The sequence below is a fragment of the Ambystoma mexicanum genome, chromosome 13, assembly GCF_040938575.1.
Source record: "Ambystoma mexicanum isolate Mex_15411 chromosome 13, UKY_AmexF1_1, whole genome shotgun sequence".
NCBI classification, from domain to species: domain Eukaryota; kingdom Metazoa; phylum Chordata; class Amphibia; order Caudata; family Ambystomatidae; genus Ambystoma; species Ambystoma mexicanum.
In genome coordinates this window covers 23,597,283-23,741,461 of record NC_090938.1, presented here as the reverse complement: position 1 = coordinate 23,741,461, position 144,179 = coordinate 23,597,283, and the positions used below count along the sequence as shown (strand labels likewise).

The window sequence follows — 144,179 nt, the reverse complement described above, 5'->3', positions numbered from 1 at the left end:
ATTCGAGGGGGGGAGGCTGCATTCTGGTACCTGTAGTGAATTACATGTTGATGTCCTTTTGGGTTTGAAATGGCTGGTCAATGACTGCTACATCTCCAGTCATGTGCTTCTCCTGTTTGTTGTGGCCTGTCAATTGAGGTGTGCGCTGGTTGGTCCTGCATGTGCAGGGTGCTTGCTGGACATGTATCTGTGACATATCCCCCACCCCCTTGCCTGTCACCCATGCTGCAATGTAGGTGTAAATGTACATGTACTCACCCAACATCCAGGTCCTTTGTCCTCCGTGACATGCTATGTAAGCCGGCAGGGTGCTGTTACGCAGGACCATGGAGTCGTGAGTTGAACCTGGGCACCGGGCACAGCAGTGCGTGATGGTCAGGTTGGCATCAAGGGTCACCTGGACATTGAGGGAATGGAACTGCTTCTAGTCCCTGTGGACCTCCTCTGAGGTGGGGAAGGGGGCACCAGATCTACGTATGTGCACCCCAATGCGGCCAACACATTGGGCATGCTCACAATGACATAGAAGCAGGTCTTGGTGGTGTTTACCTGTGCCAGGATGGTTGGGTGGATGATGTGCTGGCCCACATGGGGCAGGAGGGCCTCCAGTACCTGCACCTGCACTCCGGAGAAGGCAGGCCTGCGAAATGCCATGCAGCTGGCTCACAGAGTGCTGAAATGTGCCAGTGACTAGGAAGTGCAGGACCAACACCAGCTTCAACAGCAGTGGAATGGCTGTCCTGATGCTGATCCTGCTCCCAATGTCATCCTGGATCAGGGTCAGGAGGTCATGAATGGCCTCCCTGTTTAGGCGGTACGGCTTAGAATCTATGAGCTCTGCGTAGCCAGGGGGGTGAGTGGTGAACATTCTCAAGACATCTTCCTGCGGGTTCTCTGGTGGCAAGATTAGTCTTTTTTTTAACACTGAACTTGAAACATTTTCTTTGCTTATACCTCCTCTTCCTGAGGGGAGGATTTTAAGTTTTCATACCATTTTGATTTGCAAATCTGAACTTGCTGCCTGGGTAATTTATAGCAGTTTCTGTGGGTTTAAAAAAAAAAATACCCCCCCCCCCCCTCATTTTTTAAATCACCCAACCCTAATTATTTTTACCTAATGCTTGTATAGTGCTGTGATGCCCAAGTCTAGCCTGCTTTGCACTTAACGGAAGTCAATCTATAAATGAGGTGTCCGAGTAAAGCGTGAGACTGCCATCTGATGTAGCAGAAGCCAGCCTGGTTTATTAGTGAAAGTGGGGGTGCGCACTGAAGGCAGCCCCCTAGAGATGGTGGCCCCCGAGTGACAATGCTTTGCTGTTGATGTGGATGGTGAAGCAGATTCAGGAATCCAAGCTCTATGCAAGTAGACGCGCCATCTTCTACACCTCTGCCCTCCATGCAAGCTACCCATGTGAATGTCCCATTGACCTCTATCTCCCTTGAACTAGAGGTCCATTGCCAAGTACTCATTGGACAATCCTTTAGGATCGGACACAAATATTTGGGAAAGATTCCTATTTTTTCGCAAGAACCATACAAGATGTTTGCCACTACTAAAGTAGAAAGATCTCCCAGGTGGCTCTTCCAAGTCTGTTATGAAGTGTGTTGCCCTCTGAAGAACCAATTTCTCCTGACCCTTATCATAGGCTGCGGGGATTCAACAGAAGACTGTAGGCAAACGGTCTGCATGCAACTTATGAATGACTAGTGTCACTGGTCACTTAGGTTGGAGTAAAGATTATTAAATCTAAAAGGGATATACTCTAGCAAAACAGGCACATGTCTCAATATAACAGTGTAGAGGTTCAGAGGAAATGGAATCAAGTGAAAGACATCTTCAAACCGTAGGCTAATGTAGGATTGTGCTTCTGAGCACAGGTTCCCTAGTCTGCAACAGTTTGTGGTCAGGGCTGTGTTTAATTGATTAGTTGACACAAAGAAACTCACTGTTCCTCAGTGATTTGAAGTCGTGTTCCATCTGATTCAGTGGGGCCTGCTTTCTCCTAAGATTCCTAAAGAATCTTTAATGTGCCCTAGCTGCAACAACAGGCCTCACTAGTTAATGTTATTTTCACTGTACCTATACAACACACTGTGCCACCGATGAGTGGGCGCCTGGTGCTTTAGCAGGAGAATGGTCTTGTCACGTAAAAAAATGAGGTGTTGGCTTCTGTCAACAGATGAGGGGAACATTACTACACATGCTTTGGGAATGTAAGAGAGTGACGGATTTCTGGAGGGATGAACTAGACAGAATTGACGCATCTGAGAATATCTCCTTTCCGCAAACCTGTATGGCTGTGATTCTTCTATCAACTGAGGGTAGATGCGAGAATGCATGTGACTCTTCAAGCTGGATTGATAAAGCTTTACCGATGGCAACTAAGCACATTATGAAGGTCTTTAAGACAAGAAAGAAGCCTCAGAGAGATCATTGTTTATTGGATGTGCAAGTCCTTTCAGGATTTGAACAAATTCAATCAGTAAGACAAACATGAGAGGGGGGATACTTGGAACAATGGGGGGCTTTTAATGATCTGTATGGGTGAGTGTAGGTGAGTGTAATGCAATATAAATATGTAGTAATTACTTAGGGTTGTAGGGGTATTGTATGGTTTGTTAGGTCTTGTGGTTTATGTTGTCCGTGTGTGTTATTTATTCATTAGGCTTTATGGGCGGGTTTCAGTCGTATATGTTCACTAAAACTTTTTATAGTATGTATGACAATTAGAATTGGTTCTTTGGTAACGATAACCGCTCGACTTTGAGTTTTTATTTAATGTTTATTGTTTAAATCAAAATAAAGAGTTTAAAAGAATGAGGTGTTCCATTACAGCGAGTTCTGGGGTTATGTGTGGCCAACGCTGCCTCGCAGAGCATTCTAGATCAGGTCTGATAAGGCAGGTCCCCCTCTCAGCAAAAGCCATGCGTATCCATCTTGATGCGCTCCTTCCATCCCTGTGTGTCTGCTCGTAAATCCTTGGGACTGGTACTCCACTGATCAGGCTCATGGGCAGCAGAGCTTGTGTGCCCAGCTGTCTCCGGTCAGAGCTTGCCTGGCGCTGGCAGTGCCATCCCTCAGATGCTGATGGTTCGCTGATTTCTGGGGAACTTTTTGGGTTAGTCATTTGTCACAGCTTTCGTCATCTGTTTCTTCCATCCAGTAGCTATTCTCGGGAAGGCTCACACCCCTCGGTTCTTGGGCTTCCCAGGCTTGACCAATCGCGCCATGTTCGAGGTAGAGGGTTATTCTTCAGGAAAAAGTCACTGGGCTTTGTTGCGGTCCTTCTTCCTTCCTTAACCTGCATGTAGGCGTTAATCTAATGTCCAGGTAATAAAGGACTGATGCCTTCCACCTGGATAGACATAAAATCACTGAAGTCTGGGCACAGACGCTTTGAGAGAGGGAGTCTCAGCGCATCCACCATAAACCACCTCCAGGAAGCTTGCGAATGGGAAGTCCTAATAGTCTAGCCTGGGCTGCAGAGCCCCGACAAGGTTCGGTGGGGAATATGGTGTTCAGACTGTGCTTCTTTTCTTGGACTTTGTACTGTTTGTGTGAACCGCTAGAATTTCTAACATCATTGTGTTGCCTTGATCCTAGAAATTGCAATTCCCCAATTACTTTGGAACATGCTTGATCATGTGCAAACTTGCCAGCACATCCCTATCCGGAATTCTATCTCATGAAGATCTCTGTTGGCTTTGTCTGAATCCAGGGCTGTCACAAGGTGTGGTGAAGCCCGGGGCAAAAAATTGGCTGAGGCCCCCCTTACCATTTTTTGCACTGGGCCAGCGTCGGCACCGCCGCAAACAGGAGACACGAGAAGTCTCCCCTTGAGTTTATGTGGAGGAACCCAAATATGGGTAATTATTACAACTGCACATCAACTAAAGCAGAGTTTGATTTCTGTACTGAAGAAAGGTTTATGCCAGACTAACTTTTGTGTCATATGCATAAAGATATATAGGATGGCATGACGGCGTGTGGTGCGTCATACCAGCATTAAGGAGCATCCTGCCCCTGTGTGCACATTAAAACACACATCATAAACAGTGACAGATAGATGATGTAAAGTGGGGGCTGGTGAATTTCTGACCTGTTGAGGCTTAAATGTTTGTATCAATTATGCGGGATCGACAAAACACAGTGAGGGAGACAAAACCAAACTAGGAGAGTTTGAGGGGTGTCTCACTCCCAAGAAAATGTTTGAAACATTGGGTTAAAATGATGCATTTTATGGCACTTTCTTTGCAAAATTGGGTAGAAATCCATACAGTTTGCCATTAGTTTTGTACGGAAGCACATGAAAGAACCCAATAGTTGCAAGTCACCAACCGTGCACAGGAACATTTTCCAATCCATGTCATGCCGTTTTGCAAACAACATAAGCTAATATAAAAATATATTCGTGCTGGTTCTTCCCATGTAGGTCCATTCAGGCTGCACCAATATATTACCATATAAGGACTCCCAGCCAGTAAAAGAAAGTATGTCCAGGCTGACTATGCACCATAAATGTTATTACTGACTAGACCGGCCTATATTCAATGTGGTTCAGTTTAGCCAAATAGTATATTTGCTTTACCCTTGCTGCATGGTCCTGTAAATAAAGGGCAAAGCAAAACAAGCATTGGCAATGCTAACAGTTTGGGCATTTGTGTAGCATGGGCATGGGTGTAATTATAGGGGGGAAAGGGGGTTTTTATCTCCCCCCACCTTCTGTGGCATGCCTTTTTGTCCCCCCCAACTTTTGGAGGGAGGGGAGGGCGGTCGCAATCATCAATTATGTAATTGGACAGCGCAAGCTCGGCTCGGGTGCCCAGCAAGGCTTGCGCTGTCTCATTACATAATGCTGAGATGCCTGGCAGCCGCGCTGCAACACATTCAGGGCCGGGATGCCCTGCATGGCTCAGTCCCTCACACTGGCCTGTGCTGCCACGCTAGCAGCAGCACTTCCAGGGGCCGCGGCGCAGAGAATCGCTTTCCAGCTTTGTGTTTGTGCAACACAAAGACAGGAACTAGGAAGCTCATTCAGCTTGCTGGTTTCTGTCTGAAGGTGCGTGAGTGCGAATAGGTTAGGTCAGTGTAACATGAGTGGTCCGGGCAGCATTTGAAAGCAGAGCAGAGTTACTTTAAAAACAAATAGAATAATGTATTATGTTATGTTTGTATATGTTTGTTGGGGGGCTGTGCTGCGGGCTGACCCTAGTGAGGGCGCGTGTCACATTTGGACAATGTGAGCAGAGCTCACACTACACATTAAGGCCCCAGGTATCAAGACACACTAACAATAACAAATGGTGCATTCTCTGTGGCAAGCCACAGCTCTGCAACGCCTCTAAAATTAGTCTTGCCACTTTTCAGATGCTACCAAAGCACCACATCCTAATTTCACAATGAAGTTGACGAAAGGTGCGCCCTCCTCAGTCAAGCTGAGAAAACCTGTGACCCAAAACTGTCGTACTCTGCAAATTCTGTGAAATTAATTTGAGTGCTATACGCCTTCCAAACATGGTGAACTTTTGTTAAGCAGTTTTTGCTCTAGTGCGCAGAAGGAACCGTATGGGATTTTGTGTTAAATGCACACTTTTAGGAGCCCTGTATAACATTTCCCACTGCTGCCAAAAATGATCTTCACCAAACTGGCAAAACGTATTTAGAGTTTTGCAGACACTTTTTCAGGACGTTTGGTGAAAATTAGTACATGGGTGTCATGGTTCAGGTTACAGGCCCCAAAAACTGCTTCACTTACCAAGCAGGGGAGTATCCAGCACTGTAAGAGTGTAGCGGGGGAGGGGAGCAACGAAATGCAGTGTGTGGAATCCACATGGTCTCATTGGCACCCGCAAACCGCCCACCCTTGCCCCAATCTACTTTTTTGTTGACATTAGTGGAAGATGGCATTTTAACACACAACAACAAAAATAAAACTGCAGGATCATTCCAGATGCAGGAAACTCATCTATTAGAGCTCTGTCCAAGCCCTCTGAGGAAAAATACATGCAAACTTCCTAATTATTATATGGATTGCACCAACAGAAATGACATCACACAAAAGGACATTGCAAGGAGCATCAACAGTCCTTGATACTTGGAGGCAGCATGGAAGTGACTTTAGAATAAGTTGCCATGAATAAGCCAAGTGACAAATAACTTTGGTGCAAAATACCTAAAATGCACTTTTGTTACATGTGGAGCACCTCTATAGTCATTAGGCTTGTCCATTATAACAACATGATACATTAACATAAGCTTTGAAGTGAATCAGAGTCACTTGCAGAGCTGCAGATAAAGCACAATAATGCAATTACATGATTTTCTCAGGATCAGACACTTGGTTAAATGGTGAAACTGGGATGTGGACAATTTAAGCGACCGTGCACAGCTTTCCAGGTTTAGTTTTGCTTTGCATTTCATGTGCTTAAATAATTATTTATAGCAAAGTCGTGGAAGCAAACCACATTACATAATAAACTAGCCTTTTATACTAAACTAACCATACACTATATACATTGTCATAGAAATATGTTAAGCAATGGGAGTATGGCTTTAGTTTCATTCTCCCCATTCTGCATGCAAAGACACAATAGCATCATGCAGATTAATGTGAGCCTAACAAATCCCCTTTGGGTTTTAAAGCCATAGTCATTATTTCATAAAGCATGCAACATTATGCACCCTTCTCACTTCTGATCACTCCCTCCCATTCACATTTCTAAAGGGACAAAAGTCCCTGCTAATAGTACCCCCCTCCCTCTCATCAGTGCCTAATGGCTCACATTGTAATGCTCAGTTGATACACAGGTTCCTCTGCTGCCCGGAGCTCCTTGGGACATTGTCCTGGCAGCGGACACCTCTACCATTCGGAACAGTTAAGGTGTCCTACTGCCAGGTCAATGAGCACCACACATTGTCCTGCCAGCGGGACACCTTTGCTGTTTGGCGCCCTCTTTGATGTGCCAAATGGGAGAGTTGTCCCAATGAAAAATGTCCCAGCCTGGCTCTTAAGAGCCACAGGGGGCAGCTTGCCCCCCCTGCCTCTCCCACTTGGTACTCCACTGCTTGGAGCCATTTGAACACAGGAAAACATACCATAATTTTAATCAGTCAGAATCTTCTAGAAAAAATCTCTATCAGCACGTACACATATAAGTTGCTGTGCAGAACCCAAGTTTGGAGATATATGGCATTTAGAAATTGATACCAAGTATACTTGGTCACCCTCTGCACTGCATTACCCAATGGCTTCTGCCTTTGAATGAAAGGAAACATCAAGGGAATTGCTGACATTCCAGTGAATCTGTTCCTTTCGGCCATGGCTTCATAGTCCAGCTAGGTCAAGACAACTTAGCTCAAAATTTCAGGGATCATGGGGTGATAAAGTCTGGTCTGCTGAATGGACGCTGCGCCACTGTTTCCATGTGTTATTGTATATGTTCATATAAATGTTGTGTGCACACAGTGTATGTCAATGGAGGTGCTGGGTGAATTTGTGTGTGAGTGAGAGTGTATGCAAGCATATGTGTGTTGACTTTTGTGTCTGAATGAATGATTAATAATTCATTGTTTGTATGTTCTATTGGAATTAAGTTTGTGAATGTTATGTTGTATCACTGGGTGCATGGCAGGCCGACTGGAGATGTGTGGGAGCCCAATTGAATTTTAAAAATAGGCCACCAGTTTTATGAGAGTTATAACAGAGCGTTGGCAATGGACTCTTGTGGTGTAGTAGTCTAGTGTTATCCCTCAGGGATTTAGGTTGTTTGACTGAGGTACAAAATCACAGCGAAATTGACTGTAGTCATTTTCGCTGTGAATATGTATTAACCTCGGTACAAAAGAATAACGCCCATGTGCCCCCAAAACCACCAGTATCCCCATAAAACCCCCTACTTACCTTTTCTCCATCCACCGCCTCTCCCGTACCCTGCTGCGTCAGATCCATCCATTTAACGCAGGTCGGATCTGACACTGAGGGGTCTCTTTTTATTCTTTTTTTTGTTGGGTCCCTAACACCAATGCTGAGGAACCGGGGGACACCCCCGCAACTGCCGAACTCAAAAATACTGAACATGGGGAGCGGGGGACACCCTGGCAACCACAGCTCTTCATGTTTGGTATCTTCAAACAATGGTGGTGAACGAATTCAGTCAAATCTACCATTCAACCAAATTTTATCGAACAATTTGGCCGAAACAATCCCTAAGAGCCACCACCTGCCCTCCTTCCACCCCACCCCTGTCCCCCCCCACTATTTTCAACAAAGTTACTCCACTGTGCATGGGAAAGGCACTGCTGTATTGATATTAACTGGCCGTTGATGGTAGCAGGTGCAAAATGGTTTGAGTACCTGTGCATCTGATAGCAGTGCCTGGCAAATGCCTAATACTTATGCACAAGCCAAAACTGTTGGCTTTGCCAATGTTTGTTTTTAACAGGACTTCAGTGAAAGACACGTGGTGCTTAAAAATCAAGTGGCTGAAGGCAAACCTGGTCAAGACATTTTTATTACAGCAGTAGCGTGTTTACAACTTCATTTAGTCATTAACTTTCGTTTGAGAAACCACTCGCAGACACTTTGAGGGCAAAGTTTGATGGTAAAGCTTGATTGAAGTTAGCTCAAAGAGTTCCAGTGAGGAGGTGTTTGGGGTGGGGCAGTCAAGAACTGAGTGGGAATTGCCATAGGGATTAGCATGGCCATGGGACGTTTTCTGCTGTGGAGCCCAGTGTGGGGGGCAAGCTGCCTCCCCCACCGCTGGACACATTAGGGCATTTCTCAAAGGGTCTGTGCCTCTGAGAGGGCAGCAGGGTTGGGGTAGACTCTGCCAGTCTCACATCAGGCTCTGATTAACCGCTGACAGACTCTGCAACAGCCCTATACGTCTTTCAGAGGTATTGGGCTGTCAATATATTTATTCTTAGGCCAGTACATGTTTGATTGTTCTCAGAGTGGATCACAGGGTGAGATGCCTGGGAGGTTTGAAGTAGGCACATTTTACATTTTCAGATTTGATGCATAGTCAAGACGGACGTGTCAAAGCATACACTGTTGAAAGTCGTGAACGCATTATCTTCAAGGGCTTATTAGAAATACATATTTATAGCAGCTAAACCTGTGAAGATGTGCTCAGTTGCTTACATTTTCCACAACCCAGTTTCACCATTTAACCAAATTGTGTGATCCTGGGCAGATCATTTAATCAAACGGTGTGTTATCTGCATCTCTGTGATGCACTTCAGAGCGTATGTTAATACATCATGCTGTTATTTAAATAAAGCCTGACTATAGAGCTGCTCCATGCATAGCAATACCTCTACACTAGACACCACTGTTGGCTTTGCATGTGTTTGTTTTTAACAGAACTTCAGTTCAAGGAACAAATATAAGTCAAGTGACTGAAGGCATCATAGGTAAAGCCATTTTTATTACACCAGTAGCACATTCATAGTTGCAATTAAGACATTAGCTCTCAGACTGCTTAGAAATAACACTGACAGGTTTGATGTTACTGCGTGATAGAACTGTGTCAAAGTCAGGGGGATTTGTTTTTTATGTGGAGGGCCAGGTAACTGGTGGGAATGGCCATATGAATTTACATGGCCAGGGACAGTCAATGGGTGGATAATAAAAGAACGCACTCACGCTGTGTGTCCTTCCTCACCTGTCAGCTCCCTCCTAGCTGTGCTCCAATACAAGTGTCCGTTTATAGGTGGCGCTTTGGCACCAAGTAATGGCTAAAACTAAAATGGCCTAAAGTTTAAGGGAGAGGGTGAATTCCCAGCTGTGTCAGCATGCCCAACTCTAGCCCATTGCTAAAAGGTAAACCTCAGGTCATGGCGGAAGACTCACTAGAAATGCATGTCCTAGAACAGACTTACCCTACATGATAAAAGCTACCCCTACTACAGTGATCCCTCAGACATACTCTAGTCAGGAAAAGCATATGAACTGTACTCAGATCATGTATTAAATGCACCAGTAAGTGGATTCATACTTAGAATACAGAAGAAAGATATGGTTGTATAATGCTGTGATTCAGAGCCAACAGTAGCCAGAGCAATGGCAATATCAGATGAACTCAAATATGAAGATCGCTCTGTTACTCCTGCCAGAATTTAGAACCCTTGTTTCATGATGAAGGTGTACGGTCGTGCACTGCTGACTGATGCACATTAAGAGGGATAGGTTTGAAGGGGGGAGGAGCGGATGGCTTTAAAAGGAGCACGCACCTTGTGTTGCGGGTGGGGAAGGAGGGTTCACGCTTCGCAAGTCGACTGTCATCACTAAGCCTCTGCATCCAGTTTATGACGTGCCACGAAAAAAAGTCCTCCTACTGTCCCCCAAATGCAGTGCATGCAATTCCATATAGTCTGCTATGTTCCCCTAAACCACCCACCCCTGCCCCAATCTACTTTTCTGGTCACATTAGTGCCAGATGAAATTTCAACACACAACAAAAAAATGAAACTGCAGAATCATTACAGATGCATCAGTCAGGAATCTCATCTATTAGAGCTCTGTCCAGGCGTCCGCGCGGCGAAATACATGCAAACCTCCTAATTGCACCAGCAGAAAAGACTTCACAGAAAAAGGACCCTGCAAGGAGCATCATCAGTCTTTGATACTGGGAGGCACCTTTAGATTAAGTTGCCAGATCCGAGCCGCTGTGCTGGGAGCCGAGCAGCAGTGGAGGCAGGCATTGGCCAGTCAAATCACACCTGACAGCACAGAAAAATCCAGCAGGAATAGGCAAAGAACATAGCAACGGCAAGCATTCTACGCAAGGGTTCAGCTTTGGACGAACCAGAATCCTCTTCGAGTGCCCACTCCCTTTACAGTTACAACCTTTTATAGAAACCTACTTCCAACTACAATGCTATCGAGTTTTTATTCTCTGACGGTGTAAGAAACAGAAAAGAGGCAAAGGCACTAAACACGGGCCTGCAGCCATGTGGCGCAGTCAGAGGTTTCTTATGCGCTTCAACACGAGGTGAACTATGCCAAACACGTTTAAGCACATTTTATACTTAATTTGTCACTGCACGGGTAGTCTACGGAAAACAGCAGTGCTGACAACCGAGCCCACGATTTCAGATTGCGGTACCTAGAGAGATCGGTGGCAAGTGCCGAACGATCCAGGGCATCATCTGGGCTCTCCCGCCCCAGTCCTTCTGATGGAGCACCCCGGGTCTACATTATCGTATACATTTGATGTATGCATGCGGTGTTATCTGCATGCATATCACAATGTATGTGTTTCACATGTTCAAAACACCAACAGGAGCAGCGTCCGCGGCAGCATTGAGTGACTTACTTGCCAGATGATGATGAGTGAGTCGTCTCCCTCCTCAAATGCATCGCAGGCGGCTCAGCTCCCCATGGTGACTAGGCCCTTGGGGCTCAGGGGCTGGAGTCACTACGGCCAAGCAGCAGCAGGGCAGCAGGCGAGGGAGAGAGGCAGCTCCAAAACACAAAGGCCTTTCACCGCTTGTCGCCTGTTGAGTGGACTACTAGCATCCAGGCCTGCCTGCTCCAACTACACTGCCATCTCTCTCCAGGCCAAGGCACCCGGGCAACATGTGCTCTGCTAAAGTGTGGCACTGCACCCAGCAGACCCAATGCACATGACTGGGTAGTGGCAGCCTAATTAGCTGCTGGGTCTGGCCTTGGGCTGAGTGAGCTCACAGATCCCTGACCCTGGGCCATGAAGTGAAATACAACTCAACATTCTCCCCGTGCTTATCAGCTTCTGCCTGTAATTCAATGCTTCAAAGCAGAGATGGCAGCTATCCTGGCTTCTCGCAGTAAAAGTAAAAGCATCGCCATAAATCATTCCGTTCCCTGACCCCTCTGTTTACTTTCCCCATTCTGCCAAGTATCAGCTTCCCATTAACAGTCTTGAGTGGGGAAGAGTCAGACCCCACCCTCCCATGCTGTGTTACGCAGATCAGATGCTCTTCACTTTTGTTTTGAAATTGCATTCATGAGCCAGGCTGCTGCGAGGACCCCTCTGAGCGCGAGGCCTGGGGCAGTTTGCCCCACCAACCCCTTCTCGTGACGGCCCTGTCTGAAACGCACTTGCTCAGCGTCCTCTTTGCTTCTTGAAACACTGTCACACCTTCTGTTCCATTGGTTGGAGGCACTTGTGTCAGACCTGTGAAGGTATGCAACACTAGCTGTTGTTCCATGAAAATGCGCTGTCACCAGAATTCATTATAAAAACAATCAGATTAAAGTATGCAGTCCTTTTTGTAATCAGGATTATGAGTTAGCACAGTCTTTGCCGGCACGAGTTACGACCACTTTTGGTCCTTTTCAAGGCAAAACTTGTTCCAACACTCTCCGAGTTGAAATTTTTGTTGGTTGGACTGTAAATATATGGAATGTATCTACAATTGGGTCTATTCCTTGAAAGTAATAGCAACGGTTGTATGTGTTGGCCAAGCGTTCGTATGACTTTATGTATATTTTCATGTGTAGAACTCACATTGTGGAAAGCGGAAGGCGGCACAGTCACACGCAAAACCCTAGCATATATACAGTGCTTTGAATACAAGATTTATCCTTTGGGTTCTACACTTGAAAAGGACCAAAAGTGGTTGAAACATGTGTCGGCAAAGACTGTACTAACTCAAGCAGACACTCCTTATTAAAAATAGGACTGTATACTTTAATCTGATTGTTTCTATAATGAATGCTGGTGACAGCGTATTTTCACGGAACAACAGCTAGTGTTGCATTTCTCAATGTAGGTTGGGGGAACCTATTAGTTGCATTGAATTGCAGCAGTCAACATCTTATAGACTTATATCACGTCCATCTTTTCCCTAAGCGCGCACTTACCTGGTTACTCCATACTCTTATCTTTAGACCTATGATGGAGCCCTGACCTTCCAACCCTAGTGCGTTCAGCAGCATCGCTTTCTTCCTGCTAGAGACCTAGTCCATACAACCCATGTCTTGTTCTTGAACAGTAGCAGACACTGGTTTAGTGGAATAGGAAACCTCATTGGATGGGCCAACGATGGGGGTGATTGTGTGGCACCTTGCTTGATAGTTGTGAGGCTAATTACTTGAAATGGGATTGATTCTGGGGTATCTTGCCATTCCCTGGGTGGAGAAGGTGGAAGTGATCCGTTCCTTCGTTGCCACTGTAGTGTCTTGTGTGGAATGAAGAAATTGGAGATGCACTGGGCACTGTCAACAAGGATTTTTTGAACATGGATAAAGGTTTGCTTTGAGTCTGAATGTAGAGGGCCAAGTTAATTGCCAAGTGAAAGCGCAGCCACAGCAGAGCGGAAGCAGTGTAATGCAGTGTAATACTGTGTCCCTTTAAGGAAACAAGTCCCTGATAAAGGCTTGTGCTACTGTCACATGTCTGTGACCATGTTACCCACAGAATAAAAGGTCATCAGTTAAAACCACGAGAATCCAACCTGATGTCTCTTCATTTGCAGCACAGTGCTGGCGCTGCGTTTACTGGCAGAAGGCCTGGCCTCTGAGGCCCTCTTCCATGGTAGTGCCCCTGTGCTGTCCCTGTTGGATCCTGATTAGCAGAGGACCTGCCGGGCAATTCTGTGACCCTGTGCCGACGCACCTGCTGGGCAACTCTAGCTGTGTTGGCGAGTGTGACACCAGGCCATGGTCCAGGTCTGTGTGATCATGGCCCAGCAGGGTGACCGCTGCAACTGTGCGGGTTGAGTGCCCCCGATATGTGCACCAGTGATTTCCATCTTTGGTTCCCGAAAGGCCCCGTAGTGATCCTGTGGTTCAGAGCGGAAAAGAGCAAAAAAATGAAGTGTGAAAGATGAAGGAAAATGAGAGGTGAATGGGGGTGAATAAGCAGTGGCTGCCGGCTCTGCCATGCTAGTGATCCTCCAACAGTGCCCGGGCCTTCAGGGCAGTGAAAAAAGAAAGTGCTCCGTGTCAGGATGTGCTGTAACATCCTAGACAGCAGCCTCTCCACATTGTTATGTGGGAGGGCCGCAGTTGCGGTCCTGCCCTGGGAAGTGACGTTGGGTTAGGGAGGGGGCGGGGAGTAACAAGTTAGTAGAAGCTATGCAGTTAATAAAGTAAGATGTACCTTAAACTTCTGGTGTCCCACACATTATTGGAGGGGTCCGCATGGTACCAAGAGTATGCCAGACATCGAGTTCTCAATGGCGATGAGTGGCGAACGTGAACCCAGCACCGAGGCGAGGTCTGCCATCGGGCAGCAGGAGCGTGTCGGCGTACCTCACACACTCGGTCTCCCCCCCTGAGCTGCGCGGTGTGGCGGAAGGCCCTGTGGTGCCTAGCAGTCAATGGAGCGTCACGCGCGGGCAGACAAGCACCGCCGCCCAGGAGCAGCGCTGCTACAGGTCAGCGCCCACAGCCCCAGCTGCAGCGGCGACCGCGACAACCACAGCAGTGGGTCGCAAGATAGCCCAGCTGCATTTCGGACCATGGAGCCCCCCCTGGAGCAGCAGGAAGCGCGAGACACGCGCTCCGATCATGGGTGAGGCCGCGAATTGCACAATTAAAACATTCATCCAAGTGAACCACAAGACATGGATCCCGTCGAGCTGCAAGCAAGCACAGGGGGGAGTGGAAGCCCCCCCAGTTAACACATACGCTAGGAAGGCCCTGAGAGCACACTGCAAGGTGGGTGAAGAGAATAGCCACAAAAGCAAAAACAAAGGAACGTGGGAGGCATCCAGACATAGCGCAAGACAGACCAGGAGAGGGCAGAAACCTCTAGCAGTCACGCTGCCACCAAAAATTACAGCAATAGAGCCTCAGAAGATCCTTAACATATATCCAAAGCACCTTGTACCAACTGCACCATGTCAGACCCAGTGGCTTCCGGAGATACCGCCAACCAGGCACCAGTGGCAGGAGGAACGACACAAGTTAAGCACATGCCAAATCCATTCAATGTGATAGACACTACCAATTTGGGCCCCCCATGGGCCATATGGCTAAGAGACTTTACATTTTATGTAGGGGCCATCGGTCTCACGGATGACGCCAGACTCAAAAACACTCTGTCCATGACAGTAGGGCCTGCAGTCAGGGATATTGCAACATATGGTGAACTACACGGCAAGCTATTGGAATACTTCACCCCTCACACCAATATTGATTATGAGCATCACATTTTTCACAACACCAGGCAAGAAAGGGGTGAGTCCCTTGACAACTTTGTGATGCACCTCCGAATTAAACTTAAATACTGAGAATTCCATCCATACTCCAATGATGAGGCCTTAAGATCGCAAGTAATAGCGAGCTGCATATCTCAACCGTTCAGGAAGCAGTTATTGCAGAAACAAAGGTCATTGGAGGAAATACAGGCTCTGGCTAGGATGGAAGCAGCCGTGCAATCGCAACTTGACAGCCTAGGCAAGATAGCCATACAGCAGCCTTTGCCAAACCCAGAACTACTCAACAAGTTAGCCACTTTCACAAACCAAGGGGGAAAGCGCTCAGATTCCACATGCTACAGATGCGGGTACCTATACCCACACGCAGGAGAGTGCCCTGCAGTGGGCCAACAGTGCGCTTCCTGTGGAGGGATGGATCACTTCAGGGCTGTATGCAAGAACGCACCTGCGTCCACGCCCGGGAGACAGAGAATACAGGAGCGTAGAAGGAGCTCCCGCCAAAGCCCACCAGGCATCAGACCAGAATATTACCCCAGAGCCCAAAGGAGAGAAGACCGGGAACGCAGAAGCACGTATGCCTGGGAGGAAAGACAGACTTTGTAAGACTTCAGATGCAGTCAGAGAAGGCAGTTTGTCAGATACATCAAAATGCGCTCACCTTCGAGCAATGAAACCCCATCGCCCGAGGACGACCAGAGAATGAAAGGGTATGTCTGGGCTCTGAACAATGAAACGGTCACCTGACACAGCCCCATTCTCACGCTGCAGGTAAATGAAACACCATTAGAATTCCTCATTGATACAGGTGCCACCATCAACATCATCAGTGAGCAGGCCTACAACTCGCTAACCCGACCACCAAAGATACGTAAAGCCACGGTGGGCATATATCCCTACGGGGCAACAATGCAACTGCTGTGTAAAGGTACCATCACAGCCTGGTGCGCGCACTGTCGTAAATCTCCCCCCGTCTCACCTGTGATCGGGATCTCCCTTGTTCGGCCGCAGGACTCTTCCTGTGGGTGGTTCGGGTCTTGAATAGGCTCACCAGAGCCTCGTCAGGTTGCAGAGCGCGTTCAGAGTTCCGGGAAGTTCGTGGTTCCAGGGTGTCTAGGATTAGCGATAAACAAGCAATGTAGGGGGGAAGTCCAGGAACAGGAAAAAAGGCAAGGAAGGAAGTATGAGGATCAAGGAAGCAAATGTAGAGAGCAAACACACGTCGGGTCACTATCGAAGATAGCATTGAGAAGCGCGGACCCGCAAGGGCATGACCAATTTATAGTACGTGCTACGACGTGAAAGCTAGTGCGTAGCACGGAGCTTGGTACGGCCATGTTGGGAGGAACAAGGAGTACATGCCCTTCGTGACAATGACCATGAGGTCCAGAAGGGGCAATTTTGCCGGGTCATGACACGCACAAGACACACGCCGCAAAAATTCCACTGCACATATTGAAGACAGAGGCCAACAGTGGGTGTATCCTGAGCTTCAAAACGGCTGTGCGCATTCTATATCAGATAATGGCTCATAAATACTTTGCGTGACCGGAGGCGGTCGAAGAGGCCTTCCCAAAATTTTCAAAGGTCTAGGAAAATTGAAGAACAGGAAAGTCCAGTTACACATCAACCCCGAAATCCCACCATTGGCACAGCACTATAGGGGGATACCCGTGAGCATTCAGAGACAGGTGGAGGACGAGCTGGAAAAACGTATCAAACTACAAGTCATTGAACCCGTCACCAGTCCGACACAGTGGGTATCACCCATAGTTCCAGTCACCAAAAAGTCCACAGACGGTCAATACGCCTGTGCGTAGACATGAGAAGAGCAAACGTGGCAAATGAAAGGGAGAGACATCAAGCACCAAGAATCACTGATATGATTCATCTCCTCCATGGGGCCAAGATATTCTCAAAATTAGATCTGACGAAAGGATATCATCAAATAGGAATAAGCCCTGAATCAAGATACATCACAACATTCGTGACCCACCTGGGACTCTTTCAATACAAGATTGTCATGAACCACTGATTCCGGCCCTTCTGGACTTCGTGGTCCATGATGCACCGCAACATCAGGTCGGCGATCCACCCAACATGGCCGACAGCATGGAAACGCTGCTCTCTAGTGTCAACGCGCAATACGCTGCTTCCTAGAAAATAGGCACGCCCCCGCGGCTCTGCATGTCTCAACGCTACTGATCCAAGTTGTTCGGCATGTGTATCGATTCCGTCTATCTCCCAGTTACCTACCCTTTTCTCCTTCCTGGAATCCCTTCTTTTTCCTGCCTCACTTCGGTAAGGCCATTCTCCCTTTCATCCCGGAATCCGTCTCATGCTCAGTGCCGCGGGCTCACCGGCACCCGCTGAGCATTGGACATCAGTTTCCCTTCCTTCCTGGATTCCTGCGTGGTAACTTCCCTGGATACGGAACGCAACCTGCTTAAGGCAGTCGGCACTCCTCACACTGAAACCCGAAGACTCACGTCCCTTCCTGTACAAGTCCCGATCAGTGACGAAGAAGGAAGGAGTTCCCAAGAAGACTGCAATCAAGGACAAACAGGTTAGAAAGAGGGAAGGGTGTGACAGATTGAGACGCCAAGAACCTGGTATCAGAACTGACATGGAGGCTGCAGTCCAAGACCTCATGAGAGGAATGCAAGAATTGACTACAGAGGTTCAAAATCTCAAGGCCGAAAATGCAGCATTAAAACAACTAGTCTTGTCCCGGGATTCTGCGTTCAAAGAAAGCGCCCTGGTCGGGGGTATTGTGGACAAATATGATGGCCCTTCCAAGTCCCTGCGTTCCTTCTTTGACTCCTGCCTGGTGCATTTCACGTTCAAACCCTACTATTTTTCCATGCCCCGGGCTAAGGTAGGGTTTATAATATCTCACCTCACTGGCAATGCCTTAACATGGGTGACTCCCTTGGTTAACTCGAGAGACCCACTCCTGGATAATTATGACAGATTTATAGAAGCTTTTAAGGCCATGTTTGATCGACCAGAACTCGTCTACAGCACCCAGCAAAGACTTCTGGAATTCCAGAAAGGGAGTCAGGCTATGCTTACTTACGTGACCCAATTCAAACAACTAGCTAAAGAAGCTGATTGGTCCCAAGAAGCTAGTTTCCCCCTATTCCGGAGAGGCTTGAATGACGAGGTCAAGGATGAGTTAGCCAGAGTGGCCCGCCCAAGTTCTTTTCAGTCCTTAATGGACTTATCCCTGCAGATCGATTTCAGAATCCAGGAGAGAAAGGCTGAGAAAAGAAAAACAAAGACAACATCCCAAAGACAACCATGGAATACCCTTGCCTTAAGGAAGCACCCAGCCAACATTATTCAGACCCGGAACCAATGCAAGTGGGTGCCTTACGCGGACCAATTTCTCCACAAGAAAGGATTCGTAGGATCAATACCGGACTTTGCATGTATTGTGCTTCTGATAAACACCTTGTAAGAGAATGCCCTATAGCACCACCCAGGCGCTCGGGAATCGCCAGCTCCCGATCCTAAGGGGAGCACAGCTTCGGGAGAAAGATGCAAGCTCCACATCCCTTCCTTCCTTAAATGGTCCTGGCCAAAACACCTTAGTGGTTTTCCAAACGACCTTGTCACCCACTGAGAAAGACTCATTTCCCATCCTGGCTCTAGTGGACTGCGGTGCCATGGGAGTATTCATAGACCATGACTGGGCTGTCAGACACAATATTCCTCGAGAACCCAAAGAAATAATACAACCTGTCGAAGGAATTGACGGGAGACCATTATCTTCCGGGCCTATTACTCACCAGACCAAGGAACTACTGCTTTTGATAAACCAGGAAAAGCTCTGTTTTGATATTATAAAGGCTGCTCACTACCCCATGGTTTTAGGCATGCCTTGGCTCCTAAAACACAACCCGTACATCAATTGGGCAGCTGGATGCCTCTTTCTAGGTTCTGAATTGTGCTTGTCCCATTGTTTGTCTCAAGACTCACTGCATGACCCTCCTGTGAACTCCCGGAATTCCGAACAATCACCTTTATGTGTGTCCAACATTACCCAAGTGCCTGAAATATATGAACCATACTCGGACGTGTTTTCAACAGCCATCGTTCAAACTCTTCCACCCCACAGACCTGAGGATTGTGCCATCGAAACAGATCCTTCAGCTGTAATCACATTCGGCAGAATGTTTATACTATCTGAACCTGAAAAAAGAGCCCTACGAGAATATCTGGATACCAACCTGGCTAATGGAACAATTCGTCCTTCAAAATCTTCTGCCGGTGCCTCTCTATTCTTTGTACCAAAGAAAGATACCAAAGGACTTCGACCCTGTTTGGATTACCGCAGTCTCAACCAGTGCACTATGAAGGATCGTTACCCTCTACCGCTCATTTCTGACATCTTGGAGGCAGTTCGGGGTGCAGTCATCTTCACCAAGCTCGATCTTTGGGGTGCCTATCACCTCATTCGGATAAGGGAAGTTGATGAGTGGAAGACAGCCTTCAGAACCACTGTTGGCCAGTTCGAATATCTGGTGATGTCCTTCAGTCTCGCCAATGCCCCTGCGGTCTTTCAGCGGTTCATGGATGGAGTCTTTTCAGATATGCTGTTCCTTTTTGTCCTCGTATACCTAGATGATATACTGATCTATTCCAACGACCCCCAAGTCCACCAGGAACATGTAAATGCAGTTTTACAATGATTACGAGAAAACAAACTCCTCGCCAAACATGAAAAATGTCTGTTCCATGTCCAGACCGTTCTGGATTTGTGCTGAGTTCCAAAGGAATCAGAATGGATCCTGCCAATGTTGACTCCATACTCTATTGGCCAGCGCCTAGTACAGTAAAACAGATTCAATCCTTCCTGGGACTTGCACATTTCTACAGAAAATGTATCCCTACATTTTCAGACATTGTGCATCCCATAGTCGCACTCTTAAAGAAAGGCACACCGTTTAATTTGTCTGATGCTCAAGAGACAGCCTTCCAGGAACTAAAACGAAGATTCACTCAAGGAGCTCCCAAGAAGACTGCAATCAAGGACAAACAGGTGAGAAAGAGGGAAGGGTGTGACAAAGAGGCTCTGTTTCGGCATATCATTGGCCGATTCACAGAGTAATCCGGCACGTAACAAACTGTCTAAACTATTCCTATGATGTACTAGTGTTTGGAAAGACCAAGGAAGAACACAACGTGGCTCTACACCGTATATACGCTGTATTAGGGGCAGCGGGTCTCACACTCAACAAAGACAAATGCGAATTTGGCAAAGGGTCCTTAAGATTCTTCGGCCACATCTTTTCAGACAAAGGAATGCGCCCGGACCCAGACAAGGTACCTGCCCTCAACACGGCTCTGCCCCCCACAGCATGAACACGACGAAACTGCGCACTTTCCTTGGCTTGACCAGTTACTACTCGAGATATCTAAAAGACTACATCACAGTGAGCAACCCCCTATGTCTGCTCACTCGCAAGGATCAACCGTTCGGGTGGTCGGAAGACTGCCAGTCTGCATTTGAAACCATTCGCAACGCCATTGCCAATGCAGAAGACATGGCATACTTCGACGCACAATGGAACACTGAAGTGATTGTCGATGCCAGTCCCGTAGGGCTCGGCCCCATTCTCACTCAAAGGGACCCGGCCAAACCATCAAACATCTTCATAGTGACATACGCCAGCAGGAGCCTTACATTCACAGAACAAGCATACTGCCAGGCGGAGAAAGAGAGCCTGGCGGAAGTGTGGGCCTGCAAATAGAGTTAACAGTCATAACCAATCACCAGGCCCTACTCACATCTATGGTGACCCCAAGGCAAGGATGCCTCCAAGAATCGCAAGGTGGGGGCTGCGCCTCCAAGACTATAAATTCGTCATGACACATCCCGCCACCCAACAGAACCAGCACGCACAAACCCTCCATAGCAGACGGATACATCAATTATGTGGTCCATCACCTGCAGCCACTCCCTATAGGGTGGTCGGAAATGACCCAGTCGGTGTAAGATCCAGCATCACGGGTCATCAGGGACTGCATACAGTCGGACAAACGAGCGCACATGAAACAACAGGCCAAACACGAACCTGAGGCAGTACGGTACGACATCCGATGGCTAGACCAGGTCAGGGATGAACTCTCCATAGTAGACGATCATGTCATATTAAAAGGCTGCAAGGTAGTGATACCTGAGTCACTCAGGAAGAAGACGGTCCAGCTGGCGCATGAAGGGCACCGGGGGGTAGTGGCGACCAAGCGACTGTTAAGGCAAAAAGTGTGGTTTGCGGGGCTAGATGCCTTGGGGGAAAACTTGGTGGGGTGACGCTCGACATGTGCGCAAGTGGCCCCGCCACCACACCCGAACCCGCTGAAAATGTCCCCACTCCCGGAACAAGTCTGGGACGAACTGGCAGTAGACATGTTTGGACCGCTCTGGGATGGCACATATGTGTTAATACTAATCGATGAACATTTGCGCTTCCCAGAAGCGCAACTGGTGGAGAGCACGGCCGCCACATGGATCATTCCGGCATGCGACCGCATGCTGTCTGCCTACCGATTCCCGAGGGTGATAAAGTCTGACAATGGCCCGCCATTCACCAGTCTGGACTTCCAAAACTTTGCGAGATATATGGGCTTCCAACACAGAAAAATAATCCCATGATGGGCACAAGCAAATGGCATCGTGGAGAGGTTTATGGCCAACGTCAAACAGACCTTACAAATAGCCACCATACTAAACAAACCATTCGAACAACCTTCTACCAGTTACTGAGGGAGTATCGACACACCCTGCACAGCACCACAGGGGTTTACCCTGCTGACTTAATGTTCAGGAGATCAGTCAAGACAAGACTACCGGAGGACCCGAGGCTGGTGCCCTCAACCCCGCTAGAACAACCAGCAAGGAAAAAGGACACTGAGGAGAAAAAGAAAATGAAGGACACAGTCGACGCATGGAGGAGGGCTCAGGAGTCAACTGTGGAGCCAGGAGAGCAAGTACTAATACAACAACCGAAAGGGCGGAAAGAAGATGCCACATTTGCACCTGGCACACTAACGGTGACACAAAGGAAAGGTAACATGATGACCGCTGAGAGAGAAGATTATTCTTCAATTACATGCAATGTGTCATACTTCAAAAAGGCAGTGGCCCCGCCTGAGACAGCATGGCAAAGGGACGATGACAGTACTGAAGAACGATGGCATGACAAACCCTATCTCAGAGACAGTGAAGCGTCTGAGGAAGAAGGAAAGAGGGCACAGACACCATCGGCCCCTTCCACCCCTTGCAGTCCTCTGAGGCCACAGCAGAGCCAAATGAAACCCCGGAGACTCATTGAAGAGATGGGGTAACGGATGGAGGTGACGTTGTACTTTAAAAAGGAGGGAGATGTCAGGATGTGCAGTAACATCCTAGACAGCAGCCTCTCCACATTTTTATGTGGGAGGCCCCGTTGTAGTTCTGCCCTGGGAAGTGACGTTGGGGTAGAGAGGGAGCAGGGAGTTACAAGTTAGTAGAAGCTACGTAGTTAATAAAGTAAGACGTACCTTAAGCTTCTGGTGTCCCGCACATTATTGGAGGGGTCTGCATGGAACCGAGAGTATGCCAGTCATCGAGTTCACACTCCGGATCGGAGTTTAGAAAAATAGGAAATGATGGAGAAAAAAAGAAAGAAAAGCAGAAGTACAGTGCGGCCGACGTACTCGAAGCAACAGAGATGCTCCCTGGAAGATCGCAGGCCGAGTAGGCAGCGAAGCTTAAAACACTCTGTGATCAGGGCTTAACGACAGAACTAAATTCACCTTCTACAGTTGAATGCGGAATTTTTCTGCTGCATGAAACCATGTGAGGAGTGTGATCTTGTATGCAGATGCCATCAGTTTTTCCACTCTACAGCACATCTAGAACAAAGAAACAGGCGTATGTTGTGCTTCCAGGAACAGTTTCATATCTGCTAAGGGTGATCGGTTGCACTGGGTGTGCTTCATATGACAGCTGATCGAGGTCATCTTTAATTCGAAAATGGGTGTGTGCTCTGGGATCAGAACTGACAAATGGGGAAAGGGAGAACTGGACCAGCGTCTCCATAGCAAGGAGACCCAGCGCCTTGCCAATGCAGGTGTGCACAGCAATTTCAGATAAATATGAGTGCTTGTGGGCCCTCTGGTGCTGGGAGTGCCCTGCCAACAACCCCTGCCTTGGATGTGGAGGTGAGTGGCTGGTGCCACTCCAGGAAGACAAAAGGCCTCCAGCTTCAGGGAGTGAGGCAAGTGTCCCAGACTCCCTGCCACCAGTACTGTGGTGCAGCCTGCCCTGCCATCAATGGACCAGGTCAATGTGACCCCCGTTGGCACCAGGTGCGGCTTTGCCGGCCTCTGAACAGTGTCATTGACTGTTCTGAACGGATGCTTGTGCAAGTTTGAACTGGTTTCCTGCAGCTCGGCAAGTGCTTAAAGTGGACTCAGTAAACATGCATGTTGATGCTGTGCGCCTGCATGTCATGTATGTGCTCAAAGTGGTCTCAGTAAGTATAGTTATGTGAAGCTGTTCTCAAAATTGTCGGCATGCTTTATATGGTGCCAGTAGCTGTCATTCGGTGTGAAATTCCACTCACCCCAAGCTAAAAAAGGGGTTTTCAAATGTTTTAGGACTACCAAAGTGCCACCAGCAGTCCACCAACCCGGTCACCATCAATATGTACATAGTGTATGTTTTATGTTTGTAACTGATAGAGTATAATTGTAGGTGATGATTGTGCCAACCTGTGTCTCAATGTATGTGATTATTGTTTGCACCCATGATTCCAAGCATGGCTGTTTGTGACTGTTAATTCATTTCGATGTCCAGTGATGCTTGTCATTTGTTCGTTAGGAAAAAGGAGGAAAGTTATGTTGTGCCCCTTTAAGGAAACAAGCCCGATAAGGCATAGCTCTCAACTCACACACTTTTGGCAGGTGCCACTCGCCTTGTAAACAAGTGACTCACCCGCCAAGCCTCCTGCACGCCCATTCGTTTCAATGGGCCTCTCACCTGCCAAAAATAAAATTGCATACATGCCAACATTCAGACAGAGCTGGGAGGGAGATTTCCAAAGGGAAATCGGGAGACCAACATTTCCCCATAGGAATGCATTGGGGCTACAGCTATTTCAGGCGGGAGACAATGAAAAATAGCCCGATTTTTCGCTGAAAAATCGGGAGTCTCCCGCCTAAATCGGGAGAGTTGGCATGCATGAAATCGGGTGTTTTCACCCACCTTTACGACACAAATGGTTGAGAGCAATGATAAGGGCTTGTGCTAATGTCACATGTCTGCAACCATGTGACCCACAGGGTAAAAGCGATGATCGGTTTCTCGCTCATCAGTTACAACCACGAGTATTCAGCCTGATGTCTCTTTATTTGCAGCGTGGTGCTGGCACTGCGAAGCCCTCTACCATGGCAGTGCCCCTATGGGGCAACTCTGCCCCTGTGCTGTCCCTGTTGGGTCTTGGTTAACAGAGCCCCCGGCCAACTCTGTGTCCGTGTGCCAGTTCCCCTGCTGGGCAACTGTGTTGGCCAGGGTGCCCCTAGGCCATGGTCCAGGTCTGTGTGATCACAGCCCAGCATGGTGACCCCTGCAACTGCGTGGGTTGGGTGCCCCTGATATGTGCACCAGTGATGAGTGTGCTGTCTTGGTGCCGCCAGCAACTACAGCATAGCTCTCAACCATTTATGTGGCAATGGCGGGTGAAAACACCCGATTTTATTTTTGGCAAGTGAGAGGCCCATTGAAACGAATGGGCGTGCAGGAGGCTTGGCGGGTGAGGCAGCTGTTTACAAGGCGGGTGACACCCGCCAAAAGCGTGTGAGTTGAGAGCTATGACTACAGTGTGCCTGGACCCTGTTCCCTGGGCCCAGACGTAACATGCAGCATGCTGGGTGATTAGTTTTTGGGGGTATTCTTTACTTTTTGTTGAGAATTTAGATATTTGGTAACTTTGGTCAGTACTGTAGATGGTCACGTTTATTTTAATCGTCGACATTTTGCAGTATTATTAATATTGCCGAGTTTGAGGTGGACCCCTTTGTGACATGTGAGTCACGTTACGCGCATGCGCCAGCCTCGTTCGGGCTAGGCGCATGCGCTGTTGGAAATAAAGTGCGCCCGTGCCGGCAGTTGTGGCCGGGACGTGAAAGGCCAACACCGTGTTCTGTGTATTCCTGCATGAATGAGCGCATGAGTGCATGCAGGCAGGCCCGAGGCACAGGCGGCCACACAACATCGTGGCGTCGAGGCGGGATGCGAGCGGGGCGTAGAGTGAATGCTTTCATCTTCGTAACGCCGCACCGCGGTACATTACGGACCCGCCGCGAACACAACGGAGTTGTTTTCACGCTTCGTAGAAAGCAGTAGCGGCCTGAAAAGGTGCTTGTGCGCTGTTTTTACCTGAAAAGCCTCTCATAACCTAATTTTTGGAAATTCTGCAGTCTTCACCAGACAGGAGGACTGCACCTGAACTAGCCGCCACAACCCAAGGGGCAGCTGGTGCAACATACAGGCAACTTGGAGGTTCAAGGACTGCGCAGTGATCCAAGGTACGTTCACTAGTCACCCAAGTCAGGTTGCGGCCTCAAATCCACCACGAGATGCATGTGCGACCTGTGAACATGGCAGAGAGCGACGGCGAACAAGAGGCAGCGAGAGTGGTGGTAAGGAGGCAACAAGGGGCGTTACTACCCATGCAAGAATTCGACACAACGGGCCCCCCTTCCAAACTAGGCCCGAGGTGGCTGCTGTGGATCAAGAAATTAGACATGTACTTTACTGCGACGGGGGAAACCGATGACGACGCAAAGAGAGTCACCCTGTTGTACTCGGCGGGCATGGATGTATTACGCATCTATGAGTCCCTGAATCTACAGGTAACAACCTATGACGCCGTCAAAGCTGCTCTTGAGAACTACTTCATCCCGTTGTCCAATGTGGACTACGAGAGATTCCTGTTCTGCGGCGAAAAGCAGCGGGAAGAGGAGTCACTCGACCAGTTTTGCGCTCGCCTGCGTCAAATGGCTACAACTTGTTGGTGGGACAATGAGGAATCCATGGTTCGGAATCAGGTCTTCCAAGGCTGTGGCTCAGGCAAGTTACGCAGGCAAGTTTTGAGGGAGCCGGGTTGGACTCTACAACAAATTTTGGACAGCGGCAGGACTTATGAGCTGGCGGAGTCCAGGGCTGCCAAAATGGATGCCGCAGTGCGCCCGGGAAAAGTGGATGAGGCATTTGCCATTGGCAAACAGGTGGCGTCGAAGGCTAAGTGGGTCCAAAGGCGCCAGGACACGGGGTCGGTGCAAGGGGCGTCGTCTGTGTGCCAATACTGTGGATGTGACCTACCACACTCTGAAGAGTGTCCGGCCAAGTCGAGAACATGCGGCAGATGCAACAGTCCTGGTCATTATGCACGGATGTGTCGTGCTCCTGCCCCGGTGACCGTACAGAGGGGCCCCGCCAGGGCGTTTGGCGGAAGTTCAAGGAGACAAAGGAGCGTTGCCGTGCTAGAGCAGGAAATGCAGAGGCTCAACATGGCCGAGGAAGAGGAAGATGAGGAGGAGGAGGTGTTCTTCATTTCAAGCTTGGCCACGGGGGCGAGAAAGAAGAGGCAACCGAAGTGTGTTGTGGACATTCAAGGGGTGCCAACACAAGTACTGGTAGACACGGGAGCCTCGGTGTGTGTACTGGCGTCCGACCACTACCAGTCCATACCGGGCCCACCGGAGCTGGACGTTTCAACAGCGAAAATATTCACGTTCGGAGGAGTTACACCGCTCCCTATCAAGGGCGTTTTTGTGGCACCGGTGTCCAGAGGAGGCAAGACCATCAAAGCTCGTTTTTTTGTCACAGATGTGAGCCCTCACTCTCTACTCAGTTGTGCAGCTTCTGAGGCCCTTGACCTGGTGCATTTCGCATGGGAAGTTTACCAAGTCGACATCGAGAAGTTACTGGGCAAGTTCCCAGGTATTTTCGAAGGCGTGGGGAAATTGAAGGCTCCTCCGGTACGTCTGCACATAGATGACACCGTCAGGCCTATGGCGCTCAAGCATCGTAGAATCCCGTTCCACCTCCGGGAAAAGGTTGAAGAGGAGCTTCGTTCGCTTGTGCAGATGGACATCATCGAGAGGGTGGAAGGCCCTACGCCCTGGGTCTCGCCCATTGTGGTAGCCCCCAAGCCAACGCAGCCTGGAGCGGTACGCATATGCGTAGATATGCGTCTCCCCAACGCTGCTATCAAGAGGGAGAGACACATCACACCCACTCTGGATGACATTATAGGCGAACTGCAGGGCGCAAGAGTGTTCTCGAAGTTAGATTTGCGAGCAGGCTACCATCAGCTTGAACTCCACCCAGACTCCAGATTTATTACGACGTTCTTGACGCATGAAGGCCTATACCGGTTTAAGCGCCTAAGCTTCGGCATTTCTTCAGCGGCCGAAGTCTTTCAGAACACCATCAGGGGGGCGCTGGCGGGCCTAAAAGGTGTTTTGAACATGAGTGATGACATTCTAGTGTTCGCAGAATCTGAGTCTGAGCACATGAAGAGGTTGGAGTGCACACTAAAGAGGTTGGATGATTTGTGTCACGCCCCATCCACATCCACAAGCCCTCCTGTTCCACCCCGTAATTCCATCAGTACACGGCAGATACATAGAGCACAGCAAGTCCCCACACGCACCATCGCACATCCTCACCCTCAGGTTTGCCGACAAGGGGTTGGCCGAACTCAGCGGTGCTGGTTTATGCCTCGCTCTCCATTTCTGCATTGGCGGTTGCCGTGGAGACGCGCCACGGGCATTCCGCGTCTCCGCTGCCGGCACTTGGACGCTCTTCCTCCACGCGTCCAATCGCGTGTGTGCCAATCGCGTGTGTGAGTCACGTGATCGCGGGAGCGTCCGATCACGATCACGTGCGTGGGTCACATGGTCACTGGAGCGAGCGTTCAAAAGCGACGCGCGAACTCCCATCCGCGCTTCACAGCTGATCTTGGTTGGACTATGGACTACGGACGTCACGCTGCTTTTCTTGATCTCGGATTTTGCCCTTGGATTCCGACCCGCTTACCCTTTTGTACCTCGCCCGGACCTGCTTTTTTCTGGCTTTGACCTCGGCTCCTCCCACGGACTGCTTCTTGGATTTCCCTTGTTTGGTACCTTGTTTTGAACCGCTCCTCCTGGACACGACCTCGGCTTTCCTTGTGGACTGCAATTGGATTGCCCCTTGGTTTAGACTCTGCTCTCTGGATCACGTGCCATATTGTTTGGCTCACAGTACCAAGTTCCGTATCAGGTGGTGATTCCATCCTTCAAGTGCATTGCCAGGCTGCTACCTTGTCGTCAACCCTGCCGGCTCCCTCAGACAAACACCCCACATCAACACTGGTTTCCAAACAACCACTCAGGGTAAGCTCCCTTGTAGATAACATTGAGGATTGTGTACTGGGTATATTTTTGTTATCTAACCCGCGTGTTTGCCTTACAGTGGTCGGGGGGGGAACATCTTCCGGCATTCCTGGTTCCGGCTGACGACATTCACCACCTGTGGCCTCAAGGGCTGCTCGAGCAGTATATTGATTGTTTGCTCGAGTGGGACTTGGGGACGGAGGTATCATCGCCTACACGACCATCAAGTCTTGACAATTTGGGACTCACCTTACATCGTGAAAAATGCAAATTTTTCAAGGACAGAATCGGGTTCTTCGGATTCATCTTCCATGCCAGCGGTGTGTCTCCGGATCCTGCAAAGATTAAAGACATTTGTGAGGCCGACGCGCCCAATCCCCTACCGAGGTGAGGAGTTTCTTGGAGATGGTCAATTACTGCGGGCGCTTTATCAGAGGGTTGGCCTCCCTGTCGGAACCCCTCAGGGCATTGACCAGGAACGATGCCGTGTGGGCATGGGAGAGGAAGGAGTAAGAGGCCTTTCAGCTCCTCAAGAATGCCTTGTCGGATGGTGACACCATGGCATATTTCAACCCATCAGTTGAATCTGAAATTGTTGTAGATGCGAGTCCCGTGGGTGTTGGAGCAGTACTACTACAGCCAGACAAAAGAGGGGACATGCGACCCATCGCTTATGCGAGCAAAGCACTCTCTGACACTGAAAGGCGCTACTCGCAAATTGAAAGAGAGGCTCTAGCTATCCTGTGGGGCTGTCGCCACTTTCGGCTGTACATTCTGGGCAAGCCTGTGGTGGTCGTGACTGACCATAAGCCGTTACTGCCCATCCTGGCGGGAGTGTCGTCCAAGCCGCCTCCCAGAATCGAGCGGTGGATGCTGGCCGTGATGGAGTATGGGGTGAGGGTCGTGTACAGGCCAGGCACCAACAATCCGGCGGACTACCTGTTGCGTCACCCCAACAAGTGGAGTGGAGACCTGAACGAGGAAGTGTCGGAATGCCAAGGACTACTCTGCCACGTCGTGGAAGGGGCATTGCCAGTGGCGCTATCGAGACTCACATCGCAACTGAGTCATCCAAGGATGAGGTGTTCCACATCATCAAGGTGGCAGTGAGGAGTGGGGACTGGAAAGCTGTGCTAAGGGACAACTCCAGGCGGCAGCTAGAAGCACAAAAGGACCTTCAGGCGCTCTGGAAGGTGAGGGATGAGTTGTCCATTTCTGATGATGGGCTGTTACTGAGAGGGAGACAAATTGTGATTCCGCAAGCCTTGAGGAATCGCGTCCTGGAGTTAGCACACGTCGGGCACCAAGGGGTCGTCAAGACCAAAGCGCGGCTCCGTCCAAAGGTGTGGTTCCCCGACCTTGAAGGGATGGTAGAGCGCAGGGGCGTTGCTAGGGGGGGCTAAGGGGGCTATAGCCCCTGATCTTTTGGTTGTAGCCCCGGATAGAATCTCAGGAGCTACAGCCAAAAGACTAGCTAGCCCCCAGTCCCAACAGTTCCGACATCAGCTTAGCCCCGGGTCTTTTCCAGACCTAGCAACTCCCCTGGTAGAGCGCTTTGTGGGAAGGTGTCTGCCGTGTCAAGCAGCGGCTCCCGGGGACAAGGCCCCACCGATTAGGTCGATGGAACGGAACGAGAAGCCCTGGGGAACTGTCCACGTGGATTTTGGATCGACTGGTCGGGGCATGTACTTTTTAGTGGCCGTGGACCAATGGTCGCGATACCCGGAGGGGGTGGTGGTGGAACACACAGCGACTGAATACACCACTAGGGTCCTGGACAAAATGTTCACGACACATGGATTCCTGGAAATACTATGCTCTGATAATGGACCCCCTTTCACAGGCAGTATTTTCACCCAGTACCTCAAAGACAGAGGCATTCACCACCGGAGAGTATCACCTCTGTGGCCTCGCGCCAATGGGGAGGCCGAAAGGTTAATGCGCACATTGAACAAAGTGCTAAGAATTTCCGCTTACGGAGGGGAAGACCTTCCAAAGAAGCTAGTGGAATTCTTAAGAGAGTACAGAACCACCCCGCACCAGTCAACGGGGGTAGCCCCCGCTGAAGCACTGTTCGGACGCTGCCCCAGAGGCATGATACCGGAGATGGATGGCCGCGGGCCAGGCGTCATTGACAATGAGCAGGTCAGAGATGATCGCATTGCGCGAAACCAGCGAGAAAGTGAACGGAGGGGTCTACAAGACAAAGAAGTACGTGTAGGGGACGCGGTGCAAGTTGTCACTGCCATATGAACCCCACCCGTGGAAAGTCACACATGTAAAAGGGACCATGGTGACGGCAGCCTGTGCCCGCGGCACAGTCACTCGCAACAGGTCCTTCTTTAAGAGAGTCGATACTTCATCAGAGACGAGTGAGCCGAACGAGAGCAGGGCTTCCGAGGAAACCCCGGAGGGTCGAGTGGAAGACATCCAGAGGGATCCTGGCCCAGCTGAGGATGGTCTCCGTGGATGTCAGAATGTACCAAAGTATTAACTGAAAAGGATACAATACTCAAAAGGATACAGGAGGTAGGGTCTTCCGGATCCCTGTTCACACGATTTGATAGTCGTGAAGTCAATTGAAGACCTTCCAAATGATACAACCCTCTGGCTGATAAAACAGGCAGAGCGATGGATCACTGGAAAGGGCGTGGGTGAAAGCCAGCCTAGGACAAATTAAAGTATCATGAATAACTGCTCCAACCTGAGTATGATGAATTAGATAATGACAGGAATGTTCACACTGACCTTTAGATTTGGGTAGAATAATCCAGAAGTCTCTTGATGGATTTGAATGAAGAACAAACGACAAGGAAGGGAAAATTAGTAAGGGAGACTTATCCCGAACGGAACGAGGCTCACGCTAGATACGGGTTGAATTCACCACAGGATAGCGTCCAAAGTTCAGTTCAATGTCACCTTCCAATAATCCTTGAAAGGCTTCCTTCCCACTATAGGGATCAATCCTTCTGTTAATTCCACAGATGCAGGAGTTAGAAGTACACGCGGTTATAAACAGCCGCGAAGAAAATAACGTTTGAAGACAACGTGCGCGTGTGGATTTTACACGCGGGCAGGATTCGCGCAGTCTGGGCCAGCCGCGTGTGAAGACAACATGCGCGTGTGGATTTACACGCGGGCAGGATTTACGCAGTCCGGGCCAGCCGCGTATGAAGACAGAGAGCGCGTGTGGATTTTACACGCGGGCAGGATTCACGCAGCCTTGGCCAGCCGCACTTGAAGACAGAGAGCGCGTGTGGATTTTACACGCGGGCAGGATTCACGCAGCCGTGGCCAGCCGCACTTGAAGACAGAGAGCGCGTGTGGATTTTACACGCGGGCAGGATTCACGCAGCCTTGGCCAGCCGCACTTGAAGACAGAGAGCGCGTGTGGATTTTACACGCGGGCAGGATTCACGCAGCCGTGGCCAGCCGCACTTGAAGACAGAGAGCGCGTGTGGATTTACACGCGGGCAGGATTTACGCAGCCTTGGCCAGGCGCGCTTGAAGACAGAGAGCGCGTGTGGAATAACACGCGGGCGGTGTTCCCGCAGTCCGGAACAGCCGCGTTTAGAGACAGCGTGCGCGTGTGGAATTACACGCGGGCAGGATTTACGCAGTCCGGGCCAGCCGCGTATGAAGACAGAGTGTACGTGTGGATGTACACGCGGGCAGGATTCCCGCAGTCCGGATCAGCCACGCTTGAAGACAGAGAACGCGTGTGAATTATCACGCGAAGGAATAGCTCCAGGAATCAGCGTGTGGCGGAACACACGCTATTGAAGGCCCAAAAGTAGCTGTAGAAATATGCCAGGATGCAGATCAGAGGTTCAGCTACACAACGCCAATAGATTCGATCAGAAGCAGCGAGTGAAGTTTCTACGCTGCTTAAATACGTAATACCGTAGTTCACGTGACGAAGCAAAAGTCACGTGAAGTTAGCGACGTGAAAAGTGCAAACGTCGTTTTCCCGGTAACGTATCGAATAACCTCCATTTGGAGTAGAACGGTCTAGCTGTTCTACGAGCGTAGCGTCCAGCATGCATGACAGTGCCATCCCCCAAAGGGACAACCTCTCCCCTTCTTGTGTGAAAGCGCTTCAATAAAGCAGGAGCATGAATATTAGAAAGAGGTTCCCAGGACCTATCTTCGGGACCATAGCCCTTCCAATCCACCAGATAATATGGTCTACCAGAACGTAGTTTCATATCTAGTATGTCTTGTACCTCGTATTCATCAGAACCCCGCACGGAAATAGCAACAGGCCGTACAGGCAGTCTAGTAGCTTCAGAGAATGGCTTAATGAGTGACACGTGGAATACAGGATGCACCCGCCATCGTTGTGGCAAAGCCAGACGTACAGCAGCAGGATTAAGAACTTGGAGCACTACATACGGACCGATGTATTTAGGCAACAATTTCTTTTTGCCTGGAATTCTTAAGTTCTTAGTGGATAGCCAGACTTTCATACCAGCCTTATAGACAGGTGCGGATACTCTATGAGCATCGGCATAGAACTTGTCACGTCGTTTAGCCTGCTCCAATTGCTGCTTCACCTTTCTTTGTAATCTCTTCAGATCACGAAGAGTACGGCCTGCGGCAGGCGTGTCCAAGGATAGACCGGAATCCAGAGGTATTGATCGGGGGTGTTGTCCATAGAGAGCATAGAACGGTGAAGTGCCTATGGCACTATGATAAGAGTTGTTATAGGCGAATTCAGCCGCCGGCAGTACCGTGAGCCAATCCGATTGGTATTGCAAACACAGACACCGCAGATATTGTTCCATAGTACAATTGACCCTTTCAGTCTGTCCGTCAGTTTGAGGATGATAAGCACTGGACATTCTATCATCAATCAGTAATGCAGATGTTAAAGCTCTCCAAAAGCGTGACGCAAACTGTGAGCCCCTGTCAGTAATGATTACTGATGGTAGACCAAAGAAACGAAATATATGTTGGATGAATAGTTCAGCCAGAACAACAGCAGTTGGTAAACCAATACAGGGAATAAAAAGAGCCAATTTAGTGAAATAATCCACTACGACCCATATGGTATCATATCCCTGATTTGGGGGGAGTTCTACCACAAAGTCCATAGATATCATGTCCCATGGTTTGTTAGGGACAGGTAGGGCCTGGAGTAAGCCCACTGGTTTACCAGGAGTATTTTTACATTGGATACACACAGAACAAGAAGATACATAGTTTATAACATCTTTTGCCATGGATGGCCACCAGCACCACCTTTTGAGCAGATCCAGTGTTTTCTTCCGTCCAGGATGGGCTGCAATCAAGGAATCATGATTCCATTTGAGGGCTTTATTCCGCATTGAAGGAGTTGGTAGATAAAGTACTCCTTGTGTGAATGGTAAACCGTTATGTACGTCCAGATTCATATCCTGGACTACTTGTGGATGAATTTTTACCCACTCTTGTACTTCGGTTTTTAGGGATGGTTGAACCGAACAACTACATATTACATGATCTGCCAACAGCTGAATCTGTACTTGTTTTTCTTCCTGCGCCTCTTTACTCATACGGGACAAAGCGTCCGACTTAACATGTTCTCGGGCAGGACGATAGGTGACCTGGAAATCGTATTGGGCAAAAAAGACATGCCATCTGGCCTGACGGGCCGTAAGGCATTTCATGGATTTGAATGCTTGGAGATTTCTACGGTCAGAGTACACCAACACCTGTTGTTTGGCCCCAAGAAGATGATGACGCCATTCTCGGAAAGCATCTTTGATAGCCAGTAGTTCCCGCTCAGTGACGGTGTAGTTCCGTTCATTTGAGGTGAGTTTGCGAGAGAAGAAAGCCACTGGGTGTTCCTCCTTGGTTTCTGTGCAAACTTGTGAGAGTACTGCACCAATAGCGACACTGGATGCATCCGCTTCAACGACAAACTGGCGATCAGGATCCGGATGTTGAAGCACGGGTGCAGTGGTAAATGCTTCCTTCAGCTTTTCGAATGCTGCTTGGGCATGTTGGTTCCAACAGAAAGGAACTTTAGAACTAGTTAAAGCCGTCAAAGGAGCTACTGTTTTGGAAAAGGAATGGATAAATCTGCGATAGAAATTCGCAAAGCCTAAGAAAGACTGTAGTGACTTGACGTTATGCGGAATCGGCCAATTCAAGACGGCCTTTACCTTGGAACGACTCATTCGAGCACCTAGATTGGTAATGTCGTAACCAAGGAATTCCACTTCCTGTGAATGAAAGACACATTTTTCGGCTTTCACATAAAGATGGTTCTCCCTGAGTCTTTGTAGGACTGTAGAAACATGTCTGACGTGTTCCGATAAAGATGATGAGTAGATCAGAATGTCATCCAGATAGACAACCACAAATTGGTCCATTATGTCTCTGAATATATCATTCATGAAGAATTGAAATGTGGCGGGAGCATTGCACAGACCAAAAGGCATCACCAAATATTCGTAAAGACCATACCGTGTCTTAAAAGCGGTCTTCCATTCGTCGCCTTCACGAATGCGAACCAAATTGTATGCACCTCGCAAGTCCAATTTGGTGAAATAACTGGAAGTGTCTAACTGATCCAATAGAACGTTTATTAGTGGTAAGGGGTATTGGTTTTTGATGGTGATATCATTAAGTGCCCTGTAATCAATGCATGGTCTGAGATCTCCCTCTTTCTTAGGAACAAAGAATAGAGGAGATGCAGCAGGTGATTGTGAGGGCCGTATAAAGCCCATTGCTAGTGCTTTATCAATGTATTCTTTTAACACGACATCTTCTTTAGGTGTTAATGAATAAACACGGCCTGTAGGAATTTTGGCACCAGGAACCAATTCGATAGGACAGTCGTACTGTCGATGAGGAGGTAATTGTTCTGCCTGGCCTTTATCAAAGACATCAGCATAATCAGCGTATTTGCATGGTATGATATTGTCGCATTGATGTACAACGCTGATAGTAGAATCCTCCACCATAGAGGCTAATATGTGTTGTTTATTTGACACCTCCTGACTGGTAAAGCAATGTTCATTGCAATGAGTCGAAGGATATTGGAGCGATCCCGAAACCCAGTCAACAGCAGGATTGTGAAGGGTTAACCATGCAAGACCAAGTATGATCTCGTACTGTGGAGCAGCAATAACATCGAAGATGATTTCTTCTGAATGGTTATTCGATAACGTCATCTGAACAGGTACCGTCTCCTGGGTTACCATACCAGAAATCAAAACAGATCCGTCCACGGTGTTCACCGTTTCAGGTCTTTTTTTGTTTACAAGGGGTAAGGAACAGTTCTTGGCATAAGTGATGTCTATGTAATTGCTGGTGGCTCCAGAATCAACCATGGCCTTGGAAACCACTTCTCGCTCATCACAACGTAACGTCACCTGAACTATTACAGGTGCATGTTTAGGAATGGTACTGGAGTCCAATGAAACACTCGACATAGGGACTCCTGCTATTGTCGAGTTTTAGCGTTTCCTGCACGCTTGATGGGTTTTTTAGGACATGTTGCCAATAAATGCTCGGAAGAACCACAGTACATACATAAGTGGTTTTTTCTTCGGTTCTCCCGTTCTGCATTGGACAATCGGCCTCTCACGGCGCCAATCTGCATGGGTTCAGGGTCGTTAGAGATGACTGCTGGTGTCTCTGACCGCCCCGAGACTGGCATGAAGGGCTTTTTCTCTCCCTTTCGAGCATTCCTTCGGGCGTCGATTTGTAGAACCAAATCGAGCAACTCTGGAAAACCCGTAGGAACCACAGGAACTGTAGATAAGGCATCTTTCAGTTCTTCAGAAAGACCCTTGTAGAAAACAGCTGTTTTCTTGCTGTCAGGCCATTGGGTTTCCGCCGTCAGTTGATTGAACCGGGCAACGTAAGACATAAGGGGTTGGCTGCCCTGTTGTAGGTTAAGAAACTCTAAATCTGTGGCTTGAGTAGAGTAACGCATGTCAAAGACTTTACTCATAGCAGTCAAGAGATTGTCACAATCGTACAACAAAGGACTATTTGTTTCCAACAAAGGGTTAGCCCAAGCAGCAGCTGTGCCCCCTAAATGGGAAAGCACGAAGGCTGCTTTTGTGGTTAGATCAGGAAAAGATGTAGGACGGCAAAGAAAATGGAGTCGGCACTGATTTACAAAGGTTCTATAGGTTTTGGGATCACCCGTGAACCGTTCCGGAGGGGCCAAGGGAAACTGAGTGGGCATAACCACATTAATAGTTTCCTGTGGGGGTGCCGTAGTCCCAGATCCAGATGCAGTAGCCATCGGCGCCTGTGCTCCCTGAGGACTACCATGTAGGGCGTCTTGCATAACGTCCATACGGTGCCGTAACATGTCCTGTGCTGTAACCATTTCATTTCTCAAATCGCTGATCAACTGTGTCAAAACAGCTAAAGGATCCGTACCCTCCATGGCTTCTGATTCTGTCAGAATGTACCAAAGTATTAACTGAAAAGGATACAATACTCAAAAGGATACAGGAGGTAGGGTCTTCCGGATCCCTGTTCACACGATTTGATAGTCGTGAAGTCAATTGAAGACCTTCCAAATGATACAACCCTCTGGCTGATAAAAAAGGCAGAGCGATGGATCACTGGAAAGGGCGTGGGTGAAAGCCAGCCTAGGACAAATTAAAGTATCATGAATAACTGCTCCAACCTGAGTATGATGAATTAGATAATGACAGGAATGTTCACACTGACCTTTAGATTTGGGTAGAATAATCCAGAAGTCTCTTGATGTATTTGAATGAAGTACAAACGACAAGGAAGGGAAAATTAGTAAGGGAGACTTATCCCGAACGGAACGAGGCTCACGCTAGATACGGGTTGAATTCACCACAGGATAGCGTCCAAAGTTCAGTTCAATGTCACCTTCCAATAATCCTTGAAAGGCTTCCTTCCCACTATAGGGATCAATCCTTCTGTTAATTCCACAGATGCAGAAGTTAGAAGTACACGCGGTTATAAACAGCCGCGAAGAAAATAACGTTTGAAGACAACGTGCGCGTGTGGATTTTACACGCGGGCAGGATTCGCGCAGTCTGGGCCAGCCGCGTGTGAAGACAACGTGCGCGTGTGGATTTACACGCGGGCAGGATTTACGCAGTCCGGGCCAGCCACGTATGAAGACAGAGAGCGCGTGTGGATTTTACACGCGGGCAGGATTCACACAGCCTTGGCCAGCCGCACTTGAAGACAGAGAGCGCGTGTGGATTTTACACGCAGGCAGGATTCACGCAGCCGTGGCCAGCCGCACTTGAAGACAGAGAGCGCGTGTGGATTTTACACGCGGGCAGGATTCACGCAGCCGTGGCCAGCCGCACTTGAAGACAGAGAGCGCGTGTGGATTTTACACGCGGGCAGGATTCACACAGCCTTGGCCAGCCGCACTTGAAGACAGAGAGCGCGTGTGGATTTTACACGCGGGCAGGATTCACGCAGCCGTGGCCAGCCGCACTTGAAGACAGAGAGCGCGTGTGGATTTTACACGCGGGCAGGATTCACGCAGCCGTGGCCAGCCGCACTTGAAGACAGAGAGCGCGTGTGGATTTTACACGCGGGCAGGATTCACACAGCCTTGGCCAGCCGCACTTGAAGACAGAGAGCGCGTGTGGATTTTACACGCGGGCAGGATTCACGCAGCCTTGGCCAGCCGCACTTGAAGACAGAGAGCGCGTGTGGATTTACACGCGGGCAGGATTTACGCAGCCTTGGCCAGGCGCGCTTGAAGACAGAGAGCGCGTGTGGAATAACACGCGGGCGGTGTTCCCGCAGTCCGGAACAGCCGCGTTTAGAGACAGCGTGCGCGTGTGGAATTACACGCGGGCAGGATTTACGCAGTCCGGGCCAGCCGCGTATGAAGACAGAGTGTATGTGTGGATGTACACGCGGGCAGGATTCCCGCAGTCCGGATCAGCCACGCTTGAAGACAGAGAACGCGTGTGAATTATCACGCGAAGGAATAGCTCCAGGAATCAGCGTGTGGCGGAACACACGCTATTGAAGGCCCAAAAGTAGCTGTAGAAATATGCCAGGATGCAGATCAGAGGTTCAGCTACACAACGCCAATAGATTCGATCAGAAGCAGCGAGTGAAGTTTCTACGCTGCTTAAATACGTAATACCGTAGTTCACGTGACGAAGCAAAAGTCACGTGAAGTTAGCGACGTGAAAAGTGCAAACGTTGTTTTCCCGGTAACGTATCGAATAACCTCCATTTGGAGTAGAACGGTCTAGCTGTTCTACGAGCGTAGCGTCCAGCATGCATGACAGTGGAGCTGCGCCAGAGATGTCCAGGTACCCGATGAGGAGGGGTCGCCGACCATCCTCCTACCTCAAGGACTACGTCCTGGACTCGGGAGACTGAGCCGGGTGGGGGAAGGCGTTTATCTGAGAGAAAGAAAATGTTGGGGGGTGTTATAAGTTGGAACTGTTATTTCCAGGTATGTTGGGTTTGTGTTTTCGTTAAAGAAAAAAAGGGATGTGACGTGTGAGTCACATTACGCGCATGCGCAAGCCTCGTTCGGGCTAGGCGCATGCGCTGTTGGAAATAAAGTGTGCCCGTGCCGCCAGTTGCGGCCGGGACGTGAAACAGCCAACACCGTGTCCTGTGTATTCCTGCATGAATGAGCGCATGAGTGCATGCAGGCAGGCCCGAGGCACGGGCGGCCACACAACACCCTTGATTCTTCATATAGAGATTTTGTGTTATTTTGGCATTTTATGAAGAATTTATTTGCTTGCACCTTGATTCGAGATATATATAATACATGAATCGTTTTTAATGAAAAGATGTCTTGTTTTAGGAGATTTCTAGAATCGTCCATTGTCACATGCATATTTCTGATATTTTACATTTTCGGTGTAATTGGATATGTGCTTTCTTGGGGGGCACGCTCAGTGCTATTTTCGTTTTCCGGTACATTTTCGGGCGCCTCAGCCCCTTCTGGTAAATTCATTTCCTCTGACAGCTCAATTCCTGGTCACATGCCCTCACAAACATGGCGGCTAGGGCCCGGCTCCCGCGCGAGGACACGCGCTTCCGCCACGCTTCCTGGAGTTGCACGCGGTGATTGGTTGTTACATCCAGCGTGGCCCCTCACAAACATGGCGGTCCATCCTGGGCTTCCACGCTTTAACTGGCTTCTTTCCGCCACGCGGAGCGAGGTTGCGCGAGGTGATTGGCTGCTCTGTCCAGCGTGGCGTATCACCACGTCGCGCGTAAGTCCTTCGAGCGGGCGCTATATAAGGGGCGGCGGAGCCGGCAGCTGTCAGTGCGCCGGGCGGGCTGCCATGGAGGTTATGTCAGCGAAGCTCCCCGCCCGGAACCCCCGCGCCGTCCCGGACCCACACCTCCTGCGGGACGGGCGGGTACTCAGGAACCTGCTACAGCTAGAAGAGCGCTACAGCCCGAGCACGACCTACTTCCAGTGTGTGCAGCGGCGCGAGCTGCGGCCGCGCATGCGCAGAGTGCTGGCTTTCTGGATGCTCGAGGTGAGAGGTGATCCATATCTAGCAAAGGGGAAGAAGAGACACAAAGTGGGGCCTGGCGCCCAGAAAGTGGGGTGCTGATGCCGTAGAGCTGAACACGCCCCAATCTGGGGAATATGAACCCCACAGAGGGGGAAACTGAACTCCCCAAACTGGGAAAAATGACACCCACAAAATAAGAAAGAATTCCCTGAGCCCAGTGGCTGACGCCTGAAACCAAGAAAAACCCCACCCTCTAAACCAGAGGCTACTCTCTTCCACTCCAAATAAGGAGTGGCACTCCCAACTCCCCCACCCCCCAAACTAGGAAAATGACACCCCCAAAATAAGAGATCATTTCCCTGAGCCCAGTGGCTGACGCCTGAAACCAAGAAAAGTCCCCCCTCTATACCAGAGGCTACTCTCTTCCACTCCAAATAAGCAGTGCACCCCCAAACCCAGATGCTGATTTCCCCCCCCCTCACAATACTAGAGCTTAATAGCCACAAAACCAGGGTGTGGCGCTATTCCCCATACCCCCCTGAAGAAAAGGGGTTGATCTAATGCCCCCAAGGCTGACAGATTCCCAAACCAAAGAGGGGGTGATTTCCATAAGACCCCCTCCAGAAGTAGGTGCTGACATCAAAACCACAGACCAATTCTCCAAACCTGGAGGTGAAGCTTGAGTTTGAGCTGCAGTATGGAAGGAACAGTACCCACCGTTGCTGGCTGAAATCACCCCTCCGCTTTCCCAAATCAAATTCTGTCACTGCTAAACTAGGGGGGGTTTACTCCCAAATACATGGTCTGGTGCCATCAAAACGAACCTACGGGTATCTGAAGTCTGATGTGTTGCTAGTATCCTCATGAAATGTGCCTTTTCCATCGGGCTGGAGGTAGGGGTAATCTGACAGGTGGGTCTCTTCACATGGAACCATTTACTGAAGGCAAGACTAATGATTTCAGTATCGCAAATTGGCACCATATCACGGTGGGTGGGTGCAAATTCTTCCCTCTTTCATTGGAGAGGAGCTGTTGGCGGATATCCTATGGAATCGGCATGTTTCTACTGTGAAGGGGCTCTTCCTGCCCCATCACAGAATCTGCTCCTTCCATTTTATGGGCCTGCAATTAGGGCATGGAGAAGCTTCCATTTTGTATCTTTGAGGGGATGTTGTTATGGGCCACCTGGAATCTTCCACCTTCTACTGGAGGGGACAGTTGGGTTGCTTGGACCTCCTAGTTTCTGCCCCTTTTCACATTGAGGGACTGTTACTCGGGATTACATTGCCCTTTACACACAGTGGAGTGTCGCTTAGCAAAAACTCCAGCTACATTTTTGGGATTGCCTGCTCAGCAGTCTTCTACCTTGTTTTGGAAGAGTTCATTCTGACTCTTCTTCCCTTTCTTCGCTCACCATGGCTGGGGCCAGGCGGTCTCTGGCAAGCAGTTGCATCACCTTCACTGTCGATGTAGAGGCAGAGTTGGCCAGAAAGGTGGCTTTGCTGCCTCTGCCGTCCCCACACCAACACCCAGTGGCAAGGCACTCTGAGTCGCACTTCGTACATTTTGACTCCTGTGGGAGGTAGGTTGTCCCTGTTCATCAAGGAGTGATGTCGCACCACCTCAGATGCTTGAGCTTTTTAGGTCCTAAGTGCGTTGCTGCTTCCCTTTCCATCTGTATCCTCCCGACTGCCCTCCTTTGGCTCCTTAGTTTCCTTCGGACCATCCCCTGTTGGAGCAGGTCCTTCTTCTGAGAAAGTGTGCCATAAAATAGGTGCATCATTCAGCGTGACACTGGTACTCCCTTTATGCTCTGGTTCTGTAGCAGGACTGGAATCTGTGTCCCATTATATATGCAGCTCTGGTATGTGGAACCCTGGCCAGAACTGACAGTTGTCACAGACTCCTGGAAAGGTTGGGGTGCTCACCTGCAAGATCTTACAGTGAAGGGCTTTTGGTTCCCAGTGGAATCTTGGGAACACACTAACTTGCTGAAATGATGATGACCCCCAAATGCCTTCTGTGTGAAGCAGTTGTGTGTTGATCCTGACAGACAACACAGTGGCCATGCACTATGCCAACAAGGGGGCTGGTGCAGGGTTGTTGGCTCTGTGCAGGGAAGCAATTCGATTATCTGGGCTCTGGAACACATCGATTCTCTGACAGAAGTCCATCTTGCCGGGACAGAGAACTTCTTTATGAATGCTTGAGCAAGCAGACTTCTCCCTCCCACGAGTTCTGGAGGGGCGTATGCCTTTTGGAGATGTTTCAAGTGGGTGTGTTCTCTTCCAGTGTGAACAGGAAGTGTGAGTTGTGCTCCCGGGAATTTCCTGTGCAGGCAGCAAAGTGGACACGTTGGTCGTTGAATGGAACAAGCAGCTCCTTGATGCGTTCCTGCCTTACCCTGTCATTCTGCAGGTTCTCAAGAGACAGGAGAGTTGGGTACACATTGATTCTAATCTGTCTGTCCTGGACGATTTGTTACCCAGAGCTTCAGGACATGGACATTTGCCTTTCCTGGTGCCTTCTGGTGAGGGTTGACCTGCTCTCCTACTCGAAGGGTCTGGTCCTCCATAGAGACCCATCAACCTGAACCATAATGTTTGTCTGCTGAGAGGCTAAGATGACTGTTCACCCTTAAGGTGATTCTTATGGTGGCCATCTCTTCCACGAGAATGGTGAGTGCTCCAGGATCTCTCTGTTAAGCCTCACTTCTTGGTGTTCTTCACAGAGAAGAGGACTCTGAGAGTAAGGCTGTCCTACGTGCCCAAAGTTGTATCGGAATTTGATCTTTAAAAAAGAACTCTCTTCCTGTGTTTATTTTTCCTCCATCTCGCCATTCAACGAGGGAAGAGAGGTTAAATCGGCTGGACCCTCTTCTACAATGTCTTGAATAAGGGACATCAGGAAAGATGACCATCTCTTTGTGGATTACTCGGCTCTCATGTGGGCAGGGCTGTTACTAGGCAGATCTTGTTCAGATGAATCATTCTTTGCACCTGAATGGTACAATCTGGCTGAGAAGGATGTCTGATGGTCTCAGGGCATATCCTTCCACTAGAGTCCTGGGTGCCATCTATGCACTGAGGGATCCTTGTCTTTAGACCTCTATCAAGTAGCTGCAATGGCTTCACTTCACTTGTTTGCCAAACACTGTTGCCTAGATTCCATGTCAGGGCAGCATGCTTGCTTTGGCCGGGTCATCCTCCAGAGTGTCCTGGTGTAGGTAGTGATTTGTTTGTGGTACGATAGAAAGGGGTGCCATTCCCCTTCATAATGATATTCCTTGTATTGGAGCTCGGTCTATGCGCGAACCACTCGCTGGGGCTAGTGCAGTTCCTTTGTACCCAGCAAAATCCAAGAACCAGGACATACAAAAAATGCCCCCCATCCTCCCGGAGGATTTGGCACCCCCTATAATGCTTTCCCCTCTACTTCCTTCGAGGATAAGCATTAACAGCTTCTTTATCGCAACCAATTCAGTTAAGATGAGGGTACAGTTACATCCCGCTGATGGTCCCTCGTTGGCCTGATCCAAGGTAGGGGTAGAGGGCATGCCAGGCAGTTTAGTGCTCGTTGCATAATCTTTAGTCACTAGAGTCTGTCACTAGAGTCTCTTGCTGCTGTTCATGGGCAGGCCCTAGATGGCGAAAACCCTCCCTGGCCTCTTAGCTGTGTGTTAGGAATGGGTCTGGATATCACATTCTGCAGCAGGATACTCTCAGCGCCTGTGACACCATTGATTGCGGCATTGCCCTTCAAGCTAGATGTGGCAGAAATGTAGTACTGTACAGATGACAGAGCCATGGGTGTAATTCGCCTGGGTCCCAGTTATGTGAGTATTCAAAATTGCAGCAGTGGGGTTGGGGAACTGGGCTCATCACCCCCTTGCTTCGCCTCGTCTAAATCTGCCCCCCCCACCCCACCTCCCCCTTGACTCGCTGCTACAGGTGTCGGAGCCAAGCATGGAAACGGGGCCATGTCGCCAACTACTTCCTTCACCATGTGTAGTCAACCCGGTATCAATAAACAAGCCTTCGCTTTTACAGCCATTATTGGAGAGGTTATCCTCTGTCCCTGGCTTTAGATCAAATGCGGCACTCTTCGTGTGGTCCCTACAATTTCCTAGAAATGCTTAATCTCCTCAGTAAATTAGAATACTTTGCCAGTAATCGTGGTGGGACTGCAAGGCTGGGTCGGTGCCAGCTTCCTCCTGTAAGAGAATTCCTCCGCGGGTCAGTAAGTGCTGGGAGACTGTGGTGACAAAATAGGGTGCCCTCCCCCCGCCTTACTGGCCATTGCCATCTTGGCTGCCATACTAATACAAGGGGTGTGTACAGGGGTACGGACAGGGCAAAATACAGCTAACGGTGCAAACAGTCCAAAGATGGGCTCCCCTTGTCGCAACTCTTTGCCTTGGCTGTTGGGATTTTCCCCACTCCTATGCAGTAAGTGCTACAGTGTGGGCACATATGCAGCCAGCCCCCTTCGTCTTGCGCAACACCACGGTGGGAGCCCAACACCTGTGAGCTTCACCCGACGGGCAATTTTCCATGTCCTTATGTCCATTGCAGGGGGGGCCTGGCCAGCAAGAGGAAGGAGTAGCAAGCCCCTTTGGGAGCCCAACACCCGCTTCCTATCTCCTGTGGGCTTCACCCAATGGGCAATTTTCCATGTCCTTATGTCCGTTGCCACGGGGGCATGTCCAGCAAGACGAAGGAGTAGCAAGCCCCTTCGGGGAGCCCAACACCCTGTGCCCTTGACCCGTTCCACAATGTTGTTGCAAAGTTCAGGAACTCGGGTCTCTGCAGGATTCAGGTGGCCTCTTATTGGACAAGTTTGAAATGTGTTTTGATTTTTGTGCGCACCTGTCCCGGTACCTAGTAATCTTAAACAGAATGGTCAAGACAGAGGAGGAGACCTAATGCTACATTACGGGTTTATATACCAGTCATTGCCGTTCTAGGACCTGTTTCCCTGGGTAGTTTAAGTTGTTAGAATCTAACAATAGTTTCATTGGAGGTCCTTCTCGCTGTTTTTCTCCTAGTGATATATAAAGATTGGCAATGGGCTGATGCGCCTTTAATCGGGGAGCATGATATCCAGGTGAAGTGATGCCAGGAGATAAAAGAATTTGGAGGCTGTACAGAGGGAGGCTGAAATGGTGCTGGCTTTCTGAGCACAGTATGTAGGAATTTGGTCTGAGTGAGATAGTGGAGATGAACCACAGACTAGAAACGGTCTAGAAGAATTGAATTAATAATTAGTACAGGGATACATTTTGAATTGAATACTAGCTTTCCTGTGATTAATCTAAGGAGTTTGGTGTCCTGTGGGAGATGGTGTAGATTGTGGGTTGAGACATTTTTTTGCTCATGTCACTGCATTGACTCGTGCTGGTTCAGCAGTCGTGCTTCTCTTTGCAGGTGTGTGAAGAGCAGAAGTGCGAGGAAGAGGTATTTCCCCTATCCATGAACTATGTGGACCGCTACCTGTCTTGTGTGCCCACCAAGAAGTGCCACCTGCAGCTGCTTGGTGCCGTCTGCATGCTGCTGGCATCCAAGATGAGGGAAACCAACCCATTGACAGTGGAGAAACTATGCATCTACACAGACAATTCTGTGACACCACAGGAACTGCTGGTAACCAGTCTGCACGTGGCCTGGCATTCAGTGTTGGTGTGGGGTACACTTCTGTGTTGTCTGCGTGTGTGATGTAAACTTTCACTGCTGCTACCTGCGATTTACATGTCTATATGGACGAATCTTGCACAACTTTTGCTGTGCCATGTCTGCTCTGCTCAGTGCACACTTACTCTTGAAGTCCACAGCCGCCCTCCTCCTTTCAAGTACTTGGGATGTCCTTCTTTTGCAGGGGGAGGGTCTGAAGCACCTTACATCCACGTTAGGATCACATTGCCTAACTTGCTTAGTCTGTTTGCTCCATTTTATAGGACTGGACACGTGGGTGGGACAGCTCTCTCCTGGGGGCTTGCATGATGTTTATACGTTTTTATCTGGAGTTGTGTTCCGGTGTGGCTGCTTTCAGTCTGAATTTCAAAGTCCTATATTGTCCGTAAGACTGACATTGGAGAGAGTTTTCTTCAAGGTACATATACCAGGCGAATGGCCCTTCCGGTCAGCTCTCCGCCCCTCCCCCTACAGAGTGTCACTTAGCCATTCTGGTCCCACTTTTCGACTTTGTTCCTATTGTTAGGATGTTTAAGAAGGAGCTGGTTCCGCAGATAGCAAGACTTTTCCACTTGCTAAAATCAAAGCTTCCAACCCTGGTGCTCTTATTCCTAGGCTGACCAGTCGCTAGGTTGTACAGGGACACTTTGAACTGATGGTTCATAAGCAGGAAAGTGGCACCTCCCAACTTGCCCCTCCCAGTGTTACATATTTGCAGCTGCACTGTCTGCCACCCCTTATACACCTTAGGCATTTTTCCCACGGAGTTCAAAATCTTAGACAAACCCGTTTTCAAGATGCCCACCACACACATTGAGAACATCATTCTGGACACAGCTTGGACAGTTTTCCGACCCCCCGCAGTGGGACTAAGTCTCCTCTCCATTTTGCATGGCCTGAGGAAACAGGCTGATGCTGAAGGAACTGCATCCCTGGGGGATCTTAATCTGTCTCGGAGACTGACCATAAGCTAAAAGTAGCTCCAGCATCACAGAAAAAGAGCTGCTTCTCGGGAACCAGGAGCTCAAAGTAGCTAAGTATATGATTGCTGTTCCACCAGAGGATGAAAGCAGGAGCCAACGCCCTATTAAACCTAAAGGGCTCAGTTAGTAGGTGGTAGAGGAAGAGCTCATTTGATGCCGGCTGGCAAGTGGAAAAGGAGCTGAGGAAGGGCACTGGAGCAGCGCCCCTAGAGCATGGGGAGAGCAGGAGACCTAAGGCTGGAGGACAGGACCTGCAAGTGGCAGAAATGGAGGAGGCGTGGAAAAAAGTGGGGCCATGAGGAAAGTGTCCAAAGGGGTGAAGAAGCAGGGCGAGTAGTAAGTGGTGTGAAGGAGGGGCCCATTGTGGGCGGGGGGAAGATGAGGCGAATAGGCAGCTCTGTTAAACTATTGATATGGGATGGATAAGAAAATGATACTAGATTGAGGAAAGTGAAGCAGAGTGGGTGGAGGAAATATTGAAGGAAGTGAAGCGGGGGAGAAACCGATGGAAGGCGGATTAGGAGGTGACGGAAAGAAGTGACGGTAGAATGTTGGGTACCCTCCAGGAGAGGAAGTTGGGGGTCGTAGGAGAAACAGGTGCTGAAGGGGGTGAGGGGACTGTTATAAAGACTGAGTGGAGGGGGTATTAGAGGAAGGTGGAGAGCAGAGAATTTTTAAAACAAAGGTGGTGGACCGTAATATAAAAAGGTTACCCCCAAGAAGACAAATCGAAGGCAAGGATTTATGGGGGCGAGACTTCAGATGAGACGCTGGAGAGGAGAGGGAGATTGGAGCAGGTGGCTGCAGAACCCAACTCCCCCCCCCCCCCCCTCTTAAGGGAGGAAGCAAGGGGGGTAGTGAAACTTCTTAAAAGGGCCCCCCCACTCATTACCCCACTTAAAGAAACCTTCCACCAGCTGAAAGGCAGTGCTAACAGTTGGCACTGAGAATTCAGTGAACGAGTATAAGAACGGTGAGAACTAGGGCACGGGAACCTGTTAGCAACCCAAGGCTGTGAGCGCAAGATTTACTGTGGGGAGTTGCCAGGGGGCACTCGTCCCCGGACTCGGTGAGCATTGGCAGAACATTTTGGAACACTATCCTTTCTCTTTTGGGTAGGTTTTCCCAGAGCACTACCCCACTGAGTAGAAGAACCACCCTGACATCCATCCTCAATGCCCTTGGGCTGCTTGCGCGCTATATAAATATAAATAAATAAATAAATAAAAAGCGTTTCATTTAACATGGACAACGTTTGTTTTGGCCAAACCGGCAAATTATTTATAAAACCCTTTGTTAACTTGATTCCCTTTTCTGTTCTGTCTGTTGATCAATGCACACAGTTTAACGGGGGCAGAGGGTGGGGGGCAACAAGGGGAATGAACCCACATTTCTGAGATGCCTAGTTCTAAGTGTGTACTCTTTCAAGCTACACACCTATCTCACTTACCTGGAATGTGTGATGAAAACTTGGCATAAACCATGGCCCAGTTCTCTCTCTAGCACTTTCAGCCCCCCAGCCCAGATTTAAAACACCATACTAACCGCAAATGGTATGCAAGTTAATTGCACATGTCAAAAAAGATCTCCACACAGGTAACAATTGCAGAAGTTTGTCTGCTTTGTGAATCTGAAATTGTTCAACCATAGGGTAGTTTGCATATGATCAACTAGTCACGGCTTTCATGATCCCATCATTGCATTCCTCTACACGTATTTCTGCACGTAAAATATGTCCAGGAATGCAAAATGGAACGCATTACAGATGCCTGACCCTATAGCTCATGATTTGAGTCTCATTTCCTTGTATGTTGAAGGAACAGGGGTGTGCATGTTCTGTGGCAGAAGAGAAACCCGTGTATGCTTGAATACTTCCAGGGCCATCGATTTCATAAAGTTGGGTATTATTAACATGTATTATTTTTAATGTAGTGAATCTACTGGTACTCCCTTTGATGCTGTGAGGTATGCATTTTTCTTTGCCTATGCCACTTCCTCCAAGTAACAGTGAGTGTTCGATTGATTTGCCCTGCAATGGATGCATTTGGATTTATAGCCCCCTCTCCCTCGACTCCTCTTATCCTTTTAACTCTCTAATCTTGCAAGACAAGAAACTGAATCACAAAGTAAACCCATGTTTGTTTTTCAAACGACTTAGTTTATTTCCGAAATGCATGCTTCAAATACTCTTGTCACAAACAACAATGAGCTGAGTTCCTTTGTCAATCGATGACTGACAGGTGGCCTTCTCACAGTTTATTTAGTTTGTGTTAAAAATGTGCTAGTAAAAAAGAATTTCGGCACACCTTCTGAGTCGATGAAAGGGCCTCGAAATGTGCAAGAGGCGTGGTCTTTACGGCCCATGATATTCATTGCATCATTTCACGTACCAGCCTCAAAGGGGAAGAGAGGGCGCCCTAGTGGTGGCCTGAATCTCTGGGTTAATGGGAAGTTATTTATATATATGTATGTATATGTATATATATATATATATATATATATATATATATTTGTATTGTGCCAAAGCTCGCAGGCATCGGGGCGCAACAAACAAAAACTTGAAACATCACATACAACAAAACATGCACTACAAAAATCCATTCACAGATACGAACCAAAGGGGAGAGAGGAGAGGAAAGGTAATTCAATTAGACATTCAGGCAAAGCTACCCTACTAATGGACAAAAGTCTACTACCAATTTCAGGTACAATGATGTTGAGGGCCAAATAGGACAGTAAGTTACCTCTACCACACCCCACCAATATACAATCCTCTTCCTTCTTCCTTCCGAGTGCACCACTGGTCAATCTTAATCCTTTTGATGACCTTGGAATCGGACATTCTTACAACACCCAGGCCAGTCTTCTGGCACAGCCGTGCAAGCACCTTGTTCCTTAGGGCGTCTCTTGGTTCAACACCTACTAAGGTCTCTACATCAGTAATTATAAGATTCCTGTGATCCATTACGGTCTACCTCACAGTCTTCAATAATTGGAGGCATGGAGGCTTTACTGGCACGCAGACATCTACGGAGACAATATTTAGAGTTGTTAGTATGCTGCGGCAAGTGATGTACAGGTACCTGGGCCAGATCTCCTAAATCAGCCTGAGAACTTGACCCCAATGCTTGCACTGGTTGCCCCCTTGTAGTGGGTGAGTTGAGCATTAGAACTTGTGGATTGGATGGAACTTTCCTGCATTCCATAAGGTCGTCCTTTGGGGGAAATATATTTCTGAGCTCACAGCTCAACTGACAGGAAATATGATTAATTGCACCCAAACCCATGCTCTCCCCTTCCCCCAGGGTATGATTAGAACACCCGGGAGCGGTGGGGGGGGGGGGGGGTCTAACTACTCAGTTCACATTGAGTTGTTTGGAATCTCTGAGATTTTTGAGATGTATTCTTTTCTGTATCATTAGGCTAATCCCACTGAGAGGATTTATCTACCTTTTCTGGCCAAAAGTGTACTCCGATATTGTCAATCATGTCCAACCATGCAAAGAAGTCTGAAGGGTTGTTAGATAAGTTCAATCCCCCAATTATTTTGTCCTTCATTTGTGACCATTGCACATGACTCACATGGGGGCCAGATGATAAGCAAAACTTTACTTTTTGCTCCAACATCTCTATAGGGGATTGCAGAGGAGGCTCTGTAGTAACTACCCGAACGCTGATCAAAATAGATTTGTCACTATTAAACTCTGGAACTCTTCCTGTGTAAGGGTGGTGTTAAACCATCCAACCCTTGATCACAGCTTTCCAAGATAACGTTCTCAGATGGGCATCCCGGCTCTCTAATGTGAGCGTACGGGTCTTCAAACATTTTCGCATTAATTGAGTATGTGATTGGCAGACAACCGACCTAGGTTATATCTTCAAAAGAGCAGGATCGTGTAAGGAATAAGTTACTTACCTGTAACTCCTGTTCTTCAGCATTGGTATCTTTCTTAGATTCACATGTTGTGAATATTCCCCGTTGTCGGACTGGGAATCCTCAGTAACATAGAGCAGTTTAAACATAAACTGCAAACTTTGAGTCACTTTTATGCTCTCCTACAGTCATTTTTGGGTCATACTGCCCACAGCCAATCTGAACACCACCCTTGGCTCCTCCCCTGTCGGCCATCTTCAGATTTGGCAGCGCACAAAGTGGCAGTAAGAGCCAAAAGATGAGCCGAGTGGTGTAGGTGGGAGGATCGTATGTGAATCTATGAAAGATACCAATGCTGGAGAACAGGAGGTAAAGGTAAGTAATGTATTCCTTCTCCAGCATTGGATCTTTCATAGATTCACATGCTGTGAATAGATAGCAAAGCATTATTACAACAATACCCATGGGGTGGAGGCAAGCTCCCAGCATAACTTACCACTGAAGACTTAGCCACCTCAAGCAAAAAGGTTCTGCAGAACCGATTGGCCGACTGTAAATTCTTCTGAAGAATGTCTGTCGACACAGTAGAACCTGGTGAGCGTATGCACCGATCTCCAGGTGGCTGCACGGCAGATGTCAGGCAGCGGAACTCTGGCGAGAAAGGCTGTGGTTGCAGCCACTGCTCTTGTAGAATGAGTCTGGGGCCTGCCGGGAAGCGGTCTGCCGGCGTGTTGATGGCAGACTGAGATACAGGTTGGAAGACTTCCAGAGAGCCTTCCCATGGCCAGAAGGTCCAAATGAAACCAACAAAGGATCCTTTGCATGTAGTACTTGAGGGTGTGTGCCGAGTAGGTTCTGCTGGAGATGTGGGTGTACCAGAATACAGGTAAAAGCACCTGCTGGTTTAGGTGGAACGCATATGGTACCTTCAGCACAAATGTTGGGTTGGTACGTAGAACCGCTTTGTACTTATGAAACGTTAGATAGGGCGTTTTAACAGAAAACGCCTGAATTTCACTCACTCCTCTGGCTGAAGTTATGGCCACCAAGAATGCAGTTTTCCAGGAAAGGTGTTAAATAGATTTGCAAGTAGCACGTTGAGCTCCCACGCTGGTGGCGGACAGGTGGAAAAGAGCGGAAGAACATCCGTAGTCAGTGAGACCTCCTTATGAACTCCTTCACCAGCCGGTGAGACAATGGGGAAGGTAAACCTGCTGCGCGGTTGTACCTAGAAATCGCAGCTAGGTGCACCTTTATGGAGGAATGCGTTAACTCAGATTGAGCCTGGGACAGTAGATATGACAACAGCTGCTCTGGTCAGATGGTGTGAGGTTGCAGTCGCTGGATTTTGCACCACACTTGAAACGGTTTCCACTTGCTCTTGAAGCATTTCAAAGTGGACGGGGCTCTAGCCTTGGCCAGGACAGCTTGGCATGGCAGTCTTGCAGATGGGACAGTGGCCGGAACTCTGAAGACAGGATCCAGGCCATCAGATTGAGAGAGGGTTGTGGTGCAGTACTGCTCCTTGATTCCTGGATAGGAGCGATTGGTGAGGAAACGGCTTGATCGGTAGGGTCGACGAGAGGGCAAGGAGGTCTGAGTACTGTCTGCCACACAGGGGCCACTAATATTAGTTTGCACCGATACAGTCTGAAGGTGTGTAGGACTCAAGGCACCAGAGGAATGGGGGAAACGCATAAAGAAATGTCCCCTCACATGGAATTGCAAAGGCGTCTCCCCAAGCTCTCTGGATGGGGAAAGCGGCTGGTGAAGGTTTTCCAGCGTCTGTTCTTGTGGGTGGCAAAGAGGTCGATCACCAGAGTGCCCCACGTCTTAAACAGGTGTAGCTGGTCGTTGTGCAGTTCCCACTCGTGGCAGGAGCGTAACTCTCTGCTGGGGGAGTCCGCCAGAGTGTTCTGAAGTCCTCTGTAGATGGAGGGGAATGAGACACGTGTACTGCTGTAAGGCCCAATGCCATGCGGCTTGGGCCTCTTTGGAAAGCTGTGGGGACCATGTTCCTCCTTGCTTGCGGACATAAAACACTGTAATTGTTTCTGTGTATATGCGCACCACCTTCCATTTTAGGAGGGGGAGAAAGGACTTCCGGGCTCAGGAAATTGCTCATAGCTCCAGCAGATTGATATGCTGGCTCTTTTCCTCCTCCGACCAAAGGACTCTGGTGTGTTGGTCTTGACAGTGGGCGCCCCAGCCCTCCAGTGAAGCATCCATTATGACAGCTGCCTGATGGTCCGGCAGTCTGAAGGGGGCGCCTTGTACCATTTGTTCCCTTACCGACCACCAGCAAAGGCTTTGTTTGAAACCTGGTGTTGGGGGTAATGCAGTCGTCCCAGGACCCTGAGGACTGGACCCAGTGGTCATCGAGGAATTCCTGAACCGGCCTCATGTGTAATAGGCAGTTGGAGACTAACCGTACTCATGATGGCAAAATACCCAGCAGGGATATGTCGTTGCGGACTGGCGTCACTCAGGCGCTGCTGAGGTAGTGCACCTTATGTAAAAGCGCTGCCACACTTTCGTCTGAGTGTCTGGCTGTGCAGGTCTGGGTGTCGAGTGCCATTGCGATGGAACCAGGCATGACTGGGAAGTTGATGGGGAAAACCCGAGTTGCTGTAGACACCAGATGGCGGTGTTGGTTTCTCCCAGAGGAAAAGAGGGGGCCTTCACTAGCCAGTCGTCTAGATAATACGTGTGGACGCCACTCTGCCCCAGGTGAGCCACCACTGGTGCCAGGCACTTGGTAAACACTCACCGAGCAGACCCCAGGCTGAATGGCAGGGCTTAGAACTGATAATATAAAGCGTAGGTATCGCCGGTGTGAGAGGTGAATAGGGATGTGGATCTAGGCATCGATGCCAAAAAATCTCCTTGTTGTAGCTGCGACAACACCTACTGTGGTGTGACCATGCGGAATGTTTGCGATTTTTGGAACTTGTTGAGCACCTTAGGTCTAGGATGGGTCTCCAACCCCCTGACTTGGTGTGCAGTGCTTTTTTCCTTATCGGGAAGTAGCAGGAGTAAACTCTGATGCCTCGCTCGTTTTTCAGAACCTTCTCCACTGCACCCTTCCGCTGCAGAGTCTGCACTTCCTGAAGCAAGAGGTGTGGTAGTCTTTCTGGCTTGTGCTTGGAAGGAATGTCTGGTGGATAGTGCATGAATTCCAGCAAGTGGCCCTGCTGTAGGAGGGATAGCACCCATTTGTTGGTTGTGATTAGTCTCCATTCTGTGACGAACTTTGACAGGCGCCCTCCCACTGGGGTGCTGAAGTGGGAGGGCCTGACCCTTGGCTGGTCATGTCTGCTTGCCGGACTGGCCCCTTGATTGAGCTGAGCCATGGCGTCGCTGTGAGCCCCTGTAAGACTGGGATCTTTTCCTGTATTGGTCTCCTGATTAATATGGGGTCTGGAGGAGGAAGACTGGTACATAGTGCGGTAGTCCTGCCATAGCAATCTTTTCCTAAACAAAAGGACTGGCGCCTTTGCTGAAGTTTGCCCAAGAAGCGAGCAGTTTTGGTGTCCGTTTTTATAGACTGCCGGGCCTCATCCGCCTTTTTCCAAGAGGGCAGATCCATCGAAGGGCATATCTAGGACCATGGACTGGAAGTCTGTAGCATTGAGTCAACCATGCCGGCGCAGAACCACTCCGTTTCCCAGCTGGCTAAAACCATTGTCTGCAATGTCTACAGAGACCGTAGGGGCGTGGTCGTAAGCCAACTCGCCTTTATGGAAGATGTCTATTCTTGCTTCTAGTTGTCCTGTAGGAACTCCAGCAAGGGACCCAATTCATACCTCAGCTTGCGATCGTAGCGTGCGAGTATGGCCATTGCATTTGCCGCTGCGATAGTCGTGGCTGCTGTGGTGATAATTTTCTTACCAAAGGTGTCGGTGTTTTCTGTCCTTGTCTGGGGGTGACAGAGCAAGATGAGGATGGATTAGCCAACCTTTTTCTGGCTGCAGCCGAGACAAGAGTCTGGTGTTGGATGAGTACGCAGGCAGAGCTCTCTGGGCTCTGTATTTATTTTTTGTCAACCCTGTCTATTTTAGCCAGGGCAGTTGCAGGATGTGCTAAAGTGATTAGGCCTTCGCCCCAGACATCTTCCAACAGTGGGACAGACATTTCGGATTTCCTGTGTTGTCCTCCCGTGCAAGGCCAAACATTGTGGCCGCCCTGGACATGAGAGCATGGAAGGCTCCTACCTCATCAGGGTGTGAGTCCCTGGGTGGAATGTCATCTGGCTCCCCATCAGCTGCAATTCGTCAAATTCATCAGTCTGGCGTGTGTGTGTAGAGGCCCTGTCGCCGGGGTCTGTGTCTGTCTCCTGTGGCGCTGACTGGTGCTTACTCCTTGGTGTTTATCCCTCGTGGGGGGGAGGGTTGGGAGGGGGTGTCATCCATCCCCATGGAAGGGCCAGGGTCATCTGTGTGAGGTTGTCTGACCAGTGCTGTAATCGGGGACTTTGTAGGCAGATGTTGCAGGAGTGATGGCTTGATGTGAACGCAGAGGGGGTTAAGGTGGTAGCCAAATCCGGCTTACCTCACCCCGCCTTCTGGAAGGCGATGTCCTCTGCTCTGGCGAGGATGGCAATGATATGATGTCCTCTCCGATTGGGAGAGAGCTGGCTCTGAACAATGCTGGCACCTGCTCCAAGGCCACCCCAAGGGTAGGGAAAGAAGCTCTTGGACAGGCAGTCAATGCAGACACTGTACTGGTGTCTGAAACGCCAGTGACGATGGCCATGGTCACAATGGCGTGGTCAATTTTGTCCACCAACAGTGTCGTTGGCGCGGGTGTCGTTGACAAGTGTGTGACAACCGTGGATGCAAATGCAGTTGACGAGATCCTGGTGGTTGTTGACAACCTGGTTGTTGTAGCCGATCACGGTTTAGCTGATGATGTGTTAGTTGTGGTCGTCAACGGCTTAGTTGACGGTTGTGGGGAGGTAGTCATGGGTGTTGACAGTTTAGTTGACAATCGCTGTGGATGGTGTTGATGGCCTCAGCGTAGACCATCTGTAGTGAGGCTTAGTCATCGACAATGACATCTTTGTCGCAGATTTAGGCAAAGAAGAGCTTGTCTTCGACCCTGTAGATGAAGAGTAGCCCCCAGATTTGGACGTGGTTTTAGGAGACGTTATGTTCTTGGGGCGATGAAAGGGGCTTCGGCCCTCATCCCCTGTTGATTACCCCTTGGGCACTGACCTTTGTTGAGGTTTGCAGAGTCAGAGTCCCCGCCGGCTTTCTCAAGCCAAGCTATGAGATGGCATTGACAATCCCTTAGTGTTTTGTTCACGAATGACTGGCAAATTTCGCAGTCCTGGATGTGGATGAAGGCAGTAGAGGGAGTCATGATTGTGATCCTCTATGAAGACATTCTTCAGTCCACAGCAGGCACAGGCCTTGAACTGGCTTTTCCTTGTGAATTCTGCCGAGAGGTAGGCCCAACTATGCAGACAAAGCTTTGTTGAAGGATACCAGCGGGGGGACGGTCAACGGTAGCTGAGCTGTCGCCTTTAAAGCCAGTCGTCGCGTAGACATCAAAAAATATATTTTTGTTGTGAAAAATAAGTTAGGTTTTATCGTAGAACAGTTAGAGATTATTTTTAGGCCTCCCTACGCTAGCATGCAGTAGAAAATCTGAAGATGGCCGATGGAAGACGCTAAGGGAGGTGTTTGTATTGGCTGTGGGCAGTATGGCCTAAACATGACGGTAATGGAGTATAAAAGTGACTGAAGTATACGTTTAACCCTTTAACCGCCATGGGTATTTCTACCCCTCGCCCTCTCCCCCCCCAGTGCTAAGGCCTTTTTTGGTGATTTCTGTATGTGGCCATTCAAAGCCTTGTAACTTTTTTGTTACATGAGATATCTCAGCCAAATTTGGCTCTTTATTTTTTTTTCTCCCCACATGTAGGCGGTCGTAACGCCACCCACGAATCCTAGGTTGCTGTGGGGGGGGGGGGGGGGGTGAGAGAAAATAACTAAAATGGCGAAAATGTGTTTTTTTTAAAAAATGCAAATAAAATGATGTACAAAGAAGCCTGTGGTTTTTTTCCCTGTAAGAGCTAAGAACAAATGATTTGCTGTGCTGAATGCCTCAATTTCCTGGCTTTCAAGAACAGGTTGAGTGGAAACGAAAAAAAACATTATTTTGATGTGGTTATCAACCGTTTTGTGAGAGGTAGGCAATTTTGGCCATTTTTGCCAATTGGACATGCATGGACGGAATGGAAGAAAAGGGTAGGAAAGCCGAATTGGAGGACAGAAAGGCATATATTTCTGAAAAGTAGACAAAATTCCAAGTTTAGAAAGGGGTGATTTGCGTAGGTCGGGCAACAACTAGGTAGGGGAAAATGGCCATAGATTGGGAGAAAAGCGGGAAAATGACCAAAAAAAAGGTATGTGTTGGACATAGCTAGCTTGGTACGGCAATGGCTTCTATGAATTTTGAGAAAAGCAATGCTCCGCTACATTCCCTCGACTCTTGCAGTTAGGAAAGCACACATTTTTTGTAGTGTTTTACAAAACAAGCAATATCGCAATCTAAACACTGAGCCATGGTACGCAGGAGTTTTATGCTCACGGCCTGAACAGATGCACTCAGCATGTGTAAATCGGGAAAACCAATGTGGTGAGGAACGGCAAGCATACATTTTTGAAAGAGCACAGGCAGACCTTTTCAAGGGTAGGTGACTTGTGCAGGTTACAAAAGTGTATGGTGCCTAATGCAGCGACTAAATGTAGGTCACATTTGGGAAATTAAAGGGTTGTGTTACAAAGGGTACCAGCAAATGGGTCAAAACGTTATGAAAACCACACAAACACAACAAATGTTATACCTTCCTGCGTTCCCACAGGTGTCCTGATCAAAACGGTACCTCACATGTGTGGGTGCACCTACCTCGTCGCCAAGGGGAAAGCCTAAAACACAAGTAACCCCAAGTCTATTTTCACACGTGAATTTCACACTCTCTGCAGACGGGCACATCATACAGATATGGGCGTCGGGTGTCCAAGCCTACAAGGAAAACGGGGAACCCCATGCATTTCCGAAAAGAGGAATCTGCAGAGGTATGATTTGCGCAAATCGGCCCAAAATGTATTACCCTGAAGCCCCGGCTGTGTTTCCCACACTTGCCAATTCATAATCATGGAGCATAGCGAGCTTTGAAGGCTAACTACAGTATATGCAACTGCAGTAGATCTGTTGATGGACAGACTGGCTGACCTATTGACCACTACTTAACATCTAGTTAGCTTTGTGTATTCATTATGTAAGAGACTAAGTAGAGTGGATGGTGTAGTAAGCAGAGAGCTGGGTAAACTAGGTGGAATGTTGTAGTTTGCAGCCATCTCACTTTCCGGGTTCTAGTATATAGAAACATGTTGATAAGATAGAATATCAAGGAGTATGGGATCAGCTCATGGGTTGAGCACGAGTTGCACAGATGTATGCAACCAGCAGGTTCCAGAACTAAGCAAGAGAATGTTACAACATGGGCTACACAAAGTTAAAGGAGACATAATAATAATTACATTCTTTAGGCAGGTTCATGTAGGATATACAGACAACTACGGATCTGGTAATGGTTAGACATATCTATTAAACAGGGATGTCTTTACTTTCTTGCGGAAGAGAGAGTAAGCAGGTTAATCTTGGATATGCTGGGCGTTCCAGAGAGCGAGAGCGATGGTGGTAAAACAGGAGCCACCAGCTCGCTTTCTGGCGAATCTGGCTGTGATTATGGCCGAGGTTGTGAGTGTTTCTTGGTGATGTGGTTCATGGGTGGGGGTGGGGAGGGCGGTGTTGTGTAAGCAGCAGTAGGTGATAGTAAGGAGTTTAAATTTGATACGCGCTTTGATGGGGAGCCAGTGTGTCTTCTGTCTGATTTGTGGGATGCGACCAAGAGCGTTTCAGGCCCCAAACTGCTCTGAGAGCATTGTTTTGTAACAGTTGGAGTTTGTTGATGTTTTTGATTGAAGTGCCTGCTAGGATTGCTTTAACAGTAGTCCAATTTGCTACCTATGATGGCCCTGGCTAGGGTGAGGCAGTTGTGAGGGGTAAGAAATTTTCTGGAGTGGTTGATTTGTGGAATAGGCCGCTGAGGAGGCGATAGCTTTGACATGGCTCTGCATGATTAGTTCTGCGTCAAGGTCGACGCCTATCGTTTTGACAGGCAGAGACCGGGATGGTGTTACCATCGGTGCAGAAGGATGTGAAGGCAGGGCTGAGGTGTTTGAGGCGGTGTGGGGCCCATGATAAGGAGCTCCGTTTGTTTTTTCATTATTCAGACAGAGATGCTGGGTGGCCATCCACACCTGAATGATGCTGAAGACACGGTTAATGTTAGTGGAATCTAGCTTGTAGTTACCAGTGATTTTTGAGGAGAACCTGAGTATCATTGGTGAAGTTGGTGTATGGTATGTTGAGGCTGTGGTCAAAGAGGGGCTTGTTGTGCATGTTGTACAGCTTGAGGGGGAGATATCGGGATGGGGTCAGCTCCTTCGGAGCCAGCAAAGACCCTAGTGGTTCGGCCAGATAGAAGGGATTGAATCCACAAGGTAGCTTCCAGGGAGAGGTAGAAGGTTGTGGTGAGGTGTTTGCAGAGAATTTCGTGATCCACCAAATCAAACGCAACAGAGAGGTCAAGTAGGAGAAGGATTGCAAGCTCACCATTATCTCTGATATGGTCAAGCTGGATCTTTAGGTCAAGCAGGGTGGATTCTGTGCTGTGTCTGGACCTGAAACCTGATTGACGGGTTCCTAGTAGGTTGTTGCTTTATGCGAGTATGCAGTGCGGTCTAGGATTTTAAGAAGATATGGTACTGTGGTGATCGGACGATAGTAGGTGGGGATGGTGGGTTTCTTCAGAAGGAGCGTGACCCAGGCTTCTTTAATGGCATTAGGAATTGAGTTGGATTTAAAGGAAGCGTTTATAAAGCTAGCTATGGTTAGGGCCAAGGGTTCAGCACACATCTTGACAATGTGAGCAGGGCAGATATCTGGGTTAGAGGCTTTCAGAGGCTGGATGATGGTGAGGACTTCCAAGATGGTGACGGAGGAGAACTTGAACTGTGGAGAGTTGGTAGCGATCAAGGTGGTGCTTACCCGGCGGGGTGAGCGGTGGCGGTGGTAGATGGGACTTTTTGAGAAGGGCTTTATCCCGAAGCTTCAGTGTTGTGAGGGTGAACTGGTGAAACGGGGAGGGTTGGTGATTTTGCGCGGGGAGTGGTGTGGAACCGGGGCTTTGGGGTTCTTGAGGCAGTTGTGTTTTGCTTCTGGGAGGTGGGCGGTGGACAGGAATCTGGAACGTAGTCTGTGTGAGCGGGCAGTACCCAGGCAAGGAGCACCTGTGGGGTGATGTAGGTAGGTGAGAGTTTGGTTTCTGGCTGGGAATGGGGGCTCTGGCGCGTAACCTGTGAAGTCTAGATGGCCCTAGGCAGGGTGCTAAATGTACAGGGCGTTAAAGAATTGTGGGGCAGTAGCGTCCGGATTTTGGAGCTTTGATGGGTGAGGCTTGTTTGTAGGAGATATTTTGGCTGTTGTGTGGTGGGGCACCAATCCAAGTAAAGGTGAGTAGCCATGGAAAAGGTGTGGGGGTAGGTGTAATGGCTGGGGGAGTTCGCGTAGGCCACTATGGTGGGAGGTTATGCAGGCAGAAACGGTGTAGTGGCAAATACAAGGTGTTTGGGTGACTGGCTAGTGTACGGGGTGTGGTGTGGACCAGTGTATTTGAATGTGAATGAATCGGTAGTGGGATTATGGGGGCATCACCAAGTACATTTGGCATAGCAAGATTGGCAGATACTTTTCGCATTGGAAAGATCAGCTAATACATCAGCAAGTACATTTGGCTTGGGGCGATCAGCAAATACGTTAACAGATATATTAGGCGAGGCATAATCAGAGGTACATTGCCCGACACTTAAAATATGGTGATCATCATTTGTTGCAGTAGTAGATGGGAGTGAGCTGGGAGTATTGGTGTAAGTAGGGGAGGGGGGGCGAGGGGGCAGCCTGTGGCTAGTAGAAGGGGAGGGGGGGTAACAAGAACCAAAGATATGCAGTACTTGTGCTTGTTGACCGGTAGTTGAGTGTGGTGAAATAGTAGGGCCAGTAATGTGGCAAGCATGGGGGCTGGCTGTGCCTATGAGCAGAGAATAAGTCGCAGGGGAGCAGGAACAGAGCCGAGCAGAAGAGGATAGTTGGAGCGGAGCTAAGAAGGTGGTTGGTTTCGGGAGCATGTTATTGGGGGTAGTGTAAGATTTTGGCGCTCTTGGATGGTGTCAGACTTCGGCTCCACCTCCCCCTTCTCCTCACCTGAATCTTCTGATGTTGAGTCCTTTACCGTAGTCCGGATCCGGGGTCGTTCCTTCTTCTTGTTAGAGATAAGATCCTTAGGTGATCTAACCTTCTAATCGTGCAAGTAAGGTCTGGCCCCTCCGGAGGCCACCGTGGCAGAAGTGGATACCTGCCGTGGGGGGCTCCCAGTGGGCCAGCCTCGGTGCCCAAGGGAAAAAGCCGGAATGGCAGAAAAAAACCCTTGAACGAAGATCTGCAGGCAAGGTGAGGAGTGGTTCCAGGCCAGGTATAGGGCAGGTTCTCCCAGGCGGAGATGAAGAAGGTTCAGTTATGATGGATTGAAAGGTGAGAGCTTTCTTCAAAGTCAGGACACTTCAGAATGCCGGGAGTGTCAGATGCTTCGGACACCGAAGCAGATAGAGGCCGCAAGCAGTTTAATGTACCGGAAGGCAGAGCGAAGAGCTGAGTGCGAAGGGATTCGCAAGTGGAGAAAAGTAAACAGAAGGTAAGACAGAAGCGGAACGCGAAAGGGATCGCGAGCGGAGAAAAAGGATTCAGAAAGGCAGAGCGAGGAGCTGAGTGCGAAAGGATTCGCAAGTGGAGAAAAGTAAACCGAAGGTAAGTCAGAAGCGGAACGCGAAAAGGATCGCGAGCGAGAAAGGCTGAACACAGATAGTAGGTTACGAGAAACTACATATAACTAGAACACAGAGCGGACAGAAAGGGTAGAGGGACACAGGAGAAAATAACAAGCTCACGCCGAAAACGAGAGCTAGGAGGAATACTCGGAAAAAAGTAACGAGCTACTCGGAGCGCTGGTAGAAGTGTAAGCAATACACAGATACAATGCGCCGAGCTGGAGGCAGGGCCTAAATTTATAGTGAAGGCAGCCATCTTGGGTGAGGACTAGAGCGTCCATCGATCCCACAGCTTCCACCCTCGATTCCTGACAGTATACCCCCTCTTCCTTGGGGGTCCCCCCGGTTTGCCTGGCTGAAAACGATGGAACCTCTTTACAAGATGAGGAGCATGCATGTGGTAGTCAGGCTCCCAGGTTCTCTCCTCCTTAGGATAGCCCTTCCAATGTACCAGGTACTGTAACCTGCCCTTACGATATCTGGAATCGATCAAACGAGCCACCTCGTACTCGTCCGGGGCAGGATCAACCTTAGGGCGTCCCTTATGAACAGGCCTCTGAAATGGGTCTTCCTTGTAGACCTTGAGAAGAGAAGTGTGAAAGACAGGATGAATCCTCTTGAGGGAATCCGGGAGTTTAAGTTTGAAAGCCACCGGATTGATCTGTTGAACAATGGGAAAGGGTCCTAGAAATCGAGAAGAAAACTTCCCCTTGTGAACCCATCTGGGAAGAAATCTGGTTGACAGCCATACCAATTGTCCCACCTTCCAGTCGGGGTTTGAGCGTCTGCTCCTGTCTGCCCACTTCTTCTGGGCATCCTGGCTGGCTAGATGAGCTTTCTTGGCTGTCTCCTGTACCTCGTGCAGATCTCTGAGAGCCTCATCTAAGGCCGGAACCTTGGTCGATTGTGTGTTAACCCAGGGTAGATATTGTGGGTTGAAACCGTATGTACAAAAGAACGGACTCATCTGTATGGTGGTGTGAATTGCATTATTATAAGCAAACTCTGCCTGGGGGAGAAATTCAAACCACCTTTCTTGCTGTGGACTACAGAAGCACCTAAGGTACTGTTCCAAGCTGGCATTAAGTCTTTCCGTTTGGCCGTTGCTTTGGGGGTGATAACCCGAGGAGTGAGCCCTATGGATTCCCAGAACCTGACAGAGAGTGGCCCAGAATCTTGAGGTGAATTGGGAACCACGATCAGAGACTATAGTCCTAGGCAAACCATGCAGGCGGACTATGTCACGGAGAAAGACGGCTGCTGTCTCAGAAGCTGAAGGCAGTCGCTGAAAGGCTGAAAAGTGTGCCAACTTGCTGTAGGAGTCACAAGTGACCATAATTACAGTCATACCAGAAGACACCGGAAGATCCACAATGTAATCCATGGAAATATGTTCCCAGGGACGATTTGCTAGAGGAGGTTGTTGCAACAACCCTATTGGCCTACCCGTCTGATACTTGTTTGCAGCACAAACAGAGCAGGTAGATACGTATTGACTCACGTCCTTTCTTAGTCTTGGCCACCAGAAGCCCCTACTTATTAAGTCGTATGTCTTTCTGATGCCAGGATGACCTGTCAAGGGCGAGTCATGGCACCAGGAAAGAACCATTCTTTGAAGCTTCGGGGTGGGTACATAGAGCGCCTCCTCATGGTAATACAATCCATCCTTCTCTTTGGTGGTAATGTGCGCGAGTTCTGGGCAACTCTGATACAAGGGTATAAGCTCCTTGAGAAAGGTGGTCGTGGAAGCCAAAATCCTGAGCTTGGGGAGAACAAAGTCATGTCCTTGATATAATCCTGATACTTCCCCCTTACTTCGGGATAAGGCATCAGCCTTCCTGTTCTCCGTCCCAGGAATGTAAGTTATCGTAAAGTCATACTGTAGAAAGAAATAGGCCCATCGGGCATGACGGGCATTGGTGCATTCCATCTGCTGGAGTACCCTGAGATTTCTGTGATCAGTGCGAATCAAGAAGCTATGAGCAGCTCCCTGTAGGAGATGACGCCATTCCTGACAAGCTAGCTTGATGGCTAGTAGCTCTCTTTCCAATACGGAATAGTTCCGTTCGCTACATGTTAAGGTCTTGGAAAAGTATGCTACAGGATGCTCAAGACCGTCCTCCGACTCTTGGAGGAGAATGGCTCCCACTGCTCCAATGGAGGCGTCAGTCTCCATGATGAATCGTCTTGTCTGGTCAGGTTGGATCAGGATGGGAGCCGTGGAGAATCTTCCTTTAAGGAGTCGGAAAGCTTTCTGAGGTTCTCCTTCAAAAGAATATCGTACTCCCTTCTTAAGTAGAGAGGTCAAGGGGAGCACAGTCTGTGAGAAGTTGGGGATGAAACGCCGATAAAAATTGGCTAAACCCAGAAAACTCTGTAGCTCCTTTATGTTTCCGGGTTCCTTCCAATCGTGAATGGCCTTAACCTTTCTTGGGTCCATTTCGATCCCTTCATGAGAAAGGATGAACCCAAGGTAGGACACAGCAGTGGCTTCAAACTGACATTTTTCTGGCTTGACCAACAACTTATGGATAAGGAGTCTTCTCAACACCTTCTTGACCTGTGCTCTGTGTTCATCAAGAGATTTGGAGTAGACGAGGATGTCGTCTAGGTAGACCACCACGGATAGGTATAACATGTCAGCAAACACCTTGTCCATATACCTCTGGAAAACTGCCGGAGCATTGACAAGACCGAACGGCATGACTCTATACTCGTACAAGCCGAACGGAGTGCGAAAGGCGGTCTTCCATTCGTCCCCCTCCTTGACCCTAAGAAGGTGATAGGCCCCTCTTAGATCTAGCTTGGTGAAATACCTAGCCCCTTGAACCGCCTCCAGGATGTCTCGTATAAGGGGCATGGGGTACCTATCCCTTATAGTGATCTTATTAAGTCCTCTGAAGTCTATGCATGGTCGCAACTCCTCCGAATCCCTCTTGGGGATAAAAAACAATGATGCACCGCAGGATGACTTGGATTCCTGAATAAGCCCGTTCTGTAGATTAGCGTCCAGATATTCTCTGAGGGCCCTTCGTTCCGGAAGGGACAGGGGATACATCCTTCCGAAAGGAACGATAGAATCAGGCACTAGGTCGATTGAGCAGTCCTCTGCCCGATGTGGGGGTAGCTGCTTAGGTAGAGTATCCAGAAAGACTTCGGTGTATTCATGGTATTGGGGTGGAACTGTTGCTACAATTAAGGAGCCTGGAGCCTTGGAACCTTCTCCAGTCACCACCATGGCCGCAGTAGTATTCAGACAGTTTGATTTGCAGAATTGGGAGTCGAAGCACACCTTGTTGGCAGCCCAATCTATAAGAGGATTATGTCTCCTCAGCCAAGGTATTCCCAGAACTAAAGGAAAATGAGCTGCACGTATCTGGTCAAATACTAGGAGTTCTTGGTGATTGCCTACTCTAATCTGCAATGGAATCGACTCCCACAGGATAGGACCCGAAGAAAGAGGAACACCATCCACACCCTCAACAGGTATGGGTCTGGGCTTGGGTCTGGTAGCGACTAGGTTCTCCTTAGCCCAATTAATGTCCATGAAGTTACCCGCGGCACCACAATCCAACATTGCCAATACCTCCACTGATGTCGCTTCAGATAACTTCACATGGACCTTGAAAACCATTAAACTACTGTCTTCGCCCTCTGCCAGGGTTCTTGAGTGGTTGCAAGGGTAACTGGCAGGTCCCCCGAGACTTCCCTTGCAACAGCCCGGGGGTGGAAGTTTTCCTTCTTCCTAGAAGGAACTTCTGGACAGTTTCTCAGCAGGTGTTTTGAGGATCCACAATACATGCACAATCCCTCCTCTCGGCGCCGTCTCCTTTCTTCAGGAGTCAGAGGTCCACGAGCAGCTCCTATCTGCATTGACTCTTCGGAGGATGATATCGGTCTCTGGATGGGAGTCTGGGAGGGCAGGCCTATCGTCTGTGAGGTTCCCCGTGGTCATCTCCTTTCTTGTCTGCGTTCATGCAGCCTAAACTCGATCTGGAGGGACAAGGTCATCAAGTCACGAAATGACTGTGGTCTGGCTATCCTCGCTAGCTCATCCTTGATCTCATCCTGAAGTCCTCTTCTGAAGATCGTCTGTTGAGCCGAGTCCGGCCAGTCCGCCTTTGCAGCCAGTCTGAGGAAGCGTGAGATATATGTTTGCACATCTGTATTTCCTTGACGGACATCAAGAATGGCTTCTAATGAGGAGTATAGAACTTCAGGTCTATCAAATCTATCCTTAAAGGCTGTCACAAACTGATCGTAGACATTTAGGGAAGGATCATCATTGGAGACCAGTGGAGTTGCCCATGATAAGGCATTCCCAGAGAGATTGGCAATTATGAATCCGACCTTGGCACGGCTAGACTCATATGCATGAGGCCTGAATGTGAAGTATACTTTACAGGCGTCCAGGAAATCCTTGAGACCTCCTGGATGACCATCATACTTGCCGAATGAGAGAGGCATCGTGGGTAGGTCTCCGTGGTCATCTCGACGCAACACTACTTGTTGGCGAAGGACTATGTTTTCAGCCCTTAGGGATTGTACTTCAGCTGTCAGGTTCTGTATAGCTGCTACGAGTTCCTGGTATTGTTCCAAAGATGCCATGTTTGTAGTTGGGCGTTGTATGCTGTCAGACTTCGGCTCCACCTCCCCCTTCTCCTCACCTGAATCTTCTGATATTGAGTCCTTTACCGTAGTCCGGATCCGGGGTCGTTCCTTCTTCTTGTTAGAGATAAGATCCTTAGGTGATCTAACCTTCTTATCGTGCAAGTAAGGTCTGGCCCCTCCGGAGGCCACCGTGGCAGAAGTGGATACCTGCCGTGGGGGGCTCCCAGTGGGCCAGCCTCGGTGCCCAAGGGAAAAAGCCGGAACGGCAGAAAAAAACCCCTGAACGAAGATCTGCAGGCAAGGTGAGGAGTGGTTCCAGGCCACGGTATAGGGCAGGTTCTCCCAGGCGGAGATGAAGAAGGTTCAGTTATGATGGATTGAAAGGTGAGAGCTTTCTTCAAAGTCAGGACACTTCAGAATGCCGGGAGTGTCAGATGCTTCGGACACCGAAGCAGATAGAGGCCGCAAGCAGTTTAATGTACCGGAAGGCAGAGCGAAGAGCTGAGTGCGAAGGGATTCGCAAGTGGAGAAAAGTAAACAGAAGGTAAGTCAGAAGCGGAACGCGAAAGGGATCGCGAGCGGAGAAAAAGGATTCAGAAAGGCAGAGCGAGGAGCTGAGTGCGAAGGGATTCGCAAGTGGAGAAAAGTAAACAGAAAGTAAGTCAGAAGCGGAACGCGAAAAGGATCGCGAGCGAGAAAGGCTGAACACAGATAGTAGGTTACGAGAAACTACATATAACTAGAACACAGAGCGGACAGAAAGGGTAGAGGGACACAGGAGAAAATAACAAGCTCACGCCGAAAACGAGAGCTAGGAGGAATACTCGGAAAAAAGTAACGAGCTACTCGGAGCGCTGGTAGAAGTGTAAGCAATACACAGAAACAACGCGCCGAGCTGGAGGCGGGGCCTAAATTTATAGTGAAGGCAGCCATCTTGGGTGAGGACTAGAGCGTCCATCGATCCCACAGCTTCCACCCTCGATTCCTGACAGATGGCGACTGGGTCAGCGGGGGGTGTTGCAGAAGAAATCATGAAAGAGGGTAGGGGTTTGTTGAGAGTCTTACCTCGTAGATCATCGAAGAATGCGGGCTACTTACATCAAAGACCAGACAGCATTGTGGCGGGTGGTAGGAAATTGCACAAGAAGACTCGATGGTAGCACGACATCAGTGGCAGACAGGGAGAGATGGGGGCCTTGAACGCGGGCCTTGATAGAGGGTTTGGCTTTGCCTCCCTGCTCAGCCGGGTGCTGCAATTTGCTGCAGGCATCAGCCAATCAGCAGCCTGTCTTTGCCAGACAGGATATAGTTAGCATAATAAAAGTAGCCACCCGATTACTTCTGGATTTCAATCATTTGAAAAAGAAACTAAATTCTTGCTTAGCACTCCCACACAGGCCTTTGGCACTTAAGAAGAGAGGTGATCTTTTTCTATTCCTCCCCCCCCTTTTATTCTTGCAAAGAACAGAACAGAAAGTGTAAAGAGTCCTAAAGGCAAGAGCGAAATGCAGGGCAAGCTGTGCTTTTATTGAACAGGGCAACGTAAATAGATAGCGTTGCTACACAAGTGCCAATGTATTCAGCAAACCTATGGAAATGCTATTCTACACTGCTTATTTTATGCCTTATTGTCCCGTTTTACCCCATGACCAGCTTGCCCGATGCCATTAATGGCTCAATCAGCCCTTCATATACTAGCCGGGCATCGCTCCAGCCTTGCTTACCTAGCGCCAAGCGCCGCTTCGGCCCTGAGGATATGCCGTCCCTGACTCCACTTGGCACCAGGACCCAACGCCACTTCACAACACCACACTGGGTTCTGTTCGTTGTTCAGGGAACCGGAACACACTCCGCACCCCAGCGTTCTGATGTAGAGGAAAGGACCCAGGGACACGTTCCAGCGCCCAACATGCCATCAAGACGCACCCAGGGAAAGGCTTCTTCCAACAGCAATGAACAATTATCTCAATCAATATGTATGCTACCCATTGTTTCTGACAACTATGGAAATACAAAAGCGCTGTCTCGCTGGATCTAATCTACTGTGTTTCAATCTGTATAAACTCCATGGTACCTTTGCCATTATTTCTTTGTTTTTATTGTTGGAGGATAGAGTAACCAAATGGAGGGAAAATCAGATCAGCCTAACAAAAATATATTATTTGTGGGGACTTAAATCTCCATTTTGAGCCGCTTGATATCATAACAGCGCTAAAGAATGAGGAGGACGTGAGATAGTCCAGGCGGGGAACTGGTGGCGGAATGTCCCAAAAGGAATACTAGATTTGCCAGGGAAGCAGAAAATGTCTCACTTGGTCTTCGGGCATGACTAGCGAGCAAAACCTGAGACATGCATTCCAAATGTAGTCTGATAGATAATATCTTGGGGATATTTGCTGGACTTCAGTGTGTTGATGAGGCCAGAAAGTGATCAGAACCCCATTGTAGCTTTAGTTGCAGGGTCATTTTCTGGCATAAGTGGGGAGGAGCGTGGACATAAAATCATTCCAATTGAGTTAACGTGAGGAGCTAGATGTGTCATTAAATGGCACGCACTGGACCTAGAGTCTAAATTACCAGGTTTGTATGTCACCATCTTATCCCTGCTTGAGTCCTTTTGCCATAGCGAGGTGACCAACGCTGACCACCGGGTACAAGTATATGAAAGGATTGCGAGTTCCCTGGGGGGGGTGAGGGGGAGCCTGAGCTAGCCTTGGTCTAATGTTGGCAACAGGGTTATTCGTAGTACAGCATGGTGGGGATTGTCACGCTGCCAAAAAACTATTGATTGAGAATGACAAGGGCCGCAGGGAGATGGGCATCAGGGCCCTGGTTGAATGCAGGGCCAAATATTGCAAGTTACTCAAAGTAAAGAAGGTGGAGTATTCAGATCAACTCTGGGATAATCTTCTCTGGGCTTCTAAATCGGGACTCTAGAGGTTTCTGGCATTATGTTGATGCAGGGAAGAGCAGCGAGCGTAATTTAATCACGGATGGCATCTCTGAGGAGGCTTGGGTTACCCATATTTGGAAACCTTTATAAGGTAGACAGCCTGTCCTCCTGCACGGGACTCTGAGCTACTTCTGAAAGGCCCAGGGAGCAGGACGCTGTTCCCCTTGTGTTGACCATGCGTGACATTGAGGCAGCCCTAATGTCGCAGACATTGGGTAAAGCGCCTGGTCTCGATCGACTGGTATAGACAGGAGATGGATTATATGGCTTCCCTACTTGTTTCAACGCCTTGCTGGCAGCGAATAAAGTCCCTTATTCATGGACCCAAGCAATTCTCGTCCCCATATACAAGAATGGAGATGGGGCTGTCCAGCCAATTACCGGCCCATCTCCCTCCTTGATGCGGGTCGGGGCACAGTGTTTGCTTAGGTGGTGCTGGGTCATTTGGAAGCATGGAGTCTAGAGGTGGGGGCTTTGCATTGTCTCCAGACCGGTTTACAGCGCAATGTCAGCACTCTTCATCAGGTTTTAAGGCTCTTCCTGATTGTGAACAAATGTTGTATTAAAGCCCATGAATTGTATTGATTTAAAGATCGCATTCTACATTGTATCCAGAGTGGGTTTGTGGATTGCACTGATCAATTTGGGTTTCCCCACAGGTATTCTGAGAGCAATCCAGTCACTCTACAATAATAATGGTGCAGTAATTGGGTACTCATTGGAGAGCCTAACTTCCCCCTAGAGTTAAAATTGATGTTGGAGTCAAACAGGCCTGTGTCCTTGCACCAACCTTGTTCTGCTTCTTTATTAATGGAGTCATCGATGCCAACTGCTGCCCCATCGCTGGCATTTGAGAGAATGCCCATCCTCCTATTTGCCGACGATGTAGTTCTTCTTTCATTGACCCTAAAGGGTTTAGAGGCAATTAGCAATTTTTGAGAGCTTTTGCAAGAATCATGTGGTCTCATAAGTGAGGCGGTAAGGGGTTAACGGCGCCGGTAAAGGTGCCGGTGCTGTTAACCCCGTACCGCCTCATTACGCAGTCCCCTCGTTTTACCAGACGTGCAGAGCGGGTCCCGTGAGGGGAGGAGGGAGCAATCAACGGGCCGCTCGTAATCAGCCCGTTGTTAGCTCCCTTCCCATTCAGCCCTTTGGGGACTGAAATGGGGAAGGTCCGGGCCCGGGTTCCTGGAGGGAGGAATTACCAGGCCCTCCGAACTCGGAATGGCCTGGTAATTCCCCATTCTGGGAACCCAGACCCAATTTTGGCGGCAGCCATGCTGCCAATAGCGGCTTGGCTACTACCAAAATCGTAATGAGGCCCATGGACTCCCAATAAACTTGCAGAAACAGTCAATGGTGTTTAGTAAAACATGGGCCAGGAAACCTCCCCGACTTATAGTTGAGAGGCAGCTCTATCAAGCAGGCTATGAGTTGTGATTATCTAGGGGTTCGACTGATGGCTTGGAGTGACCAGTTGAGGCGGGCAGGATTAAAGCTGAATATGAGCTGTGCAGCCTGTACCCAGATTTCTACAGGTCCACAGGGCAGTTCCGGTTAGTGTCATTTTACAGATCTATAAGAGCCAGGCTAGGTGGGCCACCCTTTATGGAGCCGAACTTGGGGGTATGTGCATTCCAGGCATGCTCAAGGTCGTAGAGCAGAAATTCTTTAATTCAGTCCTGGGGCTGCCCGTAAATGCACCTAATATCACGGTTCTGTGGTATTTGGGTCTGCAGAGCATTGGCTACATATGTCAGATGAGGCGAGTGTTTCTTTGGGCCAGATTGTGGACTAATGGTATATTGGGTCACTGTGGAAGAGCTGTCAGGGATGTATTATTAACTGACCTGGGAGGATCAAGCTTGCCTTGGTTTTTCTCTATAAGAAAGGAGCTGACTGTCGTGGAGATGGAAGACTACTTGCTACAGCTTGAAATAATTCCAGTACATTTTAAAGCTCTATTTTAAAAAGGCCTATGCAGACAGGTGGGAGAGAGATACCTGAGCGAAACCTGTGTGTTTAGTCAGTTTAGGAAAGTAGTCCCTGGTTTTGAATGTTATTTAGATAGAATGCAGGTAAAACTAATGAGGGCTCTTTATATGAAGATGTGCTTTGGTATCCTGCTCTTAGCCAACTTAAAGCATGTTTGGAACTCAAGTTACCCTGCTGCATGTCACTTCTGTCAAAATGAAGTAGAAAGCACTGTGCGCTTTGTCCTGGTCTGCCCATCGTACGTCTGATGGGAGAAAATAATACTTAATACCGCCTTTTAAGCAATTTTATGTCAATAAGGTCAAAGCGGTAATGCGCCTTTGTCTGGCAGGAGATTGTGAAGTGGTGTCCAATTGTATGGGGAACTTTTTGTTGCAGGGTTGGAGGAAGGACCCACTCTTATATTTTGCAGGCACACCCTGTCAGAATATTGTGTCTGTTCTACTGGTTGGAGCAGAAAGTAACATGCTCTCGTCTGTTCCCAGTTCCTCCATGGATGTGCTATCTATAAAGGCCATTTCACTTTCTTTCCAGGACTGGGAGGTGATCGTTCTAGGAAAGCTGAAATGGGACCTAGCTGCTGTGGTCTCCCACGACTTCGTTGAGCACATCATGCAAATCATCACTCTCACTTCTGAAAAGTCTGGGCTGGTGAGGAAGCACGCACATACCTTCATCGCCCTGTGTGCTACAGGTGAAGACCAGCCTTTCCTTCTTGCTGACTCTGTACTACAACTAAACCGAGTGCATATGGGCTATGTACAGCCTAGGGACTCCATACTCAATTAGAAGAAATGTGGAAACACCTTTGTGATGCTTGTTAATCTTCTTAGAATCACATGCTGTGCATATAGTCCGACATCCAGTGGTCACCGCAGAGTATTGCATCCTGTCTTTCGAGAATCGAAAGGGGACGTCGACATGGGCGTGCCTGTAACACTATCCGTGATGTGTAGTGTACCCAAAATCCCTCACTCGTCGAGGTCCCTCCAATTGTATTTTTTCTGCTGTGAGGGAGTCTTTGACCAGCATACTGGTCGCCTTATACGGAGCTCATCCAGAGACATTGATAATTGTTCCATCGACCCGTGGTCGAATATATTAGATTATTCAAGATCTCCCTGACCGTCCTTCCTATTGACGGCTGTTCTGATCTCTGCCGAAACCTCCACAGACCTCTGACACTAGAGTGACCAGATGTCTGGGTTTTCCCGGGACAGTCTGGGGAAATCACCCGAGGTCCCTGGAGTTTTTTTTAATTTATAAACCTTGTCCCCGTTGTTTTGCCAGGACCCGATTTCGAAATCGGGTCCCGGCGCAACTTTTCCTCTGCGATTGGGGACATGAAATGCTTTTCACGCCCCCATTTCCTCCCCCTTCCCGGTGCTCTCCTCCAATGAGAGGAGTGTGCCTGTCAGCACACACCCCCTCCCTGCCCCGGGCCAACGAAACACAAGTAGGACTAAAGTTGTATGTGTAGTTTCTTTAGTCCTACTTCTACTTCCATGGCCAGCCCCAGGTTTTTTTTTGTTGAAAATTTGGTCACCCTATCCTGCACAGTAGGGAGAGTGGAGTGGACATTTCTGTAATATCTGAGAATGCCTTTCTCTTTCCTCTCTGGTCTTCATCACTTTCCCTATCGTCCGCTATGGAGAGGACTCCATTTAGGTTTTGCCCCATTTGCAACGGCAGATTTCCTTAGAGAGAGATAAGCTTTGATGGTATAACCGTTGCTTGCCCCTCGATCACAACGCAAAAGGTTGTGCGGCTTGCAAGCTCCTGCGTCCGAAGACATTGAAGGGCGCTGTGTCAATCGGTGGGCGGCCTATGGGATGTCGAAGGCAGAGTCAAGTTCTCCCGCAACCGCCCAGTGCAACGAGGGCATCAGTGACAATCGGGCACTGCTATGGAGAATGTGCACCCCGGCAACAAAGCCAAACACTCGCAACTCACTAAGCACATAACCCCTGGCCAGTCTTCGAAGAAGACCACAGCGCCAACTGGCACACCAGAAGTTTCGGCCGTGCCCGCCGACCGTCACGATCGGCAGCCCTCCCCGCAGCCCCAGATGCACCTAGCGACCGGGCACTCTAAATTGAAGGGCGCTACCCCCAATATTCCAAAAACCATCAAGACGCATCATAAGAGCCCCAGCTCTGCAGAAGACTGTACAACTGCAGGCCCAGCCTATGCATCTCCCTACTGCGGAGGATGTTACCGAAAGCATTGCAAGAATAGTATCGGCAGAAGCGTCAGTCAAAGGATTCGGCTGATGCCCATGGGAAAACCCAAGGATTCGTCGAAATCCAAGGATAGGCTTAAGGAAATACCGGAACCCTCCGTCAAGCCTAGGGAGAAGCACAGGGACACGCAACCTCTGTTGAACCCCCCCCCCCCCCCCCCCCCCCCCCCCACCCGGAAGAATTTTTGGAAGGCAAATAAAGGTATTTATTCAGCGTTGAGACTAAAATTTTGAAGTTTGGCGTCAGAGGATCGTATATAAGAGCCCTTTCCACCCCTAGACCCCTCTAGTTCTTCCGTTTGGACTAGGGGGAAAAAAAAATTTGAGAATTGTATGGAGAGGCTTGGTAGGTTTGTAACCCTCTCCGAGCAATCCACCCCTAAAAGACCACAGGAAGCAGCCCTTTTGAACCCTGTGGCTAAATTCCCAAAACTGGAGGAGGTGGACATTCTTAAAGAGAAACCGCTGGCCAGCCAGGCTATTCCTCTTCTAAACTCAATTAAAACGTCTGGCTCCCTCGTCATCAACACCTGCACTCAAAAGAGCAGTTAATCCAAGTATTAAAGCTAATTTTGGCCTCTTGCATACCCCTCCCCCCCCCTGATCCCCTTTATATCAGAGGTCACTCCACCCCATACTCACTGGTGGTAACCACTACAAGGAAAAGGGCAGAAGTTCCCCCCCCTGTCAACTGGGGAGGCACCCCCCTGACAAAAGACTCTACGCCCTGGGAAAGAGGGTCACGGCTGCAGCAGTTTTTTCTACACGCATCGCTAACAATACTACTTTGTTAGCCAGCTACGTGGACGCTCAATGGGCCATGTTACAGGAAGGCCAGCAGGAGGTTCCTGAACCGCTATGGACTTGTCTTCTATCCACGGTAACCAAGCGCAGACAAGTAAACCAAAGTATACTCAAGAACACTTTGGATTCTGCTGAGACAGTGGGTTGATCTTTAAGAGACACGCGTGGCTAAGAAACTCTGGGTTCAAGCCAGAAACTCAACCGTCACTTATGAAGAATCCAACCTATTTGGAAGAGCGGTCGAAGAAGCTCTCGAGACCGCAAAGAAGGAGCATGACACCCTGAAGACGGAGACGCTAGACCAAATCACACAAAAGCCCTCCACAAGGCAAGGAACTGGGTCCAGAGGCCTTTTTTTGTGGCCAATGCTATCCTCAAAACCAGTACACCTCGGGAAATTGATCCTCTCCACAAAGAACCAGTGGATACACCACCCTGTATCCCCAAAGGGGTTAGGGTTGTGGGAATGGAAGGGGCTGGAACTCTACCCCCAGAGGCTCCCCAGCCTCAGGTTCAAAATGACCCGATGATCCGGGTCCCCTACCATGCCTTCCCGGTTGGGGGCCGGCTAACATCATTCCTTGAAGCAGGGGGGATAACTACAGACCAGTGGGTGCTGAAGACCATGGCCCATGGGTACTGTATAGAGTTCTGCCGGTCCCCAATATTCAGACCTCCACGCGCAAGACTGACGCCAGACCATCTGCGTATCCTTCTTCAGGAAGTCGAGACACTACAAGAAAAGGGAGCCATAACAAGAAAAAGGAGCCATATAGGTCGTACCTCTTTCACAGGTAAATGAAGGTATTTATTCAGTGTACTTCCTTGTACCCAAAAAGGATCTCATCATGCACACCGTATTAGATCTGCGCCCAGCAAACAAATTTGTAAAGCCACAAAAGGTCTGCATGGTCACTCTTCTGGAAGTAATTCCTCTGCTCTCACAGGGGGAATCACATGGCAACACTGGACATGAAAGATGCATACTTTCATATTTCAATGTTGCCGGCGCACAGAAAATGCCTCCGGTTCGTGATACAAGACAAACACTATCAATTCAAAGTACTACCCTTCGGCATAGCCTTTTCACCAAGGATATTTACAAAGGTACTATCAGTGGCAGCAGCGCACCTGCGCAGGCAATCCATCCCGATCTATCCTTACCTCAACAACTGGCTCATAACGGGGGACTCTTACAAAACAGGTCTGTCAAATACCCAAAGAACAATAGATCTTTTATTCAGTCTGGTATTCCCCATCAACGAGAAGAAATCCACCCTAGACCCCAGTCAGGTCAAGCAGTTCATAGGGGCTCTAATTCGAACAAAGGACGGCCTTGTCTTCCCCTCCGAGAGGGTCCAAAACATGCTGTTTCAAATCCCTCAATATGTAGCCTGTCGAGAAGTGACATTACACAAGGCTATGCTACTGTTGCGAATGATGGCGTCATGTATTTATTTGGTTCCTCACGCGCACATGCGTCTAATGCAGGAATGGCTCAACAGCCAGTGGTGTCAGGCCAGTGGAAAATGGGACGATCAGTGGCTGTCTCGCCAGCCCTCATTCTCTCGCTACGGTGGTGGTGGTCGAGGGAGAACCTCTTGAAAGGGAAATCCTTCACCTCCCCCGCAGTGGAGGCCACTCCAACTACAGATGCATCTCTCACAGGGTGGGGAGCTCACCTGCTTCAACAGACAGCGCACGGAGTTTGGTCGTCAGACCAAGTGTCCAACCACATTAACCTGTTAGCGGTATACAAAACGCGGAAAGCTTTTCAAACGCAACTGCAGGGAAAGTCCTGATCCTCGCAGACAGCACCACGGCCATGTACTATCTGAACAAACCAGGGGGCACTCACTCTCCAGGGCTGTCCAAACTGTCCCAGAACATTTGGAAGTGGGCTCTCAAACACAACATGTTTCTGCTGTCTCAACATGTTCCAGGGGGAACTCCATCTTCTGGCAGACGTACTTGGTAGAGATTTCCCACTACAGTACGAATGGCGATTACACGAAGACATTGTCTCCAACGTTCTTGCAGAATGGGGTTTTCCAGAGAGCGACCTTGTTCGCAACTCTGGAGAATGCTCAATGCCATGATTACGCCGCCAGGTACTCCCCGAACCGTTCCAAGGGGAACAGACTGGATAACATGGTCAAGGAAATTTGTTTACTCTTTTTCCCTTGACTCCCTGTGAAGAACCACCCACGCAAACTTGGTGATACCAGGATTCAGTTGAGCGCGTAGTGTAGCCGTAGAGACCTTCCAGACAATGCAACTCCCAATAGTACAAAGGGACTATTTTGGAAGGGGAATTGCCCAGAAGATTGTAATGATTCGGAACACAGCTACCTAGACAAAGAACACAATGTCAGGAGTTGGTTTCATGAAATGGACACAAGCAAAGCGAAATAAATGTAGAACAAACAATGTACTCACGTAGTGAATACTTCTGGGCAAGGATAGTAAGCCAGAGGAGGGCCAGGATAACCAGGAGATCAGATTAGGTTTTTGTCAGTATAATGTTCTAGCAATGGAAGGGAGGATGAAAGGAAGTCCGTCCGACGATTCAGTTCCAAAAACGAGGACAATCCAACCTAAACCTATGCACGCGGACGCCTAATGAAAAATGTCCGTGACTAATCCCAGTTGCTTGTGATAAGTTCCAAAAGAAATGTGCTCTGTGTGGAAGGTCCAAAGAACAGTGTTCCGAGTGACAGGATTTCCGAGGAAAGTGGGTTCCGTGAAAAATGTTTATCAAGCAAATATCAGAAAAATGCAGGAGAAAGATCCGAGACGCGAAATGCAAAAAGTGACAGGCAAAACTATGGTCGTTCGTTCCGAGGTCGAGTAACAAGTGGAATCCAATACGAGGTCAAGGGTTGTTCAAGATCAGTCCGTGAGACAAAAGCAGGGTCAAAGATTTAAGGCCAGACAAAAACACAGTAGGGAGCTCCAAAAGTCGAAAATTCAGAAGCAGCGTTCCGAATGCCGGGCGGAGATTTAAACAAATCACGTGACCGTGCGGGGAACGTTGCAATGCCGTAATCGTGCACGAACGTGCTCAGGCAACCAACGTTTCCACGGCAACCCCCAGCGTTGTCTGATACTCTGGAAACGCTTCGGCTCCGTGTGTGTTGGAATTGTGGAACGTGTAGTTTTAACATAACGCTTGATGGAACGGGGAGCAGCCGCTGATATCCTGACACTCCCCTACTCAACAAGATCGTGCACAAGATGCACCAGGAACCAGTCACAATGATACTGGTAGCCCCCATGTGGGCCCGCCAACCCTGGTTTGCTCACCTGATGGAGATGTCTCTATCTCCTCCAATGAAACTGCCTTGCCCGTACAACATGTTGTTGCAAGACAAAGGGGAGACACTTCACCCATGCCCGCAGAAATTGAATTTAGCGGCCTGGCTCCTAAATTCATAGTTTGGGCACCTGCAACTCCCTCAGAGATGTATGGACATACTCGGGGAGGCAAGAAAACCTAACACTCGATATTGCTATTCCAGTAAGTGGAAACGTTTTGTCATCTGGTGCAACTCTAGAGCATCAACCCTATTGACTGTTCTCCTACACCTACTGTTTTTTGTACCTGACTCACTTACTTGACTCAGGCCTAGTCTTTAACTCGCTTAAGGTTCACTTAGCTGCTCTTCCACATAACAAAAGTTTTGGTGGAAGATACCGGTTATGAAGGCTTTCATGGAGGGTATAAAAAGAGATTTCACCCTCCAATTTCTAACCCCGTTCAAAACATGGTGTTAACAAGACATATGGGATCTCCTTTCGAGCCCATGCATAAATCAAGTCTTAAAGATCCCACTTACAAAACTGCCTTTTTAATGGCCATTACTTCCATTAGAAGTCAGTGAACTACAAGCGCTCTGTTCTAGACCCCTTGTAACTGCTCACAGAGATAAGGTGGTTCTGCGCACTCACCCTAGGTTTGCACCTAAATTCATTTCAAAGTTCCATGTGAACCCTTCCTCCCCGCTCAGATAGAAGGAACATAGACGTCTTGCTACGTTCTCTCTTTTCTCTACTCACTCACGATGGTCATAGGCTCCCTCACGGCAGAATAAATACAATCGAAGAGACCTCGACACGTGAGGAATTTTGGGTACACTACACGTCACGTTAGCGATAGTGTTACAGGCACGTCCATGTCGACGTCCCCTTTGATTCTCGAAGGACAAGATGCAATACTCCGCGGTGACCCCTGGATGTCGGACTATATGCACAGCATGTGAATCTAAGCAGATACAACCATCAGAAATGCTTTTACGGTAAGTAATGCATGTCATATTTTGAAAGTAGTGCTCTTATGTATTGACTGCAAAGCATACAATTATGTTCACAAAATGGTACTCAACCCATATTCTGAAATGGCCTTAACTCTCACTTCTCCCCCTGTACCACACCATTTCAGGTAGTCCCCCTTCTGCCGGTGGGCTGTTAGAAAACATGAATGATCCAAGACTTTTTAGGCACTGCCTGTGATGCTGGAATTGCATTGGAGGGACAGGGCCTCCTTGTCCTCGAACTCCTTAAACTGTGTGTTCTGCTTATTTCCCGCACGGGAGTCCAGTTTGGACCCCTGGCAGTGCAGCTCTTCATTTTGTTTTTGGTGAACAGTACCCAAGGGATACCCATACCCTTGTACCCCTAGTGTATGTTTTTGGGCACATGTGTGTTGCCTGCCGAGAAGGGTATGAGCTGGTGGCAGGTACATGCAGATGCAACTGTGGCGCTAGGTATCCTCAATTTATGGGATACCCAGGCCCTGCCATAGGAATCAATGGATTCCTACTCAAAGGAAAGCTGGCCACGGGTGGCTTTTTGGTTTCCTTTGCCTTAGCCCCTTGTTTCTCAAAGCCCTGGCTCTGTTCCCTTCCCCGGAATGGTTGTTAGGTGGAAGGACCATATATGGTGCTGGGGCTGCCTCCTGCCTGACCGGCTGGAGCCTTCCCAGGGGCTACTCAAGAACTGAATCAGAGAGGACGTTGATGGGTAACCTGTTCCCGAGCTACAAGGGAACATTGTGCAACTGCTGCTCTTCACTCAGTGTCCTAGAAGCCAGTCCTGTGTGCCTGCCGTCTGGAGAAGAGGATCTTTGTGGGTCAAGAAGAGGCGTGCCTGAACCTCCGCCAAGAAGTCTGTCTGTGTCGGCCAGGGTCCGCAGGAGGTTTTGTGACCGCTGGAAGCCAGGTTGCTGAGTAACGCACCGAAGAGGGGAGTACTCTGGCATAGTGCTGCTTGACAAGCAGAGCTGCGAGTTCCAAATCTTTGAAGAATCCTTCAGGGGGTGTCCATGCCACAAAATCTATCCACTGTCCATGCCGTAGAAGGTCCAGGGTCGCTGCCTGCAGTGGAGTGTCTGTCTGCTGGTGGGTTTCCCGGCACCAGAATCTGAAGAAGACGTCCTGAGTGTTAAGACTTGGTGAGGGTCCGCAGTCGAGTCCAGTGGTCGTGGTCAGGTCGCAAGAAGCATCCTGAGGTCTGTGCTACGTCTGCAGCACCAAAGAACTGACCGGCGGTAAACCGTGAAATCCCGACACCTACTTCTGTCACTGCACCTGTCACCACTGATCATCCAAGGCCACCAAGGGCCTTAGCTTGTTCAACAGGACTTGTCTGGGTCCACAGCAAGTTGCACCTTCATTGGGCATCCATAGCCGGAGTAACGACCACCCAACAGAGACCACTGCAAAGACTGAAAATATTGCCTTTCCGACACTGCTTTATTCCTTTCTTCTTGTCGACATCCCAGCAACTCCTGCTTCTCAAGGTAGTCCATCCTTGTGGGGTCTTGTCGAGTAAGGCCTAGAAACTCCACCGCTTTGCCTGCCAACGTACCCATACTCAAGAATCATCCAGGGGGTGCCAGATTCATCTTGGATCCTGTCCTCCTGTGGCTTTTCAGGTGCTTTGGGAGAAGAAGCAGAGCATTATTGAACATATTTGGACTGGGCTGTAACATAAAAGATAAAGCACACCTTAACATTTTTCCCTTACCTTAACATTTTTCCCCTTACAGGTTGCCCAGGTGAAGGATCCTATCTACTTTAAAGAAAGCATTCTGACGATGTTCCTAATCTAACCTGCCTACAGTAATGTGTATGCAATTATCCAATGCTTTATGATTCCTATGCTGTTTAATAACTGTCAGCAGTTGGTGCATTCTAAATTGAAGCCAAAGTATATTCTGGTACCACATAGACATGTATATATTTATCATTATGATAGATTTGCCAGAGTACAAAGTGAGTTGTTAATTGATGTATATATTTATGTGAACCTTATTTTATATAAAACATCTGAGGTAGCACATGACAAAGCGTTTGGGCATTCCTTTGTGGGGGGGTTGGGGGATTCACTGCACTTAAGAATCAGCCTGCATCACCTCCTTTGAGTCTCGGCCTTTGGTTGCTGGACCATGCTACTATATAGAGACCCTTGGCTGGGGTGCTCTATGCCTCTACCTCATCTGTATAGGGGACAGGAATACAGATACCCCTCTGCAGTCTACACTGCCCTTCAACCTGAAGGCAAATTGAACCTAGAAACAGTCCAAATTACGTTTAGAGGATTAAACACTTCTAACTTGAAGAATTTTGGTTTGCAGTGTCTGAAAATGCATTCATTGAATTTAGTACTGCACATGGTCACGTGACAACCTCGTTTTAGTAGTCTGCATGCTGGGATTGTGGGGGGGGGGGAGAGAAAGAGAGTATATTAGTAACCTTCAGATCACGTGTCGGCATAGGTGGAGTGTATTTCTATTCAGTTCGAGTAGGTAAATTAAGTTACTTGACCGGCAGTAATGCTGCACTTCTCAAAAAGCCAAGGAGTAGGACGATTCTCAAGCGGGGTTGTCTTTGACTGAGGCCAGGCTGTTTTAATTGTGAAATCTGGGTGGTGGGTGATTTATATGGATTTCTGTCGCTGTTTAGGGGATTACAGTCAAGGTAGTACATATGAGTACACCCAGTGTCATGCCTCGATGTGGGCTAACTTGCGATGAACAAATAACATGGTGTATTCTAGGAAGTCCTAATGACATTTGCTTTGAACAAAGTTAATATTGACAAAGCTCTACTAGCCAGCAAGCTGTCTTGGGAATAATAGTAGTTTTAATCTGGGCCCCCCTGTGTTGGTGCATTCGGTTGAGTAGAGCATTCCCCAGCATGTTGGTGCTGGTCTGTCCTTGTGGTGGGGATAGACTGATGTGGAAAGGGATGCGTCTACTCTGTGAAAGGTACACTGAGCTGAAACACACTCCTAGACCCTCCTGAGTGTGCACCATCCCAAAGAACATGTTATTTGGTAGTGTTGGTTCTCAGTAATGTAAGCAAATAGCAGTTATTTATCACTCGGTCTATTATCTCACCTTTTGAGCAATGCAGAAGTTGCGTGGTAGAGACAACCTTGGCCGTGCCATTAAACTTGCATGGTGAGCTGAAAACACAGACACGCACACATACCTTGTTCACTATGGAACTCTAGATACTACAGTATTCTGTAGTATAATCTATGACTTCTAGAAATGAAAAATGAATAGAACAAAGTTGGGACTATTTGGCCCAGTGTGCTCACTACCAACACGTGATTGCCACCAATCAAATACAATAAAGGCACTTTGCAACACACTCGCTAGACAACAATAAAGCCGGTATTCTGCACACAAAGTGAAGTGTGTATGTGCATTTTATTTAGCGTTTTTAAAAAAATCTCCTATTTTTCACTCGTCTCTAAGCGTAATGTTACCTGGTTTTTGAAGTCTTTTGATTTGCTTTTATGTTGGTCAGTTTCCAAAAATTGTTTTTTATACTATTCACCCGAAGATGAGTGCAAAGTGGGGCACAAGCTGAGTGACACTTTAACTCGAAGTCCTGGAGTGAACTACACTCGTGGCTACACTTTGCAAGGCCATAATATCTGGGGTCTACAGCCTGCGGCTCGCCTGATGTTCTGCACTAGGTGGCCATAAATGAACACCACTTTCAAATAATGTGTTCGCCTTGTTTCTTAAAGAATGCTGAAGCTCTGGGTATGCATAGCCCCTGTTCCCATACTTTCTCCGTGCCCGGCCGCAAGGACTGGGTACTTGCCCCTTAAGCGAGTGTGGCACAAGCTCACACCAACCAGTGCTTCAATTGAACACTATGCTCCACTTCCTGGTGGCGCGCTTGGGACCTTTCCCCATCCCTCTGGTCCCTTCCCCTACTCCCACCCCACCGCCTCCGCACTTCTTAGTCTCCTGCTTGCAGAGTAAGAATGTCACAAGGCCTATACGACCGTTGCTGTTTCTCTTATCCTATATAGCCCCTATCCCTCCACCCCCGTTGGCCTTGTGGCACCTGGAAACACTTGTGTTAGGGGCGCCATACAAATGTCCCATAAAAAAACTACCAGCCCATTATCTCGTGTCGACCAGTAAATACCTAAACTTAATCCCACACGCTGGTTTTATGCAACCGTGAAAAAGCACCATCCCAGCGTTTTTGCTCCAAGTTACAGCCTACATGCTACCTTGTCCAGCGATTTCTTTCTGTATATTGTAGGTAAAAAAAGAAAAACACTCCTCCCCTGTTACTGTTTCCAGCAGGTATAAGATACCCATCTCGTGCTACAGGTAAAGAGGAGCCCCTTGGCCCATCCTCTTAAGGAGCTTTGCCCCCACCCTCTTTGTTTCCCTTCTTATTCCCCTTTCTTGCCTAACAGGTGCTCTCTCGTGTTGGTTTCAGAGTTCTCATTCATCCTCTACCCGCCATCCATGATTGCGACGGGCAGCATTGGCGCCGCTCTCCATGGCCTGGGGATTTTGGCTGAGTCTCTACCAGGCGATGCTTTGACTGAGCAGCTGGCTGGGGTCACTGGCACAGAACTTGTAAGTATATGTAATTTGCTCTTTTCTTCCCAATGTATGCGAAGAATAATTGCCTGGTGTATGCAAGATGCCGTCATCCTGCTGCCATGAGGTGAAGGGTTGGCCCGCTCTATCGCTCTTGCTGCTTCAGGGAGGAGAGTTGGGGAACCATGTGTTCCTATTTATTCTTGAACCCTAGGACTTTGTTGGTTGCAAAGAATGCTCAGTTCCATTGGCTGCTTTGCATGCGCCTCTATCCTTGTAGTTTCTCAAATTCCCTCTACCTCCCCTCTCCCTGAAACTTTGTTTCACCACCCCTCCCTTTCTCACCCCATTACCTGTGCTCTTTCCTCCAGCTAATGAAATTAATTCACCATGACGGCTTACTTGTGAAGCCATGCCTGCTTGTACATCTCTGGGTGCCACTACCCACTCCCAGCATAGCTGATGTCATCCTGCTTCACTCCAAATGTGCAAGATGGAGCGCTTGCTCCATGATTGACAATAAGGTTCTATTCTGTCCTACCCCGAGCAAGAGACTTGCTGGGTAGTAGGGGTGTAGCGACCAAGTATCTTACATCTCTGCTAAACCACATGTGCAGCCCCGCTCTGATCGGCAATTACAGATCTATGTATGGATACAATGGCCTTTCCAGAAAATTCCTTTATTGGGGTCCCAAAAGTAAGCCAAGCTCCAGCAGAGGGGTGTTGTTCCCACTTTCTCTACCGTGGACCACAAAAAGCATAATTTGCTCATATGGCAATTTATAGGAACTCAAATGGCCTTTCCTGTAAACCAGGAAGTCGCCTCAGGGGTATAGCATCTGGCTTGCTTTGAGAAGGAGGGGGGGGGGGAGGCCACAAGAGTCGCGCTGCATCTCTGTGTTTATGCTGAATGGTGGGAGTTAGTGAAGTTGTCGGGCTATTCGTACTGGGCTCCAGGTTCATATCACTGGTAGGTGGGGGTTAAGCCGGAGAGTGTGTGGTGGGGACAGCTGATGATACCCAAATCTTTCTTTCCATCTTTTGACGTAACTGTTCACCAGTGTCTTACTGATGGCCTTCAGGCTGTAAAAAACTGGATGGCTACTCAATTGTTTAGTTTAGTTGTGTCTTACACACACACACACACGTTCTGCTTCTCCCTCAGTTATTTCCCCTACTCCTATTCATTCCTCCCCCACACCCCTGTAATTTAGGCTTTATTTTTGATTCTGCATTCTCTTTCCAACATCAAATCTCTACTCTCTCACAATCTTGCCAGTTCGGTCTCCGTAACATCAGGAACATTTGCCATCTGTTAACCTTCTCCTCTAACTACTGTAAGGAAATGCTTGGTATCATCAATGAAGACCGGCACAAATGAGACAAAGTTCAATGGCTTTTATTGAATGTTAAATGGTTGGTTAAACGCCTATCTAAACCTAAGGATTGGAGTAAGCTAGATCCATCAAATAATAACGCAGTCCTAGTCGAGTCTGTCAAAATAAAAGGGGCATGTGCTAATAAACCTATTGCCAATCCTTACTTCTAAATACAAAATGGTGTGAGACAACCGTGTATGCAAAAAAGCAGAAGAGTTCAAGAAACAATATGTCAGGACAGTTGAGTAGTTGGCTTCCCTTCCCCACGCCTTCAGCACAGGACAAGCCAGCACGCTCGAGCCATGCGCACACTATGGCTTCCACGGCACGAGAAAACGGTTCAGCTGGTTTCCCACCACTCTGGCAAAACAAAAAAGGATTCTAAAAAGAAACCTCTCTTGTCAAAACACAGGCTTCCTCTGCCTTGAAACAAAGTTCACTTTGCTTGTCAAAACACACAGTATTGCCTTCTTTCCCAGTAACTTCTGAAACTTGTAGTTCCTTTTGCTACTCGTACAGTCCCATATCTCAGTATCGGGACCTTCGTCTCTTTGCCATTCAAAGCCTCTTACTGCAGAGGGTCTGATAAAACATCAAAGTTCCTTTTCTTTATCAAGATTCTCGCATTCATAAGTTCACAATTGGTCTCCCTCCTTTGGGCTTGGACCACATGTCCCCCTCGTCTGGGTTCAGACCCCTTTTCTACAATGTTCACATTTCACAATTTGGTCTCCCTCATCCGGGCTCAGATCCCTTTTGACACCATAATCGAAGACTTTCGACTGTGCTCAGGATTTAGCTTGACCTGTCTCAGGACCACTTCGACTTACAATTCTTTACAACTCTTAAGTTTCACTTCTGCCACTTCTCAGCTGGAGACCTTCGATTGGGCACACACGGTGCCGGACCACTCTGTTTCACAGCCTTGCTCTTTTGGACTACAAGTCTGAGAATGGACATTCAAGGTTTTGTCCCCACTTCGCCCGTTACAGGCACTTTTGGGATTTACACAAAGTTTTTAACACAACAGGTTATCCCACTTTCGCTTCCCTCAAGCCATAGGGTCTCCATCTTTTATCCTCTGTGATTCGGTGTTAGCGGGTCCTCAATGGGGATTCACTTGAGGTCAGGGTCCCAGCACCTGCCCCTCAACTACCTGGGTCTCTGGAACTCACCTAGGGAGGAAGCACAGATTTAAACACTACCAGAAAAGTGTAGCTGGACTTTGGGTTCCCTAGGGCAAAGCTCCCCTGCCACACTGTAGCCCCCTTTGTACTCGCAGGCCTCATTGTCTTGGCAGTTACCCCCCGCCCCCCACCAAGCCCCTTCTGGCATCCCAAGCTGTTGACGTCTCCTTCTGGTCTTCACTGTTCTTCAGCATCTCCTGCCCGCTCACAGTGTGCTTGGGTGTATGACCTGTTATACTCTTTGAAAGAGTTGATTGGAGTCGGGTGTGAGTAGTTGTCCCTCCCTGCTTGACTCTGCCTGACCTATTATCGGGATGGAGACTGCCCATAGGAATCCATTGCCCATGGATTCCTATGGGCAGTCCTCGTGACTCCCATCTGCCTCTTTGTCTCAGTAGTTGGACTTCTAGAATTGAAGTAGGGATTGTGGCACTTTTAGTTTTTCCTGGAGATCATGGAAAAACCATGTAGCTTTTCGTCCGGATGAAGGGGGTAAATGTATTGTGATGGGTGAAAGGATTTTTCTATTGAGTTTTAATTTCTCTGCTCGTTTTCTCCTTTATCTGACAGAAAGGTACTGGGGTATGATGGGACTCTGCTGACAATATCACATGACCACTTGGGGGGGGGGGGAGATGGGGTGTCTGGTAGGGGTGTATCAGAATAGAATGGGAGGAATACCATGTCTTGCCCAAGGGCATATCTCCCATAGTCCCCAAGGACCCCCTACCCAGGTGATCCTCCCTCGCTCATCCGCCCCCAGGGTTGGGATACATGAGCGATGGCCACCTAAACAAAGAATCCCTGGGAATAGCCTGGGAGAAACGCCTCGGGTTTCTCACATTACTTCTACAAACCTGTGTTCTCTTGCATCTCAATTGTTGTTGTCTCAATTATTGTTGTTCTTTGTGCCTTGTACTACCACCTCATGTCCTTTTCCACTTTGTTCTGTTCTTCATTCAACCATCTCACCTCTGTTTGGACTGCAGTATTCTTCTCGGATGGCTCCCTATCAGATTTAGGTTTGAATTTAATTTTCTTTATTCTATTTTGAATGTGTTCATGCTTTGGCTCCTCACTATCTGGCTTCCATAATTTCCCTCTACTGCCCTCACAGAGTCCTTATCTCAATTTCTCCTTTCAGTTCCATGGCCTCTGTGAGGAGATCAGAAATTAGAGTCTGACACAAGGTATTCATATTCTAAAGTAAAGACATTCATTGAAACAAAAACGGGTATGGGAACATGCCCAGCAGGCCCTATTCTAAGAGCAGTATGTCAGGAACTGAAACCCGTCCTTGTGTCCAAAATCATCCGAACCTGACCCTCACACTAAAACAAAACAACAAAGGGTGCAAGGAAATGTCTTTTTTATTGGTGTTGGCAAAAAGTGTTCTGAAACAAAAATGTAATAATGACTGCAACAATGTTCTCCAGGGTAACGACCCTTGGATCTAGGAGGTGGTTCCCTTCCCCTGGTTTCTTGAATAGGGTGACAAAAGCTCCACTTTAATAGTTTGTTTGTTCCTTCGCTTATGAGTTTTGTAACAGTCCTTTTGTAACATTTCCATTAATTCTGCAGAATGCTTGGTGTACTCCCCTGCTAGGAATCTTCATTCAATCTCATCCACCTGGTATAGTCGCCTGTCGGTGTTCCTTTTATAGTAGATCCCCAGGTATACTCTCCTGCCAGGAATCTTTACATATCCTCAACGCCTGGTGTATTTGCCTGCCAGGACTTCTCCTAATTGATTCACAGTTTCTTGGTTATATCTTCAACTGCCTGGTTTACTTGCCTGTGTGATGAATCAGTAATGATTCCCCCAGAAAAACTGGCCGGGGACCCTTCTCATGTGGCCAAAGAAAGGTAGATGCTTTCTGATCCCCAGCCTCAGGGTGGTGGCAGGTCAGGAGGAATGGGGGAAACCCCCTTGTTCAACTCCCCCCCCCCCCCCCCAAACCCTAACCTGCTAATGGCTTATTGCAAAACGGAAGACGTGAGAAAAACTAACTTTGCTATTATTTGCTATTAGAGACTCCAAGTCACATAATTCCCAAAGTCATGGGACGAAAAAGGGCTAAAGAGGAACAATGCTGCAGGAATGGTCAGATTGGTAATAGAAATGACCCACACCTCAGGGAGGCCGGGAAGCTTAAAAGGTCCCCTCGGGTGCAGGCCATTGTCGAGCAAATTGATTTGTGTATGCAACCGGCGCAGAAACTGGAGGAGGGAGAAGACGCCAGGACCACTGTTAAGCAGAAAACGGTAGCAGGTCCTGAGGGGGTCCGTGCCTCCAGAAGCCGTAAGTGCAGAGGGAAGCGTGAAAGAGAGAAGCTTGCCCTCTGAAGACCTGTTTTGCAGAGGCTGTCTTCAGTGGCTGACAAGCACTATAGAGTCTCTGGAGCAAAGGAAGTTCATTTTACAGGTGGCACGGGCAACTGCAGACCAGGAGTAGTTTGCCGGGTCGCAAGGAAGCCACGGAAGCAGAACACATGCGATCAGTGAGGATTCGGACAAGCACGCTTTACCCGCTGAGTTCTCCAGCGGATGGTGACCCCGGGGTGCTCCAAGACTGCTCGTGTGCTCCAGGCAGGTGTTTACCCAGTAGCAAACCCTTGCGTATGAGTGGAAGTAATATTAACGGCCATTTTGAATACCAAACTATCAGAAAACAGCGGAAATAGTATGTTAAAACCAAATGACTGTAACTTTAAGCGTTTGAGTTTGTTTTGTTTAGAACCGAGCAACCCGATGAGGCAATATTATTAAAAGGTAATCCATACAAACATTGCCCAAGCCACGACAAAACCAAAAGCATGGCAATTGAAATCCAACAGATATTAAGCAGAAGGGGACTAAGGAAGGCTCCAAATGCTGTGAAGCTTGTTGCCCATATTTTGAGAAGCGTATAACAAAAGCTGGTTTAAACCCAATTTCCATAGCCAGGGAAGAAGCAGAATAAGACCTTTATACTTGTCAGTATTTGGATACTTGTGCAGTAGGGGAAACGAGAGTGGCAAGAAGGCTTCCCTTCTGGAGTAGGTTATTCAGAAGGAGAGGAGCATAATTGGCAGAGGTGTAGTAAAGAGCACCAATGTGAATCTTGTGTTCCTGAAGAGCTTCTAAAGGTTTGATGTTGTAAAATAATGAACATTGTGAAGCTGTTACTTGCTGTTTGCGAATTGCTGTTCGGGCAGGGGAGAATACCCGAATGGCCTACCTTTTGAAGTAGTAGGCCTGGCATGGGAATAAACCAGGTGGAAGTTGATGAAGTGGTTCTGACGGAGACAATGTATGTTTCTTGTGGTGCTGAAGAAAGCACTGTATAAAACTGCGGCAGAGGAGTTATATTTCTTCAGAAATAAAAGTTGCAGCAGAACATCCTGACAAAGACAATCATTGTTGCTATTGATGAACATATTCTTTATGTGAAGAGGATAATTCTGAATCTTACTATTGCTCAAAGAAGAGAAAGCACCTTCTATTTTCTTGGTTGAATCATTGGAGTCTTGGATTTTTCTGTTGTCAAGTTGGAGTCGCAAAGAACTGTGTTGGAACTTTGTTACAAACCAGGATTTCCTTATTTCTTTTTGGGACTGTGGAGCAGATTCCTGTTTAAATGTGGGCAAGGGGAATACACCCAGATTATAAAGAGAGGCTGTTGTCATATTATGAATTCAATTGTTATATTAATTCTGTTGCCTTAATCTGCCATGCATTACTTCATTTAGTTATTGTATGTAATAGTGAGAGACAGATCTTTTGTTAGAGGGTTTCCTTTTAGTTTATTTTAGGCAGGGAAATCCTATTCAGGGTAGGGATAGTGAGACACGTATTCAACCTTTTAATTTAATAAAATGGCCTATAGTGCGGACCTTGGTATATTTGCCTATGGTAGCATTTGCTCAGATTTCTCCTCCACACTGGCACCCCGTGCACCTGTATTGGTTTGAGGTTTCTCTTTGCACTGTGTCTTGTCTGCATTCAAACATCCTTCTTATGCTCTTTTCATCATTGGCAATTTTATCAAATCTGGGCTGGCGCACTTGTCGGCTTTGTTTCTGGGCCGCCTCCGTCTCTTTCTGTGTCTCCGACTCGGCCTGCACCTTTGTGGAAAATCTGCTTTGTTTAATTTCCACCCTAGATTCAGCAGAGGTCTCTCCAGCGTTCGGTGCAGCTCCGCGGTCACACGCTGGCTTCCTCTCTCATTCCGAAGGGATGACCACTGCTTCCATGAGCGGTTTGACACCCAGTCCCCACAGCTTTTCCTGCTCATCTGCTGCAGCCCTCCTTCTGTCCCGGTAACCTTTTCTGTGGGTCTCGCAGTTGCGAGCCTCTGCCTGGAGTGTACCATCCTCTCCTGCACTGATCGACTTCAGAGTATTGACACCATCTTTTAAATGTCACACGCAATGTAGGGTTTGAAAAACAACTCGTCTCTGCGTTGTACTTTGGGCAGTGGTCACTTTGCACAAACTCTCTCCTCCTCGTCTCAGCACATGAGTGATTATGGGAGTTGGAATCCATGGATTTCATTGGGCTCCTACTTTTCAAATTGTTTTTCTCAGGATGTTAACAATAAAGCATTAGAAACAGAAGGTGCTATATGTGAGTCATGGGTGTTTGGGTTAAAGGTGGGGGTCTTGAGTTGAATATTGTGAGGACAAGGATTCTTGATTTCCTTTAAAAGGGGGAAGCTGTTAAATGCCAATATGCCATTTGTGTTTTGTCTGAGGGTCTTCCTTATGGAAAAGGGGAGGATACTTCACTTCATCCAGTAAAGTCATAGGATGCGCCCGGCTTCCATGTGATCCTCCCTCATAAAGCCGCCCAAGGGTTAGGATCAGGTACCGGCAGCCTTCCCCTGGCCACATTCGAGGAGATTCCCACTGGGGAATCTGTGATGACATTGGATTTATCACACCTCTCAGTGCTTCATCCCGCTTTTGCTCCTTTCAATTCCTTGCCCCTAAATCATGGAATTCCCTCCCTCTTGACATGCAATCTTGCTCTAACCTTCCTCTTTCCAAAAAACTTATTAAACTACATCTCTTGCAGTGTACCTTTCCAGGTCATGTGTTTACTTGATTGTTGGCATTCTCATGTTTTCATTCTTCTTTATGCATTAATTGTCATTTCGCATACACTATTTACACTGCTTTACCATTGTACAGCACCTTGGCTAAAAGTGCTATATGAATACCTTAACTAAATAAGGTTGTGGGTTTGAAACAACCATGGTGTTTTGGAGCGGTCTCATGAGTAGGGGTGTCACAGTATTAGTTTTATGGTGGTCTATCATGGTTATCGCGGTATAGCAGGTGGAGTTAACCAATTTTAACATATTTTCTAAAAGGTCATAAATTGTCAGATTTATCATCACAAACAAAACCAGGAACCCAGGGCCAGAATTGGGCTTTTCAACATACTTTCCACTGAAATGCCACCCCTTGCTTCCACCAAACACAAACGCGTGTGGAGAGAAGGAGGGGGGGGAGAGACCTGCTGCGACTGGCAAAGCAAACTGAATAGCTTTTCTTAAGTGGTCATTTAGGCTTTTAGCTCCTCCACCGTCTTCTGGTGAAGATGAACATGTTGCCTTATTTATAACCTGCATGCCCCAGATCAGTGGAGGCTGATGGTAGTATAAGCTTGTGCGCATACTCGCACACGCATGCTCTCTTTACGTTATAGCCTTTAGTTTACTTGCGGACCAAAAGGTGTTCAGTCATCAGACATTACCCTTTGGTATAGCAGCAGGGAATACCCACAGAGATGAGTGAATTTCGCAGTGTGACTTATTATATGTTAGTTCAATAATAGAACCAGGGACATCCCCCATTGTCATATGTTTAGCAAACATTATACATTATAAATATATATAAACCCCAAAGCCGCCAACCCAAAGTAAACCCCTTTCCTTCTTGGCACTGTATTTATTCTTCCTATTGCTAACATATTTATTTTGTGTCAGGCAGGTGTAGTTTATGGAATGGCATTAAAAATTGCTCCAACTGAAATTACTTGGCAAATGGCACATCCAACACCAAAACTGCGCAGCACTTGCTTACTGCAGCTTTCCAAATCAGATTGAAAAGCACACTTAACGGTATACACGGTATACCGGTATAAACAATGTGACGGTTATTATTGTTCAATTGAGTGGTTCACGGTATCTTTAACGGTATACCGTTACATCCCTACTCATGAGTAGGGCGCACATTTGGGTGTCCTGGAATAGGTGGGAAGGCATTGTGAAGTAAGACGCAGATGACAGAATCAGCTTTGTAAGAAAAAGCTTTATTTACTTTAAATGTCAGGATGGTGTAAGGCCTAACTTGCCTTATGCTAAGGTGGGATTTCCCTACCTAATAACGAAGTATGGTCTGTGTCAGTAGGTTCACATGAAAAGTCTGTCTGTGTCCAAAACCTATGCTTGCCCTCACAACTAAATCTATACAATGTGTAGCGATGTCATCAGCAAAATAAAGGGTGTTCAAAGGTAAGGTTCAGAGTTTAAGGAAGGCATGGTATCCAAAGTAGGACAGATACAGTTCAAGGGTGTTTCTCCAGCATGGAGTCTGGCATGGATTCACATGCTCATGAATATTCCCCGTCGTCAGGCTGGGAATCCTCGGTAAAGAAGTATCAGTATCAGTTTCGTTTCTGATCTGTCTTTCGTAGTAGTAACCAATCACTGATCTCTGCGTCATACTGACCACAGCCAATGACTGCCCTCTACCTAAGCCCCGCCTCTGGCAGCCATCTTCAGATTTTTACCGCACGTTCAAGTGTTGGGAGTCCTCGTGCTTAGCTCTCGAGCTTTTACTGCGTGTTTCGCGCTTTTTCAGGTGAATTTTCACATTTTTTCGGTTAATCGAGCCTCAAGCTCCACCGTTTCTACTCCCGTTAACGGCTACCCGTTACAGGATTTTCCTACGCCCCCTCAAGGGTGAAGATTTCGTCGAATCAACTTCTTGGAGGATTCCAGAAGATTCGCGGCCTACTTCGAGATGGCCCAGGACGCAAGTTCGTCACCCGGACCCAAGCTGTTTCGCAGCTGCCCTGGATGCGGGCTGCAGAATGTGTTTAAGGAAGACGAACATTCGCAATGCCTCTACTGTCTTCATGGGGACAAGACTCATGTAGAGAAGGACTGCCAGTTCTGCAAGAACTTGTCGGAGCGGAACATGAGGGACCGTCGATCCCGTCTCGCCAGCTGGTTGGAGAAGGGCTCAACGGGTGAGAATGTCACGCCGCCCAACCCGGGCTTGTTCCAGCCCACTTACCTGATGCGGCGTGCCACGCCTTGGAGGGTTTACCCCCGCTTTCGCCTGGGGGGGGGTACGGGGCGGTCCTGGGTACCGGTTGCGCCTGGATCTTCGGGACGCTTGGTCTCGCGCGTACGCGGTCGGCTGCTCTGGTTCCCCCGCTCTTCCGGGTTCCCGGGGCGTGCCGTTCCACGCATGCGCGGCCGACCCCTTCCCGCTTTCCGCGCATGCGCGGTACACGATGCTCTCAGCTCCCGGCCGGTTTGTGGCCCAAGCCTCGCTTTGGGCCTCCCAGCACCTGGGAAACAGCACGGCTTGCGTTCCAAGCCTCCCGGGTGTGGGAGGCCCTACTTAAGGAGCCCGGCGGTTTGATCAAACCGCGTCTCAACGTGGTCTGACCGGATCGTTGTTTTGCTCCTTCCTTGACCTGAGTTCCGCTCTGTCCTGCCTGGTCTTTCCAGTCCCTTCTGTATAGACCTGCCCTTCCTTGCCCGGGTAGGGGGTCTCCCTGGTTCCCTTCTCCTTGCTCCCTTCCTGCTGGGGTGGTTCCCCCCTTCTCAGTTGTTCTCTGTTCTTCCTCTGGGTTCTTGGTCCTCCTTGGTTCCCTTGCCTTCCCGCCTTCCCTTGCATTCTGCTGCCTCCTGGATTCCTGCTCCTGGATTCGACTCGCAACTCTTCTTGCTCCAGTTGTCTGCAGAGAACTTCTAGCCAAAGACTATCAGGCTCCCCCTGTCAGTGCTTGCACTGTCCTGATGCCACATTAATCAGGGGTGAGATAACCTGTGGCATCGGGAGCTGGTTCACCTCCAGGCCAGTATCCATTTGGACGGGAGTTGGGCTGGTTCCTTGTGTCACTCTCACATCACCACAGAACTTCTGGCATTCTGGCATCGTCTACTAAGCCAACTTCCGGACGAACAGGTACGCTGCGCCCTAGTGACGCCATCTTTAACAGATTGAGACGCCAGGCTTCAGGCTCTTCGGAATCGAAGATGGATGAGGACACCAGTCTTCGTGATGAGATGCAGGCCTTACGTGCTGAGATGATTGCACTCCACCAGGAGAACCAAACCCTACGCCAGATGGTAACCCAGAGCTCAAATGTTGTTCCTCCACCTGAGAGCGCTATGGCACACACCACTCCCATCACGTTCAATGGAGACCCCAGACGTGTGGGGGAATTCTGCAACCATTGCCGGATACATTTCCTGTATCGTTCAGCCCACTTCAATAACGATAAAGCCAAGATTGGATATATTTTGGGCAATTTGTCTGGCAACGCTCTTGCTTGGGTGACACCGCTTGTGGGTTCTAACAGTCCCGTTCTCGGCGATTTTGTGGCCTTTGAAAAGGCATTTCTGGAAGTGTTTCAGTCCCCCAATCTGGCTTCAGCAGCACAGAACCAGTTAATGGATTTAAAACAAGCCAACACAGACATAATCTCTTATATAGGCCGTTTTTGCCAACTAGCAACTGATTCCCAATGGCCTGAGATAACACAGAAGACCTTGTTTCGCCGTGGGTTAAGAGAAGAGTACAAGGACGAGCTGTTACACATTCCTGAACCCGAAGATCTACAGAAGCTCATTGAACAGGTGCTAAAGATTGACCAGAGATTGGCTGAGAGAAGAGGCGAAAGGCGCCGTTTTGAGAAATCGGACCTCAGACCTCCAATTCCGCCTGCTGGGACACCAGTGTCCTGGAACACCACTCAGGAACTATGCAGCTAGGCGCCGTAAGGGGCCCTTTGTCTGAGGAAGAAAAGAAGCGGAGGAGAAGCCAACGCCTATGTTTGTACTGCGGAGCCGCAGGTCATTTTCTGGGTACTTGTCCTCTACGACCAATCAAGAAAGGGGGAAACTAGGTGACCTGTCGTGCTCCGGAAAGGCCCCGACAGGTCTGATTAAACCACCAGTCCTTTCCTGCCCTGAATCTGTGTTTCCACCCATGTTGCCTGCAGTCCTAATGATTCTGAAGGTCAGTCTCAAGTGGCTGAATAAGACAGTCGAGATCCATGGGTTGTTGGATTGTGGGGCCTCTGGGAACTACATCGATGAGCGCTTTGCCATCAACAACGGCATACCATTGCTTACCAAAGAAGAAGCAATTCCAGTAGAAGTCATTGATGGAACCCCATTGGCTTCTGGCCCCATACGACTACATACTGTGGGTATGTTGTTACGCATCAAAGGACATAAAGAGAGAATCGCGCTGGATGTTATAAGGACACCTTCATATCAAGTGGTCTTGGGGCTACCTTGGCTTCAGCGACACAACCCCACAATAAACTGGGAGACACGTACTCTGGAGTCCACCTCCTCTTTTTGCCTCCAAGAATGCTGTAGCCCTAACACGTCCTCAGAGACGTCCGTCTCGACAGCCTTAGTCCCAGGTAGAGAATCATCTGGTTTGTGTTCCTTGTCTATGATACCGTCTGAATATGCTGACTTGATGTCAGTATTCTCTGAACCAAGGGACATCGCACTGCCGCCTCACAGGCCTTTTGACTGCTCTATAGACTTGGTTTCCGGAGCCGTGATGCCACATGGAAAGGTGTATGCCCTCACCCAGTCTGAAAAACAGGTCCTCCGGGATTATCTCGATGATTGCATCAAGAAAGGATACATCGTTCCTTCCAAGTCACCTGCAGGTTTCCCATTGTTTTTTGTGAAGAAAAAGGAAGGCTCTTTACGGCCTTGTATTGACTACCGCCAACTGAACGACATCACCCTTAAAGACAGGTACCCGTTACCATTGATCCGGAATATCATGGAGTCCTTACGTTCAGCCAGTGTCTTTACTAAATTAGACCTCCGCGGAGCCTATCATCTCGTCAGAATCAAGGAGGGAGATGAATGGAAGACAGCTTTCAAGACACCTTTCGGGCACTATGAATACAGGGTAATGCCCTTCGGGCTGTGTAACGCCCCGGCTGTCTTCCAACGGTTTATGGACTATGTTTTCAGCAACTTAATTCGCATCTCTGTTTGGGTGTATTTAGATGACATCTTGATCTACTCCGACAACCGAGAGGAACACATCTCCCACGTTCGTGTAGTTCTCCAACGATTGTTACAACATCATCTGTTTGCCAAGGCTGAGAAATGTTCCTTTCATCGGGATGAGATGGAATTCCTGGGATATGTAATCACCGGTACAGGAATTAGCATGGATTCCGGTAAGGTCCGGGCTATTCAGAACTGGAAACAACCACAGGACGTGAGATCACTTCAGCGACTTCTGGGATTCGCAAACTTTTATCAGCGTTTCATTCCGCAATTTTCACGTCTCACCGCTCCATTGACACGTCTGACCAGTGTGAAGATACCCTACCTCTGGGATACTGAGGCATCAGTGGCGTTCGATGCCTTGAAGTCTGCATTCTGTACTGCACCTGTACTTTGTCACCCCAATGATGAGATGCCTTACATCGTCGAAGCCGATGCTTCCAGCTTTGCTGTTGGCGCAGTCCTGTTGCAGAAACATCCCTCTACGGGTGACGAACATCCTGTGGCCTATTACTCATGCAAACTCTCTCCTTGCGAACAGAACTACTCAGTCATAGAAAGAGAGCTATTGGCAATCAAGACAGCGTTTGAGGAATGGAGGCATCATTTGCTTGGTGGTCGCTTTTCAGTAGAAGTCCGCACCGACCACCGCAACCTGCAGTACTTGCGATCTTTGCAGTGTCATACCGCCCGTCAATCTCGATGGGCCTTTTTTTTCTCCCACTACGATTTCAACATCACGTACATTCCTAGTGCCCGGAACTTAAAAGCCAATGCTTTATCCCGCTCCTTGGAAAGAGAGGTGGAGGAGGTCAACCAACCCATTCCATTGATTTCCCCCAAGCACTTTCTTCTCACGATCTCTCCCCATTTGCAGAAGATCTTCCAAGAGACTCAGACAGACCCAGACCGCACCAATTTACTGAAACGTCCACAAATCACGGAACATGAAGGTTTTCTTTTCTTCCTACACCGGTTGTACATAGCATCGAGATCTCTTCGCTTGGACATTCTCCATGGGTTCCATGATTCGCAAGTAGGAGGTCATTGTGGCATCAAGGCGACCCAGGAGTTGATTGCCAGGCAGTTCTGGTGGCCGGGTTGGGCTAAGGAAACCAAACTATATGTGGAGAGCTGCCCAGTTTGCGCCCAGACCAAGACGCCTAGGAGAAGACCTATGGGGTTGCTCAGACCCACTGAACTACCACCCTATCCCTGGCATACCATAGCCACTGATTTCATCGTCGAGCTTCCACCATCAGAGGGACACACCTGCATCATGGTAGTGGTAGATTGTTTCACTAAGTCTGTGCATTTCATTCCCTTTTCCAGGATTCCTACTTCCTCTCAAATGGCTTTGGCTTTTCTGCATCACATCTACCGTTTACATGGGTTACCAGAGAAGATCATTTCGGATCGTGGGTCTCAGTTCCTCTCCTCCTTTTGGCGTCAGTTGTGCAGCCACCTTGGAATACGCAGAGCTCTGAGTTCGGGTTATCACCCGCAAACTAATGGGCAGACTGAAAGAACGAATCAGACCTTGGAGCAATACTTACGTTGCTACGCTAATGCCACCCAATCCAACTGGATGAAGTACCTGGATTTGGCGGAAGTTTCCTACAACAATGCAACCCACGCGGCCACTGGTGTCAGTCCTTACATTTGCTCTACCGGACAGCATCCTAAGCTGTTTCCCTTTTGTCCTGTGCCACCCAGTGCCGTCCCATCGACTGACCAGATGATCTGCGTTATGCAGAAGCAGCATGATTTGGCTCGGAGTGCCCTGGCAGATGCTCAACAGCGCATGAGGGAGCAGGCTAACCGGGGAATGACCATTGAACCCAGATTTCAGGTGGGAGATCAGGTTTGGTTGTCGTCCAAGAACTTACCTGTACGTAATCTGCCCACTAAACTGGCACCTCAGTTTTTTGGGCCTTTCAAGATTTCCAAGTGCATATCTGCAGTAGGTTTTCGATTGGTATTGCCCCAATCTTGGCTGTTACACCCAGTCTTTCACGTTTCCCTGTTAAAACCCTTTGTGAAAGACACGTTTGGACGTTCCAGCCCACGTCCAGCCTCAATCCAGGTTCAGGGGGTTCCGGAATTCGAAGTGCAGGAGATATGTGACTCCCGGATTCGTCGAGGTGTGCTCCAGTTTCTGGTAGATTGGAAGGGTTATCCTGCTTGTGACCGTACCTGGGAACCGCACGGTTTCGTGCATGCACCTCGCCTTGTCCGTGACTTTTTTCTCCGGTTTCCTTGGAAGCCTGGGGCCCCGGGTCTTTCTGGGAGGGGGCATGGTGTCACGCCGCCCAATCCGGGCTTGTTCCAGCCCACTTACCTGATGCGGCGTGCCACGCCTTGGAGGGTTTACCCCCGCTTTCGCCTGGGGGGGGGGGGGGGGGGGTACGGAGCGGTTCTGGGTACCGGTTGCTCCTGGATCTTCGGGACGCTTGGTCTCGCGCGTACATGGTCGGCCGCTCCGGTGCTCTTCCGGGTTCCCGGGGCGTGCCGTTCCGCGCATGCGCGGCCGTCCCCTTCCCGCTTTCCGCGCATGCGCGGTACACGATGCTCTCAGCTCCCGGCCGGTTTGCGGCCCAAGCCTCGCTTTGGGCCTCCCAGCACCTGGGAAACAGCACGGCTTGCGTTCCAAGCCTCCCGGGTGTGGGAGGCCCTACTTAAGGAGCCCGGCGGTTTGATCAAACCGCGTCTCAACGTGGTCTGACCGGCCTGCCTTGACCTGAGTTCTGCTCTGTCCTGCCTGGTCTTTCCAGTCCCTTCTGTATACACCTGCCCTTCCTTGCACGGGTAGGGGGTCTCCCTGGTTCCCTTCTCCTTGCTCCCTTCTTGCTGGGGTGGTTCCCCCCTCCCCCCCCCTTCTCCAGCATTGGATCTTTCATGGAGTCACATGCTTAGAATATTCCCCGTCGTCAGACTAGGACCCCTCGGTACACACATATGTAGCCTTTTCCTATAGGAAAACTTTCGACACTTTTGTGTCCTATCTACGTCCTTTTAGGACCCGCCTATGCATGCTCCGTAGGCCGTCCCAGTATAAGAGGCCCGCCCCTGCGGTTCCCCTTCAGATTTCAACCGTCTCCAAAGTAGTGGGATCTCCTCGCGTTGTCTTACTATTTTGTACAAGGTTGCGTTACTGGAATTTGAGTACAGAAAATGTCCTCCGTGTCAGGAAAAGCGCTGTTCCGCCCATGCGCGACGTGCGGCTTGGAAAAAGTTTACGAGGGGGACGGACATATGGATTGTATATATTGCCTCCACCCTCATCATTCGGCGGATAACTGCGACATATGCAAAGGGTTTTCTCAAAAAACCCTCAAAGACCGCAGTCGACGACTGGTGGCATGGCTGAATGAAGGAGCGGGGGCATGCCCCCCTTCGGAGGTAGGCTCCACACAATCGGCGAAAACATCACGCCGCGCTACCTCGTCGGAACCACCGGCGAAGAAATCTCGACCGACGGAAAAAGAGTCGCCTGGAAGTCACTCAACTAGAGACTCCTCGTCAAAGAAATCATCTTCATCAAAGGAAATCCTCCTCGGGCGATCATCATAGATCGACCACGAGTCGAGTAAAAGCAAGCCAAGTGTGGAAAAGGCGGGACCGCCAAAACCACCTGCTGTCACCGTCGTCGACGGCGGCCCAGTCATCGGCCTCCACCCTGCCACTTACGCAGGTGGCATCCACCGTCGACGACGTCGACGATGGCCTCGTCGACGGGGGTTCTACAGGAGGCCTGAAGTTTTTGATCCGACCCCCCCCCCCGGATACTTACTACAAGAACAGGCTGTGTTGCTGTCCTCGGAGGACGAGAATGAGAGAATAGCTGGCCCAGCAGACCTAGGGCTACGAGTGGCTCACAAGTCGTCGACGAGGGGATCCGTTATACCGGTATCTGCCCCTCTTCTCAATCCTCAATCTGTTTTGTCGTTGGAAATTCTGTCCACGCTTCAATCGTTGTTAGTCGTTGGACCAGAGACTACCTCAGGCAAACCTGCCACAGTCACCCGTCGACGAGCTGGGCCCGTCCCGTCAACCGACGCACCTACGCACGCCAATCTCAGCACTGGCACAAGAGGAAGGTGAGCTGCCAGATTCGGAGTCTGACAGGGGAGCCATGTCGGATATCTCATCCCCCTCCAGGGATCCAACCTGGGAGTCGGAGGTGGAGTTGGAAACCCCTAGAAGCCCAGCTCACCCGTCCCCTCCGGACGACATTGCGTCATTCCATTCTATGATGGAGAAGGCATGCAAAGAATTTGGTTTGTCCCAGGAAGAACAGAAAAAGGACTGTTTTTTGTTCGACCACATGGGTAAGAGAAGGTCGGTGTTCTCGCTACCAATACTAGACCGTGTATGGAAGGAGGGGTTGCAGACGATGCGTCACCCGTTTTCAGAGCCGGCAGTGAAAGGACGCCTGGAAAAAAAGTTTAAGGCTCCAGAGTCTACCCCCAAGTGTTTATCCTCCCAACCAACGCCAGACTCGGTGGTGTCTGCGGCAGCGGCGAGGAAGGCGAAGGCCCAGCACAAGTGCACGACTCCTCCGGAGAACGAAGCGAGACGCCAAGATGCCTTTGGCAAAAAAGTGCTATCCGTGGGAGCGACCACAGTAAAGGCCGCAAACTCTCTGGCAATTGTTGCCAGATACGATAGGGAGATGTGGCACAGGCTAGCTCCGTTGCTTGATCATCTTCCGGAAGAGCATAGGAAGGCAGCGATGTTACTCGTCCGAGAAGGTGAGGAAGCCTCAAATCACGCAATAAACATCGCGGTGGACCTCGCTGAGTCAGGCTTCAAGCAAGTCAATAATGGGGTCGTATTACGTCGACAGTCATGGCTTAAGTGTACCTACTTCAGGCCAGAAGTACAATACAAAGTTTTAGATATGCCCTTTGAGGGAGACCTTCTTTTCGGTGAGAAGGTGGACGAAGCCCTAAAGGGAATGAAAGAGGACTCGGACACGGCGCGTTCATTGGGTGCCCTCCAGAGTGGCAGAAACTACAAGTCTTTTCGTCCCTTTAGAGGGGCTTCAGGTAATTCAAGATTCTCTGCATCTGGAGACAGATCCTTTGGCAGATCAGCTTACCCCTCCCAGGGATACAGACGTGCCTCCCAAACGGCAAACCGTCGTCGGAACTTCCAGACTTCCAGAAAAAGACGATCATATCCGTCGTCGTCGAGAGACAAGCAAAATAAAGATCAGCAGTGACATACAACACACCTTTCTGGGGGGAAGAGTTTCAGCATATGTCGACGAATGGAACGAATAACGACGTATCAATGGGTGCTGGATACTGTGATACTAAGAAACGGACACTCTCTACAATTCAAACAGCCCTCTGCAAATTCCTCCTGCGTTCACCGCTCATTCCCATCTGAAGATACTGCAACAAGAGGTAACACTCATGTTAGCAAAGGGCGTGATAGAATTAGTTCCAACATCACAGAGAGGTCAAGGAGTCTACTCAAGATATTTCGTCGTAAAAAAGCCGAACGGCAAATGGCGTCCCATTTTAGACTTACGCGATCTCAACAAATCTTTGAAGAGCCTAAAATTCAAGATGCTCACTCTGCAGGAAGTGATCCGCGCCGTTCAAGAGGGGGATTTTCTAGCAACCCTGGATTTACAGGACGCGTATTTCCATATTCCAATGTGTCGGAAACACAGGAAATTCCTAAGATTTGTAATAGGGCGGACTCACTACCAATTCACGGTTCTTCCTTTTGGGCTCAAGACCTCCCCCAGAACGTTCACGAAATGCCTGGCTCCAGTAGCGGCCTGGCTAAGGAAGCAAGGCCACCATGTATACCCATACCTCGACGACTGGCTGGTAAGGGGATCCTCCCCAGCGTCGACCAACACAAGTTTACAAGCCACCATGCAGCTTCTACAACAGCTGGGATTCGCCATAAACTTCGAAAAATCCTCTCTGCAGCCATTGAGATCGCTGGTATTCCTGGGGGCACAGTTCGAGACCCAGTTAGGGCTAGTGAAACCTTCTCTTGACAGAACCTCAAGACTCAATCAACAAGCATGCCGACTACGGCGAAACGCCAAGATCTCAGTGAGAAAATACGTTTCGGTCCTAGGGGCCATGGCATCCTGCATCCATCTGGTGGAAAACTGTCGCCTATTCATGAGGCCAGTCCAGGAATTCCTCGCGGACCGATGGACGCAGGCTCAAGGATCGTGGTCAGACAAGATAACCATCGACGACGACAAGCTGCTTCGGGCCCTTCAGTGGTGGCAGAGTTTCCACAATCTGAACAACGGCGTACCCCTACAGGAGCCGGAGTTTCAGCGAACCATAGTCACGGATGCGTCCCTAACCGGATGGGGAGCTCACATGGGTGCTCTCCAAACGCAGGGTTGCTGGTCTCCAACGGAGTCCCTCCTACACATAAACGTGTTAGAACTCAGAGCAGTATGATGGGCCTTGAAGGCATTCCTACCACACATCAAGGGCTCGCGAGTACGAATACTGACCGACAATACAACGGCCATGTTTTATCTGAGGAAACAAGGAGGGACGCGATCAAGAACTTTTTCCATAGAAGCCCAGAAAACATGGCATTGGGCATTAAAGCACGAAATTTCCATCGTGGCTCATCACCTTCCAGGAGTGAGGAACTCCCAAGCAGACTCCCTCAGCAGAAGCATGGCCCAAATACACGAGTGGGAAATGGACACAGTTCACCTGATGAAAGTGTTCCAGAAATGGGGTCACCCCCCTCTGGACGCCTTCGCGACCAAAGACAACAAGAAATGCGAGCAATTCGCAAGCAGATGGCCTCAAGAGGGTTCCAGTGGGGAGGCATTCTCCTTCCCATGGACGGACATGTTCCTTTATGCTTTTCCCCCGTTCCCCCTCATACGGAGGACAATTCAGTGGATACGCAGATACAATTGCCGGGTAATTCTAGTGGCACCATACTGGCCGAGGCAACCGTGGTTCTCCGACCTGCTTCACCTGTCGCTGGAACATCCCATAGCGTTTCCGAGAGTCCCGAACCTACTATCCCGGGACAAAGGCACGGTGTGGCATCACGACCCGGACAGTCTCAACCTTGCAGCCTGGCTCCTGACTTTTCGAAGTTCGGTGCTTTAAACGTTGCGGAGGATTGTCAAAAAATTCTGCAGGCGGCTCGAGCCACTTCTACAAATAAATCTTACTCCTATAAGTGGCTGAGGTTCTGTGAATGGTGTCGAGGACAACAAGGCCTACAACCGTTGTTGGTGACGCCGGAACAAGTTCTACCTTACCTGCTCCTCTTGGCGGAGAGGGGGTTATCCTTCACATCGATAAAGGTGCACCTGGCGGCCATCTCAAGGTTCACGAGGAAGAGGCAGTCGTCTCCTCTATTTAGCGACAGACTTGTAAAACACTTCATGAGGGGTTTATTTCGAACTTTTCCCCCGGTAAAACGTTTCCCCCCAACTTGGAGTCTCAACACAGTGTTGGCAGGCTTCATGAAACCGCCTTTTGAGCCTATGGCCACGTCCGACATAAAATTCATATCGCGGAAGTTGGCATTCTTGATTTCTATCACATCAGCTAGGAGAATCTCGGAACTGCAAGCGCTGGTCGTAGACCCGCCATACCTAAGATTCTTTAAGGACAAAGTGGTCCTGGCAACTAATCCTACGTTCTTCCCAAAAGTTCCGACAGTGTATCACAAACACTCGTCCATTGTTCACCCTACTTTCTTCGCGACACCATCATCGACAGCAGAAAAAGCTCTTCATACCCTGGACGTTAAGAGGGCTCTGAAATTTTACCTACATCGTACACAGGAACTCAGGTCTACTCGACAACTGTTCATCGCATATGGTCTGTCGACGAGAGGAAAAGCAATCTCTAAACAGGGATTGGCTCGATGGGTCTCATCGACGATTGCGTTTTGTCACTCCAAGGCCGGAAGGCCACTGCAAGGACATCCTAGAGCCCATTCTACAGGATCAATGTCCTCCTCAACAGCTTTATGGGCAGGAATTCCGCTGACGGACATATGCCAGGCTGCGGCGTGGTCAGTGCCCCACACGTTTACCCGCCACTACTGCCTTGCCAGGCAGCATGCGGACGAGGTGCAGATGGGAAGAGCTGTCCTGCGCCATCTGTTTCAGTAAGGTAAGCTCCACGCTGTGGAGAATCTGTCTTCTGCCTTTTTGATGACAGTATACTTTATGTGGGTAAGGTTATATGAGTTAACTTATTCCTACTGTACATATGCATTGTGTAGTATGGTGAGGGTATATTACATTACATTCTCACCGCCGTCTCAAGTGTTACTGCTATACAATCTATTCTAAGCATGTGAATCTATGAAAGATCCAATGCTGGACAAGGGAATAGTTTCTTACCTGTAACTCCATTTCTCCAGCATTGGTATCTTTCATGGATTCACATGCGCCCGCCAAACCTCCCCGGAATGCAATGTATTTGATTGATAAGTTTAACCCTTCCTACTTTGGAGGGGCCGAAATCTGAAGGGGAACCGCGGGGGCGGGCCTCTTATACTGGGACGGCCTACGGAGCATGCGTAGGCGGGTCCTAAAAGGACGTAGATAGGACACAAAAGTGTTGAAAGTTTTCCTATAGGAAAAGGCTACATATGTGTACTGAGGGGTCCCAGTCTGACGACTGGGAATATTCTAAGCATGTGAATCCATGAAAGATACCAATGCTGGAGAAATGGAGTTACAGGTAAGAAACTATTCCCTTCTCAGTTGTTCTCTGTTCTTCCTCTGGGTTCTTGGTCCTCCTTGGTTCCCTTGCCTTCCCGCCTTCCCTTGCATTCTGCTGCCTCCTGGATTCCTGCTCCTGGATTCGACTCGCAACTCTTCTTGCTCCAGTTGTCTGCAGAGAAATTCTAGCCAAAGACTATCAGGCTCCCCCTGTCAGTGCTTGCACTGTCCTGATGCCACATTAATCAGGGGTGAGCTAACCTGTGGCATCGGGAGCTGGTTCACCTCCAGTCCAGTATCCATTTGGACGGGAGTTGGGCTGGTTCCTTGTGTCACTCTCACATCACCACAGAACTTCTGGCATTCTGGCATCGTCTACTAAGCCGACTTCCGGACGAACAGGTACGCTGCGCCCTAGTGACGCCATCTTTAACAGAGAAGAAGAAAGGGTCAGAGCGGGCTTCTAAGTCCTGTGCGGGCGCCCCGGCGACGGGGGCCCAACACCAGGCCAAGCGCCGCGAGTCCGCTGGCTCCGGGAGCGCCGAAAGGTCGGGCTCTTCGGTCGCCAGGCAGGGCGCGCCTTCCCTGGCACCGTCAACCACGAGCCAGCGCTCCGGTTCGGGGAAGAGGAAGTCCGAGACCCCAGGTAAGCTTCGGGAGAAGCCCCGTCCGATCTCGGAAGAAGAGGAGCGAGGCGTCGCCCCTCCCCCTAAGACCCGGGACGCACCTAAGGTGGTGAAGGCCCCTACCCAGCAGGCAAAGGCCTCTATCGAGGCGATCGCGGCGACTCTGGCCAAGCCGGCAGAGACCCCGCCAGCGGAGACTGCCTCCGGGACTACAGTTTCCCTGCCGCCAAGGAGGGAATCCTCTTTTCAGCCCATCGTCATGGCCACCATGATGGAAGAAGCGAGGGGGGGGCACGGTAGCCTCCTCGAGCTCGGAGTCAGCCTCGGAGGAGGAACTGACAGAGGCCGTGAAGAACCTCGAAGTCCAATTCGAGAAGGTTCGATCCCGTAAGGAAGATCCTCGGGAGATAACCGAGGAAGAGCAGCCTTCCCTTCCGGCGCAGCCGGAACCTAGGCCTCAGGATAGCTCGGCGGCCATTCTGTCTGTGATCCAGTCCTTATGCTCTGAGATAAGGACGAGATTCCCACGGCCCAGGCCGGAGGACCCGCAACCTGGCCCGTCGGGAAGTCCTCAGAACAAACGACGGAGGACCCAACCCTCTCCTCCACTCGCCCCCGTAAGGCCTACAGTTCCCTCCTCATCCTCCCACGAGTCGGGAGATGACGGTGCGATGGGCTCGACGACGGGTTCTTCGGGCGACGACGACGGAATTGTTCTCCCGTCGCACGGGCCTCGCCGCCCGAGGAGATTGGCTCATTCCACACCATGATCGCCAGGCCGTCCGAATTGTTCCAGCTCTGCCCGGAGGAGCAGAAAAAGGAAGGTTTCCTCTATCAGCGCCGGGAGGCCAAGAGGAAGACTGTTATCGCGGTGCCTCTAATCGATGACATCTGGGAGGAGGGCCTGTCGGTTCTCAAGAACCCCTCCACGGCACCAGCCAAACGGGACTGGTACGAGAAGAAGTACCGGGTCCCCGAAACCGCTCCCCTGTGCCTCAGGGCCCAGCCAACACCAGACTCGGTCGTCGCGGCGGCGGCGAAGAAGAAAGCGGCGGGGTCAGGAGCCTCGACGTCGAATTCCCCGCCGGACGGCAAGGGAAAGAAGTTGGACGCCATGGGGCGGCGGGTCATTTCGTCGTCGGCGGTGGCGACGACGATCAAAGCGGCCAACGCCACAGGGAGCTCTGGTTTAAGCTGGCCCCCATATTGGACTTCCTACCGGACAAGAGGTCCGAGGCCCTGGAAATACTTCAAGAAGGTGAGGTGGCGTCGGACCACGCCATAACGGTGGCAACCGATATTGCCGATACCAGGTTCCGCCAGCTGGGCAACGGTGTTTGCCTACGACGACGGGGTTGGCTCCGGGCGACCGACTTCCGTCAGGACGTCCAGACCAGGGTATTGGACATGCCGTTCGACGGCAGCAACTTGTTCGGGAAGGCGGTGGACGAATCCCTCCAAGCCATAAAGACGGACACGGCCCGCGCCCTAGAAGCCCTTCAGCAACGACGGCCCTTTCGGAGCTCCGGAGTGCCTCCAAGGGATCCAGCGGTGGCTCGTCGTCCTACCGCCAGGCGGCACGCTCCTCGTCTCAGGGAGGCAGGCAGGGAGCGCCTCGCCACCATCGGCAAGGTGGCCAGGGCGGCAAGGCCACCACCTCCAAGCAGGACTGAACCGGCCATGGTGTCGGGCCCCCACCGAAGCACCCTGGTGGGAGGCCGGCTGACGATGTTCGTCGGCGTGTGGAAGTTCATCTCCACCGACCGTTGGGTGCTGGATACCCTGGCAAGATGACACTCTATCGAATTCCTGAAGAAGTGCCCTCACGTTCCACCGGTGGCCAGGAAGGAAAGTCACGTCCCGCAACTGCTGTTGGAAGTACGGGCGATGCTCAGGAAAGGCGCCATCGAGCTTGTCCCGAAGAGGCTCCGGGGTGTACTCAAGGTACTTCCTCGTCAGGAAGAAGACGGGCGGCTGGCGCCCCATCCTGGACCTTCGTCGTTTGAACAAATACATCAGGTCGCGAAAGTTCAGGATGGTCACCCTCCAGCACGTACTGGGACAGCTGGAGGAAGGCGACTTTCTATCGCCGTTGGACCTGGAGGATGCATACTTCCACGTTCCCATCCTCAAAAGTCACTGAAAGTTCCTCAGGTTCGTCGTCCAGGGACGCCACTACCAATTCAGAGCACTGCCGTTCGGATTGAAGTCGGCCCCCAGGGTCTTTACCAAGTGCCTAGCACCTGTGGCGGCGCGGCTGCGCCTGCAGGGGATTCACGTCTACCCCTACCTGGACGACTGGCTCATCCGCTCAAGGACGAGGTAACTCGCCGTCGAACACACTGCGAGGACCGTCCAGCTACTCACAGACCTGGGATTCGCCATAAATTACCCAAAGTCCCACCTGGTGCCATCGCAGGTGACCCTGTTTCTGGGAGCGAAGCTCGATACAGTGAGGCGCCTGGCGGCACCGTCGGAAGAACGGACAAAGACCATTCTAGGCAAAGTGCAGCGCCTGCTAGCCACGGACGTGGCCAGGGTGAGGTCCATCAAGTCCCTCCTGGGGATGATGTCCTCTTGCATCTACCTGGTGCGCCTCTGAGACTACGGATGCGCCCTCTTCAAGAATTTCTCGACGCCCGTTAGATGCAGGCGACGGGCACCTTCGAAGACAGGGTCCCCCTCAACGAGGTGTTCCAGTGGGCGATTCAGTGGTGGGGCGTTCGAGTGTACCTCACGGCGGGCAAGGACTTTCAGACGCCGGCGTACCAGGAGACGGTGAGGCCTGACGCCTCCCTGGAAGGTTGGGGCGCCCACACCGCAGATCTCCACGAAAGAGGCCTCTGGCTCCCGGAGGAGAGGCTCGTGCACATCAACGTCCTGGAACTCCGAGCCGTGTTCTGGGCTCTCAAATCGTTCCTCCCGTCGCTCAAGGGCAAGGTGGTGCGGATCTTCACGGACAACACCACGACAATGTTTTACATACGGAAGCAGGGAGGCACCAGATCCCCAGCCCTATCCAAGGAGGCACAGGATCTGTGGCACTGGGCGGTCGCCCAGGGGATGTTCCTGGTTCCCTTCCACCTGGCAGGAGAAAGAAACACCATCGCCGACTCGCTCAGCAGGGAGCTGCGCGCGTGTCACGAGTGGGAACTGCACCAGGATCAGGTGGATCAACTCTTCCGACGATGGGGCAAACCCCAAATCGACCTGTTCGCAACAGCGACAAACTCGAAGTGCAAGAGGTTCGCCAGCAGGTTTCCCCAGCCGAGAAGCATGGGCAATGCGTTCTCGTTCCCCTGGGACGGCCTATACCTGTATGCGTTCTTGCCGTTGCTGCTTCGACTCATCAACCAGCTCAAGAGGTCCCGGTGCAGGATGATCCTCGTCGCGCCGGCGTGGCCGAGGCAGATCTGGTTCCCGGACCTTCTGGACTTGTCAACGTTCCCTCCCATCAAGCTGTCGGCGGACGCGGACCTTCTCTCCAGAGAAGGAGGCTCCATCTTCCACCACGACCTGGCGTTGCTGAACCTGCAGGCTTGGCTCCTGCAGCGCTAGAGTTTGGAGGCTACGATATACCGGCCGATTGCAGAGAGGTTCTTGCAAAGGCCAGGGCGTCCTCGACTCTCAAATGCTACGGTCATAAGTGGAAGAGGTTCTCTATCTGGTGCCGAGCACAGAAGATCAACCCCCTACGGATTACGGCCCCTCAAGTGCTGCCGTACCTGCTATCGCTGGCAAAGGCTGGACTAGCCCATGCCTCCATTAAGATTCATCTGGCGGCGATCTCCAGATATACTAGAACCACAGGACGGACGTCCCTGTGGTCCCATCGGCTGGTAAAAGAGTTTATGAAAGGACTCTTCCGGTCGTTCCCGCCGGTGAAGGCCCCGGCCCGGCGTGGGAACTTAACGTGGTGCTGACTAGGCTCATGGGGCCCCCATTCGAGCCGGTGCACTCCGCACTGATGAAGTTTGTGTCGTGGAAGACTGAATTCCTGGTGGCCATTACCTCCGCACGACTAGTGGGAGAGATCCAGGCCCTATCCTGCAAAGCACCGTACTTGACTTTCCATGCCTCGAGGGTGGTGCTTAGGATGCACCCCTCCTTTATGCCCAAGGTGCCGTCGGACTTCCATCTTAACGAGCCCCTGGTGTTACCTGTTTTCTTCCCGTCTCCTTCGTCGCCGGCCGAGAGGACTTTGCATTCGCTGGATGTGGCTAGAGCGCTGAAGATCTACGTGGACCGCACAAAGAGTTTTCGGAGGACTTCACAGCTGTTCGTGAACTTTGGACCTGTGAATCAAGGGAAGGCTCTCTCGAAGTCTTCTATTTCCAGATGGCTCTCCGGCTGCATCATGCACTGCCACCGGTTGGCCAACCGACCGCTGCCAGGCCGTCCGAGAGCCCATTCGACCAGAGCGATCGCTGCTACTACGGCGTTCTTATCTGGTGTGCCCCTGCTGGACATCTGCAGGGCTGCTACGTGGAGGTCGACGCACACCTTCACGAGATTCTACTGCGTCGATCGGGGTACCAGGAAGGAGTCCAGGGTCGGCCAAGCAGTGCTGCGCAACCTGTTCGCTTAAGGTGAGCCTGGTGAGGAGGTAAGAGATGCTTAATGTTGAGTTTTTTTGTATTGCTTAATGTTGAGCCTTTTGCCACCCCCCGTGGTTGTGCATGTGTGTACTGCTATTTATTCTTATATTCATAAGCATGTGAATCCATGCCAGACCCCATGCTGGAGAAGGAACAAGTTACTTACCTGTAACTGTTCTCCAGCATGGGTCTGGCATGGATTCACATGCGAACCCTCCCGCCTACCCCCTCTGCGGCTCTTCACTTGGTCATACTGCCACTTCACGTGCTACCAAATCAAGATGGCTGCCAGAGGCGGGGCTTAGGTAGAGGGCAGTCATTGGCTGTGGTCAGTATGACGCAGAGATCAGTGATTGGATACTACTACGAAAGACAGATCAGAAACGAAACTGATACTGATTTTTCTTTACCGAGGATTCCCAGCCTGACGACGGGGAATATTCATGAGCATGTGAATCCATGCCAGACCCATGCTGGAGAACAACAGTTACAGGTAAGTAACTTGTTCCTTATTGAACTTTAGCAAGGGTGTGATAAACTCCTATCTAAATCTTAAGATGGGAGCAAGCTACAACCATCAAATAATAATAATGCAGTCCTAGTGGAGTCTCATCAAAATAAAAGGGCGTATATGATAGGTTATTTATAACGCGCTTAATAACCGGAGGTTTCTTGGTGCTGACCTGGGGATCGAACCTTTGTTGCTCTGTGATATCTTGCTTCCAAGGCGAGCACGTTGCTGCTGAGCTATCCTCCCGGGCCAAATCTAAAAAAAAGTACTATTGCCTATCCTTACTGCTAATTTACAAATAGTGTGGGGAAATGTTCATGAAAAAGATAAGTGTTCACAAAATGATACATTGGGTTGGTCAGGCCGTTGGCCTCCCTTCCCCACATTTTCAGCATGGGACAAGGCGGTTCACACGAGCATAGCAATCTTGGGCTTCTTCGGCACATGGACACTGTCTATTACAAGCATCGGGGTCTTCTATGTCCAAGTCTCTTAAGCTATCAAAAGTCTCTTGATACAGAGGCCTGATGTATCAAACAAACAAATAAGTTCCTATTCAAGTAGGCCAATTCATTCTTCACCGTGGATCGCCTCAGCCAGGCTCAGATCCCCTTTTGTACCAAAGTCTTTTTCTCGGGTGCCTCGCGGTTCACCCCGGATCCCCCTTGTCACAATTGGTCTCCCTCTGCCGGGTTTGGACCAATTACAGTTCTTATTTGCTATCGAAGACTTTCAAATGTGCACAGGGTTTGGCCTGACCCGTTGCAGGACCACTTTGATTCCACAGTTTACAATTTCATTCAGACCTTTCGAATGAGCACCCACGTGGCACCGCACCACTCTATATCTCTATATATGGCATCCACTTTGGTTACAAACTTTAAAGTAATTCCTTGAATGTTCAATTATAGTGTCGTCGGTCAACACATACGCCTTAAACTCTGTTCTTTGCCGATTTCTTTCTACAATCTTGGTTCTAACACAGACCGGTCTGCCATCAGTCTCCCCTACTTCCCGGCTGTTCTGACGTTACTGGAGCGGCTTTGTTGTCGGAGCCAAAAACAGTACCACAGCGGCAATCACTCCTCCCCGCCTCGGCCGTCGATGCGGGAAAGCCCCAGGTACCTTTGACATACAATGCACCTTTAATTCCTGGTTTTATTTTTCTTATCCTCTAGGGCTTGTGAAAGTAACGTTTTTCTTCCTCTGAAAAGGCCATGGGCAATTCCCTCTTTGCAACCCTTTCTGGTCTCGCCGTCTTTCCCCTCGTATTAAACTGCCATCTCAGAACTGCTGCTTCCTCATGTGTTTTGCCTCTCTGTTTTTTATCTGTGTGATGGAAGTCAGGTGTGTGTAATTATCAGTAATTACCTGACTCTTCTGTTGGGACATGTCAGGTACACGGATATGGCACTGGTTTTAGTCCGTTGTCGCTCACGGTGAACTGTCTCTGAGAAAGTGTTTGTGTCGGAAAAAAGTGGATGGGGGGTGTTCAATTCCTACCTGGTAGGATGGGGAAAAGATGTTCTTGGGAAGGGGATACCGCGTCTCACCCTCTGGTGTCCCACTTCCACTCCCTGAGGACCCCTCATCCAGGTGATCCACCCGAACTGGACCGAAAAGCGATTGCCGTGTCCTGGATGTCAAATCTCCGGGGACTAGCGGGTGAGACACCTTTAGGTTTCTCACAAAAGCGTCTTCCAGCTCTTTGGCTTTCTCCGTTTCCCCTTCCACAAGTTCAAAACAGTTCCTTAAAGACTTTGGTGTTCCCTTCCCCAAGGGTTCAACATGGTTCATAAAGTCTCAGGGGATCCTTCCCCAAGACACAGACTCTTTCAGCTTGCAAAACTCAAAGGTCAGTTTAAATCCTCTGGCTCTCAAAACAATACCAGTTCAACTCCTTGCTCGTTTCCAGTGAGGCCACTCTGTCTAAGCGCAGTTGTTGGACCACGCACTCCACCCAATACAGGTCACGCAACTGATAGCCCTGCTTTTCTTGGCTCTTTTCAAGTAGGGTTCACTTGGTCTAGGCGCAGTTGTTGGACCACACGGTCCACCCATTACAGTTCATGCAGCCGATAACCCTCGGTACTTCGCTTGTACTTCTATATTCTTAGGTTCTGGCCAACACAGGTTTTTCTCTCTAAACCTGTAGTCCTGTGGATCAATACTTATTTCACATTCATTAATTTGGTATTCAATAAGGATCGTTGCACCTTTCAAAAGTATTTCTACTTGGTAGCTTGTTCGTATTCACAGTCCTCTCATTTGACCTTCCGTAGCACGTGCAATAAGATTCAGTTTGTTGCATGCAGGTATGTCTGTCTCCCAGCCCCGGTACGAGTGTTCCCCTTGCTGCACTCACTGGTAAGCGTTCGTCCTTCGAGCTTCTCGGTTCACTTCTCTTTGATCCGCCTTCCTGCGGGATCCTCGGCGGGCAAAGCTTGCTATTCTGGGTAGTTTGCAGCCTCGCTTTTCCATGGCGGGAGCTGTCGAGAGCCCCTCTCGCTCGCTCAGTGGCCAGCAGCACCTTGGAGGCTTTGATGCCCCACAGCACCGGGGAGAAGGAATGGCAGGAGTTTCGACCCATTCACGGCAAGCCTTGGCCCCAGCGTCTCCCTCACACTACTGCGTAAACCTGCTTTCTTCCTGCCGGTTCTTCTCCAGCCCGCTCTGCGTCCATTCGCTGCGACGTTCGCTCCAGGTTGACTCTCCTTCTGCAGTCTCTCCTTACCACATTAATTGCCCTGCCTGGGTGAAGCTTATTAGTGGGACATGCCTGGCTATTATAGTTGAACTCCTCAAAAGTCCTCTTCCTCGTCTCAGTACCAAGTGGTGTGAATGTGGGGAAGTGTGCATAACACCTAGTGTTTATCCCCCTCGTCCCAGTCTTAAGGTGAAAGGAATATGGGACATTTTAGTCGAAATAAAGTCAAGGACTGATGATAGCCTGCAAAGGCGGGGGGGGGGGATATTGGATTCACTTTGACATGGGAAAGGTGGGGTGGGGGAATACCATGTCTCACCCAAAGACGTCCTCTTCCCCACTGGCAAAATTCCCTCCACTGAGGCCTTGCATATCTGCCCAAGGGTTGGATCCAAAAGCGATGACCTTTCCCATGCCACCTGAGCAGAGGATGCCGGGGGAAAATAGGTGAAGACGCCCTCAGGTTCCTCACAGCGGCTTCAGGGGAAAAATGTGATACCTGTGGTAGGGCTTCTCAATTCTTGGCTGTGAGATACGGATGGGGTGGCGCAAGGTCCTGACTAGATATTAAATACCTGGGACACATGACGTGACGCAGGGTTGGAGTATCCCTGGTGCACAGGGTTCCGAGGGGCGTGAAAGAAGGGACTTGCACTGTTACTTCGTCATCTTACAAACGTCTTGTTACTTCGTCATTTTACGAACGTTCTGTTTGTCATACTTCGTATAGAACTTTGTTTTAATCCTGCTTCCCCTCATATGGACCAAAATACTTATTTCACAGCAGAAGCTGCAGCACAAATGTGGACCAATTCTGCGTTCCCTCTCCACTCTCACGCTTAGAGCACCTTGGAACCACGTAAGTCGCAGCAGTGAGCGGTATGAATCCCAGTCATTTCCTCTGTGTCCATGATGCTGAATACATACACGCCAAGCAGGCATTTAGACATCTAGTGGTGCTTCCCTAACGCTGTTGCCAAGTAATGTGGGTGTTCTGTATGCCAGGCCTGTCTCCGCCACTTTTTAGTTCCCATTCTCACATACTCTCCTTGGTGTTTGAGCTCATATAATTCTCGGAAGTGCTTTACCACCTATCGTACCACTATTCTACAGGGGTGAGCCCCAGGCTTACCACCTGACTTTAACACTGGGGACTGCGCCAAAGAAACCCTCTCCCTTTTCAATGGAGCGTCCCCCAGGGGCTTCAATGAAGGGCCCCCCAGGGGCACTGTGGTTCACCAGTTCATATGCTTGATACCAACAAGATCTCATGAAGGCAAGGCTCTTCAAACATTCTGCTGGCCTGAGCGGCCATGGTCTTGGTAGCTCTTGCCAGGCAGTTGCAGAATACACTGTCGGGGGCAGTTCTTCGTGAAGTTTGAAAAACTGATAAACTGTCAAGCTTTTAAGTCCCATTTTTGTGATGCTCATTGGAGAGGGATGTCTTTTTCACAGAGCATTTCCATGTCCTGGCACTATGTCTGCTACGGACTGGGCAGTTCAATCACAGGTCCCTCTCCACATGGCATGCTGCCACCTTAATGTGGGTTACCCTATTCCAGCTGATCTAGCCCCAGTTATGCCTACTCTATAGGACCGGGCTCCAGGCAAGAATGCTCTTCCTCCAATATTGTGGGAATCATCACTGGGTAAAATGACAGTCTGGAACACCTGCTCTCTGGGAAGAGTGTGGGGCAGCAGGGAGGTGAACCTCTTCCAGGTGCCATCTAATGAGCACTCTAACTGAAACCCGAGACTATTATCCCCACACCCCTGCCCTGTTCTATAGCAGCAAGCAGGTGACCGCATGTTTGCCGTCTGGCCATCCAGCTTTGGAAGTGGGCCATATTTCAAAATCTGTTCTTGTAGGCCTCTTACGTGGCAGAGACCCTCAACGCGAGAGCAAATTCAATGAGGAGGCACAACTGTTTCAGCCTTGAGTGAGGGCCACCTACACTATGAAGTGGGTATTTGTGACTTAACGAGGAATGAGTTGCATGGTTCAGTTTCCCATGGACCAAATTGCAGCTAAGGCAAAGGGTGTGCGCGACTTGTCTCATTGGTGGTTTGGTCTTTGTGCACAGCCCATTCTGGGGGAGATACAGTTTACCTAATCAATTCTTCCCTTTGATTCTTCTCCAAATTGCACACAAATGCAGAATTAACCAAAATGACAGTCTAAATCAGCTCACTATGGGTCCAACAAGACTGACCTGTTCCTATTGTCGAGAGTTATTTTGCTAAAATCTGATTGGTTGAGTTTGGGAGGGGAATGGTTATATTCTTCAATCCGTGAGCTTGTCTCCTCAGCAGATGACCTCTGGGCGCTTGTGTACCTCTTAGGGCCAGCCTGGAATCCTTTCAGTTACTCCCAGTACTGCAGCATGTGGAGCCAGTTCCTTCACTGGACTTTAAAGCTCCACTTTAATGCCTTCTGTTTCCTGGATGTTGGTTTGTCCTTATTTCCAACATTTCCAATTTGTTTAAGCCGCGATCTGGGCTACAAAGCTAGTTTTCTGGAAGGTTTGCCGCCAAGACTGTAGGTCCAGTGTGGAAAACAAATTGCTCAAACTGCCCTGAAAAACAGTGCTAGATTTCTACCAGCTTAGGTTGGCTTCTTCTTACTTGCAATGTTTTATCATTTCCCATAAATATGGAGGAAAACCTGACCGGATGCTACTATCCGTGCAAACTAATTAAAGACTAGTTATAGTTTTAAATATTTTATTTTAGTGACAAAGCTATAAGTCACAAACAGTTAATTCTAAAACATACAATTCTGCTTATCCATAGGCTTAACAAAGCACACAAAACAGGTTGGAGCTCCAAATGTCCACAAATAAATAATTAGGCTACAAAAACAGAACAGCAAAAAAACACATGCACAGAGAATCTAGCTACCATTTTCAACAACAAAGGTCAAAAGGAGGATGGAAAATCAGCCATGTCGTACCCACAGAAAGACATTACAACAGATTTGCTGGCACTAAGTAGAAGCACGATAAGGGACCAAAATGGTTCTCCTTCTCCAAAGTGGAAACAGTATGCATGCTAAAGCCAATATATAGCACATGCAAATACTTGTCATGGACACAATTTAGAAATATGTACTTAAAGTAAGATCATCAAATAGGAATAGTGGTGCTTCTTAAATTGAACATGTCCTGATGCCATTGGTACAGACCAGTTGATATATTATCCCAGGAGGTAACACTCTCATGTCTCCCAAGCTGCCGTTCTTATTGCAGTCTCTAGTTGCTGTAAATGGAGGTTAGTGATCCACTTCTTTGCCAATATGGTTCCCATAGATGGGTGAATCACTAACGGGACAGAGGGAAGGGGCATGCACGCACAGTAGACTTGCTTTGGGCTGCATGAGTACATTTCAAGCCTTGGTTTTCTGTAGCAGTCTGAATTCTAGATTTAGTAGTAATTCATGGGTTGTCAAATGTCTCATCCAACTCCTGTGAGGTGCTTTTAACACACCTAATGCATTTGCATGAAAGTACATGACTTAACTAGAACTTTATCTTATCAAATAGTAGGCTTAAGAGTTGGACCAGCCATGGGCCACAAAGTAGTGCTGGTGATTCGAACCAGGAATCTGTAGGTCGGGGCGTTTGTGTTTCTATGTAGAAGCATCTAATCCTCAAAATTCATCCGTGTCACTGATGAATAACCCATCACTCTTCTCAGGGTGATCAACCCCTTCACAAATGTTCACTTTTTCAACCAAAAATGTAATCGCACAGAATGTAATAAAGGAAATCAATAATTCTTCAGCATAGAGCCTATTCCATCGTGTTCCACATTATAAACCATACCAGTGTCCATGTATTCAAATGCAAGAGAAACAAAGCATACGTTCAACAAGTTAGTAGCCACATCTCATGCGTGAAAATATTGTGTGTACATATAGATATCCGGTTTGTGATTTTAGTAAATTATGTACAAATTAACTCTTTGGTCTAAAAAGTGAACATTCGTGAAGGGGTTGATTACCTCGAGAAGAGTAACTGGGCTGTTCATCCGTGACACGGATGAATTTTGATTTTTATATGTTGATATGTCTGTAGCGAGATAAGCCCCAAGGTACCTGAAATATACCTGAAAGCATTCCTAACTAGTAGGAACTATAGAAAACATGTTTCTATGTCATTAAATATAGTGGTGCAGTCTAGAGGAGTATTGTAAATGTAGAAGCTTCACAGCGGGCTCCTAACAGTCGAGAAGGGTTTCGAAATGTCAGTTCACTTTCTACTAATAGTTGCAATGATGATTGCACCTACGCATGCACCGTACCTTGCAATTCCACAAGATTTGGATGCCAATACTTCAAGGGTGGCAATATTAGCCGATGCCAAATCTTTTCGAGACATGCAAAATGCCACTGTTGTCCTGGAGTCAACGTACCGACAGTCGGCTATTACTGTTGCAGAAAAATATTCTTAAATATTAAAAACGAGGAACAACAAATATTGTGACATCCTCAAGCTAGTCTTGTCAGTATCTACTTAGCAGCTGTTTTGTAACATAGGACTGATTAGCATCGACTACTTTTTCCTGTCATCCCAGCGCATCCTATTTTGTAGAGCAATTGATGTTCCGCTAGTAAAGCCACATCATCGGCGTAAGCTGGGCTGGGCTACTTCTGCCGCTCCATAGGAATACACAAAGGAAACATTTGTTTCTGCAAATCCTTTAAAAAAGATTGAAAAGTAATGTCAACGGCACACAACCTAGGCGCCACAGGAAATTGAGACCGCTTTGATATGTTTCCCAGTTTTCCATATCTAACATACGCATTGATTCCAGTATAGAGTTGAATAAGGCTCAGAACAGGCTCTTCCACACCTTTCTCAATTAGGGACTTCAATAATAGGGACCTATCTCCCATGTCAAAGGCAGTCAACACATTTGGCCTCAGTATTTCTCCCCTAACAGCAAAAGCTTAAGACTTTGCTCTGTTGCTCCCAGACCATTTGTGAATCCCAGCTGGGTGTGAACAAGATGCTCCTTGAATCTTCACAGTGCAGGATTTCTTTGTGGAGATGCTCCTTGAATCTTCACAGTGCAGGATTTCTTTGTGAAGATGTTCCTTGAATCTTCACAGTGCAGGATTTCTTTGTGAAGATGTTCCGTGAATCTTCACAGTGCAGGATTTCTTTGTGAAGATGTTCCTTGAATCGTCACAGTGCAGGATTTCTTTGTGAAGATGTTCCTTGAATCTTCACAGTGCAGGATTTCTTTGTGAAGATGTTCCTTGAATCTTCACAGTGCAGGATTTCTTTGTGGCAATGTCGCTCAACACGATTGGCCTGTAGGATAGTGTCTTTTTTTTTAGAGCATTTGTTAAAAAAAGGGATAGTACATGTCGACAGCCATGTCTGGTAATGTCCTTCTTTTCAAGACAGCATGAGAAATGATAGTAAGCAAAGGCGCACATAGGATGGAACCAGCATTCAAGAAATCCCCAGGAACCCCATCTTGTCCTGCGGCCTTCATTGACTTAATTCTGTGAAGCTCTAGACTGGCCGAGTCCATTGTTAGTTCATTGACAAATCTAAAATTGGATACTTAACATCAGCCTGACCTTCATTATACTTCTTTATAACTGAGAGAAGGGGTCAAACCAACTTTTAGGGGGCAATATTGCCCAGGACTGCCACGTTATTAAGATTGGTTGTCTGACGGATTGAGGGAATTCGTCCCTTCTCCCCAAAGGGGAACCTTCTCCTTTGAGGATAAGGAGGTGAGCCTGCTTCACAAGACCCTCCCTTGTGGTCTGGGCAAGTGGGACCTCACTGGGAGAGACTCGCCCTACGGGACAAGAATTCCCGTTCTGGTGTGGAACTCCTAAAGCCACTTCCCATAGTGGCATATGTGGACATGTCCGAGATGAAGAACACTATAGAAGCCAAGTACTCGGTAGAAGACGAGACTAAAGTATACATTTGCAAACAAGAAAGAATGAGAGAGAGAGAGAGGGAAAAAAAACACACACACACACGATTACAGCGCGACACCTGTGAAAGGTGAAGCCAAGGAGCAAGTGACTTTCAGAAGTGGCCTGAACACGAGAACGGAACGCCGGAGGCCTGTGAGAAGCCGGGGAGACAGGAATCCAAATTCTGGTGTTTGCATGACCACAACCCTTTAGTGGTGGGCAGAGCGCCACGCCAACAACGCCGTAACCACAACACGGATTCAGCGAGACCCCCGCTTACCTGCAGCTAAACCTGATCCTGGGAAAAGAGGATCGAGAGAGGGACGCAGGCGGAATCGAAAAGATGGAGAAACTGAGCAACCAAAGCGAATCCGAGCCAGTACAAGCCCCAGTGACGATGCTCCCCTGCAGAATCAAAGGTGGTGGGGGGAAACTCGTCCCAGTAGAATTGACAAGACATTGATTTTAAAGGTGATAAAATGGAACTGTATTAAGGTACAGATATCCTGGGAAGAGGGGCAAATATCCCCTAAATCAAGAAGTGAAAAGTGGTGATAAGCCACCTGAGGAGAGGGGGATCACAAGAAGGCATTTCACAGCTAAGAATGTATATGGTACCAAACTCAAAAGGGTGTAGCAACCTCAATCGGCAAAGAATAAAGACACCAAAAGGGAAGTATTTGAGAACTATCCCAAAAGGAGAAGGAAGACCCAAAGACATTGTGAAAGAGTCCAAGAACTGATACAGCAAGTGACAAGAGACGGAATTGTGAAGAGAAGAGACATGGCCATAATACATCGGGAGAAGGGAGGCATTCTCCTGACCCTATTTGAGTTGGTTAAAATAGTGGTAGAGTCAGCTAGAACTATTTTTGGACACCGGACAGTGTTAGGCAGAATCCTGTGCAGTGCCCTTGGGGACCACTACACACAATTAAGACTACAGGTGGCAATACAAGTTTTACCTTTGGTACATGCCCGTACTACTATGTCAAGTGGTAGCAGTGGAGGAGCAGCCAGGCTTATCTCAAGAGTATATGAGCAGTAGCAGAGATTACACAAAGGGACCACAATTACTGTGACTCAAGAAAACACTGACTCAAGGTTTCAGGTAAAAAATAGAAGTACATTTATTTTTAAACCATTCGTTATTAACACAACACTTCTATTAAAAAACCACATGTTAAATATACTACAACTAACCAATTCACTTTGTACAGTAAGTCTCAAGGTAAGTACCCTGTGTTAGAATGAACCGGTGTTAGGCACAAAACACGTTACCGCATATACGATTGCGATCACTTTTTGACAGTTTGTCTACTAAATAAACGCGTATCTGTGTCATGAAATGCTACTGGGGCAAAAACACACTTGGCACCTGAGATACGCAGAGGGAGTTGGAGGCAAAAATCACAGGCAATATTTTGGTTAGGCAGGCAGAATCAAGAAACACTCAGAGGCAGGAGTTCAAAAGTCAAAGGGCCGAAACACTTGTGTATGAGCGCGATAGAAATAAAATATCAATATCAGTAAAAATGTCTTCACAGTGGGCCTCATTACGAGGTATGCCGGTAGCCATGCCGCTATTGGCGGCATGGCTGCCGGCAAAACCGCATCCGTGTCCTCGGAATGAGGACTTACCGGAACATTACGAGTTCGGATGGCCCGGTAATTCCTCACTCGAGGACACGGTTCATCCCCATTCCCATTTCAGCCCTCATAGGGCTGAATGGGAATGGGAGAGGAAGTAAACAACGGGCCATTACGAGATGGCCCGTTGTTTGCTCCCTCTTCCCCTCGCGGAACCCGGTATGCATGCCTGGTTTTCCCAGGCGTGCTTAAGGTGTCCCGCGAGTGGACCTCGTAATGTGGCCGAACGGGTTGAACAGCGCCGCAGCCTTTTAAGGCGCCGTTTAACCCATTCCGCCAGGGTCGTAATGAGGCCCAGTGTCTGTGTCCGTCTTTTGACCCGCTAAGTTGCCGGAAGGCCTTTAATCTTGTGCCTTTCTGCAGGATTGTAATTCCTTCCACGTCTCCATTTTATGCTGTTGCTTGGCTCTTTGGATATTTGTTTTATAGTTGGCCCCTAGCTGTCTTTGGGGCACATTGCTTAGTGTCAGTATTTGAGTTCTTAATAGGTCAGTTTTGGTAGTCTTCGTATTGTTGCCGAGATTGGTATCGGGGTGGTTTTGCGGTCAGTCATAAGACTTATTGATGTATTTTCGAAATCAATAGCATCCAGACTTAATGCACCTTCACTGTTGCATGCTGGGTAGACCTCTGTTTACATCCTGGAATTGGCCACCACTTTGGTTAGCATGGTCTGTGCTTGCATCCCAGACCCTTTCAGAAGGATGTGGATGTAATAGGTCGCGTAAATCCTATATGGAAATATGAGGCACCATCGAAACCCTTGGGTCCAGGGATTATGGGAAATTGTTGCTTTATATTTTTAAGCACACTTCAAGTGTGACAATGCACTGGCTATTATTCAGTTTACAAAAAATAATGATGGATTGGAACAGCAGAAGTGCATAATCCAGTTCTCTTGGCGTGTTTCCCAAGATTCGGCCATTTCCAGCCTATCATTTATGCGTAGCCCATCGGTGACCTTGTGGGTTGACCTAACCGGGTTTAGCAGCCATTGCTGGAATACCTCATAACACGCATGCATTACAATCCAGACCAGTGTTCATCAGCCCTTTACCTACTCCTGCATTTACGCCACAGCCAAAATAACAATCGAGTTCCTAGACGTCAGGACATCATCATAAGTGACATGGAAAAGGGATGGCTTTGTTTATCAAGAGTGCCGTAAATCGTACTTGAACCCACAGTATTCTTATAAATATGAAAGTCCTAACCTCTTCACCTGTGGGTAAGTTACACAGATGAAGCTGGATGTAGGATATGTTTATATAACACTCTCTAAAACAGTCAGCCAGAGCAGATGATGGAACAGCAGTCCAGCCTTGGCACGTCCCTTGACAGACGGCTGTGCTCTCTCATTAAAAGATAAGACACCCAAGTAGAGGTTCCACTGTCAGTTTCCTTCAGCGGCATCATAATAATATGGCCGCTAAGGAAGGCCCACCAGTGCTGATCTGCAAGCTTACTAGTTCCGGCGGCAAACTCCCACGATAACTAAAAGTGGCCGAATCTTGGTCATGCTGCCAGATTCAGGAATATTGTTCATGGGTTGAGCTAAGTGCGATTAGCAACCAGCTCCTGCTGAATAGACTGGGCTGGAGCAAATACATCTTTTAGAAAGATTAGATCAGCCTCAACATCTCTTGCACCAACGTGAACTCGACTAGATCTGTTGAGATTACCAGGCCCAGTTTGATCAGTGACCTTGCCTGTATTAACGTTCACAACCTTGTCACTTTGGCCCAGTGGTTCAATCCATCGTGGGGGCAGAGGGGCGGGGGGATTTGTCAAACTCGAAGATTGACATCTTCTGCCTATTGAACGAGTATCCAGAACAACTGGGCATGCTTTATCGGCATTCTCCCTAAAACCGTAGGACTCTGCTGGTGGTAACAGTCGCAATTTGAGTTTCTTCGAGTTGCAGGGGTCTATGTTCAGAACTGACAGGCCCCTGGGCAGATATGAAGAGTGTAGCTGTAACCTGGGTAAATCGTTCAATGGTATCACTGTTATAAACGGACAACCCTAGTGCATGGCGTAACAAGTGACTGTGTTTATTAATGAATGCAGAAGGCCGTTCCCTTGCTCCTTTGGTAAGATTTGGGGGCATCGCACATGAGTACACCATTGGACTATAACATCCACAGAGGATGTAGCGGAGCGGCCATGGGATGTGTTGGGAGCAAATAGTTGGCCGTGTGTAGATTGACAGGACTTTCAGCACATTCTGGCTGGATTAAGCTATACTTCATATCTTGATTAGTCACTTGGGGCTTTTCCCCAGGTAAGGTCTCTGCTGACGCAGCTATTTGCTTCCTCTGGTCCACATTAAGCGCCTTCATTTCATTGAAATGGTTGTTTAGTGAAAGCACAGCGGTTCTTAACTGTGCCTCTTCAAATGCTAACTTCGTATTCAGAGCAATACCATGAAGAGCAGATCTAGGGCGCCCCTGTAGGTTCCGCTGTCTTCTCGTGTATTCAATGATCCTTCTTTACAGCTGCATGGATACCCAAGGGCCATGATCTAGCGCAATGATGATCCTCTGTTCATGGGGCTGCTGGGATTAGATGGATATTTTGAAGAACTAAGTGGGACAGAAATGTACATGTAATTCTAGGTGCAGAATGTTCTATGATAAGATGAACCTGTTTTCCTTCCGTGCGCAGCAGGGTCTATACTGAGCTTCCTGCTGGAGATTTATCTGATTCAGGCATTGTGCTTTTTTCCTGATACATTGCTATCAATTGAGGGACCTTGGCACACGGACATTGCGGCCTTAACTCCACCACTAACTAGATCCCCTTTTACAAGGGACCCCAGAAAAGTCTTGATTTCAGTCATCTGGACATTGACCTCCTTTCTTATCATGAATGGGGTCAGAGCTCTAACTATCGTTGCCTTTTGGACATCACAGATGAAACCATTTTTGATGTTTCCAGAAATAATATCCTCTTTAAAGTTAGTCACTTTAAACGTAGTCGGAACTATAGTACTCCGTCTGAAATCACAACGAAGAAAATCCATCCATCCATCGTAAAAGATGAATAAGGGTTATATGTGTTAGAAAAAAGGAGTGTGTCAAGGAGCAATGCAAAATTGCAAACCCTTTTTGTTCCTCTTCCAGTATCTCCTAAATAAAGCAGAGGGCTCAAAGGCCATATGTCCAGTCATGTAACCGCAGCTGTCATACAGCCCCATCCGTCGTTCCCATTCTAATGTGCAGCTCCCCCCCCCAATCAAGAGTTCCATCTGCATCAGAGATTGCCCCCAGGTTTTCCTAACCAATATACGCCTGAGACATAGAAGCAATCGGGGACTTTAAAGGGTGAAGTGGGGGGGCTCAAAGGCCTGTGAGAAACCTGAAGGTGTCTCCCTGTCTAAACCTTGAGGATCAGTTATTCAGGTGGCCAGGACGGGGATCCATTTCCTGGGGGTGGAGGATCATGTGGAGGGGAAGGGGGTGGGGGTGGGGGAGGGTCCTGTGGGAGTGGGACACTGACGGGGGAGACGCGGTATCCCCCTTCCTTTAACAACTTTTCCCCATCCTCTCACGTAGGACATTCCAAACCACTGTCCCTGCGCCCTTTTCTGGCTCTTAACCCTCTCGCACAACACAAAACGGACTAACACCAGAGCCATTTACCTGACATGTCCCGATACAAGGGTCAGGCAAGAATCGCACACACCTGATGGCCCTTTCCCTACAGGGATAAAAGGTGGAGCCAGAGAGCACAGTACGAGGAAGGCGAACACGGTGGACAGCACACCGAGACGGCTACCATGCAGCAGTTAAAGAGAAGGAGAAAGGCTACAGGAATCGAGAGGGTGGAGAGGAAAGAAGTGACCACGGAACCTTCGTGGAAGAGAGCCTAAGACTGCGAACAATACTATGAGTGTCCTGCAGCAGATGTCAACGGTACACGCGGCAAGCCTTTGCGGATAAACACGGGTGAGGGAAGCTCCCGCGCCCGTGGTACCAGCCTTGACTCCAGAAAGAAAAAAGCCAACGGTTCATCACAGCCGGTGAGTCGAGGGGAGCACCGAAAACAACCAGGCTGTGTTGAATGAGAAGCGTAAAATGGCAAGTTTGAACCAAGTACAATGAACTATTTAAAGAACTGTAACAAGTATTAAGGGAAGGCCAGCAGCGGAGGGAAACTGACGCCACGTGGGTGCTAAACTCAAGAGACTGATCGATCCCCATCTGAAGGAAACTAAAAGTACCAGAAGGCCATAGGAGGGCCAATGAAATAGGTCAAAGTGGTCATAAAGAGGGTCAAGCAAAATCCCCATACAATCGAAAGACTTTGATTTACAAGCAGTCTGATAGAAAGGGAGGTGAATCCCGAAAACATTGAACTGTGTAAAAGGAGAACATTAAAAGTAAAGAGGGGTCAGTGCCCAGAAGAGGGGAACACAGGGGTGAGCCACTATCGCCCTGATCGAGACCTACAGTATACCCGGTGAGGGGAGGCGAAGGATCAAGAGGTGTCGGAGCCCGGCACAGGGGGAGTCAAGGGTGAAAAGGTGTCACCCAGAGACTGAGATGAAGCTATCACCTGGGTACTAGCCGTCAAGAGTTCTGAGCCCGACCGAAGGAGATCCAGGGGCGAAGCAACACTTGAGTACTGACCGTCATGGGGGTCTGTGCCCGACGTAGGGAGATCCAGGGGGAAGCTATTATCCAAAGGTCAGGTAAGAGAAGAATACGATACGTGAAGGGTCAGCACCCAGAAGAGGGGAACCCAAGGGTGAATCATTATCACCCTTGCGAACTTTCATTTGGTTAAAGGAACTTTTGCTTTTGTTATTTGAACATATAAGCCCCGAAGGCAAGAGACTTTATGAGGAAATGAGACTTGGCCATGGACGGTTTATAGTCATAATGTCGACAGTCAAAATGTCGAAAAAAAAGTCGAAAAATAAAATGTCGACTTTTTTTTTCAATGCATTTTTTTTTATATATATGGGGGGTCCCCCCCCCCACCCCCTTTTTGTAATTTTTTTTTTAATTTTTCCCTTTTTTTTTAGCTCCCAACCCCCTAAAATAAATATATAATTAAAAAAAGAGAAAGTCGACATTTTTTTTTTCGACATTTTTTTGTCGACTTTTTTTTTTCGACATTGACTGTCCACCGCCATGGACGGTCCTGGTAACTGCCATTGGAACTGTCTTGTGCTGGAAAAGCCCGGGACTGTACTGTGCTCCTAGCTCCCATTTTATCCCACGTCCAAAACATGGAGAAGGGAGACCCAGGCTACAGCATCCTGACATATTATATGAGAACACTTCTTCCCTTTCTTGAGAACTATCCCACACCCCGATTTGTATTGGTTGTGAAGTTTGGCAATAGGTTTCTTAGTATCGGCCCTTTTTTATTTTGACACAGCGCCACTGCGACTGCCTTATTTTTCATTTGATGGTGGACGCTTGCTGTTACGCTCACCTGGCTCCCACAGAGGCGTCGATCTGAACTGGACAGCTGCGGTCTTCACCAATGTGACGCGTAGGGCCGAGATGACGGACTGGACTGGCCCACCCAGCTTCGTTTGCTTGGGCCGTAGCAATATTCGTCTGCAAATGGAGAAAGGGAATTAACCACCCGTGGAGTTGAGTGTAAATCCCCCCACCCCTGCTGTTCTCCCCACGGATCACCTTTGATGTCCCCTCTTATAGTCTCACCTGATGCTTTGAAAAGATGAGCTCTCCATCCTGCATTGAACGCAGGGGCGCGTTGATAACCAGTTGCTTCTCTGGCTCGAAGGAATTGGTGAGTTCCAGAACAATATTGACTCTGGGATTTCCGGCAAGACGCCGTAAGTATGTAGTTCGTAAGAGTTCAAATGTCTGACTTTCACTCTTGTCCGATTCCTTGCAGGTTGCAGCTTGACCCTAGCGAAGAGTTTCTTGTGGCAACCGGTAATATTCAGGTAAGGATTTGTATTATCCAACACAGTTCGATAACATAATGTCAGTATGTAACCTGTTGCTTTCTCCCTTATTCAGGCGCTGTGAGAAAGTATGAAGTCTCAGGGAATAATACCTCCGGCGGTAAAATCAGGTAAGTCTATTGTGGTGAGGAGGGTTCCCCTTGATAGTCCCTTTGTTTCACCTTGCTGGCCTTTTGTTTCCCCTTAGGGGCCGGGGTTCGGCGAAGATGCAGTGGAAGCTGCCCCGACCCGTGAAGAGGAATAGTACCCCCGGTGGTAAAATCAGGTAATTCTATGGGGAGGTAACTAATATTCCTCTGTGTATTCCCTTGGCTCACCTTGCTTTTCTTGTCTACTCCTTAGGTGCCAAAATGCGGCAGGAACATGCAGGAGGATGCGGTGGAATGTGAAGATGCTCCGAAGGCCGGTGAGTTCAGCGCGGCGCTGCAGCAGGTGAGGCGACGCGCATAATAACTTCCTTCTTCCAGCTCGAAGGCGCGATGGATCGGGAATTCGGGTAAGGATCAAAGGTATTGCTCTTGTTCTAACCTTTTCTCCTTCTTTCTCCCTTTTTCTAGGAGCTCCAAACTCGAGGCGGGCGTGGCAGAAGGCTGGATGCAGACTTGCAGGCACGGTGAGCGTTACGCTGCTGGATGCAGAATAACGCGAAGCGTGTGCTGCTCTTCGGGCGTGGTTTAAATAGCCTCCAAAGTAGTCCCAGGTAAGTATTCCTCCGCAGCCGCACCCGAGTAAAAAATAGTCCCTTCCAAGCCTCATTTGGCTTGGAGCTCTGCAGCATGGTCTGCATCAGGTAAGTTTTACTCTGAGCCTGGCGCCATGGGCGCCAGGACTGCACCCAAACGGCCCCTAGCAGGGGTTTTTGGGCTTGCTCAAAATAACTTGATGCCTGCTTCCGGGGTTGCTGGACCTGGTGTGGGTCCCCGGGGGTAGGCATCATGACACTTGCTCCCATCTTAGATTTAGGTTAGGTTTTTTTTTTTCTTTTCTCCAACCTGCGTACAGCATTCATTGTTCAATTAAACACCCCCTGAACTGTGAGCACTTGGGTCTGTCTTACTTGTCACCATGAGTTCCTCACAGGACCTACGTCCACAGTTACCCAACTGCAGCTGCCGTACAGCATCAAGCATTGCTCCCATTCCAATGTGCGGCTGCCCCCATCAAGAGCTCTGTCTGCATCAGCGATTGCCCCCAGGTATTCCTAAGCGAGATACACCTGAGACATGGAAGCAATCGGGGACTTTAAAGGGTGAAGCGGGGGCTCAATGGCTAAACACCTGCAGACGCCCACTCAAAATGTAATCATGAAAACAGATAGTGAATTCAAAAGGGTATCGGCCCACAGTCATCATCATTCTATCTCATAGATACCCCGTATTCATGAGATGCGTACCATGTAAGGTGCCGTTGGCATAGTCTGTCCCAGTCCCATGCCCATCCACATTACTTCCTCGCCAATAACGCACCTAATTGCGCTCCTTGCGGCCTTTGCCCAGTAGCCCTTTTTAGGTAAGGAGACAGACTACATAGGACTCCTCGGTTCGCCCAGCCCTCCCGGTGTTCTAATACCAACACAATAACAGCTTGCAACAGCATCCTTCAAGCAGGCTTTGCCTGGTAGACCTTCTCAGGTGGAGAGCTGTGCTGACGTGGGACTGCCTGGCTCGCCCTGGTCCTAGAACCAGCAGAGAAACATCACAGAACTGAGCAGACCTTACCCAGTAGCCCTTTTTACATGAGGAGAGGTGCAAATGTAGAACCGCCTGGGTCCTAGTTCTAGAGAGTAACTGCCCCAGCAGCAGGCTGGGGTCCTAGTTCCCTAAGCCTAGTCTTTAGGACTCTTTCCTCCATCGCCACTAATACGACCGAGTTGTCTGGTACCAGGTTAAATGGAAAATGGCTGATGGAGCTGGTGTCTGTTGGGAGCGGAGTGATACATGGAGCCCTCTGTTTTGGCCCCGGCTTCCAATTTGAAAGGATTTTGGTCTGCGTAATAGTCTGGCCCTATCCTTTTCCATAAGGGTTGAGGAACACGAGCAACTTGCACCTTCTGAGACACTGATGGTCTCGCCCATCATTCTGGAATCTCTTAGCCTCTTGCTCTGGATTCTAGTGCCTTTGGGCCCTGATTTCTGCTTATTCTTGACTGCCCAGTGCCGATCTGCTGAAACGCGCCCGTCTGGGAGCTCTGTCTCGGTGTGTAGCCTGCAGGGCCCGGCCTTGAACAGACTTCCACTGGTATCCTTGCCAGATTGGTAAAGGGGCTGGATGTAGTCTTCAAGGCACCCATAGGGGAATACCGTGTGTGTGATCAGGAATGCCCAATATTGAAGTCCCATTGAAGAGAGCTTTGTGTATGAAGTGGGGAGGCTATGCACGCAAATCAATGCTGTCAGAGTGGGGTGGGTGGGTTCGTTCAGTGACAAGGCTGTATGGGCGCTCCCCACAAGAAAACAGGTGAAAGGAAGTGCTGGATTTGGGGAGTGGGATACTGTGGCTCTTCCCTTTGTGTCCCTCAAGCTGGCCCTATGTCCCAGAATGGAGTGTGCTGCTTGAGCTGGGGGGCGGGGGGCGTTGAAGGCTGCACTTACTGGAAATTACGTGATGGTATGGAAGTGCCGAAAGAGTTTCTATTTTTATCAGCCACATCCTGTGACATTTTCTAAGAATGGCTCGTAAATTTCTATGAACGTGTTTCCGAGGCATGATGATGAAAGATAAAAAAGAAGCAGAAAATGCAGCTTGCAGAATGTAAATGCCAAAGAAGATGGGGCGGCCGATTGCTGAGGCGTAGCTGCCCACCGCCACCACCTCCTAGGACGTCAGCACAGTGCTTGCCTGGCTGTCTCTAGGCTGCTTGATTGTAGCTAAGCAGCTCAGGCTGGATTGCTGTTCTGAGGCGTTGACCTAGACTGATATACTTCGTCCCCTCCCACGGACAAGTTAAAAGCCTGGTGGCAGGGGGCCCAGAGGGAAGCTGTTCAAAGCATTTCCACCCCCCCCCCCAACCCCCCAGGCCTCTTCTTCAGCAGCTGTGGCGAAGCAAAGTGGTTCCTGTAAAAGGCACAACATCTGAATTGCAGTTCAACAGAGACTTCTTTACAAGATTGGCAAAAAATGTTGAAGGCTTGACTTAGTATTTCTCTAGTAACCCACCTCTTGCCCAGGGGATTCTCGGGGTGTAATTCTGTGACTTGGGTTCAGGGTGAAGCGTCTTTCTTGAACTTCCTGCTTTCTTCAGTGGGACTTCTGTAGGTTGTGTATGGTGGGGAGATTGCCTCCCTTGGTCTCGGGTCCAGAATGAGATTTGCCAGATGTTGAATTCAAGCCCAGTTTTCAGCAGGACACAGAGCTTCAAGCAGACCGCAGGCCATTCCTAATTTCCATTGGTCCTGTCGCCACCTCCTTGTTTCAGGGTCCTGGCTGTCAGCTGTCTATTCTGTGCTCCCATGACACTCTACCATGTGCCGGTTCTTTGGGGACTGTCTCCTTTAATCTTAGTCTCCCCAGCACCTCTCTGACGCTTCTTCAACATGTGCTTGTTCCTCACACTGTCCCGGGCTCCTCGTGGTCAATCTCAGGACTCAGCCTTTTCCTTTCTCCCTCCTTATTCCTCCTTGGAGCAAGCGTGCCCTTCCCGCCATTAGCCTCCTCGATCTCACTGATGGTATGCCTCTGATTTCACTCTCCTCACTCTCCTCACTCTCTCTCCACCCGTCCTTGATCTGCATCATCTTGTCCGTCAGCCACCCCCTACTCCTCTCTCCACTGTGTCTGATCTCTCCTTGAACCTCGTTTGAATGCACTCCATTATTGGGGGCCTGATTTTATTGTGTGAGAGAGAGAGAGATATATTTGGCTAACAGCTCATGCTTCCTAATTTATGACACAGAAGGCAAATACTGCAGCGCTACCTGGTGTTGATGTTACTCTTGCTTGCAGCTTTTACAGGATTACAATTTTGGGAGGGGTAATATGCGGTTGAGGGGGAGGTCCTTCCCTTCCCGGTTAAACATTGACATTGTAGTTTTTTTAACACCACAGACGTTTATTAAAGTATCACTAACGAGTTACTTGTCTTGTTGCTCTGTGTCATGGTGGGGGTCTGTTCCGGTGACTGTCGCTTGACTCCAGGAGGATAGATAACCATGTGTCTTTCCTTCCCTGCAGGACTGCCTGAAGAGCTGCCAAGAGCAGATCGAGACTGCACTGCTCGAGAGCTTGAAGCAGGACAGAAGCCAGCAGGGCCGTGCCCACTCTAAGATGGCTGCCCACCCGGACAGTCAGGACCTGCACCTCACCAGCACTCCCACAGACGTGACTGATGTGAGCTTGTCCTCGGACTAGACTTTCCGCAGACAGTTGTCTTGTTTGCGGTGTTGTCTGGCTCCCCACCTCAGCTGGGACATGGATCAGGAAGAAAAGTCTGTCTTCTGATAGAGGAGTCAGCACCCTGTGAGCAGCTGCCACATCTGTTTACACCATGTGACGTCACTTGAAGGATTGGGGTTTTCACGTATCCTGTTCGTTATGCACACAGCACATATTTAAACACCACAAATGGCTTTTCCCATTTCTCTGTGTAGCCTCCCGTCTGAGCACCCCGAGACATCTATGGCCACGGACATGTGACCGGCTCCTTCGACCAGAAGCAGCTATTTTCATCTCCGCACTGGATTGCGCTGCTTGTGGACCCCCAGGAGAGGCATTTTGCAAAGCTTCCCCTTTGGAAGATGCTCCTATGTAGGGCGTTTCCGTCACTCCCTTCCTATGTACTCGTGTTTCGCAGCACCGTTTGAGTCTGGGCAACCAGTCTGAAATGCTGCATCAAAATCTACTCTACCAAAAAGACTCCTGCTGAACACCTCTGCACACAGAGATCGACTGTCTTGTTGTGAAATGTTGAGATCCACTGACCGGATGGGATTTCTGGATGTCTGAAAAGGTTGGGGGTGTAGTTGGCATCGTGATCACCTCCCTGCAAGTGCCAGCTCTACTTTGCTTTCTGAGGCTCTGGGCTTGCTTCTAGGCCAGTCTGACCCTGTGCCCACACTGCATCTATGGAGCCCTTGATGTCTTCAGGCACACTGCCCAGTCTGCATCTATTGCAGAGGCCTGGAGTTGCGAGGTCTACCTTAGAAGAGCACATATGGTCCACCTCGCTCATCCCCCTCTGGAATACTGAAATGGGAGCCCCAGTTTGCTGGAAACTCAATAATGAACCCCCATCACTGCACCGTCATCTCCGAAGCTGGTTTGGGGTTTTTGGAAACCCTTTGGATAAAAGAAGTGCCTTCAGCCAGCCGGTGTTGCTGGCCTTGGGCCTTGTGCTACGCCTGATTGGGTGCCTTCCTGTTCTTGTGAAGGTGTTTTCTGATGTGTCAGCAGGGAACGTCCCCTCTCCTTGGGGCGCGGCCCCATGTAGTTGAGTCTGTTTCAGGGCCATTCCACACCCTAGAGATTGTACCCGTGATCTAAAGCTGCTGGTTGCCTGTTGTTGGGACCCACAATCTGGAATGTTGAAAATAGTTAACTAAGCTATGGTTCCCAGGGAGGAATGGCGGGGGTGTTGCTTTTCTGATGGAAAGGGAAAGTGTTTAACTTCTATTTTCTGGTTGATGTTCACATGTTCAGCTTCTGCTTGGCTCTTGATTGAAGAGGTTGAGAGTGAGGGGCAGTTTGAAGGGGAGAGCATGGCTAAGTTGCCTGGAAAGGATCCAGGTGATGTTCCCTGGGTTATTTCTCTCGCTGCGGGGTGGGCTTTTGTATGTATAAGGGGGTCGGGGTGTAGCCATCCCTTTCACTGCTTGCTTGCTCAGGAAGCTCTAGGGTATCACTGCGTTGGCTTGTTTGCGGCCCTTTTCTTTTTGTGCCTCGCGTGACCCTTTTTTGAAGTTTCCTTTATGAATTGATTTGGAGGCGAATGGATCCTTTTCCATGGATTCCAACTGCACCCTAAGTTTCTCCCCTCGCTGGGACAGGGATGCTGCTATGGCCGGAGCTGCTGCCCCCACCCACAATGCTTTCTTTGTGTGTGTGTGGGAGGGGGACGGGGGGGGTCCCCCACTGGCTATTTCCTAAATGTGCTGCTGTATTTTGGAGATGTGCTGATAATGAATTGGGTGTGATGGGGAGCAGTCCAGGGGGGGGGGGGGCTAGTATTGTGGTGACTCTTGTTGGGGAGGCATGTGCACATTTTGTTTCTGTTTTGGCGAGCGTCAGCCACATGACCTATTCTATGGCTCTGCCAATGAGATTAAGACCACAACTCTACCACCCTTGTGAGTTGACACCTCCAAGTCTGGTATGCCCACACTGGTCCCTCCAAGATAAAAGAGTGAGGCATCCTCGGTGTCCGCCACTGTTTTTGTAAGTGGGGCCTGATGACGAGAGGAGCATTTCTGATGTATTTAAACTTTCTTTCCTCATTGCTATGGAGACTTTGAGAGTCCGCTCGCACTCCCATCGGGGAAGCACCCTTTCTGTTCTTTTGGTAACTCTATGGTGTCAAAGATTGCCATGTTGTCTGCTGTATTCCTCGGGCCAGGTCATTCTACACATTGTTTCCTTGTCAGGGTCCAGCACTGCTCTCGTGCTTTAGACTCCTTACAGTGTTAATAATTATCAGGCTTTGAGCAGTTGGTTAACAACTCACAAGGGAAGTGCCTCTTGATGCCTAACCGGGCCTGCAGGAAATGTTGTGGTCATGTGGTGGGGTGTCCACACCAAACGAAATCCTGTCATCCATTGCACAGTTTATCTTCTTTTAACCATATGTTGTAGAGGAAATGTGACACTTTGGTGTCTGACGTGGTGTGCACGCCCTTCTGGGTGCAAACTGCACATAGCTGCCGTGTGGGGGTTTTGTGACTAATGCCCTTTATTAAAAGGCACTGCCAGTTGATTCGAGGAAAACACAAAGATTTTCTCCCCAAGGCAAAGAAAAAGTTGTTATAGGGGAGCCGTGCACAAGACGCCCCCTTCAGGCTGGATGTTGTTTTAGGGCCAGCCTGGTATCATTGTTTCTTTATTTGTTATGAGCAGCCCAGAAAGTGATTTTTTTAAATTGTATTTTTTAATTTTAATTTTTTATTGCTGCTCACAAACCACAGTTCGTCTTTGGCTTGGTTTTAAGTTACTGCACATTGTCCATGGCCCCACAGCTACTATGAATTGGTGCAGTATGTAGTTGCTTATGAATGTTTTGTATGGTGTCTAACATGTCATTTTTGTTCTGTCCCATCTGGATGCTCTCATGATGTCCTCAATCGCATCTTAAGCTGCGGTTGGTTGGTTGGTTGGTTGGTGCGGCGCAACCCTAATGAAAGGTAGGAACCTACTGCACAGTGGCAATACAATGATCACTCGATCGCTTCGACCCAGTGTCCGGAAGCACCTCCTTATGAATTTTGAAATGGCTAGTCTGGTTGTGCTTGCAGTCGACTGGTTGTGCATGCGGTCGATGGTGCAGTGCCCCGTTGGTGAAAGAGCGGTCAGCCGGTGATGGAGCTAATGTTATCCAGGTGGAAAGTGCCTTCCTGAGCCTCCAGTTCAATGCATTGGACCTTTTCTCTGAAATGGCAGAGAACGTGTGGGATTAGGTCCCTACTCCCCCCACCCCCCCTTACAGTCAACACAAAACCCACCTCCTTTCATTGATGTGAAGGCCTCCCTAGCAGCAGCTCCAGCGGGTCTCCGTGTCCTTTCCTCACCCTGGCACTTTCACATTGAAATAGTTCTGAGCCAATACATGTGTATCGTGTTTCCTTTTCCTCTTTCCTGGTTGTGTTGTAGGACACTGAGTTGTCCACTTTGCCCTTATTGGTTTGGACCATCACAATTGTTACCTGAACCTTTTCCGCATACCGTTCTCTTCTGACAATATTCCTGCTTGAAAGTGGGCAGGTTTGAGAAAGCACTTACCTTGAAATGTGTTCATTGTAATAAAGTTTATCTGTTAGTGCTACTTTTTATGGTCCTCAGAAGGAACTCCTATAGGACAGAAAGTTGTTTGTACAGTAATAGCGGAGTGGGATCTGAATAGAGTGGTATTTGTTATAAACATGTGCCTTATAATGTATGACCCTTTGAATCAGACCACCCCTTCCTTATATGAGCCTTGTCGGCAGTGCTGCATCTAAGGTATGAGTGCCAGATATTGAACTACTCTTGGGTATTCCCCCCCCCCCCCCCCCACGCCACCTTCACCATATCTGTCTATTGGATGACCCACTGCACTTGGTCGATAAAGATCTGATGGGTGCCCTACAGTAGTTCAATGTGGGTATTTCCTCAGACGCACAATGCCTGTATCCTGGTATCACATTCTGGCATGTTCAACCACTTTTCAGATGGAGAATCTTACATTGTTTCTGTAAGTGTTTATTTTCCACATTTTTAAGGCTCTCAAAATTTGCAATTAAAAGCATTGCTCAAGTCCTGTATAGCTGCTTGAAGAAGCACGCTCTAGGAAAATATTTGACAAGGCTCTTGCAATGTCATGGTTGAATACATACACTCTCCTTCCATCTCTTGTTCAAATGGTTCTATTGCTGTTTAGAAATGTAAATGGCACTCTAGGTATGAGACCTCTGCATTGTCATGTGCAGAGCATGTTTGAGTTGTGTGGAAGCTGTGAGATTAGTGAAGATGGTGCATTGTCACAGACGTGTACAGGGGAGTCGACTGTGTGTTTCAGGGGGCGTGTGAGAATTTGCTAATAAAAAAGCAGGAAATGGTAGCACAGAGGATTCAATGTTGGCTTGTATTGTTCTGTCACCAGCCGTCCTGGAGCATAAGGGTTACTATGACAACACTCTAGCCCACCGCCACGTGTTACGGGTGAGCTGCGATAATGTTAATAGGCAGCTGCCGAAAGGAACACACCTATACGTCCCTCATCAGTTTTGATGCTCCTCCAGCCTGCCAGTGGATGGTGAACGTCTATCGTCAGGTTGTTGAGAAATGGTGAAGACAGTGGAGGGAGGGTTCAGGCCGTTGGACAAATGCAGCAAAGCACAGGGCTGTCTTCCTGAATCTTCAGAGCGGGCCATGCTGCTACTGGTTCTTAGTGCCAGGGACGCTTTAGGCTGCCGGTTAGGACACTGTATTCTTTAGAGCAGGGGTCTGCAGCCTGAGGTTCTACCGTCGTTTTGGAGTGTGACTCCCATGATCCTTCAGCATTGATTAGGCTGGCTAGAGCTGATGGGAGATGTAGAGCAAAGCATCTTGACACCAGCTTTGAAGTAAAGCCAGTTCTGCTGGAGACAGGGGTCTAGCTGAGACTTTCTGCAGCCCAGTACAGGGGACAAGAGCATACACGGAGGTCAGAGGGGCCCACAAGTAGGTACCAGCTAACCTGCCAAAACGAACGGTGCACATTGACTGTCTATTTCTCCATATCCTGGCTGCAGCCGGAGCTCATTCACTCTACTAGACCTCTGTCACTAAACACTTAACTAAGAATACGTCCTTGATATGCCAAGCAAGCATTGCCGTAACAAGTGAGACTATAACTGGCCTTTTATAGAACATGTGCAGGTGACTATACCAAATGGAAAATGACATACAGGACAACCAGGGAAGACCACACTACATGCAAAGCTAATGAAAAGGTTTTTTTCTTTGCTTTTAAAGTTGGGGGAGGTGTTGCTTAAATAAGATCACAAATCCTGTGAGCTAGAAAATAGTTGTCTCCATAACCCACCAGACCGCATTCAGGAGCGGAGTGTGTGTGGGAGTGTTTCCGTGAAGCATATAGAAGCACTATCGTTATTGTTGCAGCAGTGTCTTTTCACCATTTCCCCAACTTTTGGAGGCAGACTCAAGTTAACAAAAACTCCCCACACAGCAGAGCAGGTGTGGAGTGTGTGCAGGAGCGTTTCAGTGTCCCAGTGGCGCAGAGGGCTAGTGTCTCCTTGGGTGTTATGATCCCGTTTTTTTATCATCTCTCTTTTCGTGTTCTACCGCACGGATCGCTTACACCGTACTTATTGTGTACAGGAGAAAGGTTTGAATTTGTTTTCTCCAGAACTACTCAGTAAAGCGATACTAGTAGCACGATTCACTGGTTTAACTTGTTTCTAACTCCATTTTGCCAGTGGAATAAGGTCCCGGATAATTGACTAGTGCTTTTGATTTGGAAGGTGACTGCGAGCCTTACTAACTGACACATCCACAACTATTCATAACCTACCAACGTCTAGGAGGGTAACTGCGGGCAAGTAAAGCCCTCCAATTCAATATTTTTATTTCTAGTTACAATTAACGATTCTTATTTTTACACAATGAAAAATAAAATGCGTTTGAGAAGCCATCCTTTAAGGAAGGAGGATAGTGTGGGCACAGAAGCTATTTTGACAACAATAAATGAATCATTGGCGGCAACAATGTTTGCCCCAAACAAGATGGAAGTGATGGTTGGGGGGGGGTGGGGGGTGCACGGGGGCCTAGGAGTTTGTCTAATCCATTGGGGAACCAATTGCACTCCGGCGTTCCAGAAGCCTGTGCTAATGGAGCCCAGGCCTCATTGACCTTACCACTAATTCTACCATTGCATCTAACACCGATAAAAGCCAGCACTGAGTTAGTGGGTGATGGCAGCATGACTATATCAACTGTTACGTGTATTGATGTGAAAACAATAACATGCCAACTTTCTACAACAGTCACCTTAACCCCATCAAAATCCATTGTCACAAATGTAAAAAATATTACACCAAGCACGCCTAGACCCAAGATTTGTGGAAAAGACATAAGGCCTGTCCCGCCAGCCTTTTCATTATCTTTGTTTCAACAAAATGAACAAAAACAGTCCAGACGAGGTCTTTTGAACTGCGGTTAGCCTTTTGGTTTCCAGTCATTGGATGCTGGGTTAATGACTGTGAAAACATCATAAAATATGGAAGATGACCCAAATAGGGATTTCCAGCAATCTTCCAACACGTTTTATTGCAGAAGATCCCAGGGATGGAAGGGCAATTGGTGATTCCTTTGCAAATGAGACTCACCTTATAAGAAATACATTAGACATGGATAGGGCCAATAGCCTTGAGGAAGAGTTCATAATTAAAAAAATGTTCTGGAACTCGCTGTAGGATTTTTATCACCAAAACAAGAAGCCTCAATTATCCATCCAAGCTCAGGAAAGCCATGGGTGGACTAATCCGGAGACGCCTAAAAAGGTATAAGTGATCAAAATCAATTACGAAGGGGCCTGGGCACTAAGAAAAACATTCTGGATTACTTGGAGAAATCGGGCCCAATGACGAGCACAGGTATTCGGAAACTAGCATTAATTTGTCTGGATACGTTTTCTAATCCTACAAATTCAGTTTAGATTAGTGATGCAAGCCTCCTGCAATTGGCGCTGCAAGTAGATTTGACAAAATTACCGCCCACCGGAAAACTATTGCATAATCCTCTTAAACCATCTGAGGTGGAAGTTGACTTTTCCCTCTTAACAAAGCCTCAGACTAGCATCTAGGATATGGAAACAGAATATCAGGATAATAACTCAGATTCTCCTCATCAGGTAACGCACCACACCATACAAGAACTTGATCACCAGATTAGATTAACTGACCCTGAGATCTCAGCGTTCAACATGTTACTGAGTTATTTTTCAACGCTGTATTCTAGCATACGCTTGGAATAAATACACACACGCTGCAGTTTAGGGACATTAAGATAAATCTGCAATAGTGCACAACTCTCTTCGAGTTATTAGAGGAATAGCGAACGCACCTGGACATTCTGAAAATGTCGCCCTGATACCTCTCAAGTTAGATACGAAGGATGCAGCAATCCAAATTGTATTCAAACATCTAAGTGCTAAGCAATTGAGATCTAAAAAAAGGGAAGCAAAAAATGGATAAAAATCGGAAAGCTGACTCCAGAAAATGTCTACGAAATGTACTTCTTATCGAAGAACCAGGAAGTAGGTACCAGTGTGGTGGAACCGAATCAGGGCATGCAGGTGATTAAACGGGCTGCCCTAGCTGATCAGGAGCATGCATAGGTCTGTGTTACACTAATTGACAAAGGGGTTGGTCTGGGGTTTCAGACTGTTTACTTAAATGCAAGCCAACCAACCATGTGTGAAACCACTGACCTTGGCTCTGATGATGAAGCAATTTGGTAGATCACCATCGTTGACCCATATGAAATCGAATACTATAAGTGATGGGGTCTGGATTGTGATTTGCCAGGTGGTGGGATGTGTAGGTTCTTAGATCTAAGTGTGTGTATTGCTCAGGAAAGGCACACATTTCCCTCGATGTCCAACGCTCTCTCTCTTAGAAGGAGTAGACTGAATAATCTGCCTGCTGGAATACACAGAAAGAATGGTAATGAACAAGATCAGGATAATGATGGGAACTTGGTGGTGACAAATTCCCCTGTGAAATGGATACAAACCATCTATCAAGGGCACCAGCAATACCAAGGTAGCAATAGTGGCTTACTATTGCATAAAGACAATCGCTGGGTTGCACAATGCCATTTGGGAGCAAACAGAATGAGATCTGTTCAAAGTAGTCCTCCACTGGCTGCCCAGTCCTCTCAAAGTTGGGATAGTAGCATTAAAGCTCCTAATTTCACTACAGATAACGTAATTAAGAAACAAAAGGAGAAGGTGTGCAAATCGGCTCTCCCCTTCAAATGCTTATTAGAAAGGATTGAAAATGGCCCGTACAAGGTTATACTGACCAGATCAAATGCCATCAGACAATTTCATGAAATCCCACAATAAAGATTATTGGAGTCCATAGAAAGTTTTTTTTCTTCTTCCTGACTACAAAAGATTAGGTAGTGTTCTACTGAAGTTTAAATCTAACATCTTAACACAAATGATTCTGAATTAACTGGATACCCCAAGGGCATCTGGTTATGATCTAAGGAAACATGTTGAAGTGACGAAGAAGTTGGAGGAGATGAGTTTTGGTGCTTTCAGTTTGGGCTCTCGCCCCCCTCCCTCTTAACATTGTCTGTAACATTAATGAGGAAAATGTGAGGAGGGTACAGTTAGTGCAACCTGTGACGAACCAGGCCAGTATAGATTTTCAGGATTGGCTCTGGTTGCCCAAAACTCTTGTTAAACCATTCAGGAAATTTGGAGTTTGTGGGACTGGACTCTAGCCCAAATTTTACGTTAGCTACTACTGATATACTGAAACTAAGATAGCTTAAAGTTTCTCAGCATATGTGCAACTTTTGGCAGTCATGTAACTTGAGTATAAATGAGCTCATTGTTTTTTTCCTTTGCTTGAATGTATCGGGCTGCATCTGGATTCCTATTCTGAGGCTGATAAGAATGATTAATAGACTAGAAGTAATTGAAAAAAAATTGAAATCCATTGATTTGCGCCATCTCAGATTTAATGTCTCATTGATTACACCAATTCAAAGATTAAGTATATTCCTTTGATTTATGAAATATTTCTCATAAAGACTTTGCAAATGTAATGTGCCTTCCTTCTCAAAATGACTTAGCAACATAAAAGCACTTGACATGTGTTTCTCTGTCTGTAGTCCCTATTCTATTGCGGTAAGTAAGGCATGTCATCCGGCCATGTGTGCCCCGTAGCCCTGCATTAATTACTCTAAATGCAGGAGAAAGCACAGCTAGCTCTATGTGCGGTGATGTGATATGGTCACGTAATACATCCAGCCGCTTCTTGTGTTCACTGAGATAAAATTGGACCTATAATTCAAGGTTTAATTCTGTGTACAGAAAAAGCATGCCTCTTTGAGAGGACATACTCCACTGGTACATTCAAGCGGCAGATTTACATAGAAAGATTGAGCTCCTCTGTGCTCTGCTCCAAATTATAATAGAAGCTGCCCTGGAGGTTAGAAGTTTCCAGAAATGACTGGCAATCCACTGCAGTCCAGAGGCGCTGCTTCCGGTGATTCCCAGTGGGTGGCCATCCACCGCAGTCCAGGGGCAGTGCTTCCGGTGACTCCCAGTGTGTGGCCATCCACCGCAGTCCAGGGGCAGTGCTTCCGGTGACTCCCACTGGGTGGCCATCCACCGTAGTCCAGGGGCAGTGCTTCCGGTGACTCCCACTGGGTGGCCATCCACCGTAGTCCAGGGACGGTGCTTTGGGTGACTCCCAGTGGGTGGCCAGGAGCGGTGCTTCAGGTGTCTCCAAGTGGATGGCCATCCACTGCAGTTCATGAGCGGTGCTTCTGGTGACTCCCAGTAGGTGGCCATCCACCGCAGTCCAGGGACGGTGCTTCTGGTGACTCCCAGTGGGTGGCCATCCACCGCAGTCCAGGGGCAGTGCTTCCGGTGACTCCCAGTGGGTGCCATGCACCGCAGTCCAGGGGCAGTGCTTCCGGTGACTCCCCGCAGTCCAGGGGCAGTGCTTCAGGGGACTCCCAGTGTGTGGCCATCCACCGCAGTCCAGGGACAGTGCTTCCGGTGACTCCCAGTGTGTGGCCATCCACCGCAGTCCAGGGGCAGTGCTTCCGGTGACTCCCCGCAGTCCAGGGGCAGTGCTTCAGGGGACTCCCAGTGTGTGGCCATCCACCGCAGTCCAGGGACAGTGCTTCCGGTGACTCCCAGTGTGTGGCCATCCACCACAGTCCAGGGGCAGTGCTTCCGGTGACTCCCAGTGGATGGCCATCCACCGCAGTCCAGGGGCGGTTCTTCCTGTGACTCCCAGTGGGTTGCCATTGTTAGGGAAGATTACATAGTTGTATGCAATTTTCCCTCCATGTGTAAACCCCCAAACTTTTTGCTGCTGTTTAGACACCATTGACTGACTTTGCCAGAGAAGCACAGCCTTCAGCTGCACTCCACTGGGCTTTCGCTCACTTTTTATGGGGAAACTGACATGCCTTTAAGACAGTACTGGGAGACTTTGTTTCCCTTACTCCTTTTCTCATGTTGCAACTTTTGTGCAACATGTAACAAGTGTGCATTGTATCTTACTATACAGCACACTTGGGTCTATAGTCATTTCCAAAGGCCCTAGATACTCTTGCTGGACTTTTTATGAACTATGCAGATGTGTCATGGACAGGACTGGCGGTAGCTATTGTTTTGCATTATTTTTAACCCTTTCCTGCCATGTTAACCGCGTTTGGCAGGAATAGGTGGCCTGGCTCCAAAATGGCCATGCCACGAGGGTCTTTGTCCTGTCCTTTGGCCATCTTGCCCCTTCACCTTCCCCAGGTCGAGTCGACCCGGGCCAGTCCTTATTTAGGCATGCACTTTTCCCGCGAATCCCAATGCTTTCGCGGGCTTCTGCATGCCTTGTGTTTGTGCCTCCAGGATGTGGGCTGGGATGTCTGGTCCCAATACACATCCTGGGTGCCAGAGAGTCTGGAGTGTCCTGAATGCCTGAGACCACCGTGGTCTGTGATTGGGCCACGCATGGAGTGTGTGTTTGTGAGCAGATCTCCCATTGGATCCTCTCTGTTTTGGCGCAAAGGGAACATTGGATAAGAGGAGGCTGGAAACGCCACTACCAGGTCGATCTCCTGTGTTCTCACTGAACAAAGGATAGGATCCAAGTATCCTGCAACTACAAAGCTGAGTCGAGGAACCGCTAGTGACCCGCTGGAAGGTTTGGCACCCTTAGCCCGCTGTCGTCCCGTGGGACCCCTCTGCATCTGGTTGTCCTAGAAGGTCTACGAAGACGCTTAGACCCATTGGAATAGTGGGACCAACTATTCTCGGCACCTTCACCAAAACCTGCAAGTAAGCTTTCTCGGAAGTGTCCTTGGACCAACCAGTGGGCTGACCAGTTTACGCAGGACCTTTGCTCTGTCTCCGCCGCCGTTTCGAGGAGGCCCTCGAAACTTGGTATACTGCTAGCTCTGTGTCCATGGCACCCTCATACCGAATTCCGTACACTTGGCATTCCCAGGTCTGAAGTGAGACGAGTGCGCCCGGACCAGAGTAAACGCGGTTAACGTGTTTCCCTGCTGCGGCAACATCCTTTGCAAGTCCGCTGCATCTTCGACCCTCTTGCCCCTTAAGCCTGCTGCATTGAAACTGGGGCGATTCATCCACCCGGAGCAGAGAAATCGCCACTGTCCCGTTTGGGAATCATTGCTAGATCTCAGGAACTAAAAGCTGCTGAGATGTCCTTTTTGCCGCATTCAAACCTGCAACCGAATTGGACTAACCTGCCGAAGTTTGGGTCTTCTTGCATCAGGGACCGGTGAGTAATCAATACCCCAACTGGTGGCCACTAGCGCAAGAGCCCATTTTTAGGCACAAGTGCCCCTGGGGGCCCCTCTTCTGTACACCTCTATTGTGCAATAGCAACTCCATCCCAAACTCTCGAACTGCCTCTAACTTCTTGAATAGTGGGAACTTATTCTTCATCGCCTCATCCACCTTCCCGAGCTGCTAGAGACCCTGCTTTGCCCATTGGAACAACCGCATGCGTTTGCATTACATGTACTATTGAGCACAAGGCTCTCCTCTTCTTAGGGCTTGGACTGCCTCTTAGTTAGGTGAATAGCTGATGTTGAACTGGGCCTAAAAGATTAACTGCACTGCCTGTTTCCTTCCCATCTAGGTGGTCGACATATTTCGTGCAGTCGCCCCTTTAGACCCCCCTGGTCTTGTGTATATATTGTATTGAGTGTGATGTATTGGTTTACTTAGTGTTACTGTGATTCTTTGCTATGGTCTATGTTACAAAGGCCTTGTAATAAATGTGTCTATATTTTTAATATAACACCTGTCTGGAGTAATTTGTAAGTGTCCTTGCTCTGTGTGCTCATTGAGGTCCTTCAGTCACCCTCACGCCTCCTGAGACTTAGTCTTGACCACCTGCCATAGCTACCCTGATTGGTCTGGCTTGTCCAGAGGTTTCCCTCTACCAAGAAACTAGGTTGGCCTTCTGAACCTCTGCCCCTCCTGGTGAGAGTTCAGAAATCCTTCTTAACAGCCATCCACTGCAGTCCAGGGGCAGTGCTTCCAGTAGTTGGCCATCCACCGCAGTCCTGGGGCAGTGCTTCCGGTGACTCCCAGTGGGTGGCCATCCACTGCAGTCCAGGGGCAGTGCTTCCGGTGACTCCCAGTGGGTGGCCATCCACCGCAGTCCTGGGACATTGCTTCCCGTGACTCCCAGTGTATGGCCATCCACTGCAGTCCTGGAGCAGTGCTTCCAGTAGTTGGCCATCCACCGCAGTCCTGGGGCAGTGCTTCCGGTGACTCCCAGTGGGTGGCCATCCACTGCAGTCCTGGGGCAGTGCTTCCGGTGACTCCCAGTGGGTGGCCATCCACTGCAGTCCAGGGGCAGTGCTTCCGGTGACTCCCAGTGGGTGGCCATCCACCGCAGTCCTGGGACATTGCTTCCCGTGACTCCCAGTGTATGGCCATCCACTGCAGTCCTGGAGCAGTGCTTCCGGTGACACCCAGTGTGTGGCCATCCACTGCAGTCCTGGAGCAGTGCTTCCGGTGACTCCCAGTGTGTGGCCATCCACTGCAGTCAAGGGAAGTGCTTCTGGTGACTCTCGGTGGGTGGCCATACACCGCAGTCCAGGGGAAGTGCATCCGGTGACTCCCAGTGGGTGGCCATCCACCACAGTCCTGGGACAGTGCTTCCGGTGACTCCCAGTGGGTGGCCAAACACCACAGTCCTGGGACAGTGCTTCCGGTG

At 49.0% G+C, this 144,179-nt stretch overlaps 1 protein-coding gene across 1 annotated transcript; it reads left to right on the top strand.

Moving 5' to 3' along the window:
• Positions 1–39,824: 39,824 nt before the first annotated feature.
• Positions 39,825–135,295, top strand: CCND3 (cyclin D3). Its single transcript, XM_069633044.1, has 5 exons — positions 39,825–40,059; positions 45,465–45,680; positions 71,634–71,793; positions 82,905–83,047; positions 130,723–135,295. The coding sequence occupies exons 1-5, from the start codon at positions 39,859–39,861 to the stop codon at positions 130,897–130,899; spliced, it is 897 nt and encodes a 298-aa protein (XP_069489145.1). The 5' UTR covers positions 39,825–39,858; the 3' UTR covers positions 130,900–135,295.
• Positions 135,296–144,179: the final 8,884 nt, after the last annotated feature.

Bases quoted from the DNA above. Each gene is read 5' to 3' on its own strand.
- CCND3 (XM_069633044.1), top strand. From the start codon at position 39,859: ATGGAGGTTATGTCAGCGAAGCTCCCCGCCCGGAACCCCCGCGCCGTC. The intron at 40,060-45,464 runs GTGAGAGGTGAT...TTCTCTTTGCAG, and splicing joins TGGCTTTCTGGATGCTCGAG to GTGTGTGAAGAGCAGAAGTG. The intron at 45,681-71,633 runs GTAACCAGTCTG...CTTTCTTTCCAG, and splicing joins TGACACCACAGGAACTGCTG to GACTGGGAGGTGATCGTTCT.